This window comes from Sciurus vulgaris (genome assembly GCF_902686455.1).
Source record: "Sciurus vulgaris genome assembly, chromosome: 5".
Lineage (NCBI taxonomy): Eukaryota > Metazoa > Chordata > Mammalia > Rodentia > Sciuridae > Sciurus > Sciurus vulgaris.
In genome coordinates, this window is record NC_136465.1 from 119330265 (window position 1) to 119474443 (window position 144179).

Genomic DNA, 144179 nt, shown 5'->3' on the forward strand with positions numbered 1-144179 from the left:
AAAAAAAAAAAAAAAAAAAACCAAACGGAAATCCTTGAAATGAAGGAGACAATAAACTAAATAAAAAACTCAATGGAAAGCATCACCAACAGACTAGACTACTTGGAAGACAGAACCTCAGACAATGAAGACAAAATATTTAACCTCGAAAATAAAGTTGCCCAAACAGAGAAGATGGTAAGAAATCATGAACAGAATCTCCAAGAACTATGGGACATCATGAAAAGACCAAATTTAAGAATTATTGGGATTGAGGAAGGCACAGAGATACAAACCAAAGGAAATGAACAACCTATTCAATGAAATAATAGCAGAAAATTTCCCAAACCTGAAGAATGAAATGGAAATCAAATACAAGAGGCTTACAGAACACCAAATGCACAGAATCACAACAGAGCCACACCAAGGCACATTATAATGAAAATGCCTAACATTCAAAATAAAGATAGAATTTTGAAGGCTGCGAGAGAAAAGCATCAGATTACATATAGGGGGAGACCAATACGAATAGCAGCAGACTTCTCAACCCAGACTCTAAAAGCTAGAAGGGCCTGGAACAACGTATTTCAAGCTCTGAAAGAACAGGGTTGCCAGCCAAGAATCCTATACCCAGCAAAACTAACCTTCAGATTTGAAGATGAAATAAAATCCTTCCATGATAAACAAAAGTTAAAAGAATTTACAAATAGAAAGCCTGCACTACAGAATGTTCTCAACAAAATATTCCATGAGGAGGAAATGAAAAACAACAATGTAGGTCAGCAAAGGGAGGAACTACCTTAGAGAAAAAACCACTCAAAGGAGAAACCAAGCCAACTTAAAAACCAAAAATAAGCCAAATGACTGGGAATACAAATCATTTCTCAATAATAACCCTGAATGTTAATGGCCTAAACTCATCAATCAAAAGACATAGACTGGCAGAATGGATTAAAAAGAAAGACCCAACAATATGCTGCCTGCAAGAGACTCATCTCATAGAAAAAGACATCCACAGACTAAAGGTGAAAGGATGGGGAAAAAACCTACCACGCACATGGACCCAGTAAAAAAGAGGGGATTTCCATCCTTATAACAGATAAAGTGGACTTCAAGCCAAAGTTAGTCAGAAGGGATAAAGAAGGACATTTCATACTGCTTAAGGGAACCATAAATCAGGAAGACATAATGATAGTAAATATTTATGCCCCAAACAATGGTGCATCCCTGTACATCAAACAAATCCTTCTCAATTTCAAGAATCACATAGACCACAACACAATAATTCTGGGCGACTTTAATGCACTGCTGTCACCACTAGATAGATGTTCCAAACAAAATCCAACCAAAGAAACCATAGAACTCAATAACACAATCAATAACCTAGACTTAATAGACATATATAGACTATTCCATCCATCAACAAGCGGATACACTTTCTTCTCAGCAGCACATGGAACCTTCTCGAAAATAGACCATATGTTATGCCACAAAGCAGCCCTTAGGAAATGCAAAAAAATAGAGATACTGCCTTGTGTTCTATCAGGTCATAATGGACTGAAAGTAGAAATCAATGACAAAAGTAAAAAAAGGAAATTACTCCAACACCTGGAAACTAAATAATATGCTATTGAATGAAACATGGATAACAGAAAACATCAGGGAGGAGATTAAAAAATTCTTAGAGGTCAATGAGAATGATGATACAACATATAAAAATCTCTGGGACACTATGAAAGCGGTACTAAGAGGAAAATTCATTGCATGGAGCGCATTCCAGAAAAGAATGAAAAGTCAACAATTAAATGACCTAACATTACAGCTCAAAGCCCGAGAAAAAGAACAGAATAACAGCAAAAGTAGTAGAAGACAGGAAATAATTAAAATCAGAGCTGAAATCAATGAAATTGAAACAAAAGAAACTATTAAAAAAATTGACATAACGAAAAGTTGGTTCTTTGAGAAAGTAAACAAAATAGATAAACCCTTAGCCACACTAACAAAGAGAAGGAGAGAGAAGACTCAAATTACTAAAATACATGATTCAAAAGGAAATATCACAACAGACACCACTGAGATACAAAACATAATGAGAAGCTACTTTGAAAATCTGGATTCCAACAAAATAGAAAGTACCAAAGACATTGACAAATTTCTAGAGACATATGCTCCTCCCAAACTGAACCAGGAGGACATACACAAACAGATCAATATCAAGCAATGAAATAGAAGAAGCCATTAAAAATCTACCATCCAAGAAAAGCCCAGGACCAGACGGATTCTCAGCCGAGTTCTACAAGACCTTCAAAGAAGAACTCATTCCAATACTTCTCAAAGTATTCCAGGAAATAGAAAAGGAGGGTACCCTACCAAACTCATTCTATGAAGCTAATATCACCCTCATACCCAAACCAGGAAAAGACACATCAAGGAAAGAAAATTTTAGACCAATATCCTTGATGAATATAGATGCTAAGATCCTTAACAAAATATTGGCAAACCGTATCCAAAAACATATTAAGAAAATTGTGCACCACGATCAAGTGGGGTTCATTCCTGGAATGCAAGGATGGTTTAAATCAATCAATCAATCAATCAATAAATAAATCCGTAAATCAATAAATGTAATCCATCATGTCATAGACTTAAGGATAAGAACCATATGGTTATTTCAATTGACGCAGAAAAAGCATTTGACAATATACAACACCCCTTCATGCTGAAACACTAGAAAAAATAGCGATAGTAGGAACATACCTGAACATTGTAAAGGCTATTTATGCTAAGCCCATGGCCAACATCATTCTTAATGGAGAAAAAACTGAAACCATTCCCTTTAAAAACGGGAACAAGACAGGGATGTCCTCTTTCACCACTTCTCTTTCAACATTATCCTCGAAACCTCTAGCCAGAGGAATTAGGCAGACGAAAGAAATTAAAGGGATACGAATAGGAAAAGAGGAACTTAAGCTGTCACTATTTGCGGATGACATGATTCTATATTTAGGAGGATCCAAAAACCTCTCCAGAAAAACTTCTAGACCTCATCAATGAATTCAGCAAAATAGCAGGCTATAAAATCAACATGCATAAATCTAAAGCATTTTATACGCAAGCGATGAAACAGCTGAAAGGGAAATGAGGAAAACAACTCCATTTGCAATAGCCTCAAAAAAAATAAAATACTTGGGTATCAATCTAACCAAAGAGGTAAAAGATCTCTACAATGAAAACTACAAAACACTGAAGAAAGAAATTAAGGAAGACCTTAGAAGATGGAAAGATCTCCCATGTTCTTGGATAGGCAGAATTAATATTGTCAAAATGGCCATACTACCAAAAGTGCTATACAGATTCAATGCAATTCCAATTAAAATCCCAATGACATACCTCACAGAAATAGAGCAAGCAATCATGAAATTCATATGGAAGAATAAGAAACCCAGAATAGCTAAAGCAATCCTTAGCAGGAAGAATGAAACAGGGGATATTGCAATACCAGAACTTCAACTCTACTACAAAGCAATAGTAACAAAAACAGCATGGTATTGGCACCAAAATAGACAGATAGATCAATGGTACAGAATAGAGGACACGGACACAAACCCAAATAAACACAATTTTCTAATACTAGACAAAGGTGCCAAAAATATGCAATGGAGAAAAGATAGCCTCTTCAACAAATGGTGCTGGGAAAACTGGAAATCCATATGCAACAGAATGAAACTAAACCCCTATCTCTCACCCTGCACAAAACTCAACTCACAATGGATCAAAGACCTTGAAATCAGACCAGAGATCCTGCATCTTATAGAAGAAAAAGTAGGTCCAAATCTTCACCTTGTTGGCTTAGGATCAGACTTCCTTAACAGGACTCCCATAGCACAAGAAATAAAAGCAAGAATCAATAACTGGGATAGATTCCAACTAAATAGCTTTCTCTCAGCAAAGGAAACTATCAGCAATGCAAAGAGAGAGCCTACAGAGTGGGAGAATATCTTTGTCTCTCATACTTCAGATCGAGCACTAATTTCCAGAATCTATAAAGAACTCAAAAAACTCTACACCAAGAATACAAATAATCCAATCAACAAATGGGCTAAGGACATGAACAGACACTTCACAGAAGAAGATGTACAAGCAATCAATAGATATATGAAAAAATGTTTCACCATCTTAGTAGTAAGAGAAATGCAAATCAAAACTACACTAAGATTCCATCTCACCCCAATTAGAATGGCGATTATCAAGAATACAAGCAACAATAAGTGTTGGCGAGGATGTGGGGAAAAGGTACACTCATATATTGCTGGTGGGACTGCAAATTAATGCAGCCACTCTGGAAAGCAGTGTGGAGATTCCTTAGAAAACTTGGAATGGACCTACCATTTGACCCAGCTATCCCACTCCTCGGCCTATACTCAAAGGACTTAAAATCAGCACACTACAGAGATACAGCCACATCAATGTTCATAGCTGCTCAATTCACAATAGCCAGACTATGGAACCAACCTAGATGCCCTTCAATTGATGAATGGATAAAGAAACTGTGGTGTATATATATACAATGGATATTACTCAGCTATAAAGAATAATAAAATTATGGCATTTACAGGTGAATGGATGAAATTGGAGAATATCATGTGAGATAAGTGAGATAAGTGAGATAAGCCAATCTCAAAAATCCATAGGAGGAATGATCTCACTGATAAGCGGATGATGACACTTAATGGCGGTGGGAGTGGGACAAGAATGGAGGAAGGAGGGACTGTATAGAGGGAAAAGAGAGGTGGGAGGGGTGGGGGGAAGGAAAAGATAATGGAATGAATCAAACATCATTACTCTATGTAAATTTATGAATATGCAAATGGTATGCTGAAACAACATGTATCCCATTTGTTCACAATAAAAATAAATTAAGGCGGCGGCGGCGGCGGTAGCGGGCTCGGAGGCAGCGGTTGGGCTAGGGGCGAGCTGACGGGGTTGAGTCAGTGCGTTCGTCGAGTTGGAATCAAAGCCTCTTAAAATGGCAGATGATTTGGACTTCGAGACAGGAGATGCAGGGGCCTCAGCCACCTTCCCAATGCAGTGCTCCGCATTACGTAAGAATGACTTTGTGGTGCTCAAAGGCCGGCCTTGTAAGATCGTCGAGATGTCTACTTCGAAGACTGGCAAGCATGGCCATGCCAAGGTAGAGTGACTTCCTTCATCAGCCAGGGACAGCATGAGCCTTTATCTCCTCCGTCCTAGAGTTGGTTGGGTTTCTCTTTGTGATGCATACACACAGGTCCACCTGGTTGGTATTGACATTTTTACTGGGAAGAAATATGAAGATATCTGCCCGTCAACTCATAATGTGGATGTTCCCAACATCAAAAGGAATGACTTCCAGCTGATTGGCATCCAGGACGGGTACCTATCACTGCTCCAGGACAGTGGAGAGATGCGAGAGGACCTTCGTCTGCCTGAGGGAGACCTCGGCAAGGAGATTGAGCAGAAGTATGACTGTGGAGAAGAGATCCTGATCACGGTGCTGTCTGCTATGACAGAGGAGGCAGCTGTTGCAATCAAGGCCATGGCAAAATAACTGGCTCCCAGGGTGGCAGTGGTGGCAGCAGTGATCCTCAAGCCTGCAGAGGCCCCTCCCCCAGCCTAGTCCTGCTGTGGCTGGGCCCTTGGCTGGACGACTCCTAACAATTTATTTGATGTTTTATTTTGGTTTCCCCCAACCCTCAGTCTGTCGGGGAGCTCCTGCCCTTCACCTAGCTCCCTTGGCCAGAAGCAAGGGAGCCATGGCCTTGGTGAAGCTGCCCTCCTCTTCTCCCCTCGCACTATAGTCCTGGTGGGGGAGAAGGGATGGGTACTGCTTGTGGTTTAGTATTTTTTTTTTTTTTTTTAAATTCAATTTGGAATCAGAAAGCTGTGGATTCTGGCAAATGGTCCTTGTGCCCTTCTCCCCACTTGTCCTTGGTCTGGTCTCTTATTCACCCATAGCCCTTTAACCCAAGCACCAACCCTACAGACCAGGGACTAGCCCCCTCCCCTGCCTGTATCTCTCCCCAAATCCCTTGATATGGGGAGGGAAGAGGAGGAGAGGGAAGGGGACCTGCCCCCTCCTCAGGCATCTGGGAGGGACCTGCCCCTATGGGCTTTACCCTTTCCTGCGGGCTCTCTCCCCGACACATTTGTTAAAATCAAACCTGAATAAAACTACAAGTTTAATATGAAAAAAAAAATAAATTAAAAAAAAGAAAAAAATTAGAAAACATACTATAAGGCAAGAAATAAAAAAAATATGTAAAAAAATAGTGATGTCTTTCAATCAAAGAAGTCAACTTGAGGAGTTTTTTCAGGAAGAGCTTCAATATTTTGGGATGAAAGTCAGCATAGTTGAACCTGGCTACTTCAGAACCAGAATCAAACCTGCTGTTGTCATTACAAGTGTAAGGCCCCCCAAAAGGAAACCCCAACTCTGTCCCATGGATCGACGGCAACCCAATCAACTGCAGGAGGCGTCACTTGATGCAAACCGCAAGAGGTGTTTATTCCAGCGCGCTGGGACCCGACTCATGACTCACGCAGGAGTCCAGGAGTCAAGTCCCTAGCAGAAAATCTTGTAGGTTTATAAAGGCAGAAACCACACATCGGGAGGGGTCGCACATGAAAGGGGGAAAAGGGGGGGGGAAGGAAAAATGGGGAACAAAGCTGCCAGGAAATTTCAAAGGGGGTCTGGGTTTGCTGATAACATACAACATGTTTCACAATGTTTTACAACAGGTGTAGATTCTGGTCAATAGTTTCTGGTAATCCTACTGTTTGAGCACTATCTGGCTATCAGGCTCAATTTACTCTTTTACTCTCTGTTTGGGGCTGTTTCCTGGAACAGCTTTAAGGGCTTTGTTCCCATTACTGGGAGGGAGACCTTAGGGAGCTGAGATAAAACAGACAGCTTAAAAAAATGTCCATTCTTTCACAAGAATGAAGCATTTGAATACAATGAATCAAAATGCAGTCTGTAAAAATAAAAAAGATTTTAATTAAAAAATTAAAAAAAAAAAAAGAAGTAAATCTGAAAAGAAGCTCCTATACATATTAAGGAGTTCTTTGAAGCCGGGTGCAGTAGCACATGCCTGTAATCCCATTAGCTCGGGAGGCTGAGACAGGAGGATCATGAGTTCAAAGCCAGCCTCAACAACTGCAAGGCTCAACTCTGTGAGACCCTGTCTCTAAATAAAATACAAAATAGGGCTGTGGATGTGGCTCAGTGGTTGAGTGCCCTGAGTTCAATGCCCCTGCACTAAAAAAAAAAAAAAGGAGTTCTTTGTATGGCAGTTTTTGATGCCTGTAAGCTTTTTTTTCTTTTGATAGGGATAGCGGGTACCCTTGAATAAGTAAAGAAAAAAGAGGGTTGCTGGAGAATGATTGCTAGATCCTCTAAGAACAAAGCTCCTTAAACATAACCTTTTCAGGACAGAAGCGGGTCAGGAAGGTCCTAGTGCTCTCATGGTTGGCCTAGTCATGGCTGTGGAAGGGGCTACAGGCAACCTAAGGCCAGAGCCTTCCCTGCTCTGCCTTGTCACAGTGGGTTTGGCCACCTGAGCACTAGGAGTTTACTTGCTTAGAGGAATGGAACTTCTGGTCTTGAGGGGAGGGCTCCCTTGAAAGGGCCGCATGAGAAGTCTGCTTGACTAAAGTGCAGTCTTCAACATTGTCTATCTACCCTTTCAGTAACAAAGGACCTGGCTGCAAACTCGTGACGGGGGGTATGTAGGTGAGGAAAGGTAAGTAGATAAGGACCAACTTTGCAGGGTCCTATTGATCATTCCTGGGACTAGACCTCTTGTGTACAGTTCACTTAAGAACATCATTCTGATGACCTGGAGGAGTAGATGTGTGGGATGGAGGCAAGGCAGTCCTTTTGTAGAAGTGAGTCATGCATGCTGGTGAGGGACTGCACCTCTCTGGGGGAAGGGATGCTTTTTCTTCACATTAGATATCAACAACTTGTCAAGGCCGAAGGGATCAGCTTTCTTTCCCATTGCTCAATAAGGCCCTGTAGTAGATGCTAAATTTTCCTAGGAAATTCTACATTTGTGCATTAGTTAGATTTGATAAAATTTACAGTTGCCAACAGTATTATTCATAATAGCCCTAAAGTAGAAACAATCCAAACATCCATCAACCAAAGAATACATTAAAAAATGTGGTATAGCTGTACAATGGAATGTTAATTGGTAGTAAGAAGGAATGAAGTGCTGATGCATGCTACAACACTGATGAAACTAGAAAACATTTTGCTCACTGAAAGAAGCTAGTCACAAAAGACCACAATGTGTAATTCCATTGATATGAAATGTCCAGAAAAGGCAAAGCTATGGAGAGTTATTGGTTGCTTTGGGTTGGGTGAGTTTGTGAGAAGAGACAGTGACTGCTAATGGGAACAAGATTTCTTTTTCACTGTGTGTGTGTGTGTGTGTGTGTGTGTGTGTGTGTGTGCTGCAGATCAAACCCAGGGCCTGTGAATGCTAGACACATGTTCTACCATTGAGCTACATTCCCAGCCTCCAGGATTTCTTTTTCTTTCTTTTTTGTTTTATTTGTGGTTCTGGGGATTGAACCCAGGGTCTTGTGCTTGCAAGGCAAGCACTTCCCCAAATGAACTATCTCCCCAGTCTGGCCCCTAGGATTTCTTTTTGGGATGATGAAAATATTCTAAACTTGGATTGTGATGATAATTGCATAACTCTGATTATTCTAAAAATCATTGATTTGTATACTTTATTTAAAAAAGTATTTCATTTATTTTTGAGGTGGGGGGGGGTCTCACTGTGTTGCGTAGGCTAGTCTCAAATTTGTGATGTTCTGGCCTCAGCTTCCTGTGTAGCAGGGATCACGGGCATGAGTCACTGTTTTTCAATGATTTGCACTTTTTATAGGGCTAAATTTTAAGATATGGATTATAGCTCAATAAAAATGTTAAAATTTTTCCAATTGGAAAATGTAGGTAGGGGCTGGGTACAGTGGCACACACCTGTAATCCTAGCAGCTCTGGAGACTGAGACAGGAGGATTGCAAGTTGAAGGCCAGCCTTAGCAGCTAAGCGAGACCCTAAGCAACTTAGTGAAACCCTATCTGAAAATAAAAAGTAAAAAGGACTTGTTGAAATTGTCCTTGAGTTAAATTTCCAATACTAAAAGATAAAAAAAGAAAAAGAAAAAAAATAGGTAGGCTATGTTGTTTCAAAACTTAAAATTTTTCTCATAATAGAATTTGAGTATTAAAATTAAAGTTTTATTTATTTATTTACTTATTTATTCATTTATTTATTTATATTTTTTGGTACTGGGAATAGAACCCAGGTGTACTTAACCACTGAACCACATCCCTAAGCCCTTTTTATTTGTTATTTGGAGACAGTCTCGCTAAGTTGTTGAGGTTGGCTTTGAAACTTGTGATCCTCCTGCCTCAGACTCCCAAACTGCTGGGATTACAGGCCTGCACCACTGGTGCCTGAATTAAAATTAAATTTTATAAAATGAAATAACATAAAAAATTTAGTTTTCAGTCACCCTAGTTTTTTTTGTTGTTGTTGTTGTTTTGGTACTGGGAATTGAACCCAGGAACATTCTAATGCCTTTTGAGCTACATTCCCAGTCTTCTTTTTAAAAATTTACTTTGAGAAGGGGTATTGCTAATGCTAAATTGCCCAGGCAGGCCTCAGCCTCCAGAGTAGCTGGAATTACAGGTGTACACCACCATGCTTGGCTCTACTATGGTAACTTTTAATACATTGTATTTTTCTTTCTCCTCTTTCCCTGGTCAGTTTTTTCAATATCTTTCTTCCTTTTTAAAAAAGAAATGATTTTTAAATCAAAATAATATACACATACATAATTAAAAATTCATTAATAGCCCAGTGTGTTAGCACACAACTCTAATCCTAGCAACTTGGGAAACTGAGGTAGGAGGATCACAAGTTCAAGGTCAGCCTCAACAACTTAGTGAGATTGTGTCTCAAAATAAAAAAAGGACTGGGGGTATAAATCAGTCTGGGTTAAATCTCCAGTAAACCCTCACCCCAAATTCAATTAGTATTTGAAAAACTTAAAATACACAATTCCTTACCTTATCTCCACCTTTCAATCACTGCTCATCAGAGGTAAATGTTTTTAATTTTTAGTTATTTCTTCTGTTGTTTATATATGCATTTCAAAATAATGTACCATATTTCTTGATTTATGGATTTCAGACATTCTTGATTGATTTCCTGCTATTGCAAATGATACCTTTTTTTATACTACTTTCTTTCCCATTTTCTTTTGTCCTTATGTTTCTAATATAATTTTATCCACATTTTCCATTAAATTAAGCATGCTTGCTTTGTTAACTATATGGATTTTTTTTTTTAAGGTTTCAAAACAAAAGTAGGGGAAATTTTATTTCAAGAAAGTATTTAGCATTTAAAGCAGAGAATTATGTACTTTTCATGTAGTGCTGCACTTTTTTCAACACTGAACCCATTTAATAAATGTCTTTGCTTTCTTTAATCACTTAAGGTTATTTTTTATAACAAAGCACTTTTGATATAATTTAAAACACACATGCTTTGATTGAGAGTGATTGTAAATTAATCCAGCTTTCCTCCACTTGTGATGACAACTTTGTCATTTCTTCTAGGAGTACTGGTTCTGAAGGAAGTATTTTAAGGTGTAACTTTAGAAACAATACAAGGTATGCCTGTGCTAACTCAAAATCACGCTTTCTGTCCAACATCATCTCGATCATAAGAAACTCTGCATGACTTCTATAGATCCACCACAGTCAGGAGACAAGTTCCGTAGCTCTGTTTCAATTCCTGATGGGCCCCATTTCTTTCAGAAGATTGAGAGGGGCTTCATACTTATTATTATCAGTCCTTCTTCAAGTTCAAGCAGAAAATCTGATTTTTGAGGCCAAAATCCAAGATTTACCACTTTAGACTTGCTGGGGATCATAATTTTGTTCAGATGTAGCATATCTGGGTACAAGGCCAGGGACTGTTGGAATAAAAAATGGTGCTGATTTGGGTACTTTGGGTGGTTCCTTTGGTTTATTCTTTTTCTTAATAACATCCAGATTAAGAAGGTTTTTCCACCGTGATTCAGGGAGAAGTGAGAGAGTCCACCAACTGCTCATTCAACTGTTCTGGTGGGAATCATACTCTATCATTTCATCACTTGGTTCTACATTTTCTTCTGGTATGTCTATATCTTGGGTTTGACAAGTACCAGGAAGCATCACTACTGAGGAACATAATCTGTAGGAAGTGGCCCGTAATGAGACAACTGAATACAGGGAAATATTAGACCATAAATAAATTCCAAGGTGGTCCACATGGGAAGTGGCTAGAAAGTCTCCAGTAGGGGACATAGTAACATTGAGAGGAGCTGAGTCCAACAAAAAGCAGTCTATGAGGCAACCAGATGGAAGGTCCCAAGTCCTAATAGAGCAATCCATTTCAGCACTTATTAACCAACGACCATCAGGACTGAAAGCCATGTCATTTATTTGGCCTTGGTGTCCAGAAAACTCTCTCACAATCTTCCTGGTTCTATGTCCAGAACACTAATGGAGAAGTCATCCAAGGCAAGTCCCAGATGCCACTGTCCCTATGTAGCAGCATCATATTTGGAGATGCAATCAAGGCTCACAGAATGGATTAAACTTTTGTTTTTAAAGTTCCAGAATTTGAGTAATCCTTCACTACCAGCTGTAATTATCAACTGATTTAATCCATCCACTGCAACACCTCTAATAGATCCCTTATGAGCTTGATCCTTGCCAAAACTTCCCTGATGAATCCCGGACTGCATATTATACACATCTACAGTTCCTGATGAGAGACCAATTATGGCAAAGTTTCCACAAGAAGGTTATATCCACTGCTGTTGCAGTGATGTCATCTGTCTTCATTCTTTTGGTTTTAGAAAGTAAGCACCTATTGTAGATCTTTGATAATTCCAGGTTGAGCAAGATAGCTTACCTTGATGGCAAGCAATGATACCATCCCAGTCACTCTCACGAGCTTCCTCAGCTGCAAACTTTGTGATAGGCGGAAGTCTTACTGACATGGTATTCTGAAGTCCTTTACGTTTGACTCTCTTTTTGTAATTAAACCATGTCCCAAGCTCTTGTTGAATTTTTCATGTATTGTGGAAAATGATTGAAGAGTTCCATCTTGACTTGACACTTAGAATTGTTGTCCATTTTGTCCATAGTATCTGATCCTGGTAAGAGGAGCACTGTGTCTCATTCTGAATCTCAAAAGTCGGGCCTTCACCTGTGGGGCCATCAAATATCCATATCCTGAGAGCATTGTCAGCACCGTTTGTGACAAGAAGAGGCTGTCTATTGGAGAAATGTCAGTCTGGCAATTGCTGTAGAGTGTGCGTTTCTCATTTGATTGATTAATTTTTTATCTTCTAGGTCCCAAAGTCCAATATGGCCACAGGGCTTCCAGCTGCCATTATTAGATGACCATCTGTGCGAAATGAAATTGAAGTAATGGTCCCCAGTCTTGACAAAAACTTCATTAGTGTTTCATCAAACTTAATATTGTGAATAATACCCTGACCTGACATGAGACCAACAGCAACAACATCCACAGCTGGTGCCTACTGAAGAGCAGTCACTCCAACCTTCCATCCTGGAAATGTATACAGAAGCTTATTGGATTTTACATTCCACAATTGCAGGCTTCCTTGTTCACTGCCCAGAAGTATTTTGTTCAAGTAGGTACTTGGATGCAAAATTGCAGAAATTCTAAAAACTGATTTATCAAAAGTCAACTGCAGGTACTTTTCTTCTGAATATATGTGCCAAATAATAAGAACGCTGTCAGCATCAACTGAGATAATGTGATCCCCAAAAGGTTGCAAAAGATGAATATCTGCCTTATGACCCTTAAAGGTATGTACTATCTCTTTATTACGGGCAAATGCAGAAAAAATATTCCATAAGCAGCAAAGACTAGCCTTCCATCAGCTGCCATACAGCAGATATCCTGTGGAACAGAGTTACTTACTGAAACCAGACTAAGTTTCTGAACGTCCTACGTGTGGAAGCTCTTGCCCACTCTGGTCGTCACGTAGAATCGGCGCTTCAGCGAGCTGAACCGCACCACGTGCGGGATGTCGTTACTAAAAAGCCCCAAGGCCCGAACCCCGCGAACAGTGCGCTCGCCGTGCAGCCTTCCACGAGCGTTCCATCTCCGCCGTCCCTATTCCTTTCCGCTCTGGTCCCTGGATATTGTTTATTGTTTGGTCAAATATTTTTTCTTTGTAGTAGCATTTTGTTTTTCTTGGATTTCATAATTGCATTGCTTTTTTTTTTTTAATTTGCAAAGGTTTTACTTACTGTAATTTTTTTCAGCTATTTTCTCAGATCTGTCAGAACACTACCAGTAATATTTAGCAGTAGTTAAACAGAGCACAGAATTATTAATACCATTTCAACTCCCTCCCTCCTGTCTGTGGAGACCTCCCTCTCAGCTTTGTTCTTTTTCTGTATGGCCTGTAAGGTTGCTTTCTAGTTCTGGTGCTCAGTTTATTTTCCTAAGACTTCTTGTCTCTTTCCTATTGTCAGATCCTCTGTTTCCTGGAACATATGGTCTCTTGGTTTTCCCCCTTATCTTGCCAAAACTCAGGTCTCTGTTTTCATAATAGATTGGCTGAGAAGTCAATTCTAGAGCTGGAAATAATTTTCTTAGAGTTTCGAAGATATTGTTCCTCTTTCTTGTAAATTCATTAAGAACCTTTAAGAAACTCAATGCCATTCTAATTCTTGATTTTTTGTGTGTGAGCCATTTATGTCCCCAATCTATGGAAGCTCCTAGAATCATTTTATTGCAGGTGTTCTTAAGTTCCAGACTGATAGAACCAGGGTAGATCTTTTATTCATTTATTGTGCTGGGTACTCAGTGCAAGTCATATTGTAGAAGAGAGATCAGAGAATTGCTGAAAGGATAATAAGTAGGTGAGAGAGGATTTGGTCTGGTGTTCAAGTGGGAGAAATGGTTTTAGGTCATAGTGTGACTTAAACAAGAGTTTGTTTTCTTAATAAGTTGGTAGGTTTCTGTGTCAGGGTTACTGTCTGTGCATTTTTTGGCCTTTCCTCCGGGTTGTCACCTCAAAGTTGTGAGATGGTTACTGAAGATCCAGACATCATATTGATTCTCAAAAAAGATTAATAGTGTAAAGGAGAAGAGTGGCATGTTGACATTTGTCTTCTTCTGTGAGGAAAGCAAAGCATTTCTCAGAAACCCCCACTGTTAGAACTTGGGATACAGCTCAGTTGGCAGAGTTCCTGCCTTGTATGTGCAAGGCCCTGGGTTCAATCTCACCACAGCATACACACAAAAAAACTGCACTGTGGACTTCTCCTTTTGTAGGGTGATCACATACGGTGAATTATTGCCTAAATTGGGACACTTTTGAGAATGAAAGGAGGCACTATTAATAATTGATAATTATTAATAATATATACCTTGTTAAGAGATAAGTTAATAAACTAGTATGAGCCCTAGATAAATTGGCACATTTAATTTATTCAATTAGTTATAAGACATTTCTTTTGTTATGTGCTTCATATTTTTAAAAATTTCTAAAACAATGCCATATGAAAAACAAAAATACCAGTTGGAGATCAGTATTTATTTGCAGTTCTTTCTTGTTTTTAGACAAATATATTGTCAAAGTGCTTCTTTCAAAGATTAGTCTTTACCCTCCTTTTCATTCAGGGAATTTTTTTATTATTCATTTGAAATATAGTTTACTTCCTTTTTTTCTTGCATTATTTAATATGCCCCCCATGCTGAATTAACTTAATTTTTTTTTTTTTTTTTTTTTTTTTTTGCTGTGCTGGGGATTTGAACCCAGGGCTTGTTCTTGCGAGGCATGCACTCTACCAACTGAGCTATATCCAGCCCATAATTTTTTGACTATGTAAAAAATTTTCATGGTTCTAAAGTCAGATCTAGATTATTTTGAAGCATATCTTAGTTTTCACTTTAGGAAATATAACTTTAAAGTGTTACTTTTTGCAATAGCAAACAACAAAAGTATAAGGTACCTAGGAATAAATCTGACAGATGTAAAATGTATTCACTTAGAAAATTACAAACTTTAAAGACATTGAAGAAAGCCTGAATAAATGTAAACATATACAATATCCATGAATAGGAAATCTCAATATTATGAAAAGGTATATAAGTTTCCCCGTGTAATTTATAAATTCAGTGTAATTCCAGTCCAATTGAAATTTCAGCAGCATTTTTTCTTTCTTTATTTTTTCAGATTGAGAAGTTTATTTTCAAATTTAATGGAAGCCAAAAGGGAAGCCAAAAGGGTAAGAACAGTCATGAGAATTTTTAAGAACAAGATAAGGGAAACATTAACACTTACCATACAATTTCCTATTACTTAATATTTGAAGTTATATAATATAAACAAATAGATTAAGACAAAGGTAGACAAATAGATGTAAAGAACAGAGTGAAGAGCTGACATATGTATGGAAACAATATGTCAGAGTAAGCATAATGAGGTAGTATGGAAATGTATTCAATAAGTGGTGGTAGACAATTTTTTTTTCATTATGGGGAATAGTAGCCTTGGATGCCTACCCATGCCATGTACAAAAACATTCAAGTGGAATACATACTACTGTGAAAAGCGAAAAAAATTTTTTTTTTTTGGTACGGAGGATTGAATCTAGGGGACACTTATCACTGAGCTACATCCCCAGCCCTTTTTATTTTTATTTTGAGACAGGGTCTCACTATGTTGCCCAGGGCTGGCCTTGAAACTTGTTGATCCTCCTATCTAAGTCTCCAAATACTGTTTTAAAGTGTTTGTTGACTGGGTGTGATGGCACGTGCCTATAATTCCACCAACTCAGGAGGCTGAGGCAGGAGGACCACAAGTTCAAAGTCAAGTTCCAAAGTCAGTCTCAGCAACACAGTGAGGCCCTAAGCAACTTAACAAGAAGCTGTCTCAAAAAAAAAGGGGCAAGGAGGGACCAGAATGTGGCTAAGTGGTTAAGCACACCTGGGTTCAATCCCTAGTGCCAATATAAAGAGTATAAATAAATAAATTACATACGTACATACCTAAATTTTTGCTGCAATGAGGCAAATGTAGAGCCTAAAAGTTAGATGAAGTGTAAAGCTTGACTTTCAGTGGAAGATTTGATGTGTTTGGTACTGGGAATTGAACCCCATGAGTGCTCTACCACTGAGCTACATCCCAGGTCTTTTTATTTTTTATTTTGAGATAGGGTTTCGCTACAATGCCCCGGCTGGCCTCAAACTTGTGATCCTCCTGCCTCAGCCCCAAGGAGTTGGGATACAGGCATGCACCATTGAACGGCTATGAGGAAGGTGTTCCTTGATAATTAAACTCTAGGAAGAAGAATAATAGTTTAGGGCTGGGGAGATAGCTCAGTGGATAGAGTGCTTGCCTCGCTAAGCCCTATAGCCCTGGGTTCAATCCCCAGCACTGCAAAAAGAATTTAAATTGCTGACCAAAAACTCAAAAGAATGAGATATATTCTTATGCATACTGAGTTTCCCCCTCAGATTAATACTATTGTGTAAAGGGCCAGTAGCCTCTAAATACTCATGTACATGTGGCTGGGCCAGTATGAACAAAACTGTGATCTTCCATTAATGAATCAGAAAATCTCTAAGTCATTAATTTCTTATCTTCAAGCAAAGGGTGTGGTCCTAAGATACATTATTAAAGGTAAAAAACATTGGAATAGCATTGGTTGCATATATAGTAGGAAATTCTGAAAAATTGCAATTTAATGTATATACAAATACACACTGGGTTGCATGGTCATGTGGGCATGAGTTGGCAGGTTGTAATGGTGTGAGAGAAATAATACCAATTGGGGTTTAACTCAGGATGTGTGTGATCGTATGCTTTCTGATTGCATGTGTTGTAATATTTGAATTTTTTATAATTTGTATTAATGTTATGATGGTGTGAATATTTACATTTCTGGTCAGGCCATAAAAGCTAGGCTGCTAATTGGGTGGGGGTTCTGTTCTTTGGGAGTAGAGGAAAAACACTTGCGAAAAATAGTTGTAGGGGGAGGACATTACCCATAGCCTCTGTCAAACTGAAGGGCCAGCTCAATGTTCTTCCCACTGGTATAGCTTATTATTGAAAAGTAGCAAGAAGGCAGCTCTTGATAGTGTCATATTTTTACTTTAGTTGGAGGAAGCCAAGTCCTATAATGGTTCCTTTTTCTTTAAGTCGGATGAGTTGTTCCTTCTCTGTTATAGCAGACAGCATTAGGACATAAGGCCGCTGCCATAGCAGTTGTCACACTGTAATGAAGGTCTTCAGAGACTTAGCTATCTCTTACACTAGCCAGTAAAAATGTTAAAGACTTAGTATTCCCTTGGAGCCTGTCAGGACTTGGCACAATAGATGTTCACTGAGTGAATGAATAAAAAATAAAAAGAAAAACCAGTTTAGTTATCTCCCTAAATAACCCCCATAAAACAATGTTAAATAAAGATTTGGAGTTGCGGTATGGTTTTATATTTATTTATTTATTTATTTATTTTTATTTTATTTTATTTTTTTTTGCCTTTTTTTTATTGTAAACAAATGGGATACATGTTGTTTCTCAGTACATGGCGTAAGGCATACCATTTGTGTAATCATAAATTTACATAGAGTAATGTTGTTTGATTCATTGTTATTTTTTCCCTTCCCCCCACCCCTCTCACCCCTCTTTACCCTCTATACAGTACTTCCTTCCTCCATACTTGCCCCCCTCCCTAACCCTAACTCTAACCCTAACACTAACCCTTCCCTCCCCCCCATTATGTGTCATCCTCCACTTATTAGCGATATCATTCGTACTTTGGCTTTTTGAGATTGGCTTATCTCACTTAGCATGATATTCTCCAATTTCATCCATTTGCCTGCAAATGCCATAATTTTATCATTCTTTATGGCTGAGTAATATTCCATTGGATATATATACCACAGTTTCTTTATCCACTCATCAATTGAAGGGCATCTAGGTTGGTTCCACAGTCTGGCTATTGTGAATTGAGCAGCTATGAACATTGATGTGGCTGTATCTCTGTAGTATGCTGATTTTAAGTCCTTTGGGTATAGGCCAAGGAGTGGGATAGCTGGGTCAAATGGAGGGTCCATTCCAAGTTTTCTAAGGAATCTCCACACTGCTTTCCAGAGTGGCTGCACTAATTTGCAGCCCCACCAGCAATGTATGAGTGTACCTTTCTCCCCACATCCTCGCCAACACCTGTTGTTGCTCGTATTCTTGATAATCGCCATTCTAATTGGGGTGAGATGGAATCTTAGGGTGGTTTTGATTTGCATTTCTCTTATTACTAGAGATGTTGAACATTTTTCCATATGTTTGTTGATTGCTTGTAGATCTTCTTCTGTGAAGTGTCTATTCATTTCCTTAGCCCATTTGTCCACTGGATTATTTGAATTCTTGGAGTAGAGATTTTTGAGTTCTTTATAGATTCTGGAGATTAGTGCTCTATCTGAAGTATGATTGGCAAAGATATTCTCCTACTCTGTAGGCTCTTTCTTCACATTGCTGATAGTTTCCTTTGCTGAGAGAAAGCTTTTTAGTTTGAATCTATCCCAGTGGTTGATTCTAGCTTTTATTTCTTGTGCTATGGGAGTCCTGTTAAGGAAGTCTGATCCTAGACCAACAAGGTGAAGATTTGGACCTATTTTTTCTTCTATAATCTGCAGGGTCTCTGGTCTGATTCTGAGGTCCTTAATCCATTTTGAGTTTAGTTTCGTGCATGGTGAGAGATATGGGTTTAGTTTCATTCTGTTGCATATGGATTTCCAATTCTCCCAGCACCATTTGTTGAAGAGGCTATCTTTTCTCCATTGCATATTTTTGGCACCTTTGTCTAGTATGAGAAAATTGTATTTATTTGGGTTTGTGTCCGTGTCCTCTATTCTATATCATTGATCTACCTTTCTATTTTGGTACCAATATCATGCCGTTTTTGTTACTATTGCTTTGTAGTAGAGTTGAAGATCTGGTATTGCAATACCCCCTGTTTCACTCTTCCTGCTAAGAATTGCTTTAGCTATTCTGGGTTTCTTATTCTTCCAGATGAATTTCATAATTGCTTGCTCTATTTCTGTAAGGTACGTCATTGGGATTTTAATTGGAATTGCATTGAATTTGTATAGCACTTTAGGTAGTATGGCCATTTTGACAATATTAATTCTTCCTATCCAAGAACATGGAAGATCTTTCCATCTTCTAAGGTGTTCTTTAATTTCTTTCTTTAGTGTTGTATAGTTCTCATTGTAGAGGTCTTTCACCTCTTTTGTGAGATTGATTCTCAAGTATTTTATTTTTTTCGAGGCTATTGTGAATGGGGTAGTTTTCCTAATTTCTCTTTCTGAAGATTCATCACTTATGTATAAAAATGCGTTGGATTTATGGGCATTGATCTTGTAACCTGCTACTTTACTGAATTCACTTATGAGTTCTAAGAGTTTTCTGGTGGAATTTCCAGGTTCCTCTAAATATATAATCATGTCATCAGCGAACAGGGATAGTTTGAGTTCTTCTTTTCCAATTCGTATCCCTTTAATTTCTTTGGTTTGTCTAATTGCTCTGGCCAGAGTCTCAAGAACGATGTTGAATAGAAGTGGTGAAAGAGGGCATCCCTGCCTTGTTCCAGTTTTTAGGGGGAATGCTTTCAGTTTTTCACCATTTAGAATGATATTAGCCATGGGCTTAGCATAAATGGCCTTTACAATGTTAAGGAATGTTCCCACTATCCCTATTTTTTCTAGTGTTTTGAGCATGAAGGGGTGCTGTATTTTATCAAATGCTTTTTCTGCATCTATTGAAATAATCATGTGATTCTTGACTTTAAGTCTATTAATATGGTGAATTACATTTATTGATTTCCTGATGTTGAACCAACCTTGCATCCCTGGGATGAAACCCACTTGATCATGGTGCACTATCTTTTTAATATGTTTTTGTATGCGATTTGCTAAAATTTTGTTGAGAATTTTTGCGTCAATGTTCATTAAGGATATTGGTCTGAAATTTTCTTTCCTTGATGAGTCTCTGTCTGGTTTAGGTATCAGTGTGATATTGGCTTCATAGAATGAGTTTGGGAGGGTTCCCTCCTCTTCTATTTTATGGAATACTTTGAGAAGTATTGGAATGAGCTCTTCTTTAAAGGTTTTGTAGAACTCGGCTGAGAACCCATCTGGTCCCGGACTTTTCTTTGTTGGTAGGCTTTTGATGACTTCTTCTATTTCAGTACTTGAAGTTGGTTTATTTAAATTGTTTATGTCCTCCTCGTTCAGTTTAGGCAATTCATATGTCTCTAGAAACCTGTTGATGTCTTCGAAATTTTCTATTTTGTTGGAGTATAGATTTTCAAAATAGCTTCTAATTATGTTTTCTATTTCAATCGTGTCTGTTGTGATATTTCCTTGTTCATTCCGAATTTTAGTGATTTGGGTTTTCTCTCGTCTTCTCTTTGTTAGTGTGGCTAAAGGTTTATCAATTTTGTTTATTTTTTCGAAGAACCAACTATTTATTTTGTCAATTTTTTGTATTGTTTCTTTTGTTTCAATTTCATTGATTTCAGCTCTGAGTTTAACTATTTCCTGTCTTCTACTACTTTTGGTGTTGGTCTGTTCTTCTTTTTCTAGGGCTTTTAGCTGTAGTGTTAGGTCGTTTATTTGTTGAGTTTTATTTCTTTTATTAAATGCGCTCCATGAAATAAATTTCCCTCTAAGTACTGCTTTCATAGTGTCCCAGAGATTTTGATATGATGTTTCTTTGTTCTCATTTACCTCTAAAAATTTTTTAATTTCCTTCCTAATATCTTCTGTTATCCATTCATCATATAATAGCATATTGTTTAATCTCCAGAGTGTTGGAGTAGTGTCTTCTGTGTTTTACTCTTTCATTTATTTCTAACTTCAATCCATTATGATCTGATAGAATACATGATAGTGTCTCTATCTTCTTGTATTTGCTAACATTAACTTTGTGGCATAATATATGGTCTATTTTAGAGAAGGATCCATGTGCTGCTGAGAAGAAAGTGTATTCACTCTTGGTTGGATGGGTATATTCTATAAATGTCCGTTAAGTCTAAATTATTGATTGTGTTATTGAGATCTATGGTTCTTTGTTCAATTTTTGTCTGGAAGATCTGTCCAGTGGTGAGAGAGGCATGTTAAAAATCACACTAGTATTATTGTGTTAATGGTCTATTTGGTTTCTGAAATTGAGAAGGATTTGTTTGACATACATGGATGAGCCACTGTTTGGGGCATAGATGTTTATGATTGTTATATCTTGCTGATTTATGCTTCCCTTAAGCAGTATGAAATGACCTTCTTTATCCCTTCTGACTAACTTTGCTTGAAGTCCACATTATCGGAAATGAGGATGGATACTCCAGCTTTTTTGCTGAGTCCGTGTGCATGGTATGTTTTTCCCCATCCTTTCACCTTTAGTCTATGGGTATCTTTTCTATGAGGTGAGTCTCTTGCAGGCAACATATTGTTGGATCTTTCTTTTAATCCAATCTGCCAGTCTATGTCTTTTGATTGATGAATTCAGGCTATTAACATTCAGGGTTATTATAGAGATATGATTTGGTTTCCCGGTCATTTGGTTCATTTTTTAAATTTTATTTATTTATTTGTTTGACACAACTTGTTCCTCCTTTATTTGACAATTCCTTTAGGATAATTCCTCCCTTTGCTGATTTGCTTCTTTGTTTTTCATCTCTTCCTCATGGAATATTTTGTTGAGAATGTTCTATAATGCTGGCTTTCTTTTTGTAAATTCTTTTAGCTTTTGTTTATCATGGAAGGATTTTATTTCATCGTCAAATTTGAAGGTAGTTTGCTGGGTAATAAGATTCTTGGTTGGCATCCATTTTCTTTCAGGGCTTGAAAAATGTTGTTCCAGGCCCTTCTAGCTTTTAGGGTCTGGATTGAAAAATCTGCTGATATCCGTATTGGTTTTTCCCCTGAATGTAATTTGGTTCTTTTCTCTCACAAGCCTTTAAAATTCTGTCTTTATTTTGTATGTTAGGTATTTTCATTATAATGTGCCTCGGTGTGGGTCTGTTGTAATTTTGTGTATTTGGAGTCCTATAAGCCTCTTGAACTTGATTTTCCATTACATTCTTCAGATTTGGGAAATTTTCTGATATTATTTCATTGAATAAATTGTTCATTCCTTTGGCTTGTTTCTCTAGGCCTTCCTCAATCCTAATAATTCTTAAATTGTGGCCTTTTCATGATATCCCATAGTTCTTGTAGATTCTGTTCATGATTTCTTACCATCTTCTCTGTTTGTTCAACTTTGTTTTCAAGGTTAAATATTTTGTCTTCAATGTCTGAGGTTCTGTCTTCCAGGTGTTCTATCCTATTGGATATGCTTTCTATGGAGTTCTTAATTTGGTTTATTGTTTCCTTCATGTCAAGGATTTCTGTTGTTTTTTTTTTCAATATCTCTAACTCTTTATTGAAATGATCTTTTGCTTCCTGTATTTGCTCTTTAATTGTCGATTGGTGCGATCATTCAATGCTTGCATTTGCTCTTTCATCTCATCATTCAGTGCGTGCATTTGCTCTTTCATCTCATCGTTTGCTTCTCTGATCATTTTAATTATGTACATTCTGAACTCCTTTTCTGTCATTTCTTCTGCCATGCTGTCATTGGGTTTTATTGATGTAACATCTAGATTTGTTTGCAGCATTTTCTTTCCTTGCTTTCTCATATTGTTCAGGTATCAGTGGACCGCTGAGATATTGCAGATTTCCTCTATTGACTTACAATGTCCCTGAAGATTTCTATATATATCCCCCCTTAGCCTTCAGTAGGCTGAAGTCTTGGAGGAAGTTGATAATGCGGTGCTCCACAAGGAAGCTGCCTCTCTAGGAGTGGTGGCCTTCAGGTGGGGTATAATCCCTGCTAGTGGGCAGAGGTGCCTCCACTTGTGACCAATGGTCATCCAAAGGGGACCTAGGCTGCGGGCTGAGGCAAGGCCTGTTTGGACCTGAGTCTCTGGTTTTACCGTCCTTGTGGGGAAACCTCACCCGGCAGGGAAGACTCACCCGGTGGGGAGGTCTCGCTGGTCAGTTCCCTCCTAGAGGTTCCCCTCAATTTACAGCTACCGCCTGGGCTGGGCTGCCTTCCTCTGCAAAGTTCCCAGGGGCCCGGCCCTACCTTCTGGGCCTGGGAGCCTCACCCTTCGCTGATGAATCTCCTTAGGCTGCCCCTCTTCAGAGAATCTGCCCGCAGGCCTGGAACCTTCGCTTCGCCCTAAGCCAGTCTCTGTGCGGCTCTCCCACCAAGAAGCCTCCTAGATCCTGGGACCCTGCTCTGCACCTAATCGCCTGGCTATGCGGCCCCTCCTCTGAGCAGCCACCTGGGGCCCCGTACAATCGCTCTGAGTCCCAGAGACCCGCCACACGCCTCTTCCTCCAGACAGCCGCCCAGTATTCCGGTGCGGTCACTAGGAGTCCAAGAAACTCACTGCGTGCCTCCTCCTCCCACCAACCACCCGTAGCCCTGGGCAATCAATCACTCCGAGTCGAAGTGACCCTCCCCGTTCCTCCTCCTTCTCCAGATAACCCCCCGGGTGTTCAGGAGCGGTCGCTCTGAGTGGCTCTGAATCCACGTGACCCGCTGCATGGGTCCTCTGGGCAACCGCCCGGAACTCTGGTGCGGCCACTCAAGACCAAGCGACCCACCACGCTTCCCCTCCAGGCAGCCCCCCTGTGTTCAGGAGCTGTCACTTTAAGTCCAAACAACTCACCACTCGCCTTCTCCTCTGAGCAGCCGCCTGGAGCGCTAATGCAGTCACTGCGAGTCCAAACGACCCGCGGCGCTCCTCCTCCTCCTCCTCCTACTCCTCCGGGCAGGCCCCGGTGTTCAGAAGTGGTCTGAGTCCAAACAGCTCGCCACGCAGCAACTCCTCTGGCAACCGCCTGTAGCTCTGGTGCAGTCACTCCGAATCCAAGCGGCCGTGCTCCTCTTCCTCCTCCTCGTCCTCAGGGCAGGCCCCGGGGTTCAGAAGCGGTCGTTTAGAGTCCAAACAGCTCGCCGCGTGGCTTCTCCTCTGGCAACCGCCTGTAACTCTGGTGCAGTCACTCTGAATCCAAGTGGCCATGCTCCTCCTCCTCCTCCTCAGGGCAGGCCCCGGTGTTCTGAGTCCACACAGCTCTCCTCGCCACTCCTCCCCTGGGCAGCCGCAGGAGCCCCAGTGGTTGCTCCGAGTCCCAGCGCTGTGCCGAGCGGCCTCCTTTACGGCGCTCCCAGTTGTCCGCGTTCACTGCTCCAGCGGGGGGAGGGGTGTCTCGCCGGCAGCTCTACTTCACAAAGTTTCCTGCGTTCCGGGACCACCGTCCCATCCGGGACGCCTTCCCAACGGGTGAGAGTCACCCGGCTGCTTTGAGTTGGTCCCAAGTGTCTCAATATCTCCTCTTTTGAATCCTGAGTCCTGGAGCAACATGAAATGCAGCCACCCTCTAGGCCGCCATCTTGAAACCCTATTTATTTATTTTTAATGAAAAAATTTTAAATTTTTACAGACTGCATTTTGATTCGTTGTACACAAATGGGGTACAACTTTTCATTTCTATGGTTGTGCACAATGTAGATTCACCCCATTCAAGTAATCACACATATACATAGGGTAAACATATTCTAAGTGAAATAGGCCAAACCCAAAAAACCAAAGGCCGAATGTTTTCTCTGATAAGTGGAGAAGGATGCAGTATGGTTTTAAATAATCAAATCCAAATATCCTACCTCAGTCCATGCTATCTCTATCTTCCAAAATGACCCACCAGCAGACCTTTTCCTCCTGGGATTACCGTGACACTTCATCAACGCTATTGGGAACTGCTTTCTATTTTGATCCACGCACTTCTCTCCCACTTTAGATGGAGAGCAGGATTCCCCTCAGGTACCCACCTCTGAGTTTAGCCAGATATAAACATAGTAAATATCTGTGGAATGAGTGGAAATAGACAATTTTCCAGCACCAATATGTCAAATTGAAAAAAGCAAATCCTAACATGGCATAATATTAAATCCCTATCTTTGGGTTTTAAGACAAGTTGTTTATTTTAAACTCTTGTCAAGGAAGGATGAGTCAAATGCTGAGAGGTAGACATGCACATTCTAAATAGAAAACACAATGAGTTGTTTTGAAGATTTTTTCAAATATGAAAAGCCATTAAAGATATAATATTAGTTGGAAAAAAGTTATAAATGGCATATAATCCCAAATATAAGTTAATCAAATAATGTATGGTCAAAATCAGAACATTTTTGGAAATAAAAATCTGTAGTAAAATAAAGTTACATAATTTTTGATATATTTGTTAACAGATAAATTAGTTTCTTTTTTTCCCCAGTACTGGGGATAGAATCCGGGGGTGCACTACCACTGAGCTATATCCCCAGGCCTTTTTAAATTTGAGAAAAGGTCTCAAGTTGGCCAGGCTGGCCTGGAGCTTGAGATCCTTCTGCCTCAGCCTCCCGAGTTGCTGGGATTATATATGTGCACCACCAGACCATAAATTAGTTTTTAGTTTGTTAAAATACTGCTGAAATCCTACTCAAATCTATTTTGTAAAATAAAGTTCTTTCTAAAAATAATACCATATCTCTGATTATTAAAGTGTGAAGACTTGTCTTTTCTTTTTTGTGGGATTGGGGCTTGAACTCAGGGGTGCTTTACAATTGAGCTTCATCCTCTACCTCCCCACCCCCACCCCACTCTCATCCCACTCCCACCCCTTACCCCATTTCAAATTTTGAGACAAGGTCTCATTAAGTTGGGCTGACATCAAATTTTAACCCTCCTGCCTCAGCCTCCTGCGTCATTGGGATTACAGGCATGTGCCACTGCCTCACATCTGAAATCTTCTTTTATTTAAAAAGAATTTTTTGTAGTTGTCAATGGAACTTTAAAGTTCTATTTATTTATATGTGATGCTGAGTATCGAACCCAGTGCCTCGCACATGCCAGGCAAATGCTCTACCATTGAGCCACAACTCTAGCCCCCAAAACCTTCTTTCTATTGATTGTTTAAACATTAAGATAGCTGCTATGGTTTAGATCTGGAATATCACCCAAAGGTCCCCCAAAGTCTTGGTCCCCAATTTGGCACTATTGGGAGGTTGTAGAAACTTTATGAGGTGGGACTTAGCAGGAGATTTTCTAGTCATTGGGGGTATGTCCTTGAAGGGGATTGTGGGACTTTGGTTGCTTCTTCCCCTTTTCTTACTTCCTTGTAAAGAGGTGAGTGGTTTTTACATACTCTCACTATATGTGTTGCTACAGGCCCAAAGCAACAGAGTCAACTGATTGTAGATGTGAGCGAGTGAGACCCCCTTATAAAAAGAAAAAGGTAGAGACCCTCTGATATAAAACAAATATATCGTTAAGATTAACCAAACCAAAATGGGTGCAAATAAAATCATTGAGTTGTGCTGACTGTGGTAAATACAAGGACAGTATCTGAGATAAAATAATGCGGCCATGAGATAAGGACATTGTGACCATTTCTGTGAAGCAACCCATCCCTTCAGAGGCCCCAGAAGCTACCGGTTTCAGATATGGGTGGTCTGGCTCCCCTCGCCTAGCTCACCCTCTTAACCTGCCAGGTGCAGCCTGAAATAGATAAGCTGGAGCTGGCTGCTTGCACTCCTTGGGAAAAAAAAGGAAAAAGGCCCCTATTGTAAGCCTGCCAGGATTTTTTAATGGCTTTCACTTTAAAAATGAGCTTGCTGAAGTCTCTCACTACTACTGCTGTCCCACTTGGAGTAGTGGTCCTGACATGTCAGTCTGTTTTCTTTTTCTTTTTTTCCTCTTTTCCCAAAATAAACTTTTTTCCTACTTTAGTTTTTGGTGGTCTCACTATACATCGATAACCAGACCCCACAACAGTGGATTGAAACCTCTGAAACCATAAACCGAAATAAATCTTTTCTCTGCATAAATTGATTATCTCAAGTATCATAGTGACAGAAGGTTGACTAACACAATAGTTTAACTGAATTCATATTTTTGGTACTAGTTCCTTTCTTTTAATGAGGATATTAGCTGTTTCAATATGATCTTATTTAAAAATTTTTTTTATAAAATTGCATATAACAAATTAATAAATTTAAAATTATTGACAAACATTAATTGACTTTTTTCTGTAGTCCATAATATTTTAAATTGAGAAACAACTTTCTCTACAGGTACTGACTACTTAGTAACTTTCAGAGGAAATTCAATTAAATAGAAGATATTTAAAATTTTTTTGTATTGAAGATTATATATATATTAGCTCAAATATTTCACAAATACTTTTTGGCTACATTCAGAGTACCTTTTTTCAATGAATATTGTTGGCAAAACAAATTTAAAAATCCCCTACAATACTTAACTGATGATCACAGAATCATAAATACTCTTAATTTCATTTTGTTCTGGAATAGGATATGTTTATTCATTAAAGATAGAGGTTTCGGGGCCAGGGATGTAGCTCAGTGTTAAAGTGCTGCAGGGTTCAAGTCCCCATATCAAAACCATAAAAAATAAGAAAAGTAGAGATTCTACAAAAGGTTCTTCTCATAAATCCATATAAGCATATAGACATGAATTCATAGAGTCCAAAATCCAATTATAGAATTTCAAAGTCAAGCCGTGTACTCAATTTGAGTCCTCATTATAATTTGTCTTGTTTTTCTTTTGCTTTTGAAGGGATTTTTTTTTTTTTTTTTTTTTTTTTTTTTTGTGGGAATGAACTGAGGATGAACGGGGGTTTCACTCATACTAGACAAGTGTTCCACCCTGAGCTACATCCCAGTCCTGCAGGGATGAACTTAAATGTCTTGCTTTTTACAAACTTTGTTTTTTTGTTTTTTTTTTGGGTGCTGGGAACTGAACCCAGGGCCTTGTGCTTACAAGGCAAGCACTCTACCGACTGAGCTATCTCCCCAGCCCCAAAACTTTGTTTTAATAATGCAGTTTTCTAAAAGCATCAACAATGGTATTCTATTTATTGAATATTGTATACAGATTTCCAATTGATTTTGAACAAAATGCAATAAAAACTTAAGAGAACTTATTAACAAAAGCTAAAAACACATGGGGGTACCAAATGATTTACAAGGCAATTCAACAAAGGTTTATTGTTGTAAAACCTAATTACAGTGATAAAACCTAATTAATTATAGGCATGAAAAAGAAGGGTGCACTGCCAGGCCAAAGTATTTTTATTTATTTATTTTTAGATTTTTTAATTTGTTCTACTTGGTTACACATGACAGTAGAATGCATTTTGACACATTGTACACAAATGGAGCACAACTTCTCATTCCTCTGGCTGTACAAGGTGCAGAATCACACCAGTGGTGTAATCATACATGTACATGGGGTAATAATGTTGGGTCTTTCAGTCCCAGTAGTGAAAAAGTTGACTAAAATATTTGCTTACTAGATTTGTAAGTATTGTTACATGGGAGTAGTTTGTGCATTTTCAATACTGTGTTCAAACACATGGGGATTTCTTAGCACTCATTTAGCTATTTATCTGTAGCATAATTATCATGTAGTCAGAGAACCTCGTCATTGAAATTTATTGACACTTGCTTTATGGACTCATCTTGGTAAATTTTTCTACAAAACATTTATTTTTTTAAACTTCAATTTGGCCACAACAATTTTATAGTTCAGCTATTTCGTGTATAAATTAAAACACTGGTAAATTTTGACAGCTTCTAATTTCTTTGGTAGAAGATTACAGGTTGTTTGGAAGCAAACAACCAAATTCAAGTACATTTCTCCTCCATAAGTTTTTAGTTTAACAAGAACATTGTTCTCACTGATACTGTACTTTATAAACTTTTGTGCTTGTAATGACGACTGCCAAAACGAAGTAACTTTATCTTTAATGCTGAACTTTTAAAACTGAATTTACAGTAACATTCTCAATGGTACCTGTTTTTTCATCTTTGAATTAACTTCCAAAATTTTTACATTGATTTCTATAATTGGATTTAAAAAAATCAAAGTGTTATTGAAATTCACTCATTTTCTATTTGAGTCATATGATAATACTGACATAAAATAGCATGATTCAGCTGATTGTGAAGTTATATTGCTAATAGAGTTGACACACCAATAACTTTGGCTTAATTTTTCATGTATGATAAGAAAATTTGGAAGTAACACTGTCATTTGTTCAAAATGATAAGTCATTCTTCACAGAATTATATGTAAATATATTGCCTACAACTGCAAATGTTAGCTATTTGTAGTGGGGTGCAGGCTTCTTAAAACAATAATTACTTTTTAAAAAATATATTTTTAACTGTTTAGGCCTTTCTTGTTTATTTGTATGTGGTGCCAAGAATTGAACCCAGTGCTTCATGCATGCCAAGCAAGTGCTCCACCACTGAGCCACAACCCCAGCTTTTTAATGATTAGCTTTTGAAATAGTTGTTTCTTCAGCTTTCATGGGGTCGGTCAGTATTATCAGGATAGCCCCCATAGTCAATAAATACATGTATTTTTTGAAAAGGAATCTTGCTGTGTTGCCTAGACTGGTTTTGGATTCCTGGGATCAAGAGTTCCTTCTGGCTAGGCGTGGTGGCACATGGCTATAATCCCAGTGACTTGGGAGACTGAGGCAGGAGGACCGCAAGTTTGAGGCCAGCCTCAACAATTTAGTGAGGCCTTAAGAAACTTAGTGAGATCCTGCCTTAAAATAAAAAATAAAAAGGTTGGGGATGTGGTTCAGTGGTAAGTGTTTCCAGTTTCAATCCCTGGTATGAAAAAAAGAAAAAAAAAAAAAAAAAAAGAGCTTCTCTTGCCTCAGCCTCCTGAGTAACTGGGACTACAGGTACTCACTGTGCCCAGGTGGTCAACAAAAATTTCATGCAAGTTTTATTCATCATTAACTTTCTAAAGAAATAGCAATCCATTCTTTAATTTTCAAATTAAACTTGCACTTTTAAAGCATAATACCCGCACCGGGCATGGCGGCACACACCTGTAATCCCAGTACCTTGGGAGGCAGTGGCAGGAGGATTTCATGTTCAAAGTCAACCTCAGCAACTTAGCAAGGCCCTAAGCAAATCAGCGAGACCCTGTCTCTAAATAAAATATTAAAAAGGACTGGGAATGTCGCTCAATGGTTAAGTGCCCCTGGGTTCAGTCCTGGTACAAAAAACAAATCTAATGCCCCCAAAGGCTTATTGCAAAATAAAAAAGTATCACCAAGCAATAAAATAAAAGATTAGTTGTAAGAATTGTATCATATAAAACCACCCAAATCTACAGAATTCGGACTCCAGCAGTGCTAGTCAGCCTTTTCCCCAAACATATTTCATATAATATTAGCTATACTTTCTCACTACTCCTACGAAGTGTTTAGCTCAGGGCATGTGCATCTCACAGGCCATAACATAGACTGTGCACAAGTAGCTGGTTTGTTCACCAAGTGACCAACAGGGGTGGCAGTATGGAATACTTACCCCATGACCATTTGAGACTAGAAAGAGTTAGCTTGTCTGGATCTGCTCAAGTTCAAGCCCACTTTACATTTTGTTTCATTATTAAACTCCCTGGAAAGGATTAGGAAAAGACAGATGCATTTAATGATGTTTTTCTTTTGGTCACTATCTGTTAAAATGAGAATTCATGGGCTGGGGAGATAGCTCAGCTGGTAGAGTGCTTGCCGCTCAAGCACAAGGCCCTGAGTTTGATCCCCAGTACCGCAAAAAAAAAAAGAGAGAATTCACTTTAGTGTTACTAGACAAGCATGGCTAAAGGTAGAAGGCCAAAGTGAAAGTCTTCCAAAACTATCTTGGTTTATTTTAATAATTATGAATAAAACTCAATTAAAAAAGGAAAAAAAAAAGGGGGGGGGGCCGGTCCGGGGATGTAGCTCAGTTGGTAGAGTGCTTGCCTTGCAAGCACAAGGCTCTGTTCAAACCCCAGCACCAAGGAAAAAAAAAAAAAAAAAAAAAAAAAGAAGAATAGGATGCCTGTTATACCAGATACAACACTTGGATGACAGGCACAAACTGGACTGCCCCAGGCAAGCCAGGTTATGTAATCATTTTACAGTTGGTGTTAGTCAGGGCTCTCTAGATGCAAGCAACAGAAACCAACTCTAGCTAACTCAAAGAAATAGACAATTTAGGGGGAGAATTTTGGGGGGTGCTGAGAGAAAGATTCTCAATAGGAAGAATACCTTGTCAGGTCTGCAGGGTGCCACTTTGAAATATAAGTGTCTCAACCATCCTTTGCATTTTGTTCTGTTTTGTATTGCTGAAAGGAGGGAGAAGGGGGTGGGGAGATACTTCAGCTGGCTTATGTATGGTGCTGTGCTAGGCCACCATGGTTAGAGGAGAGCAAAGTGCTGGGATTTATATAACCACTGAGCCTGCACTCCCGAGAATCAAACGCCCATCATACCATTATGTCTTTTCATCTGGTTTAGTTCTTCCTGCCATTGTTTGGGGTATCTTCAGTGTTCATGGAGATGATACAATATCTTAGTTTCTCACACACACACACTCTTTTTTGAGAAAATGGGGACTTTCTCTGTTGCCCAGACTGGCCTCAAACTTGTGATCTTCCTACCTCAGCCTCCCAGGTATTCAAACACTTTCTTGATCTCTCCAACATCAGTGACCTTCATTTCTGTTTAAGGCAACCACAGATCAAAACACCAATCTGAACTTTGAGCCCTCAGCGTCGCTCTCTACAGATTTCTCTGTTCCAGTACCTACTTTCTGCTAATGTTGTCCCATCTTTTTAGGCCTCTCCCTTCTGTCTTCCCAGATCATGTTCTTTGACCTCATGTGGAGAGTAGACCCTTCACAGTGTCCTCCATCTCTCAACCTGTTTCTGCCTTCACTTTCTTCCCAGGAGAGAATAGACCCATGACCCCTTGTTTCAGTCACTCACTTGCTAGTATACTATTGAGCTGGCAGCGGAGCTCCGAGCTTACTGTACCAGCATCTTTGTCCTTACGCATCTGTCTCCCATTTCCTCAGGGGTTATTCTAAGTAGTCATCATTGTTCTCAATGCCGTGATCCTACAACCAAATGAGAAATCCCTCTGTTTCATACTTTTTGCACTCATCAACATAATTTTCCCCCTGTAGTTTTAATAAAGTGTCCCTTCCTCATTCCTGCTCCTGGGCTCTGAATCCAGTTTCTTTCCCTTGTCTCACTCCAATGATTATCCCTTCCCTCGCCCATGTTCTTAGCTATGTGTGTCCATGGCCTCTTCCCCCAAGCCTAGATACTCCACTGTCTACAAGGCTTCTTCTGTATCCTGGTACCTCTTTCTAGATATTGTATCTTGCTCTTTGGAATTATATTCCTCAGTAGAGTAGTTTACACTCACCCTGCCCCTGTCTGTGACCCTCATGCCTCCTCAAGTCAATGTAATTATTTAACTCCTCTTGTCAGCATTGAAAACAGCCCTTGTCACCTGAGAATGGCAAAAGTGATGGATGCTGGTCAGCCTTTACTTCAACTGATGTTGTTGTAGTATCTACCCTTGACCACTCCCTCGTTTTTTATACTTCTCCCTCTAACACTAAACCTTCCTAGGTCTCCTTTATGGAGAGCTCCTCCCTGTCTGTGTCCCCAGGCACCCCCACCTTACCCCAACCCTGTTCCCTACAGAACCAACTTTTTGTAAATTTATCAAGTTAGAAACTGAACTTCTACTTCTGTGCAATTTAATTTCGTGATGAAGAATAATATCTTTTGTTACAGAAGACAAGAGGATAAGGCCTTCTGTTCTGCTGGTCTGAGGACACACTTTACTTCTCACGTATTGTAGTCACTTCCCATTAGGCACAGGTGCTATCATGAGGAACAAAGTTTTCCTAAACTTTAATAGCCTTATTTTAAAAGCTGTTTCAAGATGACTTGTACCATACTGACAGCCCAAGTTATAAAAGTTTAAAAGGCACAGGGAAAGCTGGGACAGGACGTAATGATTTTGAAAGCACGAGTTGCAAAAGTAAAGCTGGATGCACTCTCATCTATCATTATTCAGTGCCTGGGTGTACATTTATAATAGCGCCTTTATTTGTCTCTTGCAGTGGGTCTCAAGGGGGCTGCCAAAAGAGATTGTTCCTTGAACATAATAGTTGCTTAATAAATATTCATTGAATGAGACAGCATAGACGAGCACTTCAGATCTTTGCCAACATGAAGAGTTGCTCATTGAGATGTGCTGCAGGTTTCTGGTGTGGGTGGAAGTGGTAATAAAATGGTGATTTTATGTGGTTCATGAAGGACACAGAAGCAACTGGATGGAAAAGTGCCCTGAAAAACTTCTGATGTAATTACATAACAAAGTTGCTGAGAACTGAGGTCTCTTCAGTCTAGACCCAAGGAAATCTGATGTCCCCTAAACCTTCCTTAGATTTCTTTTTGCTTTCATTTTTCAAAGTAGTATCCATTTAACACAATTGACTTCTTATGAGCCATGTACTGAGGCAATGGACCAGGAGACAAGGGTCCCTGCTTTTATAGAACACATGGTTTAGAGGAGGGAGCCTGGCTCAGAGAAGCAGGGAGGAGATGAAAGAATCTGGAGGAAGATTTCTCGGAGAATGTGCCAGGTGAGCTGGGCCACAAAAGTGAAGCAGAAACTTGCGGACAGAGAAATTCTGTGTGTGTGTGTGCGCGCGCGCGTGTGTGTGTTAACAAGAAGGGCTACTGACAAGGCATGAAGTGATTGGTGAAACAATTATGAAGTTGCTGAAGATCATTTTCCAGGATTTGAAGTCAGGCCAAAGTTAGGCCGAGTCATCCTCACTGGGGCAGGAGATTCTGCAGGCTGGGGTCTTTTCCTGAGAGGATTGAGAGAAAAGAAATAGGAACTCAGTCCTCACAGGGAAAGTGTGAGACCAGGGCAAAGGACAGGTAGCAGATTATCAGAGAAAAGGAAATGGGTAGATAGCACTCTCCATCACCTGGTTGCTAACAACCTCTGTGGGAGGGGAAGGATCACATTTTCCAAAAGAAGCAATCATCTCTTGGAAGGCTCTCTTCCTGCCCTTTTGGTCACTTTGGTCATGCAGGCAGGGTGGGGAGGGTGAGAGGAGGGGTCATGAGAAGAAAGGAAGCCCGAAATCTACAAAAAGGGCAAGATACCCCCACCAGCTCTGGAGCTCCTCCTCTCCGGAGGAGACTCTCTTTCTCTCTCCCCCACACACACACCCCGTTTTGCCTTTTAAATAAAATTTATTTTTTGCTTTTGCCTCCGTGTTTCTCAGGTGTTAATCTTGGACACAGTGGTGGGGGGACAAGAACCTGATCCTGATTTTCAAGGCCAGTTTCAAGGGAAGTAGGAAAGAGAAATTTCTACTCTCATTTGGAAGAATAGAAAATGACAACTGATGACATGGAGATAATGGAAGGAGTCAAGGTTCATGTCAACCTCCTTCAGTCAGCCAGCGCTTGGCTGAGCCCCCTTGGGCCCCTATCCCTCTGGGTCTCTCTGAAGCCTCCCTTCATTCTCCAGAAGGCCCTGTCGGACCAGTGGGTCCCACTGTACCCCATTCTGTAAGTTCTCACAGACCTGAAGAAAGGAAGCACATCTTTTTATGCATTTGCTGTGCTGCCCTTCCAGGGCCAGGACAAGTGTACATTTCTCATTATCTCTCCAGGAGGTCCCATGGCACTGGGAGGGCAACCTAGGCACAGGTGACCACCCTCGCCTCTGAAGGGGCCTCCACCTCTAACTTCCTCTGCTCACCACTTCTGTACTTTTTCATGACAATGTCCATTCTCGTGCCCCAAAAGTATCATATATGATAGGACAAAATACAGTCTTTAAAGGTCAAATCACAGAGAGATGATGCATAATAAATGGCGGAATGACTGTTTACTGAAATGTTTGCCATGTATAGGGTTAAGTAAAAATATAGATTATGTTGAGTATGATTCAAATTCTGTTAACAGTATAGGTCAAGGGCTGGGATTGTGGCTCAATGGTGGGGTGCTTGCCTAGCGCGCACGAGGCACTGGGTTCAATTCTCAGCACCACACACAAAACTAATTAAAGTCATTATAAAAAATTCACTTTAAAAAAAAGTATAGGTCAAAATGACTGAAAACATGTCAGTGAAGATTTTGATCTCTGATAAGTGGATGATGATAAATAATGGGAGGTGTGGGGGGTAAGAGAAGAATGGAGGAACTTTGGATTGTGTAGAGGGAAATGAGGTGGGGAGGGGGTGGGAGAAAGAGAGAGAGTGGAATGAGACAGACATCATTGCCCTGTGTACATGTGTGATTACATGGATGGTGTGAATCTACATCGTGTACAACCATAAAAATGAAAAGTTGTATCCCATTTGTGTACAATGCATCAAAATGCAGTCTGTAAAAATAAAATTAAAAAAAGATGCTGATAGTGGTGAGATTTCAAATAATCTTTATTTTTATCTTTCTATATTTTCCAATTATCCACAATAAATGTATCTTATTTTTGTATCAAAAAAAATCTAAAAATCACTTTTTTTCCCCCCAGCAATAATGGGGATTGAGCCCAGGGCCTCACATTAGCTAGGCAAGTGCTAGGCAAGTAGCTCTGAGCTGTATCATTAGCTCTTTTTAATTTCTTTATTTTGAGATAGGATCTTGCTAAGTTGTGCAGGCTGACCTCAAACTTGTGATCTACCTGCCTCAGCCTCTTGAATAGCTGGGATTATAGGTGTGAACCACTATGACTGGCTTTGTGATCAATTTTTTGAAAGACAAAAGTATTTATCAGTAGAATAATGGAGAAATAAATTGTGATTTAGTTAGATACAGGAAAATTATTCAGCCATGAGAATAGTTGAGCTGCAGCATATAATATCAGCATGAATTAATCTTAGCATTATAAGGCTGAGTGATGAAAGGAGCTTTAGAAGACTGTAGGATGAAAAGATTTCTATGAAGTTCAAAAACAAGGATACTAAGTTACAGTTAGGAGCAAGAAGTTCAAGAGCTTGCTATTGCACTCTAGGGTGACTATAGATAATAATAATGTACTATACATTTTGAAAAGCTGGAAGAAAGGATTTTGAAAATTTTTACCGTAAAGAAATGATAAATGAGAAGATAGATTTATTTAATCAGATTTAAAAATTATGCAATGTATACATGTATGGAAACATTATGTGGTACCCTGTTACCCTGTTGGTATGTACACTTTTTATGTTTGTATGAATTGGTATAAAAACAAATAAAACAAGGAAAACTAACCATGCTACTGAAGCCAGGGCAAAAGGACAGTCAGTGTCGATAATGAATGATTGGGTCAGGAAGATGGGGGCTGATTCAAAAGGAAATAAAATGCGAATACTCCAGAACACTTCCCCCTCCTCCAATCTGTTGCCAGGTCACCTGCCTCCAGGGAATTGCTCCTTCCAGCAAGGAGTTGTTAATGAATAGTCCCTGGGTGGCTCCCCTCTTGCCTTTCTGGGCAGATAATGGAAAATCTGGGAGAAGTACCACTGGACAGCTCCCTTCCTTCTTTTGGCCACATGGGCAGGATGGGAGGAGGGGACAAGAGAAGAAAGGAACTCTGAAATCTATAAAAGGGGGAAGACACCCCCACAAGCTTGGGGGCCAGCTTTGGATCCCCTTCTCTCCCCCTACCACCTTGTCCTATCCTTTATTTATTTATTTTTGGGTACTAGGGATTGAACTCAGGGGCACTTGACCACTGAGTACATCTCCAGCCCTATTTTGTATTTTATTTAGAGACAGGGTCTCACAGAGTTGCTTAGCACCTTGCTTTTGCTGAGACTGGCTTTGATCCTCCTGCCTCAGCCTCCTGAGCCACTGGGATTACAGGCATACACCCCCCATGCCCGGCTGTCCTATCCTTTAAAAAAACTTTTGGCGCTTGCCTCAGCATTTCTCAGGTGTTCAATCTTTAACCAGGCAAACAGGATTCAGATCAGAATTTTAACACTGGTATCATCTCTGGTCTCACTACTCCCTTTCTAAAAATTAAAAAAAAAATTTTTTTTCAGTTGTTGATGGACTTTTATTTAATTAATTTATTTATATGTGGTGCTGAGAATCAAATCCAGTGCCTCATACATGCCAGGCAAGCACTCTACCACTGAGCCACAACCCCAGCCCCACACTACTCTTTTTTAAGTCTTCTTTCTTGGGCCTCTTGAAGTCTTTTTTGACTCTTCTGATCCAAACGCCTTCCTTTCTATTTTGCTTCCCATGGTACTCACAGTCTACACAGGATGGACTAGGACTGAAGATTGTATAAGGATTAATGAAAACACATCTGAAGCCTCTAGCTCAGGGTTTAGGGTACAGAGTACCCTCTCAAAGGGTTGTGTTTGTTGATTAATCCAGATGTAGGCTAGATAGCCATGTCAATTTTTGTTACAAATAATTCCCCAAATCAGAACTCAGAACCTCCAATTTCTCCCAGAGAACCCAGGTGGACAGCATAGCTTTTATTAAATGTTTTTTACAGGAGAAACTGGAAGGTCTTTGTTCCTCCAAACCAGTAGATCCTCACCCAAGTGCACTTCCACCTGCACCCAGGCTCTTGATATCTCCCTGGGATTTTCCCTTGACAACATCAAATTCTCTATCACACAGATTGATTCCTCCCATCACATTTCCCATCCTAGATGTGCAAACTCATGTCCTACTACTTGGCACTCAGCTTCAGTTACCCAGATCTGATGTCCTTAAGGGATCCTATTTACTCCTGTTGGTTCAGCCTAATTATTAATGCTATCCCATCATGCTCTCAAAAACTACTTGGTTCAGACAATAAATCATATATTTTAAATTGTAGATTACTATCTCCCCTTCAGGAGTCAATCTTTTAGAGTATATCTGGATTCTCAAAAGGAGATCCATGGCTACTTTGTGTAAGGGGCCCAATCTTCTGTATGTTTACATCATTTTATCTTGGTAACTGTTCAGTAGAGCTATTTAGGTACTTGTTAAAGAGGACAGCATGAGTTAAAGTATATGAACAGGTATGTGCAGGTTGGGAGTTGGGGCAGGAAGGGCCTGCCCTAAAGAGAAGGTTCATAGCATCAACATCTTTTTACAAGTATGAAGTACTGACAAATGTATTGAAATAGATGAGCTTGACAGTGTTGGGGTTTAATGTTAGTCACGGTTCACCTTTGCTTAGGACAGAGGTATCACAAAATATTGAACGACAGATTTCTTTTGTATTGAGATATTTGTCTTGGATGGGTAGAATAGTATTCAGAACTTGTGTTCTCATGAAACAGAAGATTGATGTTTTTAAAGAACAAAAAGGAATGGATCTGAGGAAAATGTATTCCAAAACATCAATATGATTGAGAATAATATACCACAGGCTATATATTAAATTTATCCACTAATTTTTCTAACCTTATCTTGGCCACAGTGGGGAGCCTGGGCTTGTTTTTCCTACCTGTCCTCTACATATACCTACTGAATAACTAGCAAATGACGAGTTCTTGAGACCAATTCTGGTCTTGGATCTTCAGTTGTTTCTGTCCAGGATTCCTCTAGTGCAAGTCCTCTCTGTCTTTAATCCATGTGGTTCTGAATCCATGTAGTACTGACCTGTTTATGTTGCTTGGACCTTACATTCCTTTTGTGGCTTTAGGACTAAAAAGGGTCAGGGGAGGAAAATCTCCCTTGGAGAATCAACATACTTTAGTAGAGAACCATTTTCATATAATTTTTTGGCTTACCTCCCCCAAGACATAGGTTAATTCTTCTGAATTAGCCTTGGTCTCAATTCCCAAAGTCTACCTCCTTCCCACCAGAGCTTAGAGGTCTTTTAGGGTCAAGTTGTGCTTACTCATAACCCTCAGAGAACCTGGTCTCAAATCATACCAATTTCCAGAAAGTGAACATGAGTTTTCATTAAATGCAAATTAAAGACAAATCAAAGAAGCTTGAGTTGGTTAAACCTTAAGATGCCTGGGTAGTCAATAAATTTAGAGGCAATAGAATGACTACTTGGGATGGGCTTTTAAGAAGATTGTGATTATGTTTCTTTGACAGAATCAAACTTGATGGGAATTTAGGGAACATTTTGCCTAAGCTAGACAATAAAAAGAAATTCATAATCTTTTTCTTGTTTAAATGAGATGAGGGAGGTTGGGTTGGATGAGAGTGAACTGGGAGGATGCAGAGATCCATAATTGGAACATGGGAAGATGTACTAGGCAATTAGAAGCAACAATATTGATCGTTAGCATTTTAACTGCATCTGGTAGGCGGACTACTTTTTAGGGAAATAAAATTTGTCTAGACTATTAGATAAACTTTAGAAAAAAATAAATGTTTCCCACATGAGGATTTTGGGTTACCAACTTCCATTTATGTTTTTAGTTAAATGTCACTTGGCTAATAAATTTGTGGGGTCCTCCAGTGTCCCATACCTTTTTCTCTGTCCTGATCAAGAAATAGAGTACCTTGATCATTCGGTGACCTGAGCAGCTGGGGATGAAGGTGTCATTCCCAAAACACTGAAAGAAGTTAGTCTTGGCTCTGAGACAAATTCCTTAAAGTCTTATATAAGCTCTATAACCTGGTCCTCTCATTGTGGATATACCTAGATAGAACATCTCTTCGTCTCATTGTCCTTTGTGAGGACCACTTCAGACCCTTTATAAGGAAGTTCCCTTAAATGCTTTGGGCTAATCACCCTCATGGTATTTGGTACTTCTTTCTTTGAAAATTCTAGCTGGTCCCATCTTGGAGGGCTTGGGGCATTCCCTTATGGGAATTTCTCTGCCATAGCTTTTGGGGTGAACTTAGCCTTGGATTCAGTGGGAATATGACATTGTAGGAGTGGTTTAAGGTTTTGCTTCTTGTTGTAATGACAATTATCAAGTTGTTTCATTATTAAGTCAATGAATCAAAAGGTCCTATAAAGATCTGAGGGAGCAATGTGGAGTAGGGAACCCAAGACTCTGTTGATAACTGACAATTGTTCTTCCTTTGCAGACGAAAGCATGTGTGCCTGTGAACAGTCCTGCCCTGTCCTCCTAAAGATGCTCAAGGCAAAGTACTTAGGGAAGCATATTGAAATAGTAAATTCCAGGCAACTGGGGAAGATGTTTAAAGGTAGATCTCAAAGGTACAAGACCAGAAATGAACCTTCTTCCCAGATCTGAAGGTGCTTCAGGCAGAGGGAGGTGTTCTAACATTGTCTCACAGACCAGACTACCTCTACTATTTTGTCCTGGACAGACAGGTAAGCTCTTTTTTTTTTTTTTTTTTTTTTTTTTTTTTTGGTTTATGCAACTTTATTGAAGAAAAATAAATCAATTACTAGCAGAGCTATTAGTTGATCACTCATCCATTGACAACTTGCATCATTTATTCAGTGCTATATTAAACAGTGTATTGGAAGATAGATTAACTAATAGCTCCAAGCCTCCTAACAATTTAAATGAAAATTACAAAATGTTTTGAGACCCTATTTTGGAATACAAAGGGTGTTTGACTTCCAATTTCCATTCTCTGTAGAACAAGAACAGGTCATTCCTTTATTGACATGCATAAAATACATCACATTTTCTGTTCTGCTGATGCTATAAATTCAATACCAATTCTCCAGCCACATCAGTTATGAGCATAAAGTATATCATGTAACCTCAAATCTCTAACAGTGGAAGGTTTAAACAAAATGGATGCTTCTAGAATAATGCTGCTTCCTTTGATGTGACAACTGAGCATCCATCTCCCTCCCCCTCAGATGATTTCTTCAGCATGTTAGAGCAGTGAGGAATGGTTTAGTCTCATAACCAAGTTAGAGTGAAGACATTGGCCACATAATACACATGCTCCATTTTTTAAAAAAATTCTGAATCTTGGGCAACTGTTCTCTTGTAACTACTTTACAGTTTCTAAAAGCAGTTATTGTCCAAAGCTGGAAGAACTTAAGTCTTCTCAGATGAGCATGTGAATGAATGGAGGGAGGTAAACAAAAAATAAAATTAAAAAAGATGAGGTCTGATAGGGGAGCAGCCGGATAAGAAAATCAAAAAAGGAACAGTAATTTAAAGTTTATTCCAGCTATAATGCAGGTTATTCTGACTTTAAGGTAGCATCACATGGCATACTTCTGAGTCCATTCCCGAGATATTCTGTTGTACTTATCTCTGTCAGTTTTATAGATCCGTGCAATCTCTGGCACTAAAGGGTCATCTGGGTTTGGATCACATAGCAGTGAACAAATGGATAAAAGAACTTTAGAAATAGTTAAAGCAGGAGACCATTGTGATCTTAGAATATCGAGACAAATGCTGCCATTACTGTTAATATTTGGATGATAAATTCTTGTTGTAAATGCAACCTTAGGTGGTTTGAAGGGGTAGTCTGTAGGAAAATGAATTGTCAAAAAGAATACACCACCTTGATATGGGCTGTCATTAGGTCCCATAATTGTGGCTTGCCAATGAAACATATCATCCCCAACTGGACCTGCAGAACATTGTGCTGGAGGGTCACGGGCCAAATCACTAAGTTCCTTATTAATCCGTTTCAGCGCCATAGTCTGTGCTTTTCGTCTGGCTCCTCACTATCTCGGTGTGTGCTCAAAGGTCCGGCCAAAACTCTTGATTATCCGGGCGGCGGGGAAGGATTGTCTCTTCGTCTCACACCGGCTGTGCCAGACACAGGCGCAGAGGGGCCGGGGCCTCTCTCAAGCTGCGGCCTCGGCCTCCTCCGCGCGCGGCAGCTGGTGCCTCCCCGGCCCTACGGGGCTCACGCGCACGACACAGCCACAAGATGTCCGCTCTCCAGGTAAGCTCTTTAAACCCTTTATCTGTGTCTTTGCACAGGCTGTTCCCTTTGTCCAAAGCACCCTCCCCTCCTAATATATTTCCTAGTTTGCAGTTCAGCTACTCTGCAAGTCCTTCCTTAACTTTCTGCCTCAGGGAGTTTAAGTAAATTCTTCACTTGTCCTCTAAGGGCTGGCTACATACATATATATATGCATGTCTTCCATAAACATTTGTTGTACCCCTATCCTTAAGCACAGTTAGGGGTTTCCCTATTCAACCAGGCTGTACAATTATTATACTGGGTAACAACACTATGCTACATGTCTTTTATTGTTCTCATTTCTCCCACTTCTCCTCTGTAAGAATGAAAGGCAGATGAAAAAGGACCTTAGCTATCTTTGATAGAAATTGAAGAATTCTCTGTGGCCAGACCAGTTGGAATTGACTATATTAAAGATAACCACCTAAATGATGACCTATAAAATGTGCCATTTTTATCCCATCTGCATGCTAAATGACACCTCCCACCCCCAGCACCATGACAGTTGACAGGTGTCATATGACAACCAGAAAGAACCATAAAAAGAGTAAAAAGAGGTGGCATGCAAATTCCTGGAAAATTTCTGCCCATTTCCAGAAAAGACATGAATACCTCCCACCATTTACTAGTCTATCCTTCTCCTAATTTCTTTTACCTTCTCTCCATTGACTTACCTACCCACAACCAGTTGAGAAGTTGATTTGTGAGCTAGACTCTCGTTTCTCCATTCTTTGATCACTGAATAAATTTGTGCTGTTGGTGTGAAACCTTGGTCTCATCTTTGGTTTCATGATACTGAATGGAAAAAGTTATCCCTTTTGGTGGGGAGGTCCCTCTTTTAGGAGAGGGGGCAATAAACTTTGGGTAACACAATTACAATTACAGCATAACAATTACAGCATAAAGCACAGTTACCATAGACAGTGTACCTAGGGAATCTTTATGGACCCACAAAGTTTCTTTTATGCCTCAAACATGATTTTTCTCTAGATGATGGGGACAATAGCAAAAATATACCTATAATTAAAATATTTCCTGTCACCATAAAGGGGTTTGACTCCAGAGGCCGAGAAGATCTCTACTCAGAACTTCCAGGCCCTTGCTGCATTGCAGAAATAAATTTAAGGGCACACTAGGTTTTAACAAAGAAGTGCTTTATTAAAAAGTGAAAGGTGAAGATGAGCATTCTCAGAGCAGATCATGCGCTATCTTGAGAGGGAGACAGCTTTCAGGTTCTAGGGCTCTTCTTTTAAAAGAAATGTTGCGAGGGGTGAGCGTGGGAAAGTATGTGGGGACCTTAGCCTGGTGAACTCAATTCTTTGATCTTGGATCACAGGACATTTGTGGTGGTCGGTCCTCTCCAGGATCTTCAGGTTGAGATTGTTAACTCTATCTAGATAACATTTGTGCTTGTAATAGATTCCTTAAAATACACCTCCTTTGGTTTATCCAATTTGAAGATACATTGAGTAGTCAAACAGTACATGTAAGCTTTAGTCAAAATAAGGCAGTTTTCATAAATTAGTGAATTTGCAGTATCTATAAGATTTGTAGATTTCTCAGAAAGTTGGGAATGACTAGCCTGGAGGAAAAACAATCTGGGGAGTAAGCATGATGATATGCCTTTTAGATTTAGCTGCAGTAACTTTTTACTTCCTTTGTATCTCCTTTCCACTTATCTTTTTTTCTTCTATCGTACCTCATATCAACTTCATTAGTTGATTCTAATTTGTTCTTAAACATTATTACATTTGAAAATAAATTATATATTTGTTATTATTACTTCAAATGAATTCTTGATCCTACAAGAAGGGTTATAAGTATCAGTTAATGTACATTAATGGTAGCCAAATAATTGCCTATGAATTAATAGTAGCTACAGTTTTCAAAAGCTTGGTTTTTGTTTTTTTAAACCATAACCCAGTTTTGTCTATGAGGCATGAGGATTTTCAGGTGTTTGATCAATGTGGGTAGGGTTCCAGACAGGCAATATCAAGAACCGAAAGGATTCCATTCGTTTGCCCTTTTCTTTTTGGCCTTGGTTGTTGTCAAGCGCATCAAGAAACTAAGAAAAGCAAATTAAATGGTTTCCTTGTCATGAGTTTTAACTACAGATCTGTGCTGCTGTCAAGAACTGTGAAAAGGCTTTGTTTGCGCAAATCTCAAAAGGAAGATATTTCACTTTCCTCAAACAGAAATAGCTCCAGGCCTAAAATACTCACTTCCTTTAGTCACACTGGGGGCCCAGGGGATAGGAAGATTGCAGGGTCAGGCAGAAAATATTAATTCCCTGTTTCCTTTTCAAAACTGGCAGTGGGAAGGATATGCACAGAAGAAAATGTAAGATGACTACAGGTTGAATTACAAAGAAAACAACAGCTTAACCAAGTCCTGTGCCTGTCACCACCCCCATCCCCACCCCCACGTCCTCCCTGGTTCCTCAGAAGGTACATAATAACTGTGAATGGAGAAATCAAAATCTCCTGGCAAAAGGTTTTTCCTGAAAGATACGCTAAAACTGTAAAGTGTCCTAATAACCTTTGCCTTGGAGTGATGACCAAGTTTTCACAGACTGAGAAACCTTGTTCTCTAACAGTGTAGATTATGAAAAACCTTAGTGTTTAGGATTGCATCAGTAAGAATGAATATCCCGCTCTTTCTTTTGAGTCACTTTGATGCAGAAATCAGCCTCAGTGTGCAAGCTGGGTGTAGAGCTCCAGGGAAGGATAGGTCACCTCTATCTTACCTGGACTTTCTGAGGAAACAGGATCTGGGGTCCGTTTTGCAGTACAGACCTGAGATTGGCCTTTTCTACACAGTTTTGCTTTGACTGGAGCTGTGGAAACACCACTCATCTTCTAAACCTGTAATAAGTCTTTCTTTCCCTTTGTTTGGGCTCCCTGGTGTGTGGTCTCCATAATGGCAATCCAGCAAAACACCTGCCTTTGTTGGACTTCAGTTTTGTTCCTGGTGCCTCATCTCATTGGGCTAGAAGGTTTTTGCCCTTTGGCTTCTCTCTGTGGTATTTTCTGTCTCTCAACCCTCAGAGCACTGGTCCAGGATGCTGACTGATGCTGAGCCCTACACCACATTGGAGCACGGATGACAGTGAAGATCTGCAAGTGACAGGTCAAGGTAATATGTAAAAACTGCATGTTGAAGGTCTACTTCAGTTGTTCCTGTTAGTGTACTACCACCCCAAAAGGACCTTAAATGATCTGCTTTGGAGTTTATTCCAGGAATCAGTGAAACTCAGCTCCCTTCTTAGAGTCTGTCTAGTTAGGCTTACCAGGTTTCTGCCAATTTCCTGGGCTGCCTCAAAACCTCTTGTTTACAACTAATAGGTAGAGAAACGAAACCCAGAAGAATGTAGACTGTGCCTTAGTCAGCAGCATACAGGTGTCATTTGCCTTATGTTAAGACTCACCTAGAGGTACTTTTTGAACAATAAAACTTATGAATATCTCTGGGTTCAGATTAGGTTTTTCTGATCTTATGAGAAGACAAGTTGGGAATCATAAGTATTTCACCGTTCGGAAAATATGGTCAGTATAACTGCATCCCGTTATTTCTTTTTCTTTTTTTTTTTTTGCGGTGCTGGGGATTGAACCCAGGGCCTTGTGCTTGCAAGGCGAGCACTCTACCAACTGAGCTATCTCCCCAGCCCTGCATCCTGTTTTAAAGTATTATTTTAGTCTGCTTTTTTGTTGCTATAATAGAATGCCTGAGACAGAGTGATTATTAATGAGGTTTATTTTGATTCATGGTTTTAGAGGCTGGGAAGAGCATGGTGCTGGCGTCTTTTCAGCTCTGATGAGAACCTCGTGCTGCTTCAACTTATGCCAGAAAGTGGAGGGGCAACCTCTCAGAGAAGTATGTCTTCATCACCAGCTGTGATTCAGATCTGAAAGAGCAAGAAAAGAAGGCTGAACTCCCCAAGGAAAGACTTGCCCCTTCCCATCCAAACATCTTCCAGTAGGCCCCCAACTGCCCAAACTGACACTGAGCAGTTATTTCTTGGGGACACACAAAAACCATAGCAGGAATGTAACTGAGAATTCTCTTGTGAACCAAGTTTATTTCTCAGAGTTAAAATGAGAAAGATGAAGCACCCCTTACTTACCAATCAGCATGTTTATGACCTGATCATGGGTCTGCAGAGTTTGCTTTTTCTACCAGTTACCAGTTTCTATTTTTTTACTGCTTATACCTTGCCATCTCTCATTTCCCACTTCTACCCAGATACAAACACTGTAAGAACCCAGAAACCACTCCGGACACGGGAACTCACATAAGAGGGTTTATTAAGCAAACAGAATGTCTCCCTGCAGGGTAAGAGAGAAAATGAGAGGAAAAGAGAAAGGGCGCGTACAAGAGAGAGTGTGAAAATCGAGGAGGAGAGAGAAAGCGTGAAAGTGAGGAGAAGAAGAGAGAAAATGGCGGGGAGTTATCCTTAAACAGTCAAATTTTGTGGGTTAACGGGACCAATAACGGAGAAAGATACGTGCAAGCTGACTGATGAACAAATAGCTAGCTAGGATGTTCACAGACTGACAAGAAGTTGGGAGGCAGGGCAATGACTGCAGCGTAAAGGATGGGGGGAGCAGCTTTATATTATATTAAACACTACCATAGAACCTGAATATTCCAGAGCTATCTTGACTCCAAGCCTTCATAAAAATGCTTGTACTGAAAACAATCATCGTACCTAATATATGCATTAGCAATGAAAATACATTCCAAATATATGCCCAAACTAAGCCCTAAAAATTTGCACCTGAAACATTACTTGGTTATTCTAGGACATTGAGAACAAAGCAGTTTGTCTAACAAATTGCCCCTTCCTCCTCCCTTGGCCAAACTCTGTCCCTCACATGCGCCTTCACTGAGCAGCTGCAGCAGTACTGTCTGTTGTGGTGATGTCTAAGCTCACTGCCTCCAGTCTGATGTCTGGTCCCTCAGCTGTTCAGTTCCCACTTCTGTCAGACACGTAGCCAGCACCTTCCACCCTCTTATGACTAGCTTCTGGGCCATCAAATTCCAAAAACCTGAATCACAGCCCATGATGAAGACATACCCGTCTTGGAGGTGGTTCCCACTTGCCCCTCTGCCAGTATCAGAGCAGAAGGTAGCACAGGCCCATGAAGGCCACCAGGCAGAGCCATGTGGCAGGGATTTTTTCACTTTGAGAAAGAAGGGAGATTCAGAGTTCTCCAATTAGAGGTTGGGTTGCCAGAGTTAGAGGCCCAGTTCTCAGGTGCCTACAGTTTAGTGTGATCTCTTCTATACTCCAACTGTTAAATTTTATTATTGCTACACCTACCAAATGATCCCTATTATGTAAGAGAGGAGGTGGCTTAGGCATGCTGCCAAGTCTTTACATCCTTTAAGGTTATAGAAGTGCAAACTAATTCTTTCTCTATTATGTTGATTATGGAAAGCCATTGTCTGGTCTATTTGGTTTAGCAGTAAAATTTCTTTGACCAAATATTCAGTTATGATTATGTAGAGAATGGTAATATTTAGTACTTCTTGGCAGTAGCAGCAGAAAGAAATTGCTCAATCTATAAAACCCCAATGTGAAATCTGTATAATACAAATAGTCTATTTTCCATGTTGTAAATAGGCATTTTTTTCTCCTTTTTTAAAAAAAGGTTTTTAGTTGTAAATGGACACAATAACTTTATTTCTCTTATTCACCTTTTTTTATCTGGTGCTGAGGATCAAACCAACAGCCCCACGTGTGTGGGCAAGCACGCTACTACTGATCTACAACCCTAGCCCCTCTCCTTTTAATTTTATATTTTAATTTTATATTTTTATGAAGTTTATGGAACTTCATAGTAAAAGGAATTTAATGGTCATTTAATTTAACCCACTCAAAATTTTAATTTGATTTTAAAATTCTCTTTAAGAAATATATGTTAGCTCCTATAATTTGAAAGCAGCATAGGGAGAAGGAAAATAAGTAAAACATATATATTTGTAATCCAGAAATAAAAAAAAACTACCAATGAATAAAGTAAGTGTTAAAGGAAATATGCAAAGTTTAAAGAAATAAGAGATTATTTTTTGTTGGGGGCACAGCAACTTTAAATATCTTCCATTGCCTGACTTTTCCAAATGCACACTTTTAAAGGCTAATTTTCAACTTATTTTCACTTATATGTCTCACAGGTATATCAATTTTTTTCATTAAAAAGTTATAGAATATAGAACACACAGATTTCACTTGATCAGGATGGAGTTTTGTTTGTGATCTTGGGAATTGAACCCTGGTTCTCCCACATACTGGGTAAGTGCTCTATCACTGACCTACACCCCTGCCCACACCAGAATTAATTTATTTTTTGTTTGTTTTGTGGAGCTGAGGATTGAACCCAGGGCCTTGCACATTGTAGGCAAATGCTCTACCACTGAGATACACACCCAGGCCCAGAATGAATTCTTAATCACATATATCTATTTTTAAATCTTCACTCTCACACATTTCTCTCTCTTTTTTCCTTCCTTCCATTTATATTTTATTTAGACAGGGTCTTGCCAAGTTGCTTAGGGCCTTGCTAAGTTGCCGAGGCTGGTTTTGAACTTGTGATCCTCCTGTCTCAGCCTCCTGAGTCCCTGGGATCATGGGGTGCACCACCATGCCTGGCACACATATCTATTTCTTTTCCAGTTCTCCCTTGGTAATAAATGGCATTTCTATTCATACATTGGCAGGAACCACAACCCAGAGGGTTTTTATCTTGGCCTCTTCTAATCAGACGTTATGTCCAATCCATCACTCTATCCTGCTGCCTTTGTTTCTTAAATAAATCTGGATTCCATAGCTTCTTCCACTTCTGCTACTGTTCACATGGCCCATGTCTGAGCTCCTAAAGTGGCCTTCTAACTAGTCCTTTTCAGTCATTAAGTCATCTCATAAAAGAAAATGTAGGTCATATCAAGAGCCTCAGCCTCATTAAACCCCACTCCACCAGCTAGTCTCTGCACTGACCAAGTAGCCAATTTTCATGCTGAGTTCTTCCCCATATTTCCTCTTTTCCGCCCACTTCTTTCACATCTATGTAAAGTTTTTATTCCAATTCTTTACCTGCTTTCTCCTGCTCATTTTTCAAGGCTCAGCCCCAAAGTCATTCCCACAGTCATTTTCCCATAACCCCTTTTGTATCAACTACATCTCCTTCTATTGCCTATAAACAAACACTTTAATTTTCTTCATGTAACTTATTACAATTTGAAGTTGAACACTTTTTTGTGTGGTTATGTCTTTATTTTATTTTTTGTAGTACTAGGGATTGAACCAAGGTTTAGCAAATGCTTGGTACCACTGAGCTACCCCTCCAACCTTTTATTATTTTTATTTTTTAAATTTTGAGAAAGGGTCTTGCTAAGTTGCCCAGGCTAGCCCCAGAGTTGCAATCCTCTTGCCTTGGTTTCTCTAATAGGGGATTATAAGCAGGCACCACCGTGCCTGGCTGTATTTCCTTTTTAAATATAAACTTTAAGAAAATACATATTTTAATTGTCAATGGATCTTTTGTTTAGTTTTATTTATTTATATGTGGTACAGAGTCTCGAACCCAGGGCCTCACACATGCCAGGCAAGCGCTCTACCACTAAGCCACAACTCCAGTCCCTATTTCTTTTCATAAATGTAAAATTTTGAAATAATTTCAAGCCCACAAAAAAGTTGCAAGAACAGTACCAGGAACTCTTATGGTCCCTTCACTAAGAGTCCCCAGTTATTAATATTTTATCATATTTATCATGTTCTTTCTGACTAAGGGTAAATTGAGGGTAATGATGCCCCATTACCTCTCAATATTTAAGTGTACATTTCCTAAAACAAGAAACCATTCCACATAGCTTTAGGAAAATCATCTAAATCAAGAAGGTAACATTGAGGGGGCTGGGAATATAGCACAGTGGGTAGATTGCTTGCCTTGCAAGCATAAGGCCCTGGGTTCAATCCCCAGCACCTCAAAAAAGGAAAAAAAAAAAAAAAAAAAAAGAAGGTAACATTGATACAATACCACCATCTAACCGCCATTCAAATGTTGTCAGTTGTCTCAACAAAGTCATATATCCTCAACTTTGCTGTAGTGATTAAAACTGGCACTAATACAGGGATTTACAAATACTTCTACAGAAGACAAAAATCCCCAGACAGAACCATGAATACATGAACATGTAAGGATGATATTTCAAATCACGTTATAAAAAGTGGAATTTTTTTTAAAAGTATGGGGACAATTGACCATCCACGCCAATTATCAATTCAGTGCCTCTGATCTCCACATTCATCCTTCAAAACCTGCTCTTTGACAAAAGACTGGGTTGTTTAAGCAATTTAGAGATTATGATGTTAAATCACACTTTGCCAGTAGAGGATGCTGGAGAGACATCACCAGAGAAAGAGGTTCCATCTCCCAGGTTCCTGTGTGTGTATGTGTGCTCCTCAGTGTCCTCACAGCTTTTAACCTCAGAGTCATTTTCCAGATTGGTTAGAGGAGGTCCCTTCTCCAGATTTCTGTGTGTGTGTGTGTGTGTGTGTGTGCGTGTGTCCTTCCCTCAGTAACCTTAGAGCCCTGTCCCAGGCCTTGAACTTGATGCTTTTGCATTCCAACTCCCTCGGTGCACCTGACCTGGCTCCAGAGTTTGTTTTCCATGGCCCTCCTGAAAGTGGATAGTGTGCTCCTGTTCTCCTGCCAACTGTGGACCAGCTGTGGTCTGGCAACCCGAATCATTTCTCTGCATTTAATGATCTACAACCATACCTTCTTCAGCCACTTTGGAATCCCAGCTTTGGGGAGAAAGCCCTCCTTCCAAGTTGATCCTTGCCTGACTAGCTCTCTCAGCCCAAGAGTATCCTTTAGCATTATTGTAATGCCTTTAAAATTATCCTACTATGACAGTGTGATGCCTCTGTTAAACTATTAAACACTAGGGTTTGGTTTCTATCTCCTGATCAGATATACCTTTTAATGGGAAAGAAAATTTAAAGTACCCGTATTACCTTATATACAAATTCCAGGTCAATTATTATTATTTTTTTTTTGCAGTACCGGGGATTGAACTCAGGGCCTTGTGCTTGCAAGGCAAAGCACTCTACCAGCTGAGCTATCTCCCCAGCCAGTTCCAGGTTAATTTAAAAAAAAATATTTTTAGTTGTAGATGGACACAATAACCTTTATTTTATTTATTTTATGTGGTGTAAGGATCAAACCCAGTACCTCACATGTGCTAGGCAAATGCTCTACCACTGAGCTACAGCCCCAGCCCTCCAGGTCAATTAAATATAATTATTTCATATTTTCAATTAAGCATTAAAAATTCTATAAATTATTAGGAAAAATATAGAAAGACATTTTTATTATTTTGAATTAAGGAAAGCCTTTTAAAACATTACAGAAATCCAAAAGTTGCAAAGGAAATTAAGGGACCTGATAGTATATACAAGAAAAAAGTCTAAATTACAAAATGAAACTTAAATTAAATGATGAGATCAGGTGTGGTGGTGCACACCTGTAATTCCAGCAACCAAGGAGGTTGAGGCAGGAGGATCACTAGTTCAAGGCCAGGCTCAGCAACTTAGGGAGATCCTGTCTCAAAATAAAAGATAAAAAGGGTTAGGGGGTACCTATCTCTCACCCTGCACAAAAATCAACTCACAATGGATCAAGGACCTTCAAATCAGACCAGAGACCCTGCATCTTATAGAAGAAAAAGTAGGCCCAAATCTTCACCTTGTTGGCTTAGGATCAGACTTCCTTAACATGACTCCCATAGCACAAGAAATAAAAGCAAGAATCAATAACTGGGATAGATTCCAACTAAATAGCTTTCTCTCAGCAAAGGAAACTATCAGCAACGCGAAGAGAGAGCCTACAGAGTGGGAGAATATCTTTTCCACTCGTACTTCAGATCAAGCACTAATTTCCAGAATATATAAAGAACTCAAAAAACTCTACACCAAGAATACAAATAATCCAATCAACAAATGGGCTAAGGATATGAACAGACACTTCACAGAAGAAGATCTACAAGCAATCAATAAGCATATGAAAAAATGTTCACCATCTTTAGCAATAAGAGAAATGCAAATCAAAACTACACTAAGATTCCACCTCACCCCAATTAGAATGGCGATTATCAAGAATACAAGCAACAATAGGTGTTGGAGAGGATGTGGGGAAAAGGTACACTCATATATTGCTGGTGGGACTGCAAATTAGTGCAGCCACTCTGGAAAGCAGTGTGGAGATTCCTTAGAAAACTTGGAATGGACCCACCATTTGACCCAGCTATCCCACTCCTTGGCCTATACCCAAAGGACTTAAAATCAGCATACTACAGAGATACAGCCACATCAATGTTCATAGCTGCTCAATTCACATAGCCAGACTATGGAACCAACCTAGATGTCCTTCAATTGATGAATGGATAAAGAAACTGTGGTATATGTATACAATGGAATATTACTCAGCTATAGAGAATAATAAAATTATGGCATTTTGCAGGTAAATGGATGAAATTTGAGAATATCATGCTAAGTGAGATAAGCAATCCTAAAAATCCAAAAGACAAATGATCTCGATGATAAGTGGATGATGACACATAATGGGGGTGGGAGGAGGGCAAGAAAGGAGGAAGGAAGGACTGTATAGAGGGAAAAGAGGGGTGGGAGGGGTGGGGGGAGGAGGAAAAAATAACAGAATGAATCAAACATCATTACCCTATGTAAATGTATGATTACACAAATGGTATGCTGTTACTCCATGTACAAACAGAAACAACATGTATCCCATTTGTTTACAATAAAAATAAATTGAAAAAAAAGTAAAAAAAAAAAAAAAAAAAGGGTTGGGGATATAGATAGCTTAGTGGTAAAGCACTCCTCGGTTCAATCCCCAGTAGCCAGAGAGAGAGAGAGAGAGAGAGAGAGAGAGAGAGAGAGAGAGAGAGAGATACTAGGAAATATTTGTAATGTATCATAGACAAGGAGTTAATGTCCATTATTTAAAAAGAGCTACTATAAATGAGTAATCAAAACCACAAATGATTTGACAGAAAAAAATGACAAAAGGATTTTAATGGATAACTCACAAGAAGTAATATCAATTGCTAGTAAGGGTATGAGACAGTTCTCAGACTTTCAAAATAGTCAAAGCAAATTAAATCCATGAGTTTTTAAAAAATTGCATTGGCAAAATTTTAAAATATCAGTAATACCAAGTACAGAGAATTGTTGGTGAAACAAATTGGCAGTAGCTAGCCCTAGAAATTACGTGTCTTGAAATTTATGCTACAGAAATATTGACAAAAATTCGGGGCTGGGATTGTGGCTCAGTGATAGAGCCAATGGGTTAGGGAGCCTCTAGGGATAGAGACACTGGGTTTGATCCTCAGCACCACATTAAAAGAATGAATAAAAAATAAAGGTATTATGTCTATATACAACTAAAAATATTTAAAAAATGTATACACATATATTTCCAAAGTTTCTACTGTAGAAACTTTGTAATAGTTAAACACAAAACAGTCTTAATATATTCTGAAATGGGTTGATTATATGATATATATATATTACTTCTAACATTTTGTGATACTATCACACTGTTCAAAGGAATTAGTTTTACAATTACTGTGACAGAAAGATGCCTGCTGTGTATTTCTTTGTAGAATAAATTTTATTGAATTTATTGAATACAGATAGAAAAGTGCAAATACTATAAACATACCGCTTGATGAATCACCAGTCAGATGTTGCTTAACAGAGACTTTCTGAAAAATGCATCTGAAAATGGGTTTCATTACTGTGTGAACACCATGGAGTGAACTTACCCAAATCTGAATAGAAGTCTACTGCACACTTAGGCTGTATGGTATGTATATCTTTCAGGACTGGGGATTGAGCTGGAAACAAAGTAGATACTGCTATTAACCTCATAGGGCTAATAGTCTAACCTTATAGTCTAGCAGGGGAGACATACATTAAACTGCAAAAGACATGTATTTGATTATAAACTCTGAGAGTTACTATGTAGAAAGAAGAAGAAAAAAGGGAACTGGGGACATAGCTCAGTTGACCGAGTGCTTGCCTCGCATGCACAGGGCCCTGCGTTCAATTCTCAGCACCACGAAAATAAATAAATGAGTAAAAATAAATACAAAAAGATCCCTGAAATGATCAATAAAATATGGGTAGGCTGGGTGCGGTGGCACGCTCATGTCATTTCAGCTCCTCGGGAGGTTGAGGCAGAGGCATTGTGAGTTCGAGGTCAACCTGGGCAACTTAGTGAGACCTTGTCTCGAAGTAAGATTGGGAATGTAGCTCAGTGGTAGAGCACTTGCCTAATGTGTGTGGCCTTGTGTTCAATTCCCAGTTCTAGTGGAGGAAAAAACAGCGGAGAAACAAAAACCAAACTGTGGGTAGTGGGAAAAACAGTAGTATACAAATTCAGCAAGAACTTCATTTACAAAAGGGAGAAATTAAGTGCCTTTGTGAGTTAAAAAGGGGGGTTTGTTGGGTTATGCAAAGTGAGCACTGAAGCTCTGTCTGGTTTGGTCAGAAGGACTGCTCAATCCCTCTTATGATTGGTAGTATCAAGGCATGTTGCTTTTTGGTCAGCAGAGGGTTTTCATTTAGGTCCAGAGAGGATCTAACATACCACCGGAGCTCAGAATTCACAGTTTTTCAGCAGCTTTGACTGGTTAGAACCAGGTCTGGTGAATGCATGGGCAGCCCCTAGTGAGTGTTGCTGCTTATGGGGCATTCTTTATCAGCTGGAAAGGTAAATGAGCAGAATGATGAGAGGTTATGCTGGTAGATCTGCTTAATTTGTATTGCTGGGATCAGGAGGGCAGCCCAGATGTGTTCAGCTTTCAGCTGAGAACTTAAGAATGAGTTTAGCCAGATGAAGAATGGGGAATATAGGGTTCAGGCACAGGGAACAGAAATCGAAGGGATGGTCATGGGATAGGAAGGAACTTAGCGTGTCCCATACTCTGAAATAGTGAGCAAAGGGGAGGAGGGTGTAAGTTGGGGCTGGAAAGCTGGACAGGGATTTGTCCTACAAGACCTCATCACTTGTGAGAGAATGAGGGGTTTGTGAGAAGGATAAAAGAAAGCCACCCAAGGGACAGCATGACCAGAGTCGTACGACTTTGTAAGAGTACTCTAACCCTGGGGAGAAAAAGGATTATTAGATGTCAAGTAGAATTTAGGGATCATTTAAGTGACATTTGCAAGATTCAGTCTAGAAATGATGCGATCTCTGGACAAAGATGACTGTGGAGATGGGAAGAAGTTGCTGGATTCCAGATTTATTTTAGAAACAGAATAATCAAAACACACAGGGTTACACATGGGGCCTGAGGTGTTAGGGATGACTCCCAGGTTCCTGGTTTGTATAACTGAGTGGAGATGAGCTGTTTACTAAAATAAGGAAGACTGTAGAAGAAACTGATTTGGAATAGGAGGATGAATAATGGCTTCCGTTGGGGTGTTCAATTTGATATATTATTTCTATTTGACTGTTGTGCTTCATATCTTAAGAAAGTTAACCATTTTAATGTACCTGTTATACTATGTAAAGGAGATATCAAGAGGTTGAGTACATGGCGCTGAATTCCAGAAGAGAGATCTAAATTAAAATTACATCCTGGGAGTCCTGGGCTATGGAAGTTGTTTCTGTCACCTTAATTTACCCAGCCAGATAGAATCTCTCCTTCAAACTTGATACATTTCATGTCTCTTACCCTACTCTCTCCCTCTTTTTTCTTTTCTTCTCCTTTTTTTACTTTATTTTTTAGAGTAGTTATAGAGTCACAGCAAAGTAAAGCAGAAAGTATAGACTTCTCATATACCTTTGGGCACTCCCCTTCCCCCAGAGCTTCCCTTATTGTCAACGACACTGGTCAGGGTGGCACATTTGTTACATTGATGAATTGATGAACCTGCATGGATGCATCACTGTCATCCATAATTCACATTAGGATTTACTCTTGAGGTTTTAGATTCTGTGGGTTTGGACAAATACATAATGTCAGATCAAAGAATTTCACTGCCCTAAAAGTCCTCTGGACTCTGCCTATTCATCTATCCCTACCAGACCCTGGCATCCACTCTTTACTCTTTTATAATTTTTTTTGTATTTTTCTTGAGTTTCCTTTCTTGATTCTAAAAATTTACATATTGTCTATTAAACTTTCCTCTCTACTGCCTTTACATAATGGGTTTGCTAAAGTAAGTGAAAATATATTAAATTGAGTATTAAATATCAAGTAAAAATTAAGCTACATTTATGGCAGATTATGCTCTTTATTCTAGAAAGTTGCTGAAATGTACTTTTTTTTCTTGTAACAGGGATTGAACCCAGGGGCACTCTACCATGAGCTATATCCCCAGCCCTTTTTTAGTTTTTAATTTTGAGATGGAATCTAGCTAATTTGCTGAGGCTGGGCTCAAATTTGCAATCCTCCTGCCTCAGCCTCTTGAGCTGCTGAGATTACAGGTGTGCACTACCATGCTGGCTTTTTTTTTTTTTTTTTAAAGAGAAATGAAAGGCCAAAATAATTTGTGACCTGGAATATTGAACAGTCATACTTAATTTTGACAAATTCAATTTTGAGAAATCAAGAATCAATTGAATAAAGAGTCAGTTTCAAAAGCTGGACATGGTGGCGCACACCTGTAATCCCAGCTACTCAGGAGGCTGAGGCAGGAGGATTGCAAGTTCGAGATCAACTTAGGCAACTTAGCAAAATTGTCTCAAAATAAAACACAAAAAGGTCTGGAGATATAGATCAGTACAGAGCATCCCTTGGTTCAATTCCCTGTACCACAAAACAAACAAACAAACAAAAACAAAAGAATCAATTCTGAAGATTTCAATTTTGAGGCATTAAGATGTATCCACTTCCAGATGCTTAATGCTGCCGACACTGGTTTACTATCTACATTCTTTAACTAATACCTCTAAATTTTGCCTACTATTCCTTTGTTAAAGCAACAAGACAAATTTTTTTATCAAAATATTTTTTTATTTTTACAGATACATTCTGATTCATTGTATACAAATAGGGTACAACTTTTCATTTCTATGGTTGGCATGAATATACATTGTGTACAAGACCAATTTAAATAGGGACTTCTACACTTATTGCTAAACCAGATACAATCACTGTTTTTCTATTTTTCCAATACATTTCTTAAAGACCTCTTGCCCCTTAAATAACCTACCTTCAGAAGTTCATTGAAAATTAATCTTGTACAAGAATCTTGATAGTTAAATTGAGTAGATCAAAGATAAAGTAGAGGGGCTGGGGAGATAGCTCAGTCGGTAGAGTCCTTGCCTTGTAAGCACAAGGCCCTGGGTTCAATCCCCAGCACCCCCCCGCCCCCCCAAAACAAGCAAAAGAGTAGGCAAACTGGCTGAGTCTAGAAGAGTTTTCTTCTTTCATACAGTATTTGAGTAGCCTAACAGAAAGAAACTTGAGGACTCCATGCCTATGCCCTCGTGCCTGAATAGAGGTCAAACTCTTGTTTTGCTATAGTGCATCTATACTCGTCCTCTGCAAAGCCATTTGGCTTTACTTGGTGACCTTTGTGAGCCTGTGCTGCTCTTTGCACTGGTACCTGGAGAGGTAGGTGATGAGCCATCTCCAAATATGAAGACATACTTGTCTATGACTTGGGTTTGGGAGCCTGCTGGTCTGGTAGTTGGACTTGCAAGGCTCAAGGGTGCTGGCTGGTGGAGGCAAGAAGCTGAAGGACCAGAGAGACAGGCTGGAGGTGGTGACTCTGGATGTTACCAGGACAACCTTGCTGCAGCTACCCAGTGGGTGAAAGAGCACACTGGGGACAGAGTATGGCCAAGGGAGTCTGTCCATTGGACAGGCTCTTCTGTCTTCAGTATTTTAGAATTATCAGAGTACATGCCAAGTGAAAAGTTTTGGGGGTCAAGTTGGGTATATATATTAGGGGTTTGTTTTCATTACACAAAGACTCCAAATACATCAGTATTCATGGAAGAAGTGAATAAATATTTATACTTGAGACTGCTCTGAAAATAATCTGGCTATGTGCTACATATATATATCAGAGTGGCAGGTAGAAAGAAATATACAGGCAGTGAGGAAATAGGTTTAATGTGTGTGTGTGTGTGTGTGTGTGTGTGTGTGTGTGTGTGTGTAAAATAGAATGAAGGATAGGAAGGCAATGAGGGAATAGAAAAAGGTAACTGTGGCACAGGACATTCAATTTGCAGGTGTGGTAGACTTTGAAAATCCAGAGTAAAAAATGTTACCTTTGCTTCCTTTAATAAAAAATGCCATTATATCGCCTATATTTCAGTGTATATGTCTTTTTCTGAGAACAAGCAATAAATCTGCTTTCTCAAACTTGCAAGATTATGAGAACCAGAAAGAGCTGCTGTATCTAGGGAGGGTTCTAGAAATGTCTTTATTGATTAACCAGTGTACACAGTGATTTTATGATAAGGTAATTTTGAGCAAATAGGTGCAATCAAGTCATATCTGAACTCTGATCATCAAGACCAGTCGAGGATCTTTGTGTTTTCTTTGATTATTCTCAAGCAAGAGTTTCCGGGAAAATCCAGGCAAGTAGCAGACAGGGCTTTCTGTAAGCCTTAGCAGGTACCTAACTCTTAACAAGGGAGTGCCAAATCTTTCAGTTTTTCTAAAATAGACCACTGTGGGATCTGGAAGGGGGAACATCCACTAAAAACAGCTGCAGTTGAGCATTCTATGGACTAGAAATTATAGGTACTGATTGTTCCTTCAGCTGGCCAGAGGCCTAAATGCATCTGGGCAGGAACTCTTGAGGTGAAAGGAGAGGCAGGCTGTGGCTAAGGGTGAGGGAAAGGCATGTTGTCATTTTTTTTTTTTTTTTTTTTTTTTTTTTTTTTTTTTGGTCTTGGTTTTGTAGACCATAAAAGGAATTGCTAAATTCTCTGTAACTCACTTTCTAAATTGTACATTTTCCTTCCCTGGGTATCCCTTTTGCTTCCAGTTCTGAAAAGAAAATGCCTGTACTGTGTGGTCTTCCCATTACCAATGGCTCCCTTCCCTATCAGTACTGGAGGAAGACAATGCTTGATCATCCTTTCTAAATAAAGCCGGGAACCCTTTCTAGGGCGAATGGGGAACATGTTAAATGTCTTTCTTTGGGGCTTTTGCAAACAACTCTTTTTCACAGTTGCTGAGACCAGTACCAATCTTTAATTTAAACTCATTATAAGAAAATTGGTTAATTAAAAGATTTTTTTCATTGTTACAGAGAAAAGAAAAAACTATCACCTTGCTTTAGCTTGGACTGGGTCACTGTGGAGGCTTTACACTACCCAGAGTATATATAGAAACACATCCACAGTTCATGTAGACAAAAGATTTTCTTTTAGCTGAAAAGTAAATTTAAAAATAAAGTTTTATTTAAAAATGTAAAAAATAAAACTAATGTCATGACTATATACAATTCATTTTATTTTTTTGGTACTGGGGATTGAACCCATGTGTTCTCTATCACTCACCTATATCCAGGTTCTTTTTATTTTTTATTTTGAGACAGGGTTTCACTAAATGCCTTAAATTTGCAATTCTCCTGCCTCAGCCTCCTGAGAAGCTGGAACTGTAGGTGTGTCCCCACCATGTCCAGGTGAAGACCAGGCATTTTTGATATGATTGAATGTATATCAGTTTTAAGACATTTCCTCTTTGTTTTTGTAGGTTACGCTCTGTTTTCTCAGGGACTGTTTTCTTGAGTCACTATCCAGTTACTAGGAGCCTTGTCGACTGGGTGGATTTCCTCTGTACTTTGCCCTACATCACCAATTATTAATCAGGAATGTATGAAAACACCATAGTGTGTTGTAACTCACAAGGAGAGACAGCAATTTATCAGTTAATAAGTAACATTTAAGTTACAAAGTTGTACAGAGTTTCCTTGCGAAAAATTCATGGGAGAGGACTCAAGATAATCTATGACCTCCCTCTCTGTGGTCACAATACAGTTTTTAAATGGTAAGAAAAGAAAATGACCACAGGTAACCCTACCAGAAATTGTGCATTCATACTACTATTATCTATCAGACCTGGGAGAAAAAGTTAATATCTGAGAGTGATAACATCCTACTTCAGGATATTGCTCCCAAAGCCTAATGATTTTAAAAATAAATAGTTCTTTGGTCCTGTAGTTAACTGAGCTCTGCAAGTTTTTCAGAGCAAAGACAGGGGCAATGGACTAAGGCCTGCTCATCTCATTAATTTCTTAGAAGAAGAGGCATCTCAGTTGCTTGCATCTCATTCTTGCAATCACATACTATTTCCAGCTCACTCCATCTCTTCCCCACATCCTGAATATTCTGGAGCCCACCAGGACCTCCTATCTATCGATTCAACTAAGTTGTCACTGACCCTGACTCCTGGATATTCTCTCTTCCTTTGTTCCATGATCTGTCACTGAGATCACCCCACTGTATGTACCTGAGAGAGACTCTTGCCCCGTTTCACCACAACCATTCACTTAGTGGTACTCACTTGGTAAAACTGCAAGCCTGGTTAAATTCATGTCTCACAGCCTCCACACGTGCACCTGTGGAGATGAGTGTGAATGGAGAAAATTAAACTCTTAGGATGACTGGTCTCATGAAAAATTCATGACCACAAACCTTTAAGGGGCTCTTATGATATTGTATGTAGCTATGCTCCATTCATCCTCCCAATATTCCAATGACTATTTCAAACCTTTTTCTCTCCCTTAGAATCTTCAACATGTTCTCTCCTATCTTTGCTTGGAGCTTATGGTCTACTGGTCAATTTGCCTCAGAAAAACTGAAGCAATTGGAAGAGATTTCCACACATTCTTCCCACCACCTCAACCTATCATTTGTACCATCATCTGTACCATCTGTACCAGCATTGTCTGCTCCCCCACAAGAAACTCTAGTCCATGAACCTTGTACAATAGAGCATATTCCCATTGGTCTACTTGGTATACCCCTCCAGCAATTCTTTCCTCCTTTCCCTCTCCTAACTCATTATTTTTTGCTCTCCACTATTTATCCATCCCATTCTGTCATCCCACCACCCTATTACCACCAACACCACCAATTCTTTTTCTGCTTTGACACATAGCTCCTGGATGGATTTGTCTTTACTTGCTATCTCCAGACCATCTTCTCATTTTCTATTAAAGCAGCCCTAATCATGCACTCACCCCCACCATTCTTCCCAAACTGCTTTTATCAAGGTGTCCATTGACCACTACCTTCTATATCCAAGGGTTGATATTTCATCCTTATCCTTTTGGACTTGACAACATTTGACCTCCTTATCTCTCCCACCTTTTTCATTTAACCCTCTTTCCTTGGTTTCCTTAGCATGCATTTTCTTTTTTTGGTACCAGGGATTGAACACCCAGGGGCACTTAACCACTAAGCTACATCTCCAACCCTTTTAAAAATATTTTATTTAGATACAGAGTCTCACTGAGTTGCTAAGTCCTTTGCTAAGTTGCTGACGCTGGCTTTGAACTTGGGATCTTCCTACCTCAACCTCCCAAGCTGCTGGGTTTACAGTTGGGCACCACCACGCCCAGCACGTTGGCACACATTTTCTTAGAATTCATTTTCTCTTATCTCAATGCTTTCTCTCAGTTTTTTTTTTTTTTTTTTTTATACTGACTTTTCCTGTCCAAGACCCTTAATGTTGGAGTGCCCTTGGGGCTCAATTCATGACCATCCTGTGTGTCAACACTTACTTCTCCAACCAATACCTCTCTCTTGAGCTCCAGATTGGAATTTCCAGTAGCCTTCTTGACATTTCCACTTGAATGTCAGGAAGACATCCCACATTTAACCTCACCGAATTGAATGCCTGATCTCTGCTGTATCCAAACCTTCCCCCTCTCAGTTATTGGTAATTCCATTCTGTTGTTCATGGCAGCGAAGTTATTCTTTTCATGTTCTCTCCCCTACCATATTTAATAAGTCAATGACAGTCAATAAGTCCAGCTGTGTCTTTACAACATGTCAGGGGTTTTATTCCTTTTGCCATCTCTAGGGCTACCCCTCCTGGCAGTGATGGTCATCATCCTTTTATGCCTGGACGAGAGCAATAACCTTTTACCAAATGCCCCAAAGTCCACCCTTATCCTCTTTCAGTCAATTCTCAGCACAGCAGATACACAGTACCTTTTAAAAAACAGGTCAGGTTATATCACTGCTCTGCTCAAACCCCTTCAATGGTTCCCCACTTAACTTCAGGTAAAAGCTTAATGCCTAAAATAACCTACAAGCTACTACAGGATCTGGCACTCTATTCCTTCCCTGCCCAATTTACAACTCTTGTTCCTGAGCTCTTGCCTTCTTCCCTAGACACACTCGAGAACAGACCAGATATGCCACTTCTTAGGGAAGCTGTTTTCCCCCTAGATCTGTCTTGTCCAGATGTCCCTTTGGTGAACTCATCCTCTTTCTTTAAGTTTTGTTCAACTCTCAACTTCTCCATGAGGCTTGCTCTGTCCACCTTATTCCATATGGTGACTAATCCCCTCACCCTACCCACCTGACCCTGCTCACCCCATTCTGATTCCACTGGAATTTATTACCTTTAAAATATGGTATAATTTATTGATTTATAGATTTTGTTGTTTATCTCCCCCAAGAGAACACAATTTGAATACTGAGATGGTTATAAAATGGGTTTTCCATTTCTGACAAATGTTCTTAGTTTCTACCAGACCTCTGGGATTTGGTAAGCAACGCTGTACAATCCAAATGAATGACTGATTTGCTTCACTGATGTGACACTGAACTTTCTTCTCCCGGTCAGAAAGGCCAGAGGAAGAGAAGTCAAGACTTCTATTTCAGCAGTGAGAATATCTGTGTTTGGTCCTGGTTGCTGTATTTCTAAGTGTGGTGTAGATGCTTTTTATGACAATCTGAGCTGAGGGCCTCCCTGATGAGGGAGACTTGACCATGGCCTGAGAACATATTCCTGAATGATGGGCCAGGTTTCCAATCTTACTGGTGTAGTCTGAAATGAGATCCTTTGGAAATTGGAAGTCTAAATCTTGCAAATATATATGATAATTCATTATGGAATGCAGAGCAGATGTTGGAACTTTTATTTATCTTTATTGCTATTCCTTTAAAATGTCTACATGTTTCAAAATAATACTTTGTTTATTAAGTTTTTTAATGTGGTGCTGGATCAAACCCAGTGCTTCACATGTGCTAGGCAAGTGCTCTATCACTGAGCCACAACCCTAGCCCTGAATGTTTCAAAACAAATCTAATATTACTGCAAAACATATGTGCATGAATATATTTTACATATACCTACATATAATATTTTTGTACAAAATATACTCCTTATGAGATTGATGGGTCTGTTACTAAAGAATTAATTACCTATTTGTTAAGCGCCATAGGTCACTAAACCTGACTGATACTTCCTGTGAGAAAAGTGAATATTAGTGCATTAATTTAAGGGTAAAATTTTGTGTCAAGTTTTTTATTTACTCCTCACAGGAACCCTGTGAGTTAGAGGAACGACTTCACAGTCAAGGTGAGGTTGAACTAGAATCTGAACTCAGAATGTTTTCTGTGAGAAAATACAGAAAATAAAGTGACTATGTGAAAATAAAGTGACCTGTCTGAATACAAATACGTACCAGTTGCTCAGAGGCACCAATGAAGGGGCGGCTACTTTCCCTTGGAATAGAAGCCAAGGAAGACTTCACAAAGGAACTGAGTTCTAACCTGTGGGTAAGGAGGGAAAGGGAAGACGGAAAAGACACGAACAGGAAAGGGCTTGGGTAGGTGTTCAGGGAAAAAAGTGGTGCTCAGCATGGCTGTCACAGAGGGTTGGTCAGGGAGACATAGACTGGGCTAAAAAGAGATCGCATTCGCTCCTCTCTTGCCTTGAAGCACTTCAGATCTGTTGAGGAAGCAGTCTGCCGGCATTATCCTTTTTCACGTGGACATCTTCCCCAGATGCTTGGGTATACTCTGCCATATTTTTCCTTGACTTCCACACCTTTCTTGCAACATTTTGCCTTGAACATTCTTTGAAAGAAAGAGCAGGATTGATTAGGTCAAGGCGCTTGCTCTTCCCTTGTATTTCAGAAGAGAGTGTTCCCTTCGGTGCTCATGTTGCTGTCATGGTACGAGGAAACTTCAAAATACCCATTTGTCCTGTCCATATATTTAGTACACTCAAGGAATCTAGAGCCAGGTGGACCCAGAAGTGAAGGAGAGCTATAGAGACATGTACTTTGAAGGCTGTTAAGTTCTTCCTCAATACTCATATAGTGGGGATGGCAGATTTATTAATTAAAAACAAATTATTGAGTGCTTACTACGTGTTGGGTAGGATTCCAGGTGACTTGAAGCTATTCCATCCCTCCTTGCTCCACCTGCATTTGATACACATGCACTCCATACCAGATGCTATTTAAGAGTTAACTGAATCAGTCCTCACAATCCTGTAATGGAAAGTGCTATTGTTCCTGTTTACAGATAAGAAAACTGAGTTCTGAAATATTGAGTTATTTCCCAAGATTCTCCAGCAAATGAATGACAAAGCAATGAATTGAACCCTAGCATTGTAGCTATAGACACCAGTAGCCCAATAGAAATAATGTGAGCCACAAATGGAAGTTATATATGACATTGTAATTTTTCAACTAGCCATAGTAAAAAAAGTTGAATTTAACCAGAATAGATTATTTTACAAAATATTATAATTTCAAGAAATAATCAAAATGAAAATTGCTAATCACTAACATTCTTTCTTCATAGTTCAGTCCTTGAAGTCCATGTGAATTTTACACTTATTGCACATCTCAGTGATACTAAACCATGCTTCTTGTGCTCAATTGCCACATGTGACTTGAGGCTTCAGTACTAGATAGCACAGCTGCAGAATCTGAGCCCTGTATGTCACCTCTTCTCACCTAGAAACCACCTCCTAGCCATTAGACCTGGAGCACAGGACATCTACGTCCCCAACCTGGACTTTCCCACCTCCTTGTAGTTCTGTTTGTTTCTTGTATTTTCTCGTGCTTCTTTCATATTGACGTGGTCTTACAGTTCTAATAAATTTTTTGAATAAGAGACTGCCAACATTTTAAATTCTATCTCAAGGGCAGAAGGATCTTATCCTGGTCACCACATACATGGAGCATGCCCTGACCTCTGTCCACTTTCATGCGCACCATGCTGCTGACTGGGGATGCCAGATGCTCCATTCTCCTCTCTTATTTACCAACATCTGCAGCAGACTTTATCCTTAGTCTTGTTTCAAATCTGGTCAGGACTGATGATGTCATGTTATCTATATGTCCAACATAAATACTTGATTCTAGATAGGAGGTGACAAGTCAGGTTTTACATCTTGGGTGGTAACATGAGTTTTCTACTTCTACAGGTTGTCAGAGACCCTGCCATATTTTATTCACGAATTCCCAGATTCATTCCCTCAAGAAAAAATTTTGCGTCTTCCATATTTCATGCACATATTCTGGGTACTTAAGATTCATCCCTATATAACACAAAGCCACTTCCCCTACATGGTGCTCACATGCTAACAGAACACAACAGGACCAGGATGACTCTGCAGAGAGAATTGTTGAAATTCAAAGGACTGTGAGGATCCCTGAATATCCTGGTGTAAAGGATGCGTGCAAGGTCACAGCCTTGAAAGTTATACATAATTATTAGTACAGTTTTAGTCACAACTTTTTGATTTCTAGCAATTTTTTTTAAAACTTGGTTGTCTAAAAACTAAATTAATTTTTAAATTAATTCATTAATACATTAATAAATAACTTACTCCTTTTCCTTTGAACTCTTGAAACACCCAGACTTAACTCCCTCTGCCCAGATTCTCCCTTGGTGATCACCTACAGGACTTTTTTCAGGAAAGTTCTTGACCAACCTCACTCTCCTCCCTATACATCGCTTCCTTTCAGTTCTCCCTTCCTCCCTACCTTTGGGGAAAGTAGGTCAAGGACAGGAAGCCTGGAATCATAAGTCAAAAAGGGCTAAGGTGGGCTCTGCCATCTCTGCCTATAATCCCTGGCAGTAGTACCACTCTAAGCCTCAAATGAGAATAATAATACCTCGTGGGTCTGTTTCAAGAATGCAAAGAAGATAAACTAAGATGCTCATAAAGGGATCTTCCTTCTCCCTCTGAAGAATAATCAGGGAAGCTGTACTTCAAGTATTCTAAAACTAACCATTTGTCCTGTGTCTCTCTTAACAATTTCCGCTTGGATGGTGCTTTGTACCTGACACATTGGGTCCATTCTTGAAGCACTTAGCCCTTGTGATAATGCTATAAGGTAGGAGTCCCATTAATATCCCTGATATGAAAGCAGAAACCAAGATGACTCAATGACTTTCTGAGAATCCCTAGCTAGGAGCAGGGCAGAGACTGGATCCAAGGTCTCCTGAATCCAAATTGCAGAGTTCTCTAAATGGAGACATAGAGCTCTGGAGCTATGCCACCTTCCTGTGCCTGCAGTGGTAAAATTGTGCTTTCCTAATTGTGAAAACTTTCTTTGATGCCTCCTACAGGCCTTTTCTTAGGTATACCAAAGAGAAAAGAATGTTTTTGCTGGAATCATTGCTATGTTTGGAGATATGGGAATATTCTTTTTTTTTTTTTTAAAGTTTGTTCTTTTTAGATATACATTGACAGTAGAATGTATTTTGACATATTATACATACATGGGAGATATGGGAATTTCCCGTTTTTCATAATGCATTCATTATGCCAGAATTATTCCACTTAGCAAATTAAAACACCATGATTTCTTCCTATCATTGATTACTCTGGCCTGGGTCAAATCACCTGGACAGTTAGAAATGAAAGGCCACTGTTGTGCCCCCTCCCCCCCGAATAAGAGTGATTCTAAAGTGGGGTATTCAGCAAAACAAGCCATCATCAATGAAAGATCATAAGTTGAAGTCCTCCTAAGTTGGGAATTTCCTGTATACATGAATAATGAGTCAAATAAATGAGATACATGGTAAGTATGTGATTTCACAGCCCTGAAGAGGCAGGATACTTCTCAGAGTCTTCATGGCAGAATAAATATGATCTCATTTCTTTCTATAATTGGAAGATACAGAAACCTTTTGACCAGGTGATTATACTTCTGGGAGTGTAGCTTAAGTAGCATAATAGAAATGTTTTACCAAGTAATCACTATGTGTGAGGTACTGGGTCAGGAGCTAAAGATACAAAGAAAATAAAATATTGTTCTTGATCTTCCTCTCTGTAGCAAATCCTAGAGAAGGAAGGAAGAGGACCACCTAAAATTTATAATACACTTTCCTTGAAAATATATATATGAAAGTAAACTTACTCCAAAAAGTGTAGAATAATATATATTAAACCAATAGCAGAGGTTATATCTAGAGGGGAAAAAAAAAACAGGCCAAAATTGGACTGATTGTCAAAGGAGACACAAGGATTATCTGTAATGTTCTAACTTAAAAAATAAAGATGTAGACATGAATTATGATTTTTAAACTTGGTAATAAATAATGGTTAAAAAAAGATGTACTCTTCCTCTTACCCTCTCTTTCTGAAGAGTTCAGTACTGTACTGGGGCAAGTATGGTAAGTTTTCACATTGTGAGTTGTTGAGAGTCTGAGCTTATGCTGGGGGAAGAGACCACATTTATAGGAGGGTTGCATAGTGCAGTAGTCCAAGTCCAAAGGGGATGAGTATTATGTTCGTGGGGGAGGGAGGCCTGCTCAGAATGGCTTATTGGAGCCCAGGATAAATAGGGAGTATATTTACATATGAACAGGAATTGCAGCATCAGTGGGAAATTGGTTCCATACAAATGGGGGTAGGGAGATGGATAAAATAAATAAAGATACTAAGGATAACGAGAAGACGATTTCTCATTGTTAGAGAAGGGAGTTACATGCATGGAAAGATGGAAACTTCAGTGATTGGAATGGGGCTATTGATGTGAACTCACGTCTTTCAGTATAAATAAAGAAATATGTGTTTAAATGTATGTGTATATATGTATGTGTGTATTTATGTAGAATATACACATATATACACTTAGGCACACAGATGTGCATACTTGTACACATAAGTACATACACACAATGAAGTTCCAGTATAAGTGTGTACTTATACTAGTGACTAGTTAGTTACTTATCCCCCTAGGCTTTCCTGCCCTGGTTTTGTATGTGAAGGTTGTGTTTTTTTGTTAACATAGTTTGGGTTGGATTTCTATCCTCTGCTATAGAGAAACATCCATATAGTTATATTCAGTACAACTGGAAAATGGGTAGAGAGAGGCGTAAAGCAGAAGAGGGAAAGGTGTATTTAGTCCAATTTGGAACTTCACTGTAGGCTTTCTTTAGAGCCTTGTCAGGGGCAGTCTTGTTCTCCAGAGTCCTTCAGGCAGGGGAGTCTGAAAGACCCCTCCAGGGTCCTGAAAATGCTGGTGAAACCTCACCAGTGAGGTTAGATCTCCAACTCCTGCCTTTCAGAAGCCATGCAGACAGTGCTGCTTCCAGATGTGAAGCTAGGTGGCTACCTCTAGGAAGACATCCTTTTGGCTCTGCCTGGGAAGTGGCTTCATCTCAGAGCCCGATCTTTCTCCCAGACACGAGTCCCTTGAGGATGCTTGTTCTCCCAGGTTATTGAGTACCAGGGAGATGCTAAGTACTAGCTGCTGGGGACAGAGCCATGAGCAACACAGACAGGTTCTCCAACCTCAGGAAAGATATATAATTAAGTCACAAGTTACAACAGAGTGTGCAAAGTGCTGGGATGGGAAAAGTAAGGGCATGGGTCCTAGCTCAGGGAACGCTTGCTTAGCAGGAGGGAAGTCCCAATATTTTTGAGTACTTGAGGATGACAAATTCTCTTCAGGTGACCTCTGTGAAATGGGAGGCTGGCATCTTTTTGGGGAAGGAGTCCAAAGTAGAAGAAAGAGGTGAAGTAGAGGTGAAGAAAGAGGTTTGAAGTAGTTTTTAGTATAAGAGAAGAAGCTGATAAAGGGAGAGAGTTTTGGTGCACGGTATATGAGGCAGGGAACTTTGTTTGGTTCACTAATGTATCCCATTAGACTATGTGAGGGCTGGGGATATAGCTCAGTTGGTAGAGTGCTTGCCTCATAAGCACAAGGCCCTGGGTTCAAATTCCCAGCACCACACACACACACACACACACACAAAGACTATGTGGCACAGAGTAGCCACCTAATAAACATGTATAGAATAGAGTTTCAGGTGAATTGTAGATCACAAGTTTATGGTGGCACCAGTATACTCAATTGTGTGATTTTAAAAAAAAATGTGTGATCTTTATCCAAGATGGTTTAGCCACTTCCTAGAGCATATGTGTGAAAGAGGCAGACAAGGAGTTTGTCAAGCAGAAATGATGGAAGAAGAAAAGGATGGGTGTCCAGTGATAATTTCAGATTCAATGCTGAAAGGACTCTATTATCAGAGTGACCAGTGATGAGATAGGTGAGAAGATGTTTGGTGGTTTGGTGGTCAAAGGGTGAGAGAATCCCAAGGTTGAGAAAAAATTAGGGGACCTGGATATGCCTGCCATATGAATCTATTTTTCATTATTACTTACAAAATACTGAAACTGGGTAACTTTGTAAAGAAAATAGCCTTGTTTAGCTTATAGTTCTTGAGCTTCAAGGGCATGATGCTGGCTTCTGCTCAGCTCTGGTACAGGTCTCATGGCAGAAGTGTGTGTAAGATAAAGAGATCATGTCACTAGACAGGAAGCCAAAGAAAGATTCAGGGGTGAGGCTTGCTCTTATATCAACTTGCTTTCATGAGAATTAACCCAGGATTCCATAAGAACTACCTTAACCCATTATATGGAACACCAGGACATAATGGGTTAATCATTTCTGAGAGCAGCATCCTCAATGACCTAACAACATTCTACTAAAATCCACCTCTTAAAGGTCCATACTAACTCCCAACATCTCCATGGTAGGGACCAAGTTTCTAACACACGAAAGCCTGGGGGACTGACCTCATGCAAATCATAGTACAAACAATGTTCACTTTCATCACCTGATTCAGGTGATGTCTGCCAGGATTCTCTGTCACAAAGTTACTTTATTTCTGTTGATAATTAGTAAGTATTTTGAGGGGAGGAAATTATAAGACTATGTAAAAATTGCATTAATTAATAAATGGATTATTTAATATCAGAGTATTAACCTGCTGCAGTTGCCATACCAAAATGCCATAAATGGATTGGGTGGCTTAAACAAGATAAATTTATTTTCTCACCCTTCTGGAGGCTGGAAAATCCAAAATTCCACCATGGTCCTGTTTCTGGCAAGTGTTTCTTTCTCACTTATAGATGAGAGCCTTCTTAACGTGTCCTCACATGACAGAAAAAGGAGGGGGAGAGAGGGAGAGACAGACAGAGACAGAGAGAGATTAATTTTCTTTAAGACCACCGATACTATTGGATTAAGACTCACCTTTATGATTTATCTTTACCTTGTAAAGATCCTATTTCTAAATACTCATCTCCAAATCGGAGGTTAGAGTTTCAGCAATGAATTTTGGGGGAATACAATCCAGTCGGTAGAAATTAGCATGGACTCAAGTGTTCCTATCTTATTCAATTGGTTATTGTGTATAAATTTCTGTATTTATTTTGATGCTCCTATTTCCATCTTTTTAGTTAGTAGAAACTTTTTTCGAATTAAGTTTCTGTGCCCAATTGTCATGTCCTTATTATTCTTTGAACACTTCCTTACTTTCAGGTATAAAAATATGTTCCTGAATCATCTTGTATTATCCCTGCATCAGTTCTAAAGTCAGTCATTCCTCCAATTTTCCTGTTTTCTTTTAACATGGAATGGTATTTAGAATTCAGGATCTGGGTGTTAGCTGTTCTCACAGCTATTGGGATTTCACTGTTCCTGAACCCTCTTGGTGAGAAATCCAATACAACAAAGTGACGTAGGCATAAAGACAATATACTAGCTCATTTAATTAGGAAGTTCAAGGTACAAGAACACTGGGAAAAGAGCAAGGACACAGACCACATAACATGTGCAAGTAAGTCAGCTGTCAGAGAAAACCTACCCAGAGGTGTGGGAGTGAAAACAGAAGTAGTGGCCAGATATCTATCTACTGGCATTATATAGGTGAATGTGATAAACATCTATCAAGGAGAGATTTTGCAAATAGTAGCTGGTATTACCCAGAACAAGTTTTTGATTTGCTGAATCACATTGTATAATTCTAGGTGGTAAATTAAAGCTTTACATTCCCAGCTTTGTCCAGGGGTATTCTGGTGCAGCCAGGATGGGGAGCCATGGAGGAACTAAAGATTCAACATCTTGGTACACAGTATTGTGTTCAAAGACAAGACACTTAAGGAAGAAAATGCCTAACCCACAGTTAACCCACAGTTAATCCACCTTAACCCACAGTTCCATCAATAATGGTGGCTCCTTATATCTGAGTCAGCCATGTAATTTCATTGTCCAAATAGAAATGCTTTTGAAAGAGAAGGAGCACACTATTAATGATTATGCCAGGACAACAGGCATAAACTAGGATTGTTCCAGGGAATCTGGAACATAGAGGCACCCAAATTACAGAAGCATTTTTCAACTGGTGGAAGGGCTCAGTTTTCTAAAAGAATTGTCAGAATATCCAAGGTATAAGTATCAGTTACAGCCCAAGTAGAAAATCAGAAAACCACACTAGTTATTAAAACAAAGAGAATTTAATATAAAGAATTATTAACCAGTGATAGGAGGAACTAAAAAGATAAAAAATGAAATACAGGAGTTTTATGGAGGTGGAAACTTCAAGAAGCAACTGCCACTCCTAGGAATGGGAAAGAAAATTGTTGGGTTATTTTAATCTACATGCCCCAAGGGCAGACCCCAAATGAGCGGGAACTCAGACCACTGAGGAAAGGGACACTTGATGGATGGTGATGGGACTTCAGGGGCTCAGAGGACATCTCTGCAGAGCTGGAACTCAGACCTCTGGGGAGGAGGTGTGAGCTGGCCAGGGTGATGTTTTTGTACAGGGAACAAATGCAACCTGTGTCAAGTTTTCTCCTGATGCCAGAGTGAGGAATGGTTGTTTGGGTGACATAGACAGGAATGGAAAGCAAACATAAGGAAGGAAACCCCTCATCCCTTCAGCCTCCTAGTGTCCCTATGGATGCTCTATCTGAAAATCCTAAGAGGGAAAGCTGGTAAAAGTGAAGTATAGTTTGCAAAGTCCCAGGCACAATATATTTGCAGCTAGAGAAAACAGTTTTATAATCAATCTACTCCATCCCTTTGGTTACTCTGCCACTCAGTCCTTTGATATATATTGGATTTCCATATGGGAACAAACAACCTTATGCCTTTGCTGACAAGATGCAACTTCCCTTTGTACAAATGAAACCATTCTCATTCTCATTCCATAATGAGAAGACAGAGTCCTAACATTTATATCCATCTCTGGGTTACAATCACAGTAGCCTTCTCTAGAAGGGAGCTGTATAGCTGGCAAAGCAAGCAAGCAAGCAAATAAGCACCCTCTTCCAGATCTCATTAGAGTGAAGATCCAACTCATTGTCCAGTTCCCAAAGAGAGGAAAGGACTCCATTTTGAACAGGTTCGAAATTGCTTTATTGAGCTTCAGTGATTATTTCACTAGTATGTTTTTGATTAGACTTCTGTTTATTTACCCTCATCTAAGAAAGCATAGTCCCCTTCACTGGTACCTTCCAGCTGAAGTCCCCATCAGCTAACTGACCCTGTGTAGCTCTTCGAAGTAGCTATTCCAGGGTATCTAGGAATGAAAGGAAATTGATATTCAGGGTTTTTGTTCTGTACCCCTCTCAGCTGCTCCTCACTTGCGATTCCACACTCCTCTGGCAGTCTCTGACCCTGCCTTCCTCAGCTAACCTTTTCCTCATTTGCTCAGCTGCACCATTGCATCACTTTTTTTGACTTAACACTTGGCTCTAGTACTTTTCTATGAGTGGTGTGGTTCTTTTTTATGTTTCTGTAACTTCTAATCCCTCAAGCATAAGCTTCTTCTGCTGGCTTATTCAGCTGATACTGCAGGATTGACATCGCTATGTAGTTGCACTCTGATATTCTTGCCCTCACACACTGTCCCTCCTGTGTTTTACATGCTGATTTTACACAAATGCTTAACTCTAATCTCTATTGCAGTCGTGTTTGCAGTAATTGACCAGAACCATTGACTCCCTTATGAATTCTTCCCCTGTGGCATTAGCTCATTCCACAAGTCACACAGTCTCCTTTATCCTTGACAACTGCTAATCTTACTATCCTTTGACCCACTGGAGCTCGGTTTGTTCATTCAGGGTCAATACAATCAATTTGTGGCTTTAATCTCTTAATCCCAAATGACGTAAACTAATAACTGCATCGTTATAATTCTAAAAGATTTCCTGGAACATATTCCCTCCCATTTCTTGCACAGAATAACCAGATCCCAATGTGTGAACTTTTTTTCTGAGGGGCTTGGTATCTTGGGTCTAGAAGAGACATGGATTTGTGAAAATATATGACTTTATTTTCAAGGCAGCAGGTGCTTTTTAAATTTTTTTTGAGGTCAAAGTGTTGGCAAAGGCAAGAATGAATAGACTGTTGTAATCTCTGTTAATATCACTCATTTACCAGACTCTTCTTTGTTTACCAGAATCTTATTATAAGAACCAGTGCTTTCTTTTTAAATTTTGGTTCCCAATAAGATGAATAAGATACATATCAGTTTGCACTCTTGCACTAGAGGGAAAATAAAGCATTAAATAATGGCAGCTTTAGAGGGAGGTCAATGTAGGTGATAAGGACATTCGAAACTCAGCAAAGAAAAAAAAGATAGTAATTAACTCTAGAGAAAATAAAATGTCATATAGAGGATGAAAAATAATTACTTACATAGTTATCACAATGTAATACTGAGCATCAATCTGTCTCAATTTTACCATGACTGAATTGGAAGGGGTAGGGTGGGAGTGATGGTGAAACAGATTAAAATCTCATCCTCTATAGTGAAAGTCAATAGAAAACAATACCCAAATCAAAAACAAGTAACAGAAGCATGTTATTTAGATATGTGGAGGTAAATACCAAAAGAAGCAGCTAAAAGAATCCTATGTGCAGTGGAAAATGGAGAGAGAGGGGATGCATCCTTATAGAACAACAGATGTGTCACAGGGACACATTCAGAGAAATGTGTTGGTGAGAGATTTCATCATTGCGCAAGATCAAAGAGGGTCCTTACACAATCTAGGATGGCTACAGCACCTCTAGGTGATATAATGTTATGGGCCCACCATCATACATGTGGCCTGTCATTGATGGAACGGTTACACCAATGTGATTGTATTTGGTTGTCTGTGCACCCATATGATGATAGCAAAAATTAAAACCACCATTTAAAATGGAATGAGAAGGAGAGAAGGGCTCCCTTATTTCTACAAGTAGTCTTCTGTTGCAACACTGAAAGCTGTGGTTTGGGAGAAATATCCAAAGTATAAGGAAGAAAATAAACCCCACAAGCTCCTCACCACCCAAAGGTAACTGCAGTTAAGATTTCAGCTAAGACTATTTCCTCCCAAATGCTTAACCTAGCACATCTCTGTTGCATCTCAAGATTCAGTTGAATGGAACAAGCACATGCTGGGCACCTACTGTGTGCCAGGCGCTGTGTTAGGTGCCAAAAACATAGAGATAAGACAGAGTCCCTGTTCTCTAATTCTCTTATAGGTTTTACTTACTCTAACACAAGCAAAAGTAACATGGGATTTTGATTGCCTCAAGAAGTCTCTCCCTTCATTTCTTTCTTATTAACAAACCAACACCAAACTCATTGACCTTAATTCTTGAAACCCCAAAAGTGTTGGAAAGAGAGAAAACTTTGCCAAGGCCAGTAATATGCTTTCAAAGTGATACACTGTGGGCTAAATGGGAATTTCCAAATTTAATTCTTATTATCTACTTACTACAAGAGCTTGCAGGCGTTGACTTTGGCTAACATGACAAAGAGTAACCCAGTTTTCCTTAGGATGACTTCAGCGTACAAGCTGGGGCAGTGCAGTTGCCTGGTGACCTTGGGTGGTTGATTTCTCCCAGCTCTATCATCCCAGTAAGAAAAAATTTAACACTGTATACTTCGAGTGCAATTTGGGTCAAGAAAGCCATAAGTTCTTCTCTTCACCAATTCGATGAAAAGAAAAACATCAGACAAACAGATGAAAAAATATTTGCATCAGAGTTGTTTAGTGGACAGCAGGTTCTTGAGTCCCCTGTGTCCTGCAGTTGCAGTCCCGTGTGAAGAAGGCGACAGAATCACACAGTGGTTCAGTGCATGTCTCTGGAGCTGACTGGCCAGGTTGCCACTCGACTCTCCTTCTGCTCAGGTCCTCATCTGAAGAAGGTGGTTTGGTGAGGACAGGTTTAGAGTTGAAAGTATGAGGTGTTTTAAAATAGAATTTGCATGGGTTTTCCTGAGTAAGCTGTTTTCTCTTCGCTCTAGGAGTACAGGATCCTGATGGCCAGCAGCAGTCTCCCCTGGCAGGACAGTAGACCCTCTGGCATATAGCCCTACTCCTGGCAACCCTTGTAGACTTCAGGAAACTCCCTCCAGGAAACTCCCATCGCTCCCTGCAGAGCCCACCCTACCCCCTTGCTGTAGTGTGCTGAGTGCATGCTTGGGATGTACACCATGACATTCCAGGCCTGCTTTCTTGGGGAACTGCCTTTCCTCCATGAAAATCTCTAACGTCTCAAGGCACTTCAATGTGACACTTGCAAACCTTCTCTTGGGTAGGGTTACTTCTAAGATGACTCACCTTACATTCAAGTGACATTATTTTTAATCTTATTCCCAAATTCTGAGCTCATTTCCTAACCCAGAGTCAAGAGTTGCCTTTTGCATCAACTACCTGGATGGGAAATGCAGGCTTCTCTCTGATATGAGAATTAGTGGGATGTACGCGATCCCTTAATCTGGCACAGAGACATTCAAAGAGGCTTCTATATTTGTCCCCCAGTTGTGAGACAATTCAACCTAGATGTCTAGAGCTATAAATATTCCTATCCCAACCAAAATGGGATGAGACATTTGTAGGTGAAGTGAGAATGATTGTGGTGGTTTGCGGAAGAGGGGAGATAGGAAAGACTTTATGGTTGAGGTAAACCTACTTAATTGCCAGTGATTATTTATTCAAGTAACTTTAGAGCTTTGTGCTTATCTTGCTTTATTTGCATTCGCCAAAATAAAAATTTAAAAACCAGTTCTCACTAGAATGACCTTGGAATTGTGACCCTGGAATCAGACACAGACTGAAGAGAATCTGGATAGGTGTCATTTGAATATAAGAATTGTGATGGAAAAAAAAAAATAAAAATAAAAAAATAAAAAAGAATTGTGATGGTATTGGCACCAAAACCGACATGAAGACCAATGGTACAGAATCGAAGACACAGAGACAGACCCACATAAATACAGTTATCTCATCCTACACAAAGGCGCCAAAAACATATATTGGAGAAAAGGATAGCCTCTTCAACAAATGGCACTGGGAAAACTAGAAATCCATATATAAGAGAATGAAAGTAGACCTCTTTTTCTCACACTGCACAAAACTCATCTCAAAGTAGATCAAGGACCTAGGCATTAGACCAGAGACCCTATGCCTACTAGAAGAAAAAGTAGGCCCAAATCTCCATCATGTCGGCTTAGGAACTGAATTCCTCAGTATGACTCCTAAAGTGCAAGAAGTAAAATCAAGAATCAATACATGGGAGTTTATCAAACTAAAAAGCTTCTTCACAGCAAAGAAAACAATCAAGAACATGAAGAGAGAGCCTACAGAATGGGAGAAAATCTTTGCCACCTTCACCTCAGATAGAGTATTAATCTCCAGGATATATAAAGAACTCAAAAATCTTACACACACACACACCCCAAACAAATAACCCAAATAATAAATGGGCAAAGGAACTGAACAGACACTTCACGGAAGAAGAAATATGAATGTTCAACAAATATATGAAAAAATGTTCAACATCTCTAGCAATTAGAGAAATGCAAATTAAAACTACTCTGAGATTTTATCTCATTCCAGACAGAATGGCAATGAGCAAGAATACAAGTACCAACAAATGTTGGCAAGGATGTGGGAAAAAAGTACACTAATACATTGCTGGTGGGACTACAAATTGGTGCAACCACTCTGGAAAACAGTATGGAGATTCCTCAGAAAACTTGGAATGGAACCACCATTTGACCCAGCTATCCTACTCCTTGACATATACCCAAAGGACTTAAAATCAGTATACTATAGTGACATGACCACAACAATATTCATAGCAGCTCAATTCACAATAGCTAAGCTATAGAACCAACCTAGGTGCCCTTCCTCAGATGAACAGATAAAGAAAATATGGTACATATACACAATGAAATATTACTTAACCATAAAGAAGAATGAAATTATGGCATTTGCTGGTAAATGGATGGATCGGGAGACTATCATGCTAAGTGAAAAAAGGCAATTCCAAAAAACCAAAGAACAAATGTTCTTTCTGATATGTGGATGTTGACTCACAATAGGTGGAGGAGAGGGAAAGAGTGGAAATTCACCAGATTGGATGGGGACAGGAGTGGGAGGGATTGGGGGGAAGAGGCTGAGGGTAGGAATGGGAAAGACAGTAGAATGAATCGACATAACTTTCCTATGTTTATATATGAATACATGACCAGTGTTACTCCACATAATGTACAACCACAAGAAAGGGAAGTTATACTCCATGTATGTATGATATGTCAAAATACATTTTACTATCACTATAACTAAAAAGAACAAATAAAAAATTGAAGAAAAGAATTGTGGCATTAATAATGTACCAATTAAAAAATGTGAAAAGGAAAAAAGAAAGAAAGAAAGAACTATGTCATTACAGATAGAATGGAAAGACAACTCAGAATATAACTGGAAATGACCTGTTGGTCATTTCAGGTCTATGTACAACCTTAGCCACCCCAGAAGGCAAAGTCAAATGTCTTGGAATGAAATAATTTTCTCCTTAGTGAGTCTGAGGAGACTTAGAATAGACTTTAGAGATGATAAAGTAAATCAAACCCTGAGTTGTTATTATTTTAAATTAAATTTGGGAATGATCTGTACAACTTTGTGTGATAGACTATTAGATCCATTAATTACAATTTTAAATGTATAATGGGAATGTGATTACATTTGTGATGTTAAGATAAAGAAAATTGTGTTATGTTCATAAACCATTCTAGAAAATTTAAGATAACTTGGCTTTGCCATATTTATATACTGTATCATTTGATGTAAGGCTTACTTAATCCAATCCCTAGTACCTCAAAATAATTAAATAAATAAAATATAAGGCTTATTTAAGGTTTATCGGACACACGATTAAAGTACTTTAAAAGTAAATCAAATATGCTAGATTTATGAACACAGTTTAAATTTTTCAAGGAAGTTTAATTAACAGAATGAAATATTAATTGAAGTTCCCCCTAAGAAATTGGTGAAATCTAAGTTTTATAAATAAAATAAGATCTATAAAATGAACAATTTAGGAAATAAAAGTTGCATTTTGAATTACAACCCTAACAAATTAAACATTAATTTTAATAACCAAAGTAACCTCAGAAAGACATTTTTGTTCATAAATGCCTTGCTCAAGAACACACACGTGCACACACAAAACTTCATTAACACCAGTCAGAGTTGGTCTTTCAGTTAGAGGGCTTCTGGGTACTGATAGGTCCCATGGAAACCAGGCATTTAAATTATTCAATAGCTCTTTTGGATAAAAACCAAGGAGTGGGATAGCTGGGTCATAGATCAAATCATGTCATGTGCATTTATGAATATGGCATAATGAATCCTACTTTATGTATAATTATAATGCACTAATAAAATAATTGAAAAGAAATTAATTACTCAATAGATAATGCAATGTAAATGCTATGTAAATAGCTATTCTGTTGTATTGTTTCGGAAATAATGACTTGAAAAAAGTTTATTCCTGTTCAGTCACAGCCACAATATTTTCCCTGGATATTTCTGATCCTTGGTGGTTGAATCCATGGTTGTGGAGCCCATAGATAAAGACTTCAATGCCCAGTAACTAGAATAATTAGTTAAACATATATTTTTCTACATTTTTTTGTGAAGTTATCACCATCAAATAAAATATCAATTAGAGATGACTCAAAATATATAGGAGGATGTGCATAGGTTATATGTAAAATACTGTGTCTTTGTGAATACAGGACTAGAGCAATCATAAATTTGTCCTGAGTCCTTTGGTCTGAAGTTCTGAAACAATCCCCCATAGATACAGAATGATGACTGTTTGTTGAGTCTTTAAACTACTCCATTCTCATGTACTAGTCAAACCAGTTTTCAACCTACTGCTTTTTTTTTTTTTTTTTTTGGTTAATAAAAATTTATTTTAAAACATTAACATTATTATAACTTTTCCTCACATTTTTTTCTTAGTGAATTTAAAAGTATGCTTCTTCTGAAGGGCAGATTACAATTTTTTTATACAATTAAAATGTTTTTTATACATGTATATAGGTAATAATGTCTGTCCATTCTACCATCTTCTCATCCCCACTGACCAACCCCTCCTCTCACTCCCTCTGCATAATCCAAAATTCTTTCATTCTTCCCAACCCATACCCCCACTATGGATCAGCATCCACTTACCAGAGAAAACATTTGGCCTTTGGTTTTTTGGGACTGGCTTATTTCTCTTAGCATGACATTCTCTAGTTCCATTCATTTACTTGCAAATGCCATAATTTCATTCTTCTTTAAGGCCAGTTTTCAACCTACTTTAAAGGTCTAATGTTCTTGTCAATAACTAGCTCATTTGTGGATGACGATTCTCATTGAGACAGGCAGCTGGAGAGAGATTTCTAGTACTTCCAGTTTCTTTCTAGACTTTGGGGATCTCATCATTGCATAACTAGTATTGTCCTTGAGAAACAGTGGTTGGACTCTTGTAAACTTCAATTGCCCCCTCATTTCATTTTATGAACAAAAAGACATGATCCTAATCTTAGTACACATAATAACTAGCTATATGCTATATTAAGGAAAATAGTAACTGGATTTGGCCAGTCTGTCCAAGACTAAATATAAGAACTAAAACAAATACATTACTGCTCGGGCAAGGCTTATATCTGGATGAATCTTTTCCCCTGTTAAGACCTTATTTATAAATTCCATACCTTTTTCAAAGTTATAATTTGTACCTGGTGAATCAACAATATGAAACTTGTACAGCAATATCCAATTCCACTTCCCATCAGAGAAGTAAATTTAAACACCAACTTTTTATTGTTCTCCAATGTTTGATAATTTCCAATTGTAAAATGGTGTTGTAGACCCTACTTTTATAATAGGAATGTGTTTTCCCAAGAGTCAGAAAGTTTGAAATATAGTATTAGAAAAGACATAAGTGCATTAATTAATAGTGTAGAATCACAAAGTGTGAAGAGTTTGTTGAAAACCAACTTTGCCTTTGAAAATTAATTCTTGTATGGTCTCTGCACTATTAGATATTTAATATTAATATTTAATATTAGCAAATGACTTCTAATGTTCCTATAGAAAGGGAGTGGGGGAGTTTCCAGCTTTATGGTTAAGAGACTCAATTTTGAATCAATTGATGTGTGGTAGGTTTGGTTAACAAAGTAGTCATTTTGTAATGACATTTGCTCTTCTGTGAGTAGAATTAATCTCTTATTAAAGTTTGGAAAATTTTTAAAATTTTACTCAATGGAAAAATAAGCAAGACCAGAATATTCAGTTTACAAAGGGAAAAGCATCAATAAACATGTAAAATTGAAACTTCTCAGTGATTAAAGAAATGCCAAGTCAAACAAGAATGACTTGCATTAACCAAGTGTCTTGCTTATTTTGTTTTACTTTTAATAAAATTGTCCAGAGCCAGCAGAGCTTCCAGGGCTTGGGTGCTCACTCACACAGTGCTGCTGGGTCTTCCTCAGTTGCTTTAGAGTGGCTCTTGGTGTACCCCTGGGGACACCTCCTGGTCCTTGGTTAAGACATAAAAGGCTTATTGGTTTTGATTCCTCACTTTTTGGGTGCTTTGGGTTGGAAAGAAATGAATGGAAAGAAAAGGAGGTCCAAAGAAGTGATTTGAAGGTTTCCTTGTATATTGCTTATTGTGGTGCTGGTGATAGAACCCAGGCCCTTACTCTTGCTAGGTAAGTGTTCTAACACTGAACTCTTCAGCCCTCCTTGTTTTCTTTTGTTGTTTAAAGAACTCCGGGGCCAGCATTCAGCTTAATTGAAGACAACATTCCAGTTTAATTTAAAAGCCTATTTGTTCTCTTGTTGGATCTTGTTTTCCCCAAGAAAACTTCTCTGCTGATTGAAACTCTTTGTGCTCCAACCCCTGCTTGGGCCCCTTTGTGGGCTCCTTTCTTGTGATGTGATTTTCCCAAAGATAATACATGAAACTATTAATCTCTTTGGGAAACTTAAAAATCTCCCCAAATCGGCTCCTCTCAGTCTTGATCTTTCCATTTGCTTCTGTTTCCTCCTTTCTTTTGCAATTCAAAGACCCCTTGAGGAAGATAGGAAAGAAGCCACTGACCCCTTTCTGGGGTCCTTTGTCTTTCTCATGACCTGAGTTGTGAGTTGGTTAAGTATATGACTACTGTTTCACAATGACCTGTGATTCCTTTTTATTTTTATGCTTTTATTAGTGCATTATAATTATATAATAGTTGGGTTCATTTTGACAAACTCATACATGTATGAAATTTAATTGGCTTCATTTTATTCCCAGTGCCCCTCTTTCCCACTCCTTCCTTTCTCTATTCCCCTTCTTCTAGTCAACTGGTTTTCCTTCTATTTACTTTTTATAACTTCATTTATTTATTTATTTATTTACTTATTTATTTATGTGGCGTGAGGATTGAATCCAGTGCCTCGCATGTGCTAGGTGAGCAGCAATCTACCACTAAGCCACAACCCCGGCTTATCTATCTATCTATCTACTTTTTAAAAATATTTTTTTAGATGTTGATGGCCTTTATTTTATTCATTTATTTATATGTGGTGCTAAGAATCAAGTGCAGTGCCTCACATGTGCTAGGCAAGCACTCTACCACTGAGCTACAACCTCAGTCCTATCTATTTTTAATGGTGCTTTATATATATACCTAAACGTGAAATTCACTGTGGTATATTTATACATGCACATAGTGTAATTTTGTCAAATTCATTCCTCACTCCTCCCCTTTCCTATCTCTCCTCCTTCCCCTTGATCTCCTTCTACTCCACTGATCTCTCTATCCTTATGATTTCTGACTTCCCTGAATTTTTCCCCCTTCCTTGCTCAAGTTTCCACATATGTGAGAAAACATTGACTTACTTTTTGGGTCCGGTTCATTTCACATAACATGATATTCTAAATTTCCATCATTTACCAGCAAATGCCAGAATTTCATTCTTGTTCATGACTGAGTAAAACTCTTAATTCATTAATCTGTTGAAGGGTAGCTGAACTGGTTCCTTAACTTGACAATGTGAGTTGCACTGCTGTAGACCTTGATATGGTTGTATCACTCTAGTGTACTGATTTTATTCTTTTGAATAAATACTGAGGAGTAGGATAGCTGGGTCATATGATGGCTCCACTCCTAGTTTTTTTGAGGGAATCACTATACTGCTTTCCACAGGAGTTGTATTAATCAGGAGTCCAACAAACAATATATGACTGTACCTTTTTCCTCATGTCCTTACCAGCATTATTATTATTTATACTCTGATATTGCCATTCTGACTGGAGTGAGAGAAATCTCAATGTAGTTTTGATTTGCATTTCCCTGATTGCTAGGGAAGTTGAACATTTTTTTCATACATTTGTTGACCATGTTGTATTTCTTCTTTTAAGAAGTGTCTGGGGGCTGGGGAATAGCTCAGTTGGTAGAGTGTTTGCCTAGCATCTACAAGGCCTTGGGTTCATCCCCAGCACACCACCAAAAAAAAAAAAAAAAAAAGGGAGTATCTGTTTCATTCTTTTGCTCATTAATTGATTGATGTGTGTGTATGGATTTCTTTTTGTATTCTGGATATTAAATCCCTGTCAGATGAGTAGTTGGCAAAGATTTTCTCCCTTTCTGTAGGCTCCTCTTCAAGCTCTCAATCATTCCCTTTTGCTGTGCAGAAGCTTTTAATCTGATGCTCTCTCACTTATTAATTTATGGTTTTAGTTCTTGAGCTTTAGGGATATTGCTTGAAAGAAAGTCATTGCCTGTACCAATAGTTGGAGGTGTTGACCCTGTTTATTCTAGCAGTTGTAAAGTTTCTGGTCTAATTCCTAGGTATTTGATCCACTTTGATTTTGACTTTTGGGCAGGGTGAGAGATAGGGATCTAGTTTCATTCTTCTACATATGACTATCCAGTTTTGCCAGCAGATTTGTTAAAAAAGCTGTTTTTTCTCCAATACATATTTTTTGGCAACTTTGTCAAGTGGCAGATAGCTATAACTATGTGGGTTTGCCTCTGCATCTGCCATTCTCTTCTGATGGTCTTCATGCTCATTTTGATGCTGATACTATGCTGGTTTTGTTACTATAGTTCTGTAGTATAATTTATAATTTGAGATCAGACACTGTGATGCCTCCAGCATCACTCTTCTAGGCCTTTTATTCTTCCAAATGAATTTTAGGACTGTTTTTTCTAGTTCTGTGAAGAATTTCATGTATATTTTAGTGGAGATTGCATTGAATCAGTATAGCACTTTTGGTAGTATGAACTTTTTGAAAATATTAATTCTGCCTATCCAAGAACATGGGAGGTCTTTTCATCTTATAAAGTTGTCTTCAATTTATTTTTTTTTTTTGTTGTTGTTCAGTTTAGATATACATGACAGTAGAATGTATTTTGACGTATTATACATACATGGAGTATAACTTATTCTAATTAGGATCCCATTCTTGTGGTTGTGCATGTCTTCAGTTTCTTTCTTTAGTGTTCTATAGTTTTCTTTGTAGAGGTCTTTCACCTCCTTAGTTATATTATTTGCCAAGCATTTTGTGTTTTTTAATAATATTATGGTGAATGGTATAGTTTTCCTTTTTTCTCAGCAGAATCGCTATTGAAATATAGGAAAGTTATTGATTTAAATGTTGATCTTGTAACCTGTGACTTTGTTAAATTTATCATCAGCTCTAGAAGTCTTCTGGTAGAGTTTTTTTGGGTTTTTAGATAGGGACTATGTCATCAGCAATAAATATAATTTGACTTTTTATTTTTCTATTTGTATCTCTTTAATTTCTTACCTCTTAATTCTTGCTAGAGTTTCAAGAACTATATTGAATAGGAGTGGTGGGAGTGGATCCTTCTCTTGTCCTATTTTGGATGAAATGCTTTCAGCTTTTCTCTGTTCAATATGAGTTGGCTTTTTGTTTGGATAAGTAGCCTTCATAATGTGAGGTAAGTTCCTCCTATTCCTAGTTTCTCCAGCATTTTTAACATAAATGGGTGCTGATTTTTTTAATCAAAGACTTTTTCTGCATTTATTGAGATGATCAAATGATTTTGTCCTTAATTCTATTTATTTGGTGAATTACATTTATTTATTTGCATATGTTGAATAAACCTTGCAATCCTGGAATGAAATCCAGATCAAGGGTGTATTATATCCTTGCTATGTTTTTAATGCAGTTTGCTAATATTTTATTAGGGTTTTGCATCTATGTTCACCAGGTAAATTGGTCTGTAGTTTCTTTCCCTGATATCTCTGTTTGGTTTTGATATCAAGGTTATACTGCTTCATGGAATGTATTTGGGAGTGTTTCCCTTTCAATTTCATGGAATAATTTGAGGAAGATTGGTGTTAGTTTTCATTAAAGGTCTGGTAGAACTCAGCTAAGAATCCATCCAGTCCTGAACTTTTCTTTGGTGGAAGACTTTTAATTGCAGTTTCAATTTCATTGCTTGATATTGCTCTGTTTAAGTTTTCTGTATTTTCTTGGTTCAATGAGAAGATCATATGTGTCTAGAAATTTGTCATTTTCTTCTAGATTTTCCAGTTTATTGGAGTATTAATTTTTTAAAAATAGTTTCTAATGATCTTCTAGATTTCAGAAGTTTCTGTGGTGATCGTTTTTCATCTCTACTTCTATTAATTTGGGTCTTCTCTCTTACTTTTGGTTAGTTTGGCTAAGGGGTTTCAAACTTGTTTATCTTTTCAAAGAAACAACTCTTTGAAAATTTTTTTTATATTTTCAATTTCATTAATTTTTAAAAATTTTCTGTTTTGTAGTTGTAGATGGACAATATACCTTTATATTACTTCTTACTTTTATTTGGTGTTGAGGATAGAACCCAGTGTCTCACACATGGGAGGCAAGCTCTCTGCCATTGAACGATAGCCCCGGCCTCTCAATTTCATTAATTTTGACTCTGATTTTAGTTCTTCCTTTTCTAAGACCTTGAGGTGTAGCGTTAGATTATTTAGTTGGGAACTTTCAATTTTTTTAATGTAAGCATCTCAATGTGATAAACTTTCCTTTTAGAACTGACTTCATACTGTTCCATAGATTTCTGTATGTTGTATCTCTGTTCTCATTTATTTTTAAGAATTTCTTCTCTCATTTCTTCTATGATACATACCTGATTCAAAATAATATTGTTCAATCTCTATGTGTTTATGTGGCTTCTATAATTTTTCTTGTTGATTTCTAGTTTCATTCCATTATGATCTGATAGGATGCATAGGATTATATCAAATTTTTTTGTATTTGCTAAGATTTACTTTGTGACCTAGAATTAATCTATTTTGGAAAAGATCCCACGAACTGCTGAAAAGAAAGTGAATTCAACTCTTTTGGGGTAAAATATTCTGTAAATGTCTGTTAGGTTCATTTGATTTATAGTATTATTTAGGTCAGAAATATATCTAATGGTTTTATATTTGAATGACCTGTCTATTGGTGAGAGGAGGGTTGAAATTGCCCAGTATTACTGTATTGGGGTCTATCTGGGATTTCATGTCAAGAAATAATTTTTTATGTAAGTAGGGACACTGACATTTGGGGCATAAATATTTACTATCATTATATCTTCTTGCTGGATTATTTCCTTTAGTAGTATGTGGGATCTTTTTTGTCTCTTCTGATTAATTATTGCTCAAGATGGTTTGTCAGATATAAGAATAACTACTTCTGCTTGTTTTCAGACTCTGTTTGCATGCAATATTTTTTCTATCCTTTTACTTTCAGCCTGTGGGTGTTTGCCTATGAGATGAATCTCTTGCAAACAGCATATAATTGAATCTTGTTTTTAAATACATTCTGCCAATCTATGTCTTTAATTGGGGAATGGAGACCATTTATTTTCAGTGTTATGATAGGTAGATGCTTGTTATTTCCTGCCACTTTGATTTGTTTGTTATATTTAATTCAGTCTTGATTTTCATTTAGTTATTGCTATTCCAGTGAACATCATCTATTAGGGAGTGTTGAGGTTTGTTTTTGAGTTCTTTGTTTGTTAGTTATTTCCACAATCTCTGAGTGCTGGGGATTCGAACCCGGGCCTCCGGCATGAGAGGCAGGCACTCTACGAGATGGGCTATTTGGTCTGCACTGTGTTTTTGAGTTCTTCTGTGTATATTATACCTTTAAGTATTCTTTGTAGTGCTCCCTTAGTGGTGATGAATTCTTTTAGTTTGTCCTTATCATGAAACACTTTTATTTCTCCATTGAGTCTGATAGATAACTTTGTTGCATATAGCAATCTTGACTAGCAATCTCACCCCTCCCCCACTCCCCTCTTAGGAAAAAAGTCCTTGACTTTTAGGATCTGACTTGAGAAGTCAGAATTACTGGTTTGACCCTTCTAAATATGAACTGACATTTTTCTCTTTCAGCTTTTAATTCTTTCCACCTTATTTTATGTTAGACATTTTGATTATGATGTGTCTTGGAGAGGTTCTTTTTTGATCCTCTCTATTTGTGTTTCTGTATCACTCCTGTTTGTGGATGTTTACCTCATTTCTAAGGTTGGGAATTTTTTCTGCTATTATTTAACTGAAGAGGTTCTTAATGCCATTAGCCTATTTCCATGTTCTCTTCTATCCCAATGACTTTCAGGTTTGGTTAGAAATATATTTATTCCAGAGTTCTTATATATTCTGAGCATGGTCTCCCCCTCTTTATTGCATATTGAGCATTCAGGTTGATATATCTTGTCTTCAAGTCCTGAAGTTCTGTCTTCAAGGCCTCAAGCTCTATTTTCTAGACAATTTAATCTGTTGGTGATATTTCAATGAATTTTAAATTTGATTCATTATGCTTTTTGTTTCCAGGAGTTCTGACTGGTTTCTTTTCAGTATTTATATTTCTTTATTGAAATGGTCATTCATCTCCTGTATTTGCTCTCTTAATTAATTCCTTAGATCTTTTAGTTTATTGAACATTTTTTATTTATTACAATTTTTTTAGTTGTAGGTGGACACAATACCTTTATTTTATTTATTTATTTTTATGTGGTGCTAAGGATCAAACCCAGTGCCTCACATGTGGTAGGTGAGCACTCTACCACTGAGTCCCCAGTCCCCTGAACATTTTAAGAATCAGTTTTTTTCCTAGTTTTTTTTTCCTCTGGAATTTCATCCACTTCCATATCTTTGGGCTTTTCTTAAGGGACCATGAATTTTGGGGCAAGATTTGCTTGCCTGTTTTCATGTTTTCCAAGGTCCAGACTTGCACATCAGTTGGAGAGGGATTCCTCTGCTTTTATGCATGTGTCCTTTGGTATATAGTCATCTTTTTTGTTCTAGGAACTTCTGCTTTTGAAGTATGAGCAGATGTCCAGGAGTGGGACTTGAGGTTCCCCTCCAGTTGTTTCTCCTTGGGACCTGGTTATTAGTTTAGGGTTTTCTCTACCTTATTCTATGTGTAGAAGTATTATTGAGGATCAAGTGGGGCTAGTTCATGTGTGAAGTGAGGTTCACTGTTACTTGGCTGAGTGGTAAGAGTTGCTCAGTATCAGGATCTCTATTCTGTGAACCTGAAGTATCCCAATCATGTTCTTGGATGTCTAGGCCTCAAAGGCCTCCCGAGAATACTTTCAGGGTGAGGAGTCTAACCCTCCACCAGCTTCGTATATTCACCACAATGGATGTGAATTTCCCTGGATCAGACCCAGAGTCCAGACGCACCTGTCTGACTGGTTGCTTTCATCTTTCCACTTGTTCATAGGGGATGCCAGCAACAAAGGGTGCTCCCTCTTCTTAGTATCCTGAGTCTGGCTCACCCTAGACACAATTTTCTCTGCACCTGTTTCAATCATACTGGTCTACGCCCATCTGGACCCCACCATAGGCCACTGCTGGTTCAGTCTGGTAACTTCCCTTATGAGTTTCCAATCTCTGATCTCTGCTTGCTTCTGAACAACCACTTCAAAGGGTTCCTGCTGCAGTGACAACTCTGGTTCCCACAGGACTCTCTGCTAGTGGACTGAGCAAATTTGGTTGCTTATCACTCAGCACCTTCCCCTACCATCTCTGGGCCAATTAAGATTAGCCTCCCTGTCTTTTCCACAGATTCCCTTAAGCCAATTTTGTTCACCCTGCTTTCCTCTCTCTTTACCTCTATCTCCCCTCTGCGGTGGGCTGTTGGCACTGAAGTTGCCATCACAACTGCCAGACAGGCTGGCACATCTCTAATATATTATTTCTTTTTTATGTTCAAAGTTTCCGACTTTCTGTGTCTCTATGATTATTTTTCTGTCCAAAGTTGAATTTCAGTGAATTCCCTTAGTCACCTATTTCACTGAGGATCACTACTCCCACTGCTTGAATCCTGTGTTGAGGAACTGCTGGGGAGTGTGTCTTTCCTCTCATTTGCTATCTTCCTCTTCATCCTGTGATCCTGTGTTGATCAAGTGTTTTAAATCTTTGAGTGTTTGCGTGTGTTTGTGTGTGCGCGTGTGTTACTGGGGATGAAACCACCCAGGGGTACTTTAGCAATGAGCTGTATCCCTGGTCCTTTTTATATTTTTATTCTGAGACACGAACACGATCTTGCTAAGTTGTTGAGGCTGACCTTGAACTTGCAAACCTCCTGCCTCAGCTTCCCAAGTTCGTGGGATTACAGGTATGTACCACCATGCCTGGACAAACCTTTGATACTTGATAAACTTCTCAAAAATCAAGATGGTATTTTTTTTTAATTGGGGGAGGTACTAGGGATTGAACTCAGGGGCACTCAACCACTGAACCACATCCCCAGCCCTATTTTGTATTTTATTTAGAGACAGGGTCTCACTGAATTGCTTAGTGCCTCACTGTTGCTGAGGCTGACTTTGAACTCCACATCCTCCTGTCTCAGCCTCCTGAGTTGCTGGGATTTCAGGAGTTGCTGGGATTGCAGGCGTACGCCACCATGCCTGGCAAGATGGTATTTTTGATATATAATTACATAGGAGACATTGTCAAATAAGAAATGATGTTTAACCTCCTCTGAGTTATATTTGTATGAGTGTGTTGTAACGTGTGTTCCAAAATTATATGAGATTCTTAGTTCAGTTACTATGTTGAATTGTTGTATCTGTAAGCTGATCTTTAGCAATGACAATTTAAAGTCTTGTTGCCCACAATAAATTGCTTTATTCTGATTCTTTTTCTGGAAGATTTTTATACTGTTTTAGTATAAAACAGTTTAATACTATTTCAGAAACAGTATTAATACAGGTTTCTGATCACTCTGAAATTATATATAATTGAACTAGGTAAGAATTTCCAGCACTCTAGTGGAAAAACTGGGCTCAAAATTGCTAACCCAACATGTGACAGAATGAAAACTAATTATATGAAACTGAAATGATGGAGGATTACAATTTTTAATGACTTTATGTGAGAGATATTGCTGATTCTTTTTTGTTTTCTAGATTTAAAGAAACTTATTTTCCTTCTTTCAAGCTAACTATAACCTGCAGCAATTTTATAACGTATACCTTTGTGAAGGAGATTGAAGCATTTACTTTTTTCTTTATTGGCTCCTTCTAAAATTCAAAACTGTGAATATTCTTACTTTTATGACAACATAGTTATTTACATAGATTTAATAAGAATCTGTTTTTTATTTTTCTTTTTTTTGGCAACAGAAACCATTGGAAACACTAGTTATATTACCTAGGCTTTGACTGAAATGTTGTATTTTGAGATATGACTGGACTGCTTTATGGAATTAACTCTTTATGGAGTTAACTCTGTGGTACTATAAAAGCCCTCCTGGGGAAAACTGACCTGGAACCTGTCTACATGGTTCCCTTACAGGGTTCCTGGCCTTGCAGTAAGTAAAGAATTTCATTTCCTGACCAGCCCTGGGAACTTGAAGATATTCAGGGACTGTGAGAAGAGAGGGATTTATCCAGTTGTACAGGTGTAATAAGCACTGTCTGACAGCAAGTTCCTGGCTTCCTAACCTGGAAATGCTTCCAGTCTGAGATTCCTATGGAAATTTCTAGCAATTCAAATGTTTTTTTTTTTTCTTTTTAAAATAATTTTAACTGGTACACAAAAATATAAAAGTTGTACATATTAATGGAGTACCATGTAAAGCTGGATACGTGTATATATTACATAATGTTTAAATCAGTTTAAATATTTTTATCTCCTCAAATATTTGTCACTTTTTTTATGGCAAACACTTTTAAAATTCTCTTTTCTAGCCTCTTGAAATAAACAGTACATAATTGTTACCTGTAGTCACCAAACTATGCAGTAGCAAGCCAAAACTTCTTATGTTTCAAAAGAAAATTATAATGTACTTCTAATTAGACTCTACCCATTGTTTTGAGGTTTTATTATCTACTTGCAATCTGGGCTAGACACTAATTCTTGTGGTTTCTTCTAGTATGTAATATTTACTATTTTCTTCCACCCTCTGGCTTGGAATTGGTGAGGTTAAAATCATCCTTTCATGATGCCCTACAAGTTGAAGGTGGTCAACTTGATTCACACTTCAGAAATCAGCACAACCCTTTGTGTTCTTCATGCACCACTGAGAAAGTTCACTGGAACACCTCATGCAAACTGTAAACCAGAAAAATCTATCAGATTGCTGCTAAAGATGCTTCAAGTCAAAATCTAGAAATCTTCTCCACTGGCTGACTCAAAAATTGAGTTAAAAGTTTGTTCCAATTATTGTTGTTTGTTTTCTTTTGTCACCATAGAAATGTCTCTTTTTAAATACCCGATTGCTCAGATCCTACAGAGGCATAAACCAGGCAGGAGCCCGTTAATAACACCACCTGAAATTCTATGTGGCTGTTAACTGTGTCACAGGACTGGCCTGAGTTCAGGACTCAGACTGGTTGGGTGGCTTAGGAGACAATCCAACTATGCAACTGTGAAACTTCTTGGGGAAATTTCAGAACAGAAAAGGTTTAGGCTTGGAAAATGACACCCCAAAGTGAAGGCCTCAAAGTAAAATTTCTCCTCCCCTTCCTCCTAACCTTTTGTCCCTCACCCTTTGTCCTTCCCCAAGGCAAGTCATAGGAACCAGAACCCTTTCATTCCAAAGCCAGCCATAAAACCTAAAAATTTTTAGTCCTGACTTTTCCTGTAAGAGTTGGCCATAAAGGAGGCCCTCGTTCCAGAGAGGTCCTGCCTACCACACCAGGGTAAGAAATGCTGTAACCAAGGAACCAAAAATATGAACAGGCCTTGCCAGGTTTCACCTCAGTCAATTCTGTCAGCTCAGACTCTAATCACATTTCTACATGACTGTCCTACTTCATGAAACCTGAGCCAAAAAATAGACAATTTCCCCTGGGGCTTTGGGTCTGCAATCTGAAGGTTCGTGGATCACATAAGACTATGATCAAATAAATTTGCTGTGTTCCTTTTGTTAATCTGTCTTTTGTTATAGGAGTGTCGACCTTGACCCTTTGTGATGTACAGAAAAAGTATCACCTCCTTTTATGCCCTGTAATGACTGAGAATAATTTGGTAACTCATTAAGAAGTTTTTTTAAACCACATAAAATAAGCACGTTCATTAGATGAGTACATTTATTTTCAGAAACATATCCTAAGGTAATAATAAAATAACCACTGAAACATAAAACTACCTTGCAGTGCTGTGGATAAATGCTAAAAATTGGAAACAATCCACCCAGCGAAGAGTAAATAAAATGTGTCACATTCACACAATAAAAGCAATGTGATATAAATATGACTTGAAAGATATAAGTATATATTAAGAGAAAAAAATACTGAAATGTATATTAAGAGAAAAAAGCATATCTATGAACACTATGACCCATTTTTAAAGATATACACATAAGAACAGAAATACATATGTATGGTCACAAAAATATTAACAGTGGATATCTCTGAGTGAGAGAATTACGTTCATTATTATTTCCTCTTCTTTTGTTATTCATGTGATCTGATGTCTTCCAATGAGCATATATTAACTTATATAATGCGAAGAAAACATTAAAAAAAATAAAAGGACCTGGGTGTCTATGTGTGTGTTGCTTGTTTATTTAACATGGGAAAAACAGAGGAGACCCTGGAATCTGTTACACAGATGAGGTTTAGTAAATTTATAATCAGATAGTCCCTTTGAAAATTGCTCAGAAACAACATAAATGATATTGCTATAAGGAGAAAATATGCCTGACAGACTCACCTTTCCTTCAGAAAGCAAATAACTATGTAACATTCATTCATCCCACAACATTATTGAACCTCCTAACAGCAGAGCATTGTGCCATGCATGGACTGAGGACGCTGAAACGGAACAGTGTCCCTTCCCTTAAGGAGTACCTTGACGAAGATGGAAAATAAACACACAGTTGTGGAAGGTGAGCGGACAGTCATCTAACATGGGAGGGGCTCAGGGAAGGCTTCCTGGAGGAGGAGATGCTTGAAGGAAGCCTTGAAGAACCAGGGGGGCATTGCTTAATGGACAGGTGGGAAGGACATTCCCCCACATGCTTTCCCCTTCGGGAACTTTTTCTAGGGCAGGTCTCAGTCTCTAGAGCGGAGATGAATGGTGAGGTTGATGGTAATCTAAGCTGCAGGTCACTCTTAGGGAAGTGGTCCTCTCCAGTCTCCCCAGGTTCCCATCTATACCCTTTCTTAAAATGGGTGAACTGCCTGGGATCAATGAGGATCACACCATGTTTGTGGATTCCTGAGTTACTTTGGTTTTAACTAGAACAAGAGAAAGGCAGTGATTTCACAATGTGCTTATGTAAAGAACTGAGTAGATAAAAATTAACCTGGAGTTTTAAATCCTGCTCCAGGGGCCAATTAGAAGAAGAAGGAACAAACAAACAAACAAACAAACAAACAAAAAAGTCATAACTATAATGGGAAATTGGCTTAGAGAAAAGAAGTAGAGATAGAAATGTAAACAGTACAGGAGATGAAGAATCAGTAATAGGACTAGCCATGTTTATCCCAGGCTTAACAAGACTTCTGATCTGAGGTAAATGCTTTGCTGGCATAATCTCACTTAATCCTCAAAATGAATCTGAGAGGCAAGATACACTCCCCTCTACAGCCTTGATGTCTAGGAAATGACAGTCTGAGAGAAGGAGATGTCGTGAACCTCCATGAAACAGCATAAGTGGCTGCTTGCGCTGCATGAGAAACAGAATGTCCTCTGTGGAGGGACCAGCTCCCTAGACGGAAAGGACAAGGGTTCCTGAGTATCTGCTCATGATGGAAGTATAGGATGTTTTCCAGAGGCCAAGGTCTAAAGACAACCTTGAGGCAGGATGGGCTCAGATCAAGGCTATTGGCTGTGTCATCTTCGACAAGTTACTTATCCTCTCTGAATGTTTCCTTTTTTATAAAATAGGGAAAAATATTTCCTAAGCATAAAAGTAATACTAACATTTAGTCCAGAGCTTGGAACATAGAAAGGACTCAATGTTTGTTTGTTTGTTTGTTTGTTTAATTTCTTATCTTATTGGAATCTTTCAAACCCAGGACAGTGGAAACTCCTACTTTGAAAGAGTTAGTAAACTGCCACTTACTTTATAGTATGCTTTTCTTTTACTGAACAGTCAAAAAGACACTATTCACAGGTTAAGATGGATTCACAGGTTGAAATGAGTCTGTGGTAAACATTCCCCTATATGTATCTGTGTCAGTTATAAACAGCTCAATCGCATTTTCCTCAAATGAAGTGAAAACCAATCTGCCCTCCCCCATCGTCCCTACCAGGCACCCCACATACCCTCTACAGGTTGTGTGGATGTCACATACCATTGGCCACCCCTCCCCTGCCCCCTGGCTCACACAAGAACTCTTAGGAGTGACCTGCACCTCCTCCTCTCAGCAGGAAATAAGTTATTTATTCTAACACTGGAAAAGGAAAACTGGAAACTTTGGATTGACTCTTCAAGCATGCTCAAGACTTTCATATTTGGCCAAGACTTCTGAGTCACATCATTGTGAGGTATCAGAACAGGACATGACTTTATATCAGCATCAGTGGTCACCAGTGTGTTTGGTGCTGAGAGCATCAGATACCAGGAGTGGGTCCATTTCACTCATGCAGTGAGTGGCAGCTACCCTTCCCTGAAAGCTAGTTAGGAAGAGAAGTATGGACCATAACTTGGCTTAAGAGCAAGTAGAGGAGGGATGAAACAGTCAGTGAATGTCCCTTGCCACCTGTCCCTGGAGATAGATCTGATTGGCTTCACTTGACAACGTTCGTAAGCAAGCATAACACATGGGGCACAACGAAGCCTTGTTCAATCATGCACAGGAAAACGACCCACGACCAGAAGGTAGAGTAAGCCAGAGAGAGCTGCAGGGGCAGAGTCAGGACTCCCCAGCTCTATTCCTAAACTCTAGGCTGGCATTTAGGTAGATTCTTTCTCATTTTAGTGAGGACCTCAGTTTGCCTTCTACAGCACCACCTATTCAATAACTATTTCTACTTAGCTTTGAGGCAAAAATAAATAAATAAATAAAACCCTAATTCACTTTTACTAGAGGAGGAAGGCAACTGAGATCTGACTTACCCCTCTGTCTTTAGTCTGCTATTTACACTAGTAATAGTAACAAGAAAACAGGACAGAGCCTGGAGAGGTTAAGAAATCTGTCCAGCATCACACAAGTACTCAATGGTTGACCAGGGATTAGAATTTGAGGATTATCTGGTCCTAGTTTCGTGAGGTTCATGAATCTCCTCTAGAGGAACCCAGTCAACTGGGTTGTTTTGTTTTTCAACTTTCAGGTCAAAGATTGTTTTTATTGCCACATGCATGCCTTTCTAAACCCACGTGGCTCAAATAATGAAATAAGCTGGCATTCCTGAAGATCAGACCAAATTACAAAGGTTGGGTGAAACCTGGAGGCAAGGTGGAGGAGGTGACCTAGAAGTAAGGTGAGAAGTGGGTGAGAGGTTGCGTTCAGCTTGCCTGGGTTTGGGCGTCTGTGAATGATGCAGTGTAGAGTTGCTAGCTGCCGCCCACTTCTGACTCATTCCTTGGTCTTGATTCAGACATTACCTCTTCCCTGAAGCCTTTTCCGATCTCCTAAGTCTAGATGAACTGTCCCTGCTGTATAGGAGTTCCTATAACAGCCCATTTTTTTCTTTTATTTTTATTAAGAGAGTTTTTTTTTTTTTTTAAACTTTTGATTTTGGTTAGAGGCAAGAGCAAAGATAAAAGCACATTTCTCTCCTCTCTGACCAAAATACTTATCATCCTCCATTGAGTGTTCATTGACTTGTCTCAAATCCATGATACTGAATGCTGCTCTAGGATGATCTTTTGAAATATGCAATAACATGATAACATGGATCAACCCAAAAACATTACTCTAAAAGCCATACATAAAGGAATGCATATAATATGACTTTATCTATATAAAATTTCTAGAAAAGGTAACTCTATAGAAACAGAAAGCAAATCAGTGGTTGCCTAGGGGGACCAGAAGGGGAAGTGGGAATTGACTTCAAACAAGCACAAAAGAACATTTTGGATAAAAAAAAAATTATCACCGGATTATGCAATTGTACAAATTTAGGAAAAATTATCAAACTGCTTACATAAAATTCAGCGAATAAATTTGATGGTATGGAAATTAGACCTCAACAAAACTTAAAATAACAAACCAGCAAGGATCTATAACCTAAGAAGGAAGCAATCCAAAGGATAGGAACTTACTGTGGGAGAAGTCTCCAAACTCTCCTCAGTCCTTTGCTGTTAAGAGAAGCTCAGGTATGTTTAGAAGAGAATTCCCAGAATTAAAATTCCATCCACTCCTACAGAAATTCCAATCATTTGACCCATAGATTCAGAAACACAATCATTAAACCTAATACCAAGGACTATAAAGGAAGATGCTATTGTTGATGGTCTGTCCAAAGGCCTGACTTACTCTGTGTGGCAGAGACACCAGTTGTCCCACATACACATTTCTCCCCTTTTATTATAATGGAATTTTGAATTGAATGCATGGCTGTTCAGAAGGAGAGCCAGTTTAGCCTTTCTCACATCAAGGTGTGACAATATGACTAAATTCTGGTCAATATATGTATATATGTAAGTACGTGTGCAATGTACAAAACAACTATATTGTGCCCCTAAAGGACAGAGACTTGTCCTTTCTCTCCCCATTCCTGCTTTCTGGAGCCATTTTGGATGATAGGATCGGGGAGTAAAAAGACCCGAGAAGTCTGGAGCCCCTGACAAATAATAGACAGGAAATACTATATCATTCCAGGTTTTTCCATGAGAAGAAAAGAAGCATCTGTTGTATGTAACCCACTCTTAGTTTTGGTACCCGTGATATGCAACTGAAATGAAATCCTACAAGAAGAGTACAATCTACTGAGACGAGTTTATCAGTTCAGAGGCCATTTAGTGTGGGCAGTTATTTCCAGTAACCATTCAGATATAAAGAAAAGATGGAAGAAAGAAGGGAGGCAGAGTGGGAGAGAAGGAGGGAGGTAAGGAAGGAGACAGATATTTATACCCAGCTCTCATATCTAGAACATTTTTCTGCTGAACAATAAAGAGCCCAGTGTGAACCTAAAAGTGACTGTGATTGGCAAACCTTTCTTTCCTCCCATAAAGTACAGAAGCCACACTGCTATATGCCAGGAACTATTGAAACTATTCTGCAAGTGGGGTGGGAGGGTGTTCTTTGAACTCCTGGTTCTAGTTCTGAGCCCAGAGCTATGAAGAGACTGTATACATCTGGGTACAGCAACACTCACCTGTTAGTCTCAGCTATTCAGGAGACTGAGGCAGGAATATCAGGAGTTTGAAGATGGCAACTTAGCAAGACCCTGTTTTGTTTTGTTTTTTAAAAATATTTTTTAGTTGTAGATGGACACAATATCTTTATTGACTTGTTTATTTTTATGTGGTGCTGAGGATCGAACCCAGTGCCTTACATGCGTGAGGCAAGTGCTCTACCACTGAGCTACAGCCCCAAGCCAAGGCCTTGTCTTCAACAACAACAACAACAAAACAAAACAAAACAACAACCCCCCTCACACTAAAAAAACAAACAAACAAACAAAAAAAAACAAAGAAAGGAAAAAGAAGGAAAGAAAGGACAGGAGATGTAGCTCAGTGGTAGAGCACTTGGGGGTTCAATCCCTAGTATTGATAAATGAATGAATGAATGAATGTTATGAACAATTATAGCACAAGCCACTGCAGGAGTCAGAAGATAATTGACCAAGAATCTGGCTGGAGAGGAAAGGAAGAAAGTCTCTTAGAGAAAGAAAAAGGCAAAAGGCAGGAAATTATTCTGAAATTAGTTTACCTCAAATTATGCTTGTGCTGGAGAAGGAAAATCAAATAAACAGACAGAGATCATGGTGAGAGACTCCTGGGACTCAGACAAACCCTTTTCTCTGGAAACTCAGTAAAAAACTGAAAAAGGAATTGGAAGATAAAGACACAACAGGCAGAAAAAGGAACAAGGATCCAGAAGGACATATTAAAATTCTCAGAAAAGGTTCTCATCTAAAATAAAGTCACAGAAAAGGGTCATAAAGATAAAGAAGGAGCTGACCAAATACGGTCCCTCTAAATGCTGCTACAGCAAACTGGGACCTTCTACTGGCCCTTGGGTGGACTGCTGAAGGGATGGACACAGTGGAAGACACTGGTACCTCCAAGGCTTTGAAGGGCATCAGACTTGGAGGGTCATCAAGCTTGAAGAGATTGAAGTGCTGCCTTTGACTTATTAGAAAATACGTAAATACATCAAATATTAGAAATAAAATTTTATAGTAAGAATTTTCCTTATTTCTATTACTCAGGAAAAATATTGTTAGTGGTTAATTTGGTGTTACATAATCTTTTAGCTTTATAAATATTTTAATAATTATAAATATAGAAACATTTTATCTATATGAAATCATAAAACTTATCTACTATATGTATATATGTATATTATATGTATATTTATATATGCTGTTATGTATATGTTTGATTTTTTAAAAATTTTGAAGTTATTTTTATTTTTATTTTATTTTTTTTGCACTGAATTATATTTTTAATACAATTTAAAAAAGTATTTTTTAACTAGTTTGTAATCACAAACTGAAAACTGTGTCATGTGCTTACTTTTAGATAATTATACACAATGTTCAATAGCAATAGATTTGTTTTATACATAAGGTATACTGAATATTGAGTCTACAAATCAGATTTTAAATTGAACAGTTCTTTTTAAAAATCCATATATTCTAATGAATACATACCACCAACTCAGAAATATGAATGAAAATTTTTACTGTTTTTTCAATTCAGTCCACTGACTGCCCTACAACAAACCATTGGATCCATATTGCTTGCCTTTCAAAGTTAAGTGGCAGAAGGTATCTCTGAGGTTGTTTAGTGCAATTTCCTCATTCCTGTGTGTGTGTGTCTTCAAGCCACTTTTCTTTTACAAAAAGCCTGGATATATGTAATATGTAGAATTTGACTTTAGATCTTTCTTTTACATAAGAGGGAAAAAGTTCAGATCAGCTAAGTGACCTAAGGACACCAAGCAGCAATCAGACAGACTACAACATATATTTCTTTATGCTACTGAAACCAGGCTGTCTACTATAATGCTAACTAGGATTATTTTTTGTCCTCTTCTTTATCCAGAACACCATAGTTTATCTAGATCACATTTTAAGTGATCATTTAAAAAGTCACTAGAACTTAATTTTTACTTATTTAATCATATACAAGTCTTCCAAAAATATTTGAAGTAATCTGAATACTTGTTTCTTCTATACCTTAAGAATAAAAGTACAAAAGAAGTAAGAATACAAATCCTGCCTTAGTGAAATAAAAAGGAGAAAGAGTCTTAATACTGAAGGTCATTAAGACCAAAAGCAAACTGGCAATTATTTGGAAGACAGCTGTTCAATAAGTGTTCTAACTAGGTCTAACAGATATGCACATCACTGAAAGCAATATAGAAAGATCCATTCTTTTTTTTTTTTTTTTTTCTTTTCTTTTCTTTTCTTTTTTTTTTCCCCAGTGCTAGGGATTAACCCAGCTAGGCAAGTGCTATACCACTGACCCATGTTTGCAGCCCTAAACCCATATTCTAGACAGAGCTCCCTGGATGAAAAGCCAAAAAAGTGCTGTCAGAAGTACACCACCCTCCCACTATCACTACCACATTCCTTCACGTGAGGATCTCACAGTGTCAGGTAATTTCTAGGAAACACTAAAAATGAGTTGAGAATTTCTGCTTGGTTTAGTCAATCTGAATAATTTAGGCTGGAAAGACAACTTCTCTCAAGAGTTAGGGTAACTTTTTCCTTTAGTCCTGACTACACCTTGCCTCCGATGGCACTGCGTAAAGCTTAAGGACCTTTGAAGAGAAAAATCCCATTATTTCTTTTCTTTCTTGAGAGTTGATCTTTTCCCTCCTCCTTTGGAAGGTTTGCAGTATTTTGCTTCCATTTGAGCCAGAAAATTGTCCATTTCCTTTTGCCAATCCTTTTGTCTACTCTGAATGAGTGCTTTCAAGTTATCCACTCCTTCATCAAGCCCCAACTCCTTCCTGCTCATTTCTGCTTCTTTAGCTTCTTCTTGAGCCCTCCTTTTCCTTGCATTCATCTTTTGTTTCGATTCTTTAACAAAGGCATTATAGGATGGGACCTCTTTGGCGTCAATAGCTTGCTGAATGATGTTCCTTATCCTGGGTTCCTCTGTGTACTGCACACAGAGCACAGACTCCATGATCTGATCCATATCCCCCTTGAAGTCCAGATAGGCCTGCTTAATATCAGCCAGTTCTTCTTCAGAACCTTTGTAGGTCTTTTCAAAAGCTTGAATGTCCTCCAGAGTTATCTTTTTAAAGAGTAACCTCCAATAGGCCTCCCAGTCCCGGTCTTGGTTGAGCACCGCAGAGTCCTCGTCCACTGTTCCCTGCTCATCGTACACTGTTCTCTGCAATTTGTCGCTTAGAACCGCATAAACTCTCCCCAGAATCTGGAAGCGGAGGGTGGCGTCTTTCTTGTCTCCCTCGTCCACCCGGTCGGGGTGCACCTGCAGGGACACCTTGTGGTAGCCGCGTCGGATCTCGCCGTCTGAGGCCTCGCGCCGTACGCCCAGCACCCGGTAAAGGTCGGAGGTACCGAAGACCTGCTCGCACAGCGCTAGCAGTCCCATACTGCGACGCGGAAGGCCTCCGCGAAAGAAGCGAGTCTCGGAGGCCGAAGTTATTATTTTTAAATTAAAGTTTTACCATACAATGATTTTATAACCTACTTTTTCATTTTGCTGATATAGAGGACATTTATGTTGCTGACCTAAAATACTATTCACATACTTATCTACCTCTCTTTCTGGAAAATACTGTTAGCATGTGGTATAACAACTGATCAAGGAACAGACTCTGATATTAGAAAGCTGTATCAGCTAGAGTCACTGATTCAAGAATTTGAATTAAATATTTTTTATTTAATTCTTTCTCTCTCTCTCTCTGTGTGTGTGTGTGTGTGTGTGTGTGTGTGTGTGTGAATGCTGGGATTGAACTAAAGTGCCTTGTGCATGCCAGGCTGTCACTCTATCACTGAGCTACACCCCCAGCCCATTTTCATGTATTTTTTAAACTTGGCTCCAAGAAGAATAAGTCTAGACTCTAGACTTGATTATAAAGCTATGTGATGTGAAGCTGGGAACTGCTTCATCTTGAACATGGTTTGTCCCTTCCAGAACTCCTGTTGAATTTAATTCCCACAATGAGACAACAAGAGGCAGGACCTTTAGGAGGTGATTAGGGAATCTGCCCTGGTGAATGGATTAATCCATGCATGTGACTAATGGATGAATGGGTTATCCTCAGAGTGGGCCTGCTATTAAATCCACTTTGACTAGCCTTTTGCCATGTGATGCCCTGCTCCACCTCAGGACTTTGTCAGCAAGAAGGCCATCAGGGAGCGCAGCCCCTCAACCTTGGGCCAGAACTGTGAGCCCAAATAAATCTAATTTCTTTATAACTTATCCAAATAAATCTCTTCTTTATAACTTATCTAGTCTGTGGTACCATGTTATTAGCAACAGAAAATGGACAAGACAGGAAGAGTCCAAGAACTTGTGTCAGTATGAAGAGGAAACCAGTATCTGAAAGAGACTAAGTAGTGGACAGGAGCTAAAGCCTTTGCTTGTATATTCTTTTCTACTGAAAATGTCCTGTTCCTCTTTCCAACTCAACACCCATCCCAGCACTGCTCCTCCCCAGCCTCCACAGGAATACCTTTCATCCCTGACTAGGTCGCTGCCATCAGCACTCAAGCATGCGGTTATGTCTCCCACCCTCAAAACACTTCTCTTCCAGCTACTGCCCCATTTCTCTGTTCCTCATCTGAGCAAGACTCCTTGAAGGAGCTTTCGCTATGGACACTCAGTCTCTAATTCTCCTCCCACCCTTTGCAGGGATGACTTTCTGAGAAGGGTAACCAAGAGGGAAGGGGACTTGGAATGAAGATGATCTAATTACAAGAATAGCCAAGATATGGGGTTTAGGCTGGGCAGAAGGACCCTGGGAAGGGTGGGGGTGCCTCAGAGGCTCCACATGACACCCTAAAGGCCATGGGGATGGGCACAAGGAACAAAACAGGCGGAAAGGAAGGCAGGAAAGAGGGTGCACAGGGATGAGCCTCATAATCAGTTCGGTGCCAATGGGTCACTTGTGGAGCATTTGTCCCCTCATAATCCACAATAGTGCCCTCTAAGTCACCCTAAGCCAGCATAAAAGAATAAAGTAATTATATCATAACATTATGTAGCATTTCCTGTGTGTTATGCATTATTCTATGTACTTTGCTCATATTAACTCATTGAATTTTTTCAACAGTCCTATGAAACAGATAGTATTATTTATCTTTATTTTGCATATGAGGCACAAAGAGGTTAAGTAATTTGCCTAAGGTCACACAGGAAGTGGCAGAGGGAGATTTAAACCCAGGAAGGCTGGTTCCAGATCTGCAATTTTTAATTTTTGAAAGGCAAATACAGCTTGCTATGCAAAAGCAACACCAGCATAAGTATTTAGTCACCCTTCCCACCCAACTGCCTCTCATGGTCCCTCCTATGACAAAAGTCTGGAGCCAACACCACTGGGCATCTGCAGTTCCTTGCCAACAATTTCCTTCCTCTTCTAATTCTAGATCAGAATCTGCTAGATGCTTTTCAGTAGACTGAGGACCAAAGTCCCAGAAATAAGGTGGATTTGGGATGGACAAAGGAAATTTGGGAGAGAGCAAGAAAACAATCTCTTCTCTACATAGTACAGAAGACAAAACGCTATTTCCCTAGCTAGCACTGTGAGTCTCCAACTACCTTTTCTGGTTCCAGCCCTTCACAGAGTGTTTTGTATGGGTTATATCACATATGCCTCACCATAGCCCTTAGGGGAAGACATTGTTATTCTCACTGACCTGAGAAAGGCACTGGATCATGAGGAATTAGGTGACTTGCCCAAGGTCACACAGAGGGGAGCCACATTTTTATCACAGGTATCTGGACCGTAACTCCCATTTCCCGTTTCACCAACATGTTCCAGAGCTATGAACAAAGACCTGGAATGCCGATGCAAGACCCGCTCAAAAATTCTCAGATGATCTGGGATGAAATAAAATGTCTTTCAACAGGACGTGGGGTGACGTATATAAAAAAAACTTTGTAAAATTGTGATGTGCTCTGCAGAGGTTAGTTATCACTGAATAGTTTGTACTTACAGGAGGCAAACACCTACGGCCACATACCACTGAGTATGACTAAGTAGAATCAGCTGCTGTTTGGGATGCAGAGCTCTGTTCCTTCCATCAAAGTGAATTAAGGGAAAATTTTGTAACTTAATAGTGTCTTTCTCTTATTTGGAGTCTTGGGGACCAGTACTTTGAATAAGGGGACTCAGATTAAGTGAAAGAAATCTAAGTCAAACTTCTCTCCCCCATCTGCTTCATCAACCACTGCCACAATACTCTGTCTTGGTGACATCAAAGATCACTGTCTCTAGTCTGTCTGACCTCTGGTTCCTCAACTGCTCGGTCACACCAGACATGCAGCCAGTACCCTCAAGCCTCACCTGTCCAGCTTTTCCTGAAGGCCAAGTCACATCTCATGATTAAGTCACTTGCCTCAAAGATGGCTCACCCATCACCTTCCTCTCACAGTGCAGAAGGCAGTAGATCCTCATCCAGAGCCTTCTTCTCCTTCAGTAGAAAGAAAAATTTAGATCTTTTCTTTCCCAGCAAAATAGAGAGGTGTTGACATTTCCCTTCTTACATTCAAAGCCCTCTGAGGATTCTGCCTTTGAAAATTGTTTACTTGCAGTTCATTTCTAACACCTCCTTGACTATTAAATAAACACATGCACAAGTTTTTTCAATCCTCACCCCATCGGTTCCGTGTCAGAAATTCCAAAACAAACATTTTGTTTTTTGCTCTGAGTTTGGCATTAACATTCTTTGTATCTGTTTGGGGGCAGAGTCACCAAGTACACTGTCCTACAAAACAGGCTGCCAGACCCGGGTTCAGCAACCCTCCTCCCAATCTGGGCTCTGCTTCCTCTTCCCTCCTCCCTTCACTTTTGCGGAGAGATTCACTGGAGACTGGGGAACTTCCTAGGGTTCAGAAGGGAAACAAGCAAGTCCCAGAGGTAAAAAGGAGGACCCTAGAGGGCAAAGACACCCCTGTTTTTACAAAGAAAGAGCTGGAAGAGGAACCCAAGCCAGGCAGATTAGGGTAGGTTTCAGAAGTTTCATGGAAATAGAAGCAAGGCTTTTTGTGTCTTCTGACTAGAAAACCCTGCTACAAATGTGGGTGTGAAATAAAGCGATGATGTGGTCGAAAAATAGGTTTCTAGAACTTGAGGAACCTGTTCTGCTAGTTACTTATCAGGTATGTAATACCTTCTCTGGGCCTCTATTTCTTCCTTATTAAAACTGGAATAATAATACCCACCTGTCTGGATTGTTGTGAGGATTAAAGTGCTTAGTACAGTGTTTGGCATGCAGTGAGCACTGTGCAAGTGTTTGCTATTGTAGAGTGTGCTGAACCACACACCGTGCAGGGTGGAGTCCTGACTGCCACTTACAGGCTGTGTAATCTTGTGAACATTTCTTAACCTCTCTGAGTCTTGAATTTCCTCCTCTGTGAAATAAAGTAAACCCCTAGGACTTGTTGCAGAGATTAAATAAAATTAAATGAGTAATTGTCATGTCCACAGACCAGTTATGCCAGGAGAGGGCAAAGAAAATGCCCCAAAATGGCATGTGAGACTTGTGATTTATTGGGGAAAGCTTACAAGAGACAGTGACTGCTTCAAGAAGAGTTCAGTGGCAACAGGCTGACAGCCTGCACCTCTGTTCTTTGTCTAGTGGCAGGCAGCTCGACTTTCCACAGAGCCCTCAGTTCTGTACCTCTCTCCACTCAGAGCGGGGTTTTATATGTTAGGCTGCAGGAGCAGTGACATCATCAGCATTAGCTTGCTTAGTCTGTTTGTTTGACCAGCATTCCCAGGACCAACTTGCATGGTGCACATGCAAGAAATTGCTTTCTACAGACAACACTAACTTGCCCTAGGTCCCAGTGTGTATAAGAGCAGCCAGTATCCTTCAAGATATTATGTATCTGGACTTTCCAGCCTAGGCTTGCTCTCATTAGTCCCTTAACTTGGTTGGGTTTTGGGGAACAGAAAAGGGGAATTGAGGGACATGGTGTTTTCCTGTCTCCCTTTTCTTTGGGAATGATACAATAATGTATGGGATACAAAGCACAGTGCTTGAGACTCAGTCGATGTCCATTATAAGCTAATTATCATTATTATTATTTCTGTAATTTTGTTGTTATGTGTCTCTCATTATCTCTAGACTTGTCCTCTGTACTCCTCCAGGCTAATTCATTCCAATTCATCCCCCAGCAAAAGTGATCTTTTTAAAGGAAAACAGACTCAAAATGAATCTGTAGTGACATAAAGCATGTCAGTGGTGTTCGGAAGCCAGGATAAGAGGGACATCAACCACAAACGGGCCTAAAGAAACCTTCTCAGATGAGAGAAATGATCTATGTTTCGACTGGTGTTGGTGGTAAGTGTATTCACATGTCAAGACTTATCAAACCGTACACTTAAGGGGATGCATTTGTTTTTATGTAAATTTTACCTTAATATTGTTGCGGGGGGGGGGGGAAATGTAAGGGGTGTGACTCAGTGGTAGAGGGCTTGCCTGGCATTTGCAAGGTCCTGGGTTTCATCCCCAGCAACACTAATAAAATAATATAATAATAATAATAATAAGAAAGAAGAAGAAGAAGAAGAAGAAGAAGAAGAAAGAAAAGGTAACCAGCCTTCCTGGTCATGCACTCTGCATTTTCTCTTTTCCATGGCACTTACCAGTATATACAATTATTCCATTCATTTCTCTACATGTATTGCCGAATTCTTCACTCCACTAAAATATAAACTTGTTGGGGACAAGGACTCTGTCTTATCCACCAGGACAACTCCAGAATCTCTAGATCCATGCCTGGTATATAAAAGGAATACAATAATTCTTATTGACAGACTAGTTCAAATCCATTAATGGTTATAACTCCAAATTAAATGCTGATTTCACCTGTTCTCATCATTCCCCCTTTAACCCAGAGTACCATCGCCTCTTGCTTGGTTATGCAATTGCTTCCTTGCAGGTCTTCTTGCTTCCACCAGTGTCCCCTCAATTCAGTCTCTCCAGAGCCCCCACAGTGCTCCTTTAAAAATGTAAACCAGATAACATTACTCACCTGCTTTTATGATGATTAAGAAGCTGATAAGTGAACAAGAAAAGGAAAGACAATTTAAATCTCTATGAAAATATAAGAGCTATAATACAACAAAGGTCAAAGTCCTAACATAAAATTAATAAAAATGTAACAAATTCAAAAAATGCCTCAACTATTAATAATGAATTGGAGGGGAGGCCCTCAAACAAACCAACAAAAAATAAAAATAATTCTTCTACTTGCACAGGTTACCACTTAGTAACCGCTGCTCCAGTCTCTGTGCCTCTTCTATCTGGTGAATCTCTACTGCCTTCCTGTCATGCCTGGTGGGACACATGAGTCTGCTCTGAGGTCAGCCAGGGTCTCATCTGCCTAAACACACAATGCAGCTGTCATTCCTTTGTGTCTTGCCACCCTTCCAAGTGCTTCCTGAAAGTGAACCCCAGGCCCTCGAACTTTGGAAACTCAAAAACTCGCCCTCTTCCCTCATTAGCCAAAGTGAATTTCCTTGACTTAGAGGAAAGGCCCTGTTTCTCTGAGACACTGTATGCACCCCCAAGAAACACCACCTTTTATTTCATTCTCCAAACTCTGTAATTTCTTTAAAAACATATTCGGGTCAGGGAAAGCTAAAGCTGGAGAAGGGGCAGGAAATTTATGTGAACTATCCTGTTAAACATCTCACTGTTGGTGAAGTATCAAATTGCCTATCTACTTGGGTGGAAAAGGGGAAATAGAAAAAAAAAGTGGGAGGGTGTATAAAAAAACAAGGAGCAATGGAAAAACGTAAATTAATATCTCAGAAAATTACCTAGCTGAAGTTTCTCCCTAGGAGTGGTTTTCTGTCTGCAGATGTTGACTTTTTTTTCCAACCCTCTCAATAGCATAGAGATCTGAGTTTCATATTTTCCTGGGTAGTTGACATTGTGAATGATTCCCCAACATTTCCTTTGTGTTCCATGATTAATCTAAACAATTCTTGGCAACTTGCCCCACATCAGTGACTCGTTCAGATGGACAAGCCTGAGCCAATTTGGGCTAGTGGGATTCAAGCCGAGCCTTGATAGGGGCTCTGGGAAGGCAACTTACTCCCATCTTGAATGCCATGGAAAAGCAAGCTCTTTCTTTCCCTGATGTTGAGGATGGGGAAGCACAGAGCTCCCACTGCCACTGGCGGTCATGTCACAGCAATGAAGGAAGGATGAAACCAGAACTGTGAGAGGCAGAGCGAAGAAACAGAGATAGCCTACCACCTCCATGCCAACCCACCACCTCCACGCCATCATTCAGCCACTGGGTCCCGCCCTCACTCTTTATTGTTTAAGCCACTCGAGTTGAATTTTCTGCTACTTGTTTCTCAGTGTATTCCACCTGATGCCAGGAGAAGTGGGTTGCACGGTGGCCTCACAAAGATATGTCTATATGTTAATCCCTAGGACCCACGAGTGTTACCCCTTATTTGGAAAAGAGTCTTTGCAGATATAATTAAGTCACACTTTATTATTTTCAAGTTCAGTCACATGTTGAAGAGACATAAATTGAAGATTTTTAAAACTTAAAATATCCTATTTAACCTTTATTACCTGACCATTTATCAAGATCAGAAAAGTCTTTTCAACACATCTTCATATGACCCAGCAGTATAAGGCTCTTCAAAAAAAATTTAGTTCCATTACTTATTTGATGATGTTGCTAATTTCAGAAATTGGTTCTACTGTAACTAAAATAAAAAAAATCTTGAACTAGAAATCTGAATCTGAGGTCTATCTATCTTAGCACTAAGTTAGGGGACCATGGGTAAATCACTTCCCTGTCGGAGCATTAGTTACTCTCCTATGGAACCATCAGTGCCTCCCAAGTGCATCAGAATCATGGGTCCTTGTTACAGACATGTATTTCTAAGCCCTTTCCTGGGTCTTCTGGATCAGATTTTCTGACACTGGAGCCCAGGAATAACTGAGTAACTATGATGTACAGCCAAGTTTGTACAACACAATGATCCCCAGGCTCCATATAAATACTTGTTTTCTGATTTCTGTTCCTTCTCTCACTGTCTGGTCTCTGCTACTAGATATCATGGTGGAACAAAACAAAACACAAAAGAACAATAAGAAACCAAGACCATGATTTCATCATCTCAATACCCCCCAGCATCTTCACAGTGCCTGGTATGTAGTAGGAACTCAATAAATATTTGAAGAATTGATCAATGGCTATTAAATAAATGAATGTTATTTAATGTGTATCCTAATCACCTACTGATAGAGAAATGTAAAGAGAGAGAAACTATTTTAAACTTTTGTAGGATGTACTTCCACACTTCCTGGCTGCCCTGCTACACACGTCAGTAATGGGTTGTGTGGATAAGGTTAGTGCATATTTAGAGACCACAGGAAGGTGGCTGAGATGCCCCCATGGGTTAGATTACCCCATGGTATTTCCCGAGGCGGTGACAGTTCGTGATTCAGCAGGAGCCAGTTTTTCCCTCCTTGATTTTTTCAGGTCTAGAAAAACTTGTATCCTGCCTAGGTGACACAGGCCCTTGGGGCCATGCTTTAGGTCTCTCAAGGTCACCTCAAGTGTCTGGGGCCCCAGTGGTTGGGAAGAGGCAGTTATCTTCTGTTGGAAGTCACTGGTAGATTTGCCAGCAGTGGGTGTCAGCCTAGTACAGTGTCCTTAGCAGATGATACCCCAGGATGTCTGATATCATCTCATGTGACTCCACAGTCCTTTATCCCACCCCAAAAGGCCACCTTTTGAGCCTCCCCAGCTCAGACACTATCTGCTGGCCTTGGAAGGTACCGGCTCAGAATGAAATCTGTCACAGGGGTGGGCAACTTAGCCAGGGAAGGTAGAGGAGCTTGGCATCCAGGCCGGGGTTGTAGCGGATGCGAGGGCTCCGGGAAACAATGGCGTGCTCCATGCTGTTGGTGACGTCCCTGATTCTTGGCTCTGCCAGCTGCATCATGTTTTTCAACTTGTCGGTATCTGTTTGAGGGTAAGAGTTTCTGTTATTCTTCATAATATAAGATGAAAGTTTCTGTTTTTTTCTGAATTCTGTTCAAACTCCCTTTCCATCAGATCCCTGGCCTCACACTTCAGGCAGGTTTTCACACTGATTTATAAGATCATTATAATTCATCTTCCTCAATTTTACAGTTATGCACTGAATTCAAGTCATTGCAACTAGAATAGCAATGAGAAGAGCAGGGTTTTTTTGTTGTTTTGTTTTGCTTTTGTGGTGCTGGGGATTTAACCTGGGGCCTTGTGCATGCAAGGCAAGCACTGTACCACCTGAGCTATACCCCTAGTCCTCAGTTCTTTATATGACTGTGCCACTACAGTTGTATGAACTTGGGCTTAAACTTTCATTATCTATAAAACAGGGATAATGATACCTGCCTTGGAGAATAACAAAAATGATTAATTGCGGGGTAGGCAATGGGGTAGTGGGATTCTTAGGCTTTTTTCATTTTGTTTCCTTCTTCTATGTACTTTCTAGAGTTTCCACATTTTCTACAAAAGCATGCAGGGAAAAAAAGTTATTAAAAATAGTGATCCTGCCCTGTCTTGTTTATAAAGTTACTGAGGACATAAATGACCCAGGCACAGAAGGCACCTTGAAGAACTCTAAGACAGGCAGTGGCTCTCCTGTTTGCAGTGTGTGCACAGGTGTGGAGACAGGAGCAGGATGCTCCAGTGGTAGAAGCCCGCTGGGACTCACAACAGAAATAGGAGACAAGCCATATGATGCATTGTCAGACTCTCCCTGGGATTCTAGGACAGGGGCATGTCAGAGTAAAGAGAGCCCAAGGACTCCAGAGAAACTGGGGCCTGAGAGTCAGACTTCCCTGACAAGGATTTAGACTGGAAATCAGACAGTGAACAAAAGCTGTCCCAACTTGGGGATGGTCCAGGTAGGCAGAGAGTTCACCCCCTGGGGATCAGGACCCCTGTGGATGGCTGGTGAGGATAGAGCAATGTCACTCAAGTTTCCTGCACCCCAGACTCTGAGGAACTCCCTTGCCATTTCCTGGAGAGAAAACTGCATTTTGGGGTTCTATAAGGAGCCACACTCTCTTAAGGGCAGACTGTCTACAGAGAGATTATGTCCCAGGAAGCCTCAGACCTTGGGCCTGACCCCAAGTCTACCACCAGCAAGGCCCAGGTGGGAAGGAAGGAGGCAGCTGACAGGGGAGATGGGGGTTGGGGAGACTGGTACTGGCATGTAAGTGGAAGGTGGGCGTTGACACAAAGCACATTCTTCCATCATTCTCTCTAATATTTATTAGCTCCTGTTTTGTGTGGGCACCTGCTAGACATGGAGCGGAAAGGGAGACATAAGTTCCCATCTAGCCTGTCACTCTCCTAGATGGTGGGGAAGAACGTGGGCTTTGGATTTGGGCACCTGGGAAAATGTTTTTCTTCCTGAGAGAATTAAGGAAGAGAGTCTACAATAAAGTGGCAATTTGGCCCCAACATTTGAATTTTTGACCCCTTCTCCTCTGCTAGGGACAGGTCCTAGGCTTCAGGCAGACTCTCCCCAAGAAGAAGGGGAGGGGTTAAAAGGGGAATGTTTGATGCCCTCCCAGCAGAGTTCAGATGAGAAAGGAGACTAGGCCCTTGGCTATGCCCATAAGCATTAGAGGTTACCACACCTGGTCGAGGGTCAGCTTCAGGGCTATTAGCACAAGAATGGTGATCTCTGTTTCTGTGCTTGTCCCTGTGATTCTGAGCACCACTTCTTTGGGAAGGTGCTCCTGTCAGTTGCTATCAACAAGCCATTTCCAATACAGTTCTACTCTGGGTATAGTTAAGAATGACTCCTAGAGCTGTGGACATTATCACACATGTAATTCCAACTACTTGGGAGGCTGAGGCAGGAGGATCATAAATTTGAGGCCAGCCTGAGCAGTTTAGTGAAACTCTGTCTCAAAATAAAATTAAAACGGTTGGGGATGTAGCTCAGTAGTAGAGCGCTTGCCTAGCATACACCAGGCCCTGGACTTGATCACTAGTACCACACAAACAAACAAAAACAAAAATCTGAGCCTGGTCCTAGTGTTCACAAGCCAGGGTCCTGTTTGGTTGGCCACAGCAAGTGGTTACCATTTGTGTAATGCAGCACTGCATGACCACTCCTAAATATCTCCTAAACATCTCTTGTGTCTGTCCCACTGTTTTCCTCCAACTTCTCATAACTACTATGATGTGTGACTTCATGTCTTCATCCTTCCTTTGTAGGATCCACAATAGCCTCCCAGGTGGCATCTTCCCAGAGCACATAACTCTGACCAGTCATTCCAAAGCTATTCACTGATTTATTTGTGGCTCTGGGAATTGAACCGAGGGACACTGTACCACTAAGCTACACCCTCAGCTCACTCTATTTTATTTTAAGATAGGGTCTCACTAAGTTGCTGAGAGTCTCACTAAGTTGTCCAGGCTGGTGTCAAACTCATGATCCTCCTGCCACACCTAGCTCATAGCTGTTTAGAAGGCTAATATCCACACCCCTCCATGTAAACACCAATAAGGTCCTTTATGCTCTGATCCTTAGTCTCTTCCTGCCCCAGTCCCCTCCATACCTCACTTGTGCCAGACTAGTAATAATAGCAATGCCTAAGGTTTGCTGAGCTCTCTCTATGACTGAGGGGGTTACTTTACATTTTGGTTTAGTTCTACAGTCTGTGGAGGAGGAATCATCATACTTTTTTAAATGAATAAGTTGAAATTTAGAGAATTGTGTAACATGATCAGAGGGACTGCAGGAGTCCAGACTTGGAACCACACTGACTGCAAAGGCAATGTTGCATCATGTCTCCAGATGTCGCCTGGGCTTCTTCTGTAGGAAACATCTACTGTCTCTTTCCCTTTTGTGAACTCCTATTCATCCTTCAAAACTCTCTGAGGTGGGCTGGGGAGATAGCTCAGCTGGTAGAGTGCTTGCCTCAGAAACACAAGGCCCTGAGTTTGATCCCCAGTACTGCCAAAAAAAAAAAAACCAAAAAAAAAAACAACTCTCTGAGGCATCCATTGTTGCCCATGTGAGGCTTTTGTGATGGTGGAATTGTCTCTGTCCTGTTAACTGTTGCTTCCCATGCATGCCCGTTATTGAAGATTTTCTGCATGGTGTTGTATTTGCTTTTGGATCTCCCCTACCAGATTCTCAGAGCCCTGTCTCAACCCTGTAATCACTAGGTAACTGAGGTGAAAATTAAGAGTATAACCACTTGGGGAAATGTTTATCTAAGAGTGGTTGACACTTGCCTGAAATTTTTCCTCTGAAATCATGGGGTGGACTACAAATGAATTAGCCTATAGCATTTCATAAGCCCTGTCCTTAGTATTCTTCAGCATAACAATACCAGCTTTTAAAAATTTTTTTTTTTATTTTTTTTAAGTATCAAGGATTGAACTCAGGGGCTTTCAACCACTGAGCCACATCCCCAGCCCTATTTTGTATTTTAGAGACAGGGTCTTACTGAGTGAGGGCTTTGAACTTGCGATCCTCCAGCCTCAGCCTCCCAAGCTGCTGGGATTACCGGCATGTGTTACTGTGATCCTGCCTCAGAGCCCTCCTGCAAAAATCTCCCTTCCCAGTCCCTTTTCCACTTTCCAGCAATGCCTAACTCTTATTCTTCCTTAAGGCAACTCAGAGAAGACTTCCCTATGCCATAGTCTGAATTGGGATTTCAACTCCCAACCCTGTTCTTCTTTCATATCCTTGCTTTCTCTTCAATGGCACTTAACTGCAGTTTTTCATTAAATATGTGTGTTTTTACTAACATTTGTCTCCCCTACTGGGTGTAAATCTACAGGCAGTGAAGGAAAATCACACTGCTTTCTCCACTCCAACTCCCAGCCCCATGCAGTACCTCGCACCGCAACTTTGCAATGAAAGGTGTATGAAATGAAGAAATAGCTTTCTTGGTTTTTGTTTCTTGGCTTTTAATTCTGTTGATGTGCGATGTCCAGGAGAGCATGTCACTAAAATAACCCTCTCTGTATAATTGCAGACCTGCCCCAGGCTTGATTGAGTGATGACATTTGCCCATTGCTATAGTTTCCATCTGAAATTTCCCCCAAAGACCCATGGGTCAACGATTGAGTCAAAGGCTTGGGAGGCTGTGAAACTAAGAGGTGGGTACTTCTGGGAGGTCTTTAGGTCACTGGGAGCATGCCCGCAAAGGAGATCATGGGACCCCAGTCTCTTTCTCTTCTTCTTTTTTGCTTCCACAAGGTGAGTTGTTTTACTTAGCCGTGAGATTCCTCCGTGATGTGCTGCCACAGGCCCAAAGCAACAACAGGGCCAACTGATTGTGGACTGAAACCTCTAAAACTGTTAAGCCAAAATAAACCTTTTCTTTTTATGAGTTGATTGTCTCAGGTGTTTATTATAGTAACAGACAGCTAACTAACACATCCATGGATTTTGGATAATTATAATTTAAGAATCTCTTTGCGGTATAAGAACTTATACCTTGTAGATACCATTGTAATAAAAAAAAAAAAAGGAGGCTAAACTTAGTCTAAGGGAAGATAATAAAAAACACCACAAACTTTTAAATCAAATTTTTTTACCAGGCACCAGGAACTACTCTACAAGTGTGTGTGTGTGTATGTGTAGCCTAGTTCTGAGTCTAAGAGCTTAACTGTGACAGAAAATTTGCCTCTTGGGAATATACATGGAAGCCAAATAAAAGAAAAAAAGAAAAACTTGGGATAATAAGTCATGAGTCAAGGCCACTGAGGCTCAGAGGGAGCGGGAACTGGACTAGATGTATGGCTGCTTCACTCTAGACTCAGGGACTCCTCCTGAGCCAGCACAGAGCCAGCCCTACTCTCTTGGCTGGTGGCATCATCAGAAAGGGAACTGGAGAAGGGACATGCCCAGCCAAATAGGTGCATGCTAATTGCACCAGCCAGTTGCTGCTGACAGAGATGGCACTGGGGCCTGCTCTCTCTCCAGACCCTGGGAGCTACTAGGAAATCTAGTGAATTCTACTCTTCTGAAACCAACTGGTTCAGCTCTGAGATTGGATTCTCTGAGTGAATGTAGAGCCCTCTGGTCCTCAAAATGACCTTCTCTTTTCTTCCAGTAGATGCATCTACAAAGTTTTTGGCCAATTCCCCCCAACTGCACATTCAGGCCATGCCCTCTCATGCTCCCCAAAGGCTGAGGCTCCGTTCATCCCCAAACTGGACCAGTCGCACACATTTGGGAAGGACAATAAAGAGCTGAGACCTCCTCCTCTATCCTCCCAAGCACCTAAGGTTCACAGGAGACCCCTAGCTCAGGGAGATAAGAAAGTTTCCTAGAGACCCTCCCTTCTAAATACTCATGTGTTCGTTTTCCTGTTTATATAACAAGCGCTTGGTACAAGACGCTTCACACATACTAATCCTCATAGCAACCCTGAGAGGTAGGCATTATCAGTAGCTTCATTTTCCAGATAGGAAAACTGAAGCATAGAGAGACTAGTGAATATGTCCAAAGTCTCCTAGCTGGAAAGAGGCAGAACCAGGACTCCAACCCAGGCAGCCATGCTCCTAAACACTCCTCTATATTTATCTCAGTGCATTTTCACCTGACTCTACCTGCACAGTGATAGTCAAGGGCAGGTACCAGGAGTAGGCAGCATCTCTCCTGACCCCCCATAAATCTTCCACTTGTCTTCTCTATTCTCAAACCCCAGCTCTGCCGCTAGCTGTATGGCCTTGGGCCCTGAGTCCCTCTGAGCCTCTTTCCCATTATCTGTAAATTGAAAGCCGGTCAGTGACCCCAAGATCTCCCTGCCTCTCTCTGAGACCCCACTCCCACCTGGGGAACTCACAGATGCGGAAGTATTCCTCTCCGTAGCTATCCCGGGTCTCTGGAGGGAGTCGCTCCCACAGCTTTTGCATGCGTGTCTCCATACCCTCCTTGCCCAGAATGGATGTCCGGTAGTTTCCTGGTTCAATGATGCTGACCTTCACCCCAAAGTAGTGGAGTTCACGCCTGGGAAATCGAAGCTGCATTTGGTCTGGGCCTCAAGATGATAGTAATCAGGGAGAGTCGCCTCTGGAAGGACCTGTCTCAGCAGGAAACTGGAGGTCCCTCTACCCCCTGCTGCTGGCCCAGACACTTACTGCCTTCATGCAAATAAGCCCTCAGCCCTTTGCTAAGCTGGTCCAGCAGTCTCTGGGCAATTTGCATAAGGCAGACCCAGTAGGGAGGAAGTAATGGAGGATCTAGGCCAAGGCCCTGTCTTCCACCAGGTCTTTCTCAATCTTAGCCCCCTGCTCAGTACCATACCTGGTGAAAGGGAGGTGGTCTCTACAAGGCCTGCATCCTCCTTGGGGGGTCTATCTCCATTCACTTCTCCTCATCCCTTTTCTTGATTCTTGGGGAAGGCTTACAGAGGTCTAGCCTCCCTCTTGCTTTTGCTTTAGCTTCCTTGTTTTAGAACTGCCCTGTCCATTTGCTATCACCCCAGCCCTCTCCTCCTGAGTAAAAACACCCAAGATCTCCACCCAGGTCATTTGTTACCAGGGCCCAGTCACCTGATGCTGTCAGAGAAGGCCTCCACACCAAACTTGGAGACACAGTAACCGCCACCAATGACTGCCACACGACCACCAGAGCTGGACATGTTGACCACCCTGCCCCGGGCTTTCTTGACCATAGGCAGCATGTGGAGGGTCACTTCAATCAGTCCCACCAGGTTCACATTGATCACCTTCACAAAGTCTTCCTTGGTCAGCCATTCATTGGGACCACTGGGTAGGCCCACACCAGCATTATTCACTAGTGCCCAGAGGCCTAGGGATGAGAGGGAGAGAGAAAGAACCACAGAAAATCAGCAGTGTCTTTGGGAAAGCACCAGGGACCATGACCCACCTGTTCAGGGCCATCAAGGAGTGGGAGATGGGAGTTACATGAGCCTGAAAGATATTGTGCCTTTTACTGACTCATGTTCCCTTGAAGGGGCACTTTTTTTTGATTGATGTAGTCTGTCAACTAGCTGAGGCTCTGTACCTGTCACGACCCAGGCTGCATGTGGCTAATAGCACCAAAGCTATTAGCCCTAGGATAGGAGATATCTTTTTCCTATCAATTAATTCATGTTTGAATTCCTTTGCCAAAGAGGCTTCCTTTTTCTATTCACCTAAGTGTAAGAAACCAACTCCATTTCACTTATTACCAAATCAGTTCGCTTATTCATTCATTTACCCTCTATACATCCATTCATCCTGTGTCTACTCTGTGCCACTTAAAAGGTGAAGGAAACAGAAACTGAACAAGACAGGGTCTTGTCCTTTGAGGAGCTCACAGACCAGAGAGAAAATGTCATTTTTATAAATGTATAAAACATTCATGAAAAATGTGATAAGGACTCTATTTAAATTGGGTCGTATATAATGGAGAAAAATAGTGGTAAGTATGGTCATTCAACCTTGACCAACACCTCAAGGTACTCTGTCAGCACAGTCATTTACTCCTGAGGGCAGATTTGGATGTGAACATCACTCCTGGCTATCTTTCCCCCAAATCCCTACCTAAGCCACATCCCCCCACCCCCCATCTTCCTGTTTTCTTGCAATTAGAGAGACTAGAGAAGACTAACTGACTAGCAGGGTTTGGAACCTTTCTAGCTAGGGGAGACTCTGGCCTTAAAGAGGAGAATGAGGTTCTTGAGGCCCAGAGTCCATAAAACCCAGTAGTCTCTGCCTGTGAAGAAGGGAGACACAGCACTACTACCTCTGATTGTCCTGGTAAATGGCTCCAGCAGAGAATGCATTACCTGTTGGGGAACAGGACAACTTTCTTTCTCTTTCTTTCTTCTTTCTTCTTTCTTTCTTTCTTTCTTTCTTCTTTCTTTTTCTTTCTTTCTTTCTTCCTTCTTCCTTCCTTTCTTCCTTTATTTATTTATTTATTTATCTTCAAAGAGTAACCAGAGAATAGTCAGAGCAGATCTTTAGGGCTGTGCCAACTTCCTATTCAGGGACTCTCAGAGGCACTGAGAAAGCACTTAAGAATTGTCTCCCTTCCCCGACCCCCAGTACCCAGTGCTTCTTAGAGTAAGAATGTTGCCCATGGCTAGGCAGAATAATCTATCCCAGATGCTAGGATTAGATTCCTAATCCTAGGGACCTGTGATATGTGGGGTTACATGGGAAAGGGGAATTGAGGTTGCAGTGGACTAGAGGTAGCTAATCAACTGACCTTACGGGGGGAGATTATCCCAGATTTGCTTGACGAGCCCAAGAGTCCTTCTAAGTAAAAGAAGGCAGAAGAGAGAACCAGAGAGATAGAGAAAGGGTGAAGAGGACGCAGTCCAACTTTGCTGGCTTTGAAGATGGAGGAAGCAGTCATGTGTTGAGGAATGCAGGCACTCTCTAGAAACTGGGAAAGGCAAGGAAATGGATCTCCCGTAACCTCAGAGGGAGCATGGCTCTGCTGAGTCCTTGAATGTAACCTAATGAGACCCATTTTGGACTTGTCTCCTCCAGAATTACAAGATAATAAACGTGTGCTGTTTAAGTCACCATGCTTGTGTGAATTAGTTACAGCAGCGATAGGAGACTAATACACTCAATGAGTCATGAACACAAGTGGCTCAAGGCTGAATGTCTCACCCTTGCTAAGGACATGTACTAAGAGACAAAAAAAAAAAAAAAAAAAAAAAAAAAAAAAAATCCTGTTCCCAGGAAACTATGCTAGCACAGGAAACAATAAGAAAAACAAGTATTGCATTGCATTGGACAGGAATAATGCTAAGGAAAAAAGTAAAACAAGGAGCTACTCTTTGGTCCTCCTGGGTTCCAGGGGTTTGTTGCTCTTATCTGGACTGAGGTTCTAGACTCATTTCCTTTGGAGTGAGGACTTCCTCAAGGTTGCTGCTTCTACAACTGAGCTATCCTGTTCCTCCCTATCCTGTACCCACACCCTGTGTACTGGAAGTTCACTGGCAGGGCCCCCCCCCCACTCTTGGTTCAGCCCCAGCCTACAGTCTCCTTTCTCAATGCAAGTAGCCACTCTGATATAGGCACCAATATCCATGGTGAGGTAAGGAAGAGATCTGTCCCCTCGCTGCCTGACAGTCAACCACAGCAAACGCCCCCACTCATGGAATCAAATTTTATGTCCCTTTGCCTCTTCCTCTAGCCTGAGCACTACAAGAAATGTGTTTACACTTCTGTAGGAGCTGGTAGGACTATTGATGTTTCCAAGAGGCATCTCCATCTTTAGAGGTTTGGATATACGGAACACAACATCTTCCCTCCATTGCTTCCTGTCAGGACCTCTTCCCTGTCCCTGAGTTTCTGGGAGGGAACTGTTTCTTGGGAATCACCTCTTCATGTGAACAGGATAAACAGTGCAGTGGTTTCCAATCTGACAGAGCCAGAGGCCCCAGCCCTGGTTCCCTACCAATTCCCTACATCAAACTCTCTCATCACCTTTGGACATCAGTGTCCCTAATACTGTCAGATGATGAGAGACGGAGAGAGAGATAGAGAGAGAGAGAGAGAGAGAGAGAGAGAGAGAGAGAGAGAGAGAGAGAGAAACAGAGATGCAGAAACATCATAAACTGAGAAAGTCGAAGAATGCCATTCGCCCCACCTTGCTCGCCCACTTGGTCCCTCACCCACTGGGCTGCTGCCTTGATGCTCTCAGTCTTGGTGACATCCAGTAGGATGGTCTGCAGTTGGTAGGAGGTATCCTGCTGAAGTTTCTGGGCCCCCTCCTCAGTGAGGCAAGCAGCCAGCACTCGCATACGCCGATCAACCAACTGTTTGGCCAATAGGTTCCCAAAGCCCGAGTCACAGCCAGTGATGAAGACATACTTCTCCGAGAGGTTGCGAACCAGATTGCAGTTCTTGAACCAGCGATACATAAAAGATAGGTCCGTGAGTGCTGCCATTGGGTAGTGGGGAGCTGATGCAAAGGTCAGGGCTCAGGAAACAGCAGGACAGGTTGGTTCTTGGGTCCCAGGCGACAGTCTGCTGGAACCCACAGGTAAGGAGAGTCTCTACTACTTGCAACAGATACAGGGCCCTGCCTGAAATACTCTGTCATCTTTATAGGTGGATACATCACCACCAATTAGCCAAGATGCAAGAAATTCAAGTCCAACCTGAAGCATGTCACCTCTAACTGCCCTGGTGATTACCTCCCTCACTCCCTTGCCCTGATGGGTGAAGGTGCCCAAATAGGAAAGTCCCCAGTGGCAATGTGAGTGCTAGGAGGAAGCTCACATGGATGGCATGAGAGGGCAAATAAGAAAGGAAGACTCAGCTAGGGACCCCTGCCCTGGAAAAGCCCCACCCAAGCTCCACCTCCAGTCTAGGGATCAAAATCATTTGCTGTGAGTATAGGCATGCGAATACATTTAATTTTTATTTTCAGGAAAAACATTAAGACGTATTCATTAATTCAAAACAAAATTAGGCAGTGCCCTTCAAACCCCAAGAGAAATTGAAGTCCAGATCATCAACTCTTGGAGATCTTAAGTGAGTATCCATAAGAGATGATGAAAAACAAAGGGTTTCTCAGGTTGTGGGCCTCCATTGTCCTGAGGTCAGAGGGAACTAGGTCCTCCTGTTAGGGAGGATGGGGATATGAAGCCCCAACTTCCAGAAAGCAGAAAGACCTGAGAAAATCAAGGCCTGGCTCATGGAGTAATACTCAGGTCATCTGCAAGGAGTCCCCACTGCACTCCAAACCATTCCAGAATTCTACCCACCTACTCGCTGGGGACCAGGCCAAAGACAAAGGGCATAGCAGCTCCCCAAAAAGAAACTTATCTTCTATTCACCCCCAGGACTTTCTTTCACATCCAGGTAGTCTGATGAAGCAAGGAGCCTGAAGGTGGGATGACAGTGGGAGGGCACTCTGAAGAGACTCTAAAGCCAGGAGACTCAGTGGGTAATTGAATGGAAGTCAGGAGTCAGAACAATTTGAAGGTAGGGGACCAATGACAGGTAGAACCACAGGTGGCAAGAGAAGTCAGTAGGCAAGACCTTGGGCATGTGTAGGGAAGGGATCATTTTGATCCAAGCATCACGGAGTATGAGGTGAGTTCACTGGGCAGCTGATGAAAGGGCCTGGGCAGAGTCCTTAACTCTGAGAGGGAAGAGGCCCAAGAGGAGGCGAGTAACAGGGTCAGGACTTGGAGGGGAAGGAGAAATTCTAGACAATGGGGCAGAGAACTCACAGAAGGGTAGGAGGATAGCTGGTAAAGCAAAGGAATAAGGAAAACCAGGTAGGTCGAGTAGTGAGGGGCCACACCCAGGATTACATAAGAAGCAAGGACAGAATGATGCTGCAGCCCAGGGTGGTTTCTTGGCTCAACCTCCAGGGTCACCTTTCATCAGAATGAGCCTAGTCACAGCTTACCCTTCCCTGTTCCCTGTCTGACACAGAAATGAGCCACAAAGTTCCCTAGAAAGAAAAATTTTATTTACTTTTACTTTTTGGTACCAGAGACTGAACCCAGGGGCACTTAAACACTGAGACACATCCCCAGCCACTTTTTTGTATTTTATTAGAGACAGGGTCTCACTAAGTTGCTAAGTGCCTTGCTAAGTTGCTGAGGCTGGCTTTGAACTCACAATCCTTCTGTCTCAGTCTCTGGAGTTGCTGGTATTATAGGCGTGCACCACCACACCCAGCTAGGACAGAGGTTTTAGCTCTATGCTCCACTATTTACCAACTCTGGCCAGGCCCCAAAGCAAAAGAATGACCTTGGTCATTCTGAACTGAGGATGATGGGAGTGTGTGTGGAGTCAGATCACAAACCCATCTCTGAAGAGCAAACCCAAAACCACAGGCAATGGAGGAGGGAGTGGTAGCAGGCAAACCTGACCTACTTCATACCTTCCCCACAGTTCAGCACATCCTGTACTGGATCTGGCAAGCATCCCTCAGTTGCTTTTTGCCTGGTTGAGTTAACAAGGAAGTTATGGCTGGGAAAAGTTAGATAATGCCCCCCAAGGGCTGAGCAGGCCCAGAGACAGTGGGCCTCCCAGTCTTGCAGATGCAGACGAGATCTAGGAGTTAGTTCTGGCCTTGGAGAGAATAACTCAAAACTGGCTCAAAGTAGACCTGGGCCTGATGCATTCATTTCCTGGACCTTTCTTTCTGCTCACTGCTGACCAAGGCAGTATTCTGCTGGGCTTAAACTGAAAAGGCAGGCCTGGAAGCAGATGGGGTGAGAGCTGGGGGAACATGCAGAGATGTGGATGCCTCCCACTCCCAGATGACAGGTGACCTGATGAGCTGCCACCTGACAGCTGTCAGTTGGTGGTTGCCCTCCCACCCACTCCATGTCACACAAGGAGTAAAGCCCTTACTTCCTCCAGCTCATTTCCTCCTGAGTATAGAATGTGTGGGGTATAGACTGGCCATGCCAAGTACACACTAAGAGGTATGCTCAAGGCAGTGCAGGTGTAGATTGAACCCTGCCCATGATGCTCATGCCTCTTCAAAAGTGTATTCTCCATGTGGCAGGTGGGCCATGAGGTTCAGAGCCTTGAATGACTGCTTAGGGAAATAGGATGCCAACATAGGCAGTCTTCATTCCTCAACTCCAAGAGGTGGTCATTCTTCCTAAAATTCCCAGATTCTGATTAATGATCCAGGGAAAAGCTTGGAGCATAGGTGAAGGGGGGTGACCTATCTAATCCTGGAGACTGAGCTTATCCCTCCCATCACATCTATTTCCACTCCATGACATATCACCTCTCACCTAGCACCCAACTAGACCCTTCCAAACACCCCAGTTGGTTTCATAAGGCCTTGAAACCATTGCAGAGTTTCAGTAGACCATGGCTTCATTAGGAAGGTGGGCTGGTAGCTTATGGAGAGGTAGGGGAGCTTGGTGCCCAGCCAGGTGAGTAAGGTATGTGTGGTAGTGGTAGGGGAAACAGGGGGTAAGCATATACTCCATGCAGTGTGTCACAGGGACAGATTCAACTGCTCTTTTTTTTTTTTTTTTGGCGGTACTGGGAATTGAACTCAGGGCCTGTGATTGCAAGGCAAGCACTCTACCACCTGAGCTGCTTCCTGATGTGACACTGAACTTTCTTCTCCCGGTCAGAAAGGCCAGAGGAAGGAAGTCAAGACTTCTATTTCAGCAGTGAGAATATCTGTGTTTGGTCCTGGTTGCTGTATTTCTAAGTGTGGTGTAGATGCTTTTTATGACAATCTGAGCTGAGGGCCTCCCTGATGAGGGAGACTTGACCATGGCCTGAGAACATATTCCTGAATGATGGGCCAGGTTTCCAATCTTACTGGTGTAGTCTGAAATGAGATCCTTTGGAAATTGGAAGTCTAAATCTTGCAAATATATGATAATTCATTATGGAATGCAGAGCAGATGTTGGAACTTTTATTTATCTTTATTGCTATTCCTTTAAAATGTCTACATGTTTCAAAATAATACTTTGTTTATTAAGTTTTTTAATGTGGTGCTGGATCAAACCCAGTGCTTCACATGTGCTAGGCAAGTGCTCTATCACTGAGCCACAACCCTAGCCCTGAATGTTTCAAAACAAATCTAATATTACTGCAAAACATATGTGCATGAATATATTTTACATATACCTACATATAATATTTTTGTACAAAATATACTCCTTATGGGATTGATGGGTCTGTTACTAAAGAATTAATTACCTATTTGTTAAGCGCCATAGGTCACTAAACCTGACTGATACTTCCTGTGAGAAAAGTGAACATTAGTGTATTAATTTAAGGGTAAAATTTTGTGTCAAGTTTTTTATTTACTCCTCACAGGAACCCTGTGAGTTAGAGGAACGACTTCACAGTCAAGGTGAGGTTGAACTAGAATCTGAACTCAGAATGTTTTCTGTGAGAAAATACAGAAAATAAAGTGACTATGTGAAAATAAAGTGACCTGCCTGAATACAGATACGTACCAGTTGCTCAGAGGCACCAATGAAGGGGCGACTACTTTCCCTTGGAATAGAAGCCAAGGAAGACTTCACAAAGGAACTGAGTTCTAACCTGTGGGTAAGGAGGGAAAGGGAAGACGGAAAAGACACGAACAGGAAAGGGCTTGGGTAGGTGTTCAGGGAAAAAAGTGGTGCTCAGCATGGCTGTCACAGAGGGTTGGTCAGGGAGACATAGACTGGGCTAAAAAGAGATCGCATTCGCTCCTCTCTTGCCTTGAAGCACTTCAGATCTGTTGAGGAAGCAGTCTGCCGGCATTATCCTTTTTCACGTGGACATCTTCCCCAGATGCTTGGGTATACTCTGCCATTTTTCCTTGACTTCCACACCTTTCTTGCAACATTTTGCCTTGAACATTCTTTGAAAGAAAGAGCAGGATTGATTAGGTCAAGGCGCTTGCTCTTCCCTTGTATTTCAGAAGAGAGTGTTCCCTTCGGTGCTCATGTTGCTGTCATGGTACGAGGAAACTTCAAAATACCCATTTGTCCTGTCCATATATTTAGTACACTCAAGGAATCTAGAGCCAGGTGGACCCAGAAGTGAAGGAGAGCTATAGAGACATGTACTTTGAAGGCTGTTAAGTTCTTCCTCAATACTCATATAGGGGATGGCAGATTTATTAATTAAAAACAAATTATTGAGTGCTTACTACGTGTTGGGTAGGATTCCAGGTGACTTGAAGCTATTCCATCCCTCCTTGCTCCACCTGCATTTGATACACATGCACTCCATACCAGATGCTATTTAAGAGTTAACTGAATCAGTCCTCACAATCCTGTAATGGAAAGTGCTATTGTTCCTGTTTACAGATAAGAAAACTGAGTTCTGAAATATTGAGTTATTTCCCAAGATTCTCCAGCAAATGAATGACAAAGCAATGAATTGAACCCTAGCATTGTAGCTATAGACACCAGTAGCCCAATAGAAATAATGTGAGCCACAAATGGAAGTTATATATGACATTGTAATTTTTCAACTAGCCATAGTAAAAAAAGTTGAATTTAACCAGAATAGATTATTTTACAAAATTATAATTTCAAGAAATAATCAAAATGAAAATTGCTAATCACTAACATTCTTTCTTCATAGTTCAGTCCTTGAAGTCCATGTGAATTTTACACTTATTGCACATCTCAGTGATACTAAACCATGCTTCTTGTGCTCAATTGCCACATGTGACTTGAGGCTTCAGTACTAGATAGCACAGCTGCAGAATCTGAGCCCTGTATGTCACCTCTTCTCACCTAGAAACCACCTCCTAGCCATTAGACCTGGAGCACAGGACATCTACGTCCCCAACCTGGACTTTCCCACCTCCTTGTAGTTCTGTTTGTTTCTTGTATTTTCTCGTGCTTCTTTCATATTGACGTGGTCTTACAGTTCTAATAAATTTTTTGAATAAGAGACTGCCAACATTTTAAATTCTATCTCAAGGGCAGAAGGATCTTATCCTGGTCACCACATACATGGAGCATGCCCTGACCTCTGTCCACTTTCATGCGCACCATGCTGACTGGGGATGCCAGATGCTCCATTCTCCTCTCTTATTTACCAACATCTGCAGCAGACTTTATCCTTAGTCTTGTTTCAAATCTGGTCAGGACTGATGATGTCATGTTATCTATATGTCCAACATAAATACTTGATTCTAGATAGGAGGTGACAAGTCAGGTTTTACATCTTGGGTGGTAACATGAGTTTTCTACTTCTACAGGTTGTCAGAGACCCTGCCATATTTTATTCACGAATTCCCAGATTCATTCCCTCAAGAAAAAATTTTGCGTCTTCCATATTTCATGCACATATTCTGGGTACTTAAGATTCATCCTATATAACACAAAGCCACTTCCCCTACATGGTGCTCACATGCTAACAGAACACAACAGGACCAGGATGACTCTGCAGAGAGAATTGTTGAAATTCAAAGGACTGTGAGGATCCCTGAATATCCTGGTGTAAAGGATGCGTGCAAGGTCACAGCCTTGAAAGTTATACAAATTATTAGTACAGTTTTAGTCACAACTTTTTGATTTCTAGCAATTTTTTTTAAAACTTGGTTGTCTAAAAACTAAATTAATTTTTAAATTAATTCATTAATACATTAATAAATAACTTACTCCTTTTCCTTTGAACTCTTGAAACACCCAGACTTAACTCCCTCTGCCCAGATTCTCCCTTGGTGATCACCTACAGGACTTTTTTCAGGAAAGTTCTTGACCAACCTCACTCTCCTCCCTATACATCGCTTCCTTTCAGTTCTCCCTTCCTCCCTACCTTTGGGGAAAGTAGGTCAAGGACAGGAAGCCTGGAATCATAAGTCAAAAAGGGCTAAGGTGGGCTCTGCCATCTCTGCCTATAATCCCTGGCAGTAGTACCACTCTAAGCCTCAAATGAGAATAATAATACCTCGTGGGTCTGTTTCAAGAATGCAAAGAAGATAAACTAAGATGCTCATAAAGGGATCTTCCTTCTCCCTCTGAAGAATAATCAGGGAAGCTGTACTTCAAGTATTCTAAAACTAACCATTTGTCCTGTGTCTCTTAACAATTTCCGCTTGGATGGTGCTTTGTACCTGAACATTGGGTCCATTCTTGAAGCACTTAGCCCTTGTGATAATGCTATAAGGTAGGAGTCCCATTAATATCCCTGATATGAAAGCAGAAACCAAGATGACTCAATGACTTTCTGAGAATCCCTAGCTAGGAGCAGGGCAGAGACTGGATCCAAGGTCTCCTGAATCCAAATTGCAGAGTTCTCTAAATGGAGACATAGAGCTCTGGAGCTATGCCACCTTCCTGTGCCTGCAGTGGTAAAATTGTGCTTTCCTAATTGTGAAAACTTTCTTTGATGCCTCCTACAGGCCTTTTCTTAGGTATACCAAAGAGAAAAGAATGTTTTTGCTGGAATCATTGCTATGTTTGGAGATATGGGAATATTCTTTTTTTTTTTTTTAAAGTTTGTTCTTTTTAGATATACATTGACAGTAGAATGTATTTTGACATATTATACATACATGGGAGATATGGGAATTTCCCGTTTTTCATAATGCATTCATTATGCCAGAATTATTCCACTTAGCAAATTAAAACACCATGATTTCTTCCTATCATTGATTACTCTGGCCTGGGTCAAATCACCTGGACAGTTAGAAATGAAAGGCCACTGTTGTGCCCCCTCCCCCCGAATAAGAGTGATTCTAAAGTGGGGTATTCAGCAAAACAAGCCATCATCAATGAAAGATCATAAGTTGAAGTCCTCCTAAGTTGGGAATTTCCTGTATACATGAATAATGAGTCAAATAAATGAGATACATGGTAAGTATGTGATTTCACAGCCCTGAAGAGGCAGGATACTTCTCAGAGTCTTCATGGCAGAATAATATGATCTCATTTCTTTCTATAATTGGAAGATACAGAAACCTTTTGACCAGGTGATTATACTTCTGGGAGTGTAGCTTAAGTAGCATAATAGAAATGTTTTACCAAGTAATCACTATGTGTGAGGTACTGGGTCAGGAGCTAAAGATACAAAGAAAATAAAATATTGTTCTTGATCTTCCTCTCTGTAGCAAATCCTAGAGAAAGGAAGAGGACCACCTAAAATTTATAATACACTTTCCTTGAAAATATATATATGAAAGTAAACTTACTCCAAAAAGTGTAGAATAATATATATTAAACCAATAGCAGAGGTTATATCTAGAGGGGAAAAAAAAAACAGGCCAAAATTGGACTGATTGTCAAAGGAGACACAAGGATTATCTGTAATGTTCTAACTTAAAAAATAAAGATGTAGACATGAATTATGATTTTTAAACTTGGTAATAAAATAATGGTTAAAAAAAGATGTACTCTTCCTCTTACCCTCTCTTTCTGAAGAGTTCAGTACTGTACTGGGGCAAGTATGGTAAGTTTTCACATTGTGAGTTGTTGAGAGTCTGAGCTTATGCTGGGGGAAGAGACCACATTTATAGGAGGGTTGCATAGTGCAGTAGTCCAAGTCCAAAGGGGATGAGTATTATGTTCGTGGGGGAGGGAGGCCTGCTCAGAATGGCTTATTGGAGCCCAGGATAAATAGGGAGTATATTTACATATGAACAGGAATTGCAGCATCAGTGGGAAATTGGTTCCATACAAATGGGGGTAGGGAGATGGATAAAATAAATAAAGATACTAAGGATAACGAGAAGACGATTTCTCATTGTTAGAGAAGGGAGTTACATGCATGGAAAGATGGAAACTTCAGTGATTGGAATGGGGCTATTGATGTGAACTCACGTCTTTCAGTATAAATAAAGAAATATGTGTTTAAATGTATGTGTATATATGTATGTGTGTATTTATGTAGAATATACACATATATACACTTAGGCACACAGATGTGCATACTTGTACACATAAGTACATACACACAATGAAGTTCCAGTATAAGTGTGTACTTATACTAGTGACTAGTTAGTTACTTATCCCCCTAGGCTTTCCTGCCCTGGTTTTGTATGTGAAGGTTGTGTTTTTTTGTTAACATAGTTTGGGTTGGATTTCTATCCACTGCTATAGAGAAACATCCATATAGTTATATTCAGTACAACTGGAAAATGGGTAGAGAGAGGCGTAAAGCAGAAGAGGGAAAGGTGTATTTAGTCCAATTTGGAACTTCACTGTAGGCTTTCTTTAGAGCCTTGTCAGGGGCAGTCTTGTTCTCCAGAGTCCTTCAGGCAGGGGAGTCTGAAAGACCCCTCCAGGGTCCTGAAAATGCTGGTGAAACCTCACCAGTGAGGTTAGATCTCCAACTCCTGCCTTTCAGAAGCCATGCAGACAGTGCTGCTTCCAGATGTGAAGCTAGGTGGCTACCTCTAGGAAGACATCCTTTTGGCTCTGCCTGGGAAGTGGCTTCATCTCAGAGCCCGATCTTTCTCCCAGACACGAGTCCCTTGAGGATGCTTGTTCTCCCAGGTTATTGAGTACCAGGGAGATGCTAAGTACTAGCTGCTGGGGACAGAGCCATGAGCAACACAGACAGGTTCTCCAACCTCAGGAAAGATATATAATTAAGTCACAAGTTACAACAGAGTGTGCAAAGTGCTGGGATGGGAAAAGTAAGGGCATGGTCCTAGCTCAGGGAACGCTTGCTTAGCAGGAGGGAAGTCCCAATATTTTTGAGTACTTGAGGATGACAAATTCTCTTCAGGTGACCTCTGTGAAATGGGAGGCTGGCATCTTTTTGGGGAAGGAGTCCAAAGTAGAAGAAAGAGGTGAAGTAGAGGTGAAGAAAGAGGTTTGAAGTAGTTTTTAGTATAAGAGAAGAAGCTGATAAAGGGAGAGAGTTTTGGTGCACGGTATATGAGGCAGGGAACTTTGTTTGGTTCACTAATGTATCCCATTAGACTATGTGAGGGCTGGGGATATAGCTCAGTTGGTAGAGTGCTTGCCTCATAAGCACAAGGCCCTGGGTTCAAATTCCCAGCACCACACACACACACACACACACACAAAGACTATGTGGCACAGAGTAGCCACCTATAAACATGTATAGAATAGAGTTTCAGGTGAATTGTAGATCACAAGTTTATGGTGGCACCAGTATACTCCAATTGTGTGATTTTAAAAAAAAATGTGTGATCTTTATCCAAGATGGTTTAGCCACTTCCTAGAGCATATGTGTGAAAGAGGCAGACAAGGAGTTTGTCAAGCAGAAATGATGGAAGAAGAAAAGGATGGGTGTCCAGTGATAATTTCAGATTCAATGCTGAAAGGACTCTATTATCAGAGTGACCAGTGATGAGATAGGTGAGAAGATGTTTGGTGGTTTGGTGGTCAAAGGGTGAGAGAATCCCAAGGTTGAGAAAAAATTAGGGGGACCTGGATATGCCTGCCATATGAATCTATTTTTCATTATTACTTACAAAATACTGAAACTGGGTAACTTTGTAAAGAAAATAGCCTTGTTTAGCTTATAGTTCTTGAGCTTCAAGGGCATGATGCTGGCTTCTGCTCAGCTCTGGTACAGGTCTCATGGCAGAAGTGTGTGTTAAGATAAAGAGATCATGTCACTAGACAGGAAGCCAAAGAAAGATTCAGGGGTGAGGCTTGCTCTTATATCAACTTGCTTTCATGAGAATTAACCCAGGATTCCATAAGAACTACCTTAACCCATTATATGGAACACCAGGACATAATGGGTTAATCATTTCTGAGAGCAGCATCCTCAATGACCTAACAACATTCTACTAAAATCCACCTCTTAAAGGTCCATACTACTCCCAACATCTCCATGGTAGGGACCAAGTTTCTAACACACGAAAGCCTGGGGGACTGACCTCATGCAAATCATAGTACAACAATGTTCACTTTCATCACCTGATTCAGGTGATGTCTGCCAGGATTCTCTGTCACAAAGTTACTTTATTTCTGTTGATAATTAGTAAGTATTTTGAGGGGAGGAAATTATAAGACTATGTAAAATTGCATTAATTAATAAATGGATTATTTAATATCAGAGTATTAACCTGCTGCAGTTGCCATACCAAAATGCCATAAATGGATTGGGTGGCTTAACAAGATAAATTTATTTTCTCACCCTTCTGGAGGCTGGAAAATCCAAAATTCCACCATGGTCCTGTTTCTGGCAAGTGTTTCTTTCTCACTTATAGATGAGAGCCTTCTTAACGTGTCCTCACATGACAGAAAAAGGAGGGGGAAGAGAGGGAGAGAACAGACAGAGACAGAGAGAGATTAATTTTCTTTAAGACCACCGATACTATTGGATTAAGACTCACCTTTATGATTTATCTTTACCTTGTAAAGATCCTATTTCTAAATACTCATCTCCAAATCGGAGGTAGAGTTTCAGCAATGAATTTTGGGGAATACAATCCAGTCGGTAGAAATTAGCATGGACTCAAGTGTTCCTATCTTATTCAATTGGTTATTGTGTATAAATTTCTGTATTTATTTTGATGCTCCTATTTCCCATCTTTTCTAGTTAGTAGAAACTTTTTTCGAATTAAGTTTTCTGTGCCCAATTGTCATGTCCTTATTATTCTTTGAACACTTCCTTACTTTCAGGTATAAAAATATGTTCCTGAATCATCTTGTATTATCCCTGCATCAGTTCTAAAGTCAGTCATTCCTCCAATTTTCCTGTTTTCTTTTAACATGGAATGGTATTTAGAATTCAGGATCTGGGTGTTAGCTGTTCTCACAGCTTTGGGATTTCACTGTCCTGAACCCTCTTGGTGAGAAATCCAATACAACAAAGTGACGTAGGCATAAAGACAATATACTAGCTCATTTAATTAGGAAGTTCAAGGTACAAGAACACTGGGAAAAGAGCAAGGACACAGACCACATAACATGTGCAAGTAAGTCAGCTGTCAGAGAAAACCTACCCAGAGGTGTGGGAGTGAAAACAGAAGTAGTGGCCAGATATCTATCTACTGGCATTATATAGGTGAATGTGATAAACATCTATCAAGGAGAGATTTTGCAAATAGTAGCTGGTATTACCCAGAACAAGTTTTTGATTTGCTGAATCACATTGTATAATTCTAGGTGGTAATTAAAGCTTTACATTCCCAGCTTTGGTCCAGGGGTATTCTGGTGCAGCCAGGATGGGGAGCCATGGAGGAACTAAAGATTCAACATCTTGGTACACAGTATTGTGTTCAAAGACAAGACACTTAAGGAAGAAATGCCTAACCCACAGTTAACCCACAGTTAATCCACCTTAACCCACAGTTCCATCAATAATGGTGGCTCCTTATATCTGAGTCAGCCATGTAATTTCATTGTCCAAATAGAAATGCTTTTGAAAGAGAAGGAGCACACTATTAATGATTATGCCAGGACAACAGGCATAAACTAGGATTGTTCCAGGGAATCTGGAACATAGAGGCACCCAAATTAAGAAGCATTTTTCAACTGGTGGAAGGGCTCAGTTTTCTAAAAGAATTGTCAGAATATCCAAGGTATAAGTATCAGTACAGCCCAAGTAGAAAATCAGAAAACCACACTAGTTATTAAAACAAAGAGAATTAATATAAAGAATTATTAACCAGTGATAGGAGGAACTAAAAAGATAAAAAATGAAATACAGGAGTTTTATGGAGGTGGAAACTTCAAGAAGCAACTGCCACTCCTAGGAATGGGAAAGAAAAATTGTTGGGTTTATTTTAATCTACATGCCCCAAGGGCAGACCCCAAATGAGCGGGAACTCAGACCACTGAGGAAAGGGACCACTTGATGGATGGTGATGGGACTTCAGGGGCTCAGAGGACATCTCTGCAGAGCTGGAACTCAGACCTCTGGGGAGGAGGTGTGAGCTGGCCAGGGTGATGTTTTTGTACAGGGAACAAATGCAAACCTGTGTCAAGTTTTCTCCTGATGCCAGAGTGAGGAATGGTTGTTTGGGGTGACATAGACAGGAATGGAAAGCAAACATAAGGAAGGAAACCCCTCATCCCTTCAGCCTCCTAGTGTCCCTATGGATGCTCTATCTGAAAATCCTAAGAGGGAAAGCTGGTAAAAGTGAAGTATAGTTTGCAAAGTCCCAGGCACAATATATTTGCAGCTAGAGAAACAGTTTATAATCAATCTACGCCATCCCTTGGTTACTCTGCCACTCAGTCCTTTGATATATATTGGATTTCCATATGGGAACAAACAACCTTATGCCTTTGCTGACAAGATGCAACTTCCCTTTGTACAAATGAAACCATTCTCATTCTCATTCCATAATGAGAAGACAGAGTCCTAACATTTATATCCATCTCTGGGTTACAATCACAGTAGCCTTCTCTAGAAGGGAGCTGTATAGCTGGCAAAGCAAGCAAGCAAGCAAATAAGCACCCTCTTCCAGATCTCATTAGAGTGAAGATCCAACTCATTGTCCAGTTCCCAAAGAGAGGAAAGGACTCCATTTTGAACAGGTTCGAAATTGCTTTATTGAGCTTCAGTGATTATTTCACTAGTATGTTTTTGATTAGACTTCTGTTTATTTACCTCATCTAAGAAAGCATAGTCCCCTTCACTGGTACCTTCCAGCTGAAGTCCCCATCAGCTAACTGACCCTGTGTAGCTCTTCGAAGTAGCTATTCCAGGGTATCTAGGAATGAAAGGAAATTGATATTCAGGGTTTTTGTTCTGTACCCCTCTCAGCTGCTCCTCACTTGCGATTCCACACTCCTCTGGCAGTCTCTGACCCTGCCTTCCTCAGCTAACCTTTTCCTCATTTGCTCAGCTGCACCATTGCATCACTTTTTTTGACTTAACACTTGGCTCTAGTACTTTTCCTATGAGTGGTGTGGTTCTTTTTTATGTTTCTGTAACTTCTAATCCCTCAAGCATAAGCTTCTTCTGCTGGCTTATTCAGCTGATACTGCAGGATTGACATCGCTATGTAGTTGCACTCTGATATTCTTGCCCTCACACACTGTCCCTCCTGTGTTTTACATGCTGATTTACACAAATGCTTAACTCTAATCTCTATTGCAGTCGTGTTTGCAGTATGACCAGAACCATTGACTCCCTTATGAATTCTTCCCCTGTGGCATTAGCTCATTCCACAAGTCACACAGTCTCCTTTATCCTTGACACTGCTAATCTTACTATCCTTTGACCCACTGGAGCTCGGTTTGTTCATTCAGGGTCAATACAATCAATTTGTGGCTTAATCTCTTAATCCCAAATGACGTAAACTAATACTGCATCGTTATAATTCTAAAAGATTTCCTGGAACTATTCCCTCCCATTTCTTGCACAGAATAACCAGATCCCAATGTGTGAACTTTTTTTCTGAGGGGCTTGGTATCTTGGGTCTAGAAGAGACATGGATTTGTGAAAATATATGACTTTATTTTCAAGGCAGCAGGTGCTTTTTAAATTTTTTTTGAGGTCAAAGTGTTGGCAAAGGCAAGAATGAATAGACTGTTGTAATCTCTGTTAATATCACTCATTTACCAGACTCTTCTTTGTTTACCAGAATCTTATTATAAGAACCAGTGCTTTCTTTTTAAATTTTGGTTCCCAATAGATGAATAAGATACATATCAGTTTGCACTCTTGCACTAGAGGGAAAATAAAGCATTAAATAATGGCAGCTTTAGAGGGAGGTCAATGTAGGTGATAAGGACATTCGAAACTCAGCAAAGAAAAAAAGATAGTAATTAACTCTAGAGAAAATAAAATGTCATATAGAGGATGAAAAATAATTACTTACATAGTTATCACAATGTAATACTGAGCATCAATCTGTCTCAATTTTACCATGACTGAATTGGAAGGGGTAGGGTGGGAGTGATGGTGAAACAGATTAAAATCTCATCCTCTATAGTGAAAGTCAATAGAAAACAATACCCAAATCAAAAACAAGTAACAGAAGCATGTTATTTAGATATGTGGAGGTAAATACCAAAAGAAGCAGCTAAAAGAATCCTATGTGCAGTGGAAAATGGAGAGAGAGGGGATGCATCCTTATAGAACAACAGATGTGTCACAGGGACACATTCAGAGAAATGTGTTGGTGAGAGATTTCATCATTGCGCAAGATCAAAGAGGGTCCTTACACAATCTAGGATGGCTACAGCACCTCTAGGTGATATAATGTTATGGGCCCACCATCATACATGTGGCCTGTCATTGATGGAACGGTTACACCAATGTGATTGTATTTGGTTGTCTGTGCACCCATATGATGATAGCAAAAATTAAACCACCATTTAAAATGGAATGAGAAGGAGAGAAGGGCTCCTTATTTCTACAAGTAGTCTTCTGTTGCAACACTGAAAGCTGTGGTTTGGGAGAAATATCCAAAGTATAAGGAAGAAAATAAACCCCACAAGCTCCTCACCACCCAAAGGTAACTGCAGTTAAGATTTCAGCTAAGACTATTTCCTCCCAAATGCTTAACCTAGCACATCTCTGTTGCATCTCAAGATTCAGTTGAATGGAACAAGCACATGCTGGGCACCTACTGTGTGCCAGGCGCTGTGTTAGGTGCCAAAAACATAGAGATAAGACAGAGTCCCTGTTCTCTAATTCTCTTATAGGTTTTACTTACTCTAACACAAGCAAAAGTAACATGGGATTTTGATTGCCTCAAGAAGTCTCTCCCTTCATTTCTTTCTTATTAACAAACCAACACCAAACTCATTGACCTAATTCTTGAAACCCCAAAGTGTTGGAAAGAGAGAAAACTTTGCCAAGGCCAGTAATATGCTTTCAAAGTGATACACTGTGGGCTAAATGGGAATTTCCAAATTTAATTCTTATTATCTACTTACTACAAGAGCTTGCAGGCGTTGACTTTGCTAACATGACAAAGAGTAACCCAGTTTTCCTTAGGATGACTTCAGCGTACAAGCTGGGCAGTGCAGTTGCCTGGTGACCTTGGGTGGTTGATTTCTCCCAGCTCTATCATCCCAGTAAGAAAAAATTTAACACTGTATACTTCGAGTGCAATTTGGGTCAAGAAAGCCATAAGTTCTTCTCTTCACCAATTCGATGAAAAGAAAAACATCAGACAAACAGATGAAAAAATATTTGCATCAGAGTTGTTTAGTGGACAGCAGGTTCTTGAGTCCCCTGTGTCCTGCAGTTGCAGTCCCGTGTGAAGAAGGCGACAGAATCACACAGTGGTTCAGTGCATGTCTCTGGAGCTGACTGGCCAGGTTGCCACTCGACTCTCCTTCTGCTCAGGTCCTCATCTGAAGAAGGTGGTTTGGTGAGGACAGGTTTAGAGTTGAAAGTATGAGGTGTTTTAAAATAGAATTTGCATGGGTTTTCCTGAGTAAGCTGTTTTCTCTTCGCTCTAGGAGTACAGGATCCTGATGGCCAGCAGCAGTCTCCCCTGGCAGGACAGTAGACCCTCTGGCATATAGCCCTCTCCTGGCAACCCTTGTAGACTTCAGGAAACTCCCTCCAGAAACTCCATCGCTCCCTGCAGAGCCCACCCTACCCCCTTGCTGTAGTGTGCTGAGTGCATGCTTGGGATGTACACCATGACAATTCCAGGCCTGCTTTCTTGGGGAACTGCCTTTCCTCCATGAAAATCTCTAACGTCTCAAGGCACTTCAATGTGACACTTGCAAACCTTCTCTTGGGTAGGGTTACTTCTAAGATGACTCACCTTACATTCAAGTGACATTATTTTTAATCTTATTCCCAAATTCTGAGCTCATTTCCTAACCCAGAGTCAAGAGTTGCCTTTTGCATCAACTACCTGGATGGGAATGCAGGCTTCTCTCTGATATGAGAATTAGTGGGATGTACGCGATCCCTTAATCTGGCACAGAGACATTCAAAGAGGCTTCTATATTTGTCCCCCAGTTGTGAGACAATTCAACCTAGATGTCTAGAGCTATAAATATTCCTATCCCAACCAAAATGGGATGAGACATTTGTAGGTGAAGTGAGAATGATTGTGGTGGTTTGCGGAAGAGGGGAGATAGGAAAGACTTTATGGTTGAGGTAAACCTACTTAATTGCCAGTGATTATTTATTCAAGTAACTTTAGAGCTTTGTGCTTATCTTGCTTTATTTGCATTCGCCAAAATAAAAATTTAAAAACCAGTTCTCACTAGAATGACCTTGGAATTGTGACCCTGGAATCAGACACAGACTGAAGAGAATCTGGATAGGTGTCATTTGAATATAAGAATTGTGATGGAAAAAAAAAAATAAAAAATAAAAAAATAAAAAAGAATTGTGATGGTATTGGCACCAAAACCGACATGAAGACCAATGGTACAGAATCGAAGACACAGAGACAGACCCACATAAATACAGTTATCTCATCCTACACAAAGGCGCCAAAAACATATATTGGAGAAAAGGATAGCCTCTTCAACAAATGGCACTGGGAAAACTAGAAATCCATATATAAGAGAATGAAAGTAGACCTCTTTTTCTCACACTGCACAAAACTCATCTCAAAGTAGATCAAGGACCTAGGCATTAGACCAGAGACCCTATGCCTACTAGAAGAAAAAGTAGGCCCAAATCTCCATCATGTCGGCTTAGGAACTGAATTCCTCAGTATGACTCCTAAAGTGCAAGAAGTAAAATCAAGAATCAATACATGGGAGTTTATCAAAACTAAAAAGCTTCTTCACAGCAAAGAAAACAATCAAGAACATGAAGAGAGAGCCTACAGAATGGGAGAAAATCTTTGCCACCTTCACCTCAGATAGAGTATTAATCTCCAGGATATATAAAGAACTCAAAAATCTTACACACACACACACCCCAAACAAATAACCCAAATAATAAATGGGCAAAGGAACTGAACAGACACTTCACGGAAGAAGAAATATGAATGTTCAACAAATATATGAAAAAATGTTCAACATCTCTAGCAATTAGAGAAATGCAAATTAAAACTACTCTGAGATTTTATCTCATTCCAGACAGAATGGCAATGAGCAAGAATACAAGTACCAACAAATGTTGGCAAGGATGTGGGAAAAAGTACACTAATACATTGCTGGTGGGACTACAAATTGGTGCAACCACTCTGGAAAACAGTATGGAGATTCCTCAGAAAACTTGGAATGGAACCACCATTTGACCCAGCTATCCTACTCCTTGACATATACCCAAAGGACTTAAAATCAGTATACTATAGTGACATGACCACAACAATATTCATAGCAGCTCAATTCACAATAGCTAAGCTATAGAACCAACCTAGGTGCCCTTCCTCAGATGAACAGATAAAGAAAATATGGTATATATACACAATGGAACATTACTCAACCATAAAGAAGAATAAAATTATGGCATTTGCTGGTAAATGGATGGATCGGGAGACTATCATGCTAAGTGAAAAAAGGCAATTCCAAAAAACCAAAGAACAAATGTTCTTTCTGATATGTGGATGTTGACTCACAATAGGTGGAGGAGAGGGAAAGAGTGGAAATTCACCAGATTGGATGGGGACAGGAGTGGGAGGGATTGGGGGGAAGAGGCTGAGGGTAGGAATGGGAAAGACAGTAGAATGAATCGGACATAACTTTCCTATGTTTATATATGAATACATGACCAGTGTTACTCCACATAATGTACAACCACAAGAAAGGGAAGTTATACTCCATGTATGTATGATATGTCAAAATACATTTTACTATCACATATAACTAAAAAGAACAAATAAAAAATTGAAGAAAAGAATTGTGGCATTAATAATGTACCAATTAAAAAATGTGAAAAGGAAAAAGAAAGAAAGAAAGAACTATGTCATTACAGATAGAATGGAAAGACAACTCAGAATATAACTGGAAATGACCTGTTGGTCATTTCAGGTCTATGTACAACCTTAGCCACCCCAGAAGGCAAAGTCAAATGTCTTGGAATGAAATAATTTTCTCCTTAGTGAGTCTGAGGAGACTTAGAATAGACTTTAGAGATGATAAAGTAAATCAAACCCTGAGTTGTTATTATTTTAAATTAAATTTGGGAATGATCTGTACAACTTTGTGTGATAGACTATTAGATCCATTAATTACAATTTTAAATGTATAATGGGAATGTGATTACATTTGTGATGTTAAGATAAAAGAAAATTGTGTTATGTTCATAAACCATTCTAGAAAATTTAAGATAACTTGGCTTTGCCATATTTATATACTGTATCATTTGATGTAAGGCTTACTTAATCCAATCCCTAGTACCTCAAAATAATTAAATAAATAAAATATAAGGCTTATTTAAGGTTTATCGGACACACGATTAAAGTACTTTAAAAGTAAATCAAATATGCTAGATTTATGAACACAGTTTAAATTTTTCAAGGAAGTTTAATTAACAGAATGAAATATTAATTGAAGTTCCCCCTAAGAAATTGGTGAAATCTAAGTTTTATAAATAAAATAAGATCTATAAAATGAACAATTTAGGAAATAAAAGTTGCATTTTGAATTACAACCCTAACAAATTAAACATTAATTTTAATAACCAAAGTAACCTCAGAAAAGACATTTTTGTTCATAAATGCCTTGCTCAAGAACACACACGTGCACACACAAAACTTCATTTAACACCAGTCAGAGTTGGTCTTTCAGTTAGAGGGCTTCTGGGTACTGATAGGTCCCATGGAAAACCAGGCATTTAAATTATTCAATAGCTCTTTTGGATAAAAACCAAGGAGTGGGATAGCTGGGTCATAGATCAAATCATGTCATGTGCATTTATGAATATGGCATAATGAATCCTACTTTTATGTATAATTATAATGCACTAATAAAATAATTGAAAAGAAATTAATTACTCAATAGATAATGCAATGTAAATGCTATGTAAATAGCTATTATGTTGTATTGTTTCGGAAATAATGACTTGAAAAAAGTTTATTCCTGTTCAGTCACAGCCACAATATTTTCCCTGGATATTTCTGATCCTTGGTGGTTTGAATCCATGGTTGTGGAGCCCATAGATAAAGACTTCAATGCCCAGTAACTAGAATAATTAGTTAAACATATATTTTTCTACATTTTTTTGTGAAGTTATCACCATCAAATAAAATATCAATTAGAGATGACTCAAAATATATAGGAGGATGTGCATAGGTTATATGTAAAATACTGTGTCTTTGTGAATACAGGACTAGAGCAATCATAAATTTTGGTCCTGAGTCCTTTGGTCTGAAGTTCTGAAAACAATCCCCCATAGATACAGAATGATGACTGTTTGTTGAGTCTTTAAACTACTCCATTCTCAGTTACTAGTCAAACCAGTTTTCAACCTACTGCTTTTTTTTTTTTTTTTTTTTGGTTAATAAAAATTTTATTTTAAAAACATTAACATTATTATAACTTTTCCTCACATTTTTTTCTTAGTGAATTTAAAAGTATGCTTCTTCTGAAGGGCAGATTACAATTTTTTTATACAATTAAAATGTTTTTTTATACATGTATATAGGTAATAATGTCTGTCTCATTCTACCATCTTCTCATCCCCACTGACCCACCCCTCCTCTCACTCCCCTCTGCATAATCCAAAATTCTTTCATTCTTCCCAACCCATCCCCCACTATGGATCAGCATCCACTTACCAGAGAAAACATTTGGCCTTTGGTTTTTTGGGACTGGCTTATTTCTCTTAGCATGACATTCTCTAGTTCCATTCATTTACTTGCAAATGCCATAATTTCATTCTTCTTTAAGGCCAGTTTTCAACCTACTTTAAAGGTCTAATGTTCTTGTCAATAACTAGCTCATTTGTGGATGACGATTCTCATTGAGACAGGCAGCTGGAGAGAGATTTCTAGTACTTCCAGTTTCTTTTCTAGACTTTGGGGATCTCATCATTGCATAACTAGTATTGTCCTTGAGAAACAGTGGTTGGACTCTTGTAAACTTCAATTGCCCCCTCATTTCATTTTTATGAACAAAAAGACATGATCCTAATCTTAGTACACATAATAACTAGCTATATGCTATATTAAGGAAAATAGTAACTGGATTGGCCAGTCTGTCCAAGACTAAATATAAGAACTAAAACAAATACATTACTGCTCGGGCAAAGGCTTATATCTGGATGAATCTTTTCCCCTGTTAAGACCTTATTTATAAATTCCATACCTTTTTCAAAGTTATAATTTGTACCTGGTGAATCAAACAATATGAAACTTGTACAGCAATATCCAATTCACTTCCCATCAGAGAAGTAAATTTAAACACCAACTTTTTATTGTTCTCCAAATGTTTGATAATTTCCAATTGTAAAATGGTGTGTAGACCCTACTTTTATAAATAGGAATGTGTTTTCCCAGAGTCAGAAAAGTTTGAAATATAGTATTAGAAAAGACATAAGTGCATTAATTAATAGTGTAGAATCACAAAGTGTGAAGAGTTTGTTGAAAACCAACTTTGCCTTTTGAAAATTAATTCTGTATGGTCTCTGGCACTATTAGATATTTAATATTAATATTTAATATTAGCAAATGACTTCTAATGTTCCTATAGAAAGGGAGTGGGGGAGTTTTCCAGCTTTATGGTTAAGAGACTCAATTTTGAATCAATTGATGTGTGGTAGGTTTGGTTAACAAAGTAGTCATTTTGTAATGACATTTTGCTCTTCTGTGAGTAGAATTAATCTCTTATTAAAGTTTTGGAAAATTTTTAAAATTTTACTCAATGGAAAAATAAGCAAGACCAGAATATTCAGTTTACAAAGGAGAAAAGCATCAATAAACATGTAAAATTGAAACTTCTCAGTGATTAAAGAAATGCCAAGTCAAACAAGAATGACTTGCATTAACCAAGTGTCTTGCTTATTTTGTTTTACTTTTAATAAAATTGTCCAGAGCCAGCAGAGCTTCCAGGGCTTGGGTGCTCACTCACACAGTGCTGCTGGGTCTTCCTCAGTTGCTTTAGGAGTGGCTCTTGGTGTACCCCTGGGGACACCTCCTGTGTCCTTGGTTAAGACATAAAAGGCTTATTGGTTTTGATTCCTCACTTTTTGGGTGCTTTGGGTTTGGAAAGAAATGAAATGGAAAGAAAAGGAGGTCCAAAGAAGTGATTTGAAGGTTTCCTTGTATATTGCTTATTTGTGGTGCTGGTGATAGAACCCAGGCCCTTACTCTTGCTAGGTAAGTGTTCTAACACTGAACTCTTCAGCCCTCCTTGTTTTCTTTTGTTTTTAAAGAACTCCGGGGCCAGCATTCAGCTTAATTGAAGACAACATTCCAGTTTTAATTTAAAAGCCTATTTGTTCTCTCTGTTGGATCTTGTTTTCCCCAAGAAAACTTCTCTGCTGATTGAAACTCTTTGTGCTCCAACCCCTGCTTGGCCCCTTTGTGGGCTCCTTTCTTGTTGATGTGATTTTCCCAAAGATAATACATGAAACTATTAATCTCTTTGGGAAACTTAAAATCTCCCCAAATCGGCTCCTCTCAGTCTTGATCTTTCCATTTGCTTCTGTTCCTCCTTTCTTTTGCAATTCAAAGACCCCTTGAGGAAGATAGGAAAGAAGCCACTGACCCCCTTTCTGGGGTCCTTTGTCTTTCTCATGACCTGAGTTGTGAGTTGGTTAAGTATATGACTACTGTTTCACAATGACCTGTGATCCTTTTTATTTTTATGCTTTTATTAGTGCATTATAATTATATATAATAGTTGGGTTCATTTTGACAAACTCATACATGTATGAAATTTAATTGGCTTCATTTTAGTTCCCAGTGCCCCTCTTTCCCACTCCTTCCTTTCTCTATTCCCCTTCTTCTAGTCAACTGGTTTTCCTTCTATTTACTTTTTATAACTTCATTTATTTATTTATTTATTTACTTATTTATTTATGTGGCGTGAGGATTGAATCCAGTGCCTCGCATGTGCTAGGTGAGCAATCTACCACTAAGCCACAACCCCAGGCTTATCTATCTATCTATCTACTTTTTAAAAATATTTTTTTAGATGTTGATGGGCCTTTATTTTATTCATTTATTTATATGTGGTGCTAAGAATCAAGTGCAGTGCCTCACATGTGCTAGGCAAGCACTCTACCACTGAGCTACAACCTCAGTCCTATCTATTTTTAATTGGTGCTTTATATATATACCTAAACGTGAAATTCACTGTGGTATATTTATACATGCACATAGTGTAATTTTGTCAAATTCATTCCTCACTCCTCCCCTTTCCTATCTCTCCTCCCTTCCCCTTGATCTCCTTCTACTCCACTGATCTCTCTATCCTTATGATTTCTGACTTCCCTGAATTTTTCCCCCTTCCTTTGCTCAAGTTTCCACATATGTGAGAAAACATTGACTTAACTTTTTGGGTCCGGTTCATTTCACATAACATGATATTCTAAATTTCCATCCATTTACCAGCAAATGCCAGAATTTCATTCTTGTTCATGACTGAGTAAAACTTCTTAATTCATTAATCTGTTGAAGGGTAGCTGAACTGGTTCCTTAACTTGACAATGTGAGTTGCACTGCTGTAGACCTTGATATGGTTGTATCACTCTAGTGTACTGATTTTATTCTTTTGAATAAATACTGAGGAGTAGGATAGCTGGGTCATATGATGGCTCCACTCCTAGTTTTTTTGAGGAATCACTATACTGCTTTCCACAGGAGTTGTATTAATCAGGAGTCCAACAAACAATATATGACTGTACCTTTTTCCTCATGTCCTTACCAGCATTTATTATTATTTATACTCTTGATAATTGCCATTCTGACTGGAGTGAGATGAAATCTCAATGTAGTTTTGATTTGCATTTCCCTGATTGCTAGGGAAGTTGAACATTTTTTTTCATACATTTGTTGACCATTTGTATTTCTTCTTTTAAGAAGTGTCTGGGGGCTGGGGATATAGCTCAGTTGGTAGAGTGTTTGCCTAGCATCTACAAGGCCTTGGGTTCAATCCCCAGCACACCACCAAAAAAAAAAAAAAAAAAGGGAGTATCTGTTTCATTCTTTTGCTCATTAATTGATTGATGTGTGTGTATGGATTTCTTTTTGTATTCTGGATATTAAATCCCTGTCAGATGAGTAGTTGGCAAAGATTTTCTCCCTTTCTGTAGGCTCTCTCTTCAAGCTCTCAATCATTCCCTTTGCTGTGCAGAAGCTTTTAATCTGATGCTCTCTCACTTATTAATTTATGGTTTTAGTTCTTGAGCTTTAGGGATATTGCTAAGAAAGTCATTGCCTGTACCAATATGTTGGAGTGTTGACCCTGTTTTATTCTAGCAGTTGTAAAGTTTCTGGTCTAATTCCTAGGTATTTGATCCACTTTGATTTGACTTTTGGGCAGGGTGAGAGATAGGGATCTAGTTTCATTCTTCTACATATGACTATCCAGTTTTGCCAGCATGATTTGTTAAAAAAGCTGTTTTTCTCCAATACATATTTTTGGCAACTTTGTCAAGTGGCAGATAGCTATAACTATGTGGGTTTGCCTCTGCATCTGCCATTCTCTTCTGATGGTCTTCATGCTCATTTTGATGCTGATACTATGCTGGTTTTGTTACTATAGTTCTGTAGTATAATTTATAATTTGAGATCAGACACTGTGATGCCTCCAGCATCACTCTTCTAGGCCTTTTATTCTTCCAAATGAATTTTAGGACTGTTTTTTCTAGTTCTGTGAAGAATTTCATGTATATTTTAGTGGAGATTGCATTGAATCAGTATAGCACTTTTGGTAGTATGAACTTTTTGAAAATATTAATTCTGCCTATCCAAGAACATGGGAGGTCTTTTCATCTTATAAAGTTGTCTTCAATTTATTTTTTTTTGTTGTTGTTGTTCAGTTTAGATATACATGACAGTAGAATGTATTTTGACATATTATACATACATGGAGTATAACTTATTCTAATTAGGATCCCATTCTTGTGGTTGTGCATGTCTTCAGTTTCTTTCTTTAGTGTTCTATAGTTTTCTTTGTAGAGGTCTTTCACCTCCTTAGTTATATTATTTGCCAAGCATTTTGTGTTTTTTAAATAATATTATGGTGAATGGTATAGTTTTCCTAATTTCTTTCTCAGCAGAATCGCTATTGAAATATAGGAAAGTTATTGATTTATAAATGTTGATCTTGTAACCTGTGACTTTGTTAAATTTATCATCAGCTCTAGAAGTCTTCTGGTAGAGTTTTTTTGGGTCTTTTAGATATGGGACTATGTCATCAGCAATAAATATAATTTGACTTTTTATTTTTCTATTTGTATCTCTTTAATTTTCTTCTCTTACCTGATTAATTCTTGCTAGAGTTTCAAGAACTATATTGAATAGGAGTGGTGGGAGTGGACATCCTTCTCTTGTTCCTATTTTGGATGAAATGCTTTCAGCTTTTCTCTGTTCAATATGATGTTGGCTTTTTGTTTGGATAAGTAGCCTTCATAATGTTGAGGTAAGTTCCTCCTATTCCTAGTTTCTCCAGCATTTTTAACATAAATGGGTGCTGAATTTTTTTTATCAAAGACTTTTTCTGCATTTATTGAGATGATCAAATGAT

General features: G+C 39.7%; 4 protein-coding genes, 5 long non-coding RNA genes and 1 pseudogene across 20 annotated transcripts in view; 4 read left to right on the top strand and 6 right to left on the bottom strand.

Moving 5' to 3' along the window:
* Positions 1 to 4914: 4914 nt before the first annotated feature.
* On the top strand, positions 4915 to 5859 carry LOC306663039 (eukaryotic translation initiation factor 5A-1-like). Its single transcript, XM_079143390.1, has 2 exons — positions 4915 to 5170; positions 5267 to 5859. The coding sequence occupies exons 1-2, from the start codon at positions 5006 to 5008 to the stop codon at positions 5564 to 5566; spliced, it is 465 nt and encodes a 154-aa protein (XP_078999516.1). The 5' UTR covers positions 4915 to 5005; the 3' UTR covers positions 5567 to 5859.
* Positions 5853 to 6235, bottom strand: LOC306663040. The gene is made up of 2 exons (XR_013764335.1): positions 6116 to 6235; positions 5853 to 6085 (listed from the first exon to the last, which is right to left on the bottom strand). It is a non-coding gene; the product is annotated as an uncharacterized lncRNA (long non-coding RNA).
* Positions 6236 to 10396: 4161 nt separating this feature from the next.
* On the bottom strand, positions 10397 to 32093 carry LOC306661110 (WD repeat-containing protein 36-like; annotated as a pseudogene). Its single transcript has 2 exons — positions 32024 to 32093; positions 10397 to 13259 (listed from the first exon to the last, which is right to left on the bottom strand). The product of its transcript is annotated as a WD repeat-containing protein 36-like (transcript).
* Positions 32094 to 40432: 8339 nt separating this feature from the next.
* LOC306662612 (ubiquitin-conjugating enzyme E2 D3) lies at positions 40433 to 41871 on the bottom strand. Its single transcript, XM_079142484.1, has one exon. It carries the CDS (start codon positions 41628 to 41630, stop codon positions 41187 to 41189), a length of 444 nt encoding a protein of 147 aa, XP_078998610.1. The 5' UTR covers positions 41631 to 41871; the 3' UTR covers positions 40433 to 41186.
* A 3687-nt stretch (positions 41872 to 45558) lies between these two features.
* Positions 45559 to 103888, bottom strand: LOC306661871. Of its 5 annotated transcripts, XR_013763987.1 has the most exons (9): positions 103585 to 103888; positions 70234 to 70314; positions 64290 to 64415; positions 63603 to 63996; positions 60464 to 60518; positions 59228 to 59328; positions 55775 to 55927; positions 53750 to 53821; positions 45559 to 45806 (listed from the first exon to the last, which is right to left on the bottom strand). It is a non-coding gene; the product is annotated as an uncharacterized lncRNA (long non-coding RNA). The 5 variants fall into 5 exon arrangements; XR_013763988.1 differs by lacking the exon at positions 70234 to 70314 and having other exon boundaries at positions 45561 to 45806; XR_013763989.1 differs by lacking the exons at positions 70234 to 70314; positions 103585 to 103888 and having other exon boundaries at positions 45562 to 45806; positions 64290 to 68029.
* Positions 80847 to 91893, top strand: LOC306661875. Its single transcript, XR_013763999.1, has 2 exons — positions 80847 to 81231; positions 90323 to 91893. It is a non-coding gene; the product is annotated as an uncharacterized lncRNA (long non-coding RNA).
* LOC306661869 (dnaJ homolog subfamily C member 9-like) lies at positions 99509 to 100706 on the bottom strand. The gene has a single exon (XM_079141170.1). It carries the CDS (start codon positions 100662 to 100664, stop codon positions 99882 to 99884), a length of 783 nt encoding a protein of 260 aa, XP_078997296.1. The 5' UTR covers positions 100665 to 100706; the 3' UTR covers positions 99509 to 99881.
* Positions 103889 to 103900: 12 nt separating the features above from the next.
* Positions 103901 to 113752, top strand: LOC306661872. 4 transcript variants are annotated; one of them, XR_013763993.1, is made up of 4 exons: positions 103901 to 104399; positions 105421 to 105586; positions 113279 to 113402; positions 113503 to 113752. It is a non-coding gene; the product is annotated as an uncharacterized lncRNA (long non-coding RNA). The 4 variants fall into 4 exon arrangements; XR_013763992.1 differs by having other exon boundaries at positions 113279 to 113752; XR_013763994.1 differs by lacking the exons at positions 113279 to 113402; positions 113503 to 113752 and adding an exon at positions 107401 to 107945.
* On the bottom strand, positions 107983 to 119342 carry LOC306661867 (short-chain dehydrogenase/reductase family 9C member 7-like). 4 transcript variants are annotated; one of them, XM_079141165.1, is made up of 5 exons: positions 118892 to 119342; positions 117001 to 117046; positions 115806 to 116064; positions 115084 to 115260; positions 107983 to 109247 (listed from the first exon to the last, which is right to left on the bottom strand). In XM_079141165.1, the coding sequence occupies exons 1-5, from the start codon at positions 119165 to 119167 to the stop codon at positions 109031 to 109033; spliced, it is 975 nt and encodes a 324-aa protein (XP_078997291.1). In that variant the 5' UTR covers positions 119168 to 119342; the 3' UTR covers positions 107983 to 109030. The 4 variants fall into 4 exon arrangements, with proteins under 4 accessions (XP_078997291.1, XP_078997292.1, XP_078997293.1 ...); XM_079141166.1 differs by having other exon boundaries at positions 117004 to 117046; positions 118892 to 119341; XM_079141167.1 differs by having other exon boundaries at positions 115097 to 115260; positions 118892 to 119337.
* A 19896-nt stretch (positions 119343 to 139238) lies between these two features.
* The window catches only part of LOC306661874, a 12262-nt gene continuing 7321 nt past the window's right edge, over positions 139239 to 144179 (top strand). Inside the window, exon 1 of the long non-coding RNA XR_013763998.1 lies at positions 139239 to 140803. This is a non-coding gene — a long non-coding RNA (uncharacterized lncRNA). The remainder of the gene's footprint in view (positions 140804 to 144179) is intronic.

Bases quoted from the DNA above. Each gene is read 5' to 3' on its own strand.
- LOC306661867 (XM_079141165.1), bottom strand. From the start codon at position 119,167: ATGGCAGCACTCACGGACCTATCTTTTATGTATCGCTGGTTCAAGAAC. The intron at 117,047-118,891 runs GTGAGGGACCAA...GTTCCCCAACAG, and splicing joins TCAAGGCAGCAGCCCAGTGG to GTAATGCATTCTCTGCTGGA. The intron at 109,248-115,083 runs GTGGGAGTGGGG...ACCCTCAAACAG, and splicing joins CGCATCTGTGAGTTCCCCAG to ATACCGACAAGTTGAAAAAC.
- LOC306662612 (XM_079142484.1), bottom strand. From the start codon at position 41,630: ATGGCGCTGAAACGGATTAATAAGGAACTTAGTGATTTGGCCCGTGAC.
- LOC306663039 (XM_079143390.1), top strand. From the start codon at position 5,006: ATGGCAGATGATTTGGACTTCGAGACAGGAGATGCAGGGGCCTCAGCC. The intron at 5,171-5,266 runs GTAGAGTGACTT...GCATACACACAG, and splicing joins GCAAGCATGGCCATGCCAAG to GTCCACCTGGTTGGTATTGA.
- LOC306661869 (XM_079141170.1), bottom strand. From the start codon at position 100,664: ATGGGACTGCTAGCGCTGTGCGAGCAGGTCTTCGGTACCTCCGACCTT.